General features: G+C 43.5%; 1 protein-coding gene across 1 annotated transcript; it reads right to left on the bottom strand.

Moving 5' to 3' along the window:
- Window positions 1-24,325: 24,325 nt before the first annotated feature.
- vwa5b1.L (von Willebrand factor A domain containing 5B1 L homeolog) lies at window positions 24,326-116,229 on the bottom strand. Its single transcript, XM_041569845.1, has 22 exons — window positions 115,611-116,229; window positions 90,226-90,370; window positions 88,156-88,317; window positions 86,325-86,544; window positions 85,868-85,998; window positions 84,587-84,718; window positions 84,282-84,406; window positions 81,382-81,558; window positions 63,095-63,205; window positions 58,535-58,737; window positions 58,201-58,315; window positions 55,806-55,991; window positions 50,568-50,739; window positions 48,923-49,095; window positions 41,627-41,864; window positions 34,801-35,109; window positions 32,075-32,212; window positions 31,693-31,821; window positions 30,328-30,402; window positions 27,994-28,063; window positions 27,797-27,914; window positions 24,326-26,343 (listed from the first exon to the last, which is right to left on the bottom strand). The coding sequence occupies exons 2-22, from the start codon at window positions 90,362-90,364 to the stop codon at window positions 25,618-25,620; spliced, it is 3,849 nt and encodes a 1,282-aa protein (XP_041425779.1). The 5' UTR covers window positions 90,365-90,370; window positions 115,611-116,229; the 3' UTR covers window positions 24,326-25,617.
- Window positions 116,230-131,454: the final 15,225 nt, after the last annotated feature.

Raw genomic sequence — 131,454 nt, forward strand, 5'->3', positions numbered from 1 at the left:
GATTCCCCAGGTACCTCTCTAGCTGCCATACTGATTTTACCCTTCATGTGTCCTTGTCATTGGCTGGTTCCTGCAGCAAGCCTCACGGGGAAGATCTATGGGATTTCATGTGATTGATATTGCAAATATTGTCTGTCTGTCCCTGGTCTCCATTTCTTTCTTGAAACTATGTAGCAAAAGTCAGTTTTCCTCCAGGTCTGTTAATCAGTTGGCTTCTACTACATTGTACCATGAGTCAGAACAGGCAGTGCAGCGCTTCTACTAAATAGTTCCATGAGTCAGAACCAGCAGTGCATCGCTTCTACGAAATAGCTCCATGAGTCAGAACCAGCAGTGCATCGCTTCTACAAAATAGTTCCATGAGTCAGAACGAGCAGTGCAGAGAATCTGTGATTAGGCAATAAATAATGGAGGCGGCACTAGTGCAAAACTGTCCTTACTGTCTGCCTTAAAGGGGTTGTTCACCTTTGAGTTAACTGTTAGTATGATGTAGATATTTGCAATTGGTTTTTATAATTTGTGAGTCTGTTAGCTTTTTATTCAGCAGCTCTCCAGTTTGCTATTTCCACAAACTTGTTGCTAGAGACCCAATTACCCTAGCAACCATGCATTGCTTGAATAAGGGACTGGAATATGAATAGTAGCTGGGCCAAATAGAAAGACGAGTAATAAAAAATACAGATCATTTGGTTTTTTTAGACGGGGTCAGTGACCCCAATTTGAAAGCTGGAAAGAGTCAGAAGAAGAAGGCAAATAATTTTAAAAAGCCATAAAAAAAATAAAAATATATAATGAAGACCAATTGAAAAGTTGCTTAGAATTAGCCACTCCTTTAAGGTGGATGTGCACTTTTTCTTATAACGCCAATATTTCGGTACATTCGGTTCCTGCAGAAATAATAGTAAAACTGCGGATAGAAACAGTAACGAGCGACTGGGCAATGAGCAGGCGCTGAGTCAGAGTAAATAAAAGGAACATGTTTGCACACAGATGGAGAGATTGGAGTGATCAGAAGCAAATTATTGGCTGGGGAGTCATCTCATGAGTCATTACTGGGGTGACTGTCTGTACATTTGATGCGTGGGGGGACCATGCAGCGAAAGAACAGTCTGACTGCCACTCTCCCAAAGCTGCATGACTAATATATACACCAAATAAACATGATGTGCATCTGGGATCTTCAGCTAAATGCTACCCAGTCCATGAATGGTGATCGCTCACTTTTGTGTAAAAACATGCACCCCTGTACTAAGCACAATTCAGCAGGAACAGCCCCTAAGTTTGCTCATAGTCTGTACAGAGAGATCCCATAAAACTATGGCAGCATAGGTATTCCTCTGTACTAAGCACAATTCAGCAGGAACAGTCCCTAAGTTTGCTCATAGTCTGTACAGAGAGATCCCATAAAACTATGGCAGCATAGGTATTCCCTGTACTAAGCACAATTCAGCAGGAACAGTCCCTAAGTTTGCTCATAGTCTGTACAGAGAGATCCCATAAAACTATGGCAGCATAGGTATTGCCCCTGTACTAAGCACAATTCAGCAGGAACAGCCCCTAAGTTTGCTCATAGTCTGTACAGAGAGATCCCATAAAACTATGACAGCATAGGTATTCCCCTGTACTAAGCACAATTCAGCAGGAACAGTCCCCTAAGTTTGCTCATAGTCTGTACAGAGAGATCCCATAAAACTATGGCAGCATAGGTATTCCCCTGTACTAAGCACAATTCAGCAGGAACAGCCGCTAAGTTTACTCATAGTCTGTACAGAGAGATCCCATAAAACTATGGCAGCATAGGTATTCCCCTGTACTAAGCACAATTCAGCAGGAACAGTCCCTAAGTTTGCTCATAGTCTGTACAGAGAGATCCCATAAAACTATGGCAGCATAGGTATCCCCTGTACTAAGCACAATTCAGCAGGAACAGTCCCTAAGTTTGCTCATAGTCTGTACAGAGAGATCCCATAAAACTATGGCAGTATAGGTATTCCCTGTACTAAGCACAATTCAGCAGGAACAGTCCCTTAAGTTTGCTCATAGTCTGTACAGAGAGATCCCATAAAACTATGGCAACATAGGTATTCCCTGTACTAAGCACAATTCAGCAGGAACATTCCTTAAATTTGCTCATAGTCAGTACAGGGAGATCCCATAAAACTATGGCAGCATAGGTATTCCCTGTACTAAGCACAATTCAGCAGGAACAGTCCCCTAAGTTTGCTCATAGTCTATACAGAGAGATCCCATAAAACTATGGCAGCATAGGTATTCCCTGTACTAAGCACAATTCAGCAGGAACAGTCCCCTAAGGTTGCTCAAATGGCAGCATAGGTAATTCCCTACTATGGTCCCCTAATTGGATGGAGAGAATGTCAGCCCCCCCCCCCCCCCAGTTGCTTCTGGGCCCTGAATGCAGGTAAATCTCTTTTTCCATTAATGTTCTGCAGAGAGAATGAACCCAATTATGCCCTTTGCGCAGACACAAGTCCAGTCTAGTCCTTATTCCATAGTGTCCAATCAGATGCCTGCCTTCATTAACTAACTGCACCAGCCCAGAACATGCTAACTGCTAAATTGGTTGCTATGGTTACAGGGCTAAGAGCACAGTCCATAACCCAGAAGGATTGTTTAATAGACTGTCACACCCCAGTGATGCCGGTGTAAGGGAATAATATCACAATACAAGGGGAACATTCCCTACTCCTGTCAGTTATTCCCGCACATCGGCCTGAAATGGGAACACCACATTCTGTGTCGGGAATATTAAATAGCCGGAACAGGCTGCTCATATTAATGGGTGGTTTGGTCGAGAGATTCCGGCTGCTTTAGAATGGGAATTTCCATGGGAATGAGAGATACGGTGACAGCTCCAGAATCCAGCCTCTCCCCTGCCTCCTGCTTACAGAGCTGTGCCCCGTGCCTGGAGCTGACTGACAATGAGCCTGGCGCTGCCCAAGCAGCTATTAATTATAGGTCAACTTATTAAATGTTCATGTTTTATTTAATGCGCATTCTGGATGCAGATCCCACATGTCATTCTGCCCTGTATGAGAGAGAGATGGGGGGGCTGTATAGCTGCTGGGTGCTCTGCAGCTTTATGTCATAGGGTGCAAGATGGGTGCAGAAACTATACTCCTAAAAATCTCAGCTCCTTAGTATTGATGGAATGGTGAGATCTCCTTTCCTCCCACCAATGAATCACTCATTCCCCCTCTCTTGTTAGTGAATCCCATAACCTGACTGTCCTTACAGTAAAGAACCCCTTCCTATGCTGATGGTGAGATCTCCTTTCCTCCCACCAATGAATCACTCATTCCCCCTCTCTTGGTAGTGAATCCCATAACCTCACTGTCCTTACAGTAAAGAACCCCTTCCTATGCTGATGGTGAGATCTCCTTTCCTCCCACCAATGAATCACTCATTCCCCCTCTCTTGTTAGTGAATCCCATAACCTGACTGTCCTTACAGTAAAGAACCCCTTCCTATGCTGATGGTGAGATCTCCTTTCCTCCCACCAATGAATCACTCATTCCCCCTCTCTTGGTAGTGAATCCCATAACCTGACTGTCCTTACAGTAAAGAACCCCTTCCTATGCTGATGGTGAGATCTCCTTTCCTCCCACCAATGAATCACTCATTCCCCCTCTCTTGGTAGTGAATCCCATAACCTGACTGTCCTTACAGTAAAGAACCCCTTCCTATGCTGATGGTGAGATCTCCTTTCCTCCCCACCAATGAATCACTCATTCCCCCTCTCTTGGTAGGGAATCCCATAACCTGACTGCCCTTACAGTAAAGAACCCCTTCCTATGCTGATGGTGAGATCTCCTTTCCTCCCACCAATGAATCACTCATTCCCCCTCTCTTGGTAGGGAATCCCATAACCTGACTGCCCTTACAGTAAAGTACCCCTTCCTATGCTGATGCCTGATTGTCTCCCTATAAAACTACTATACTGTCTAAAGTGAGAAGGGCTAATGTGAGTGACACTCTGTTCAAACACAGTGTTATACAAATAAAGGATTACAAAAATAATAATTAATTAACAGTTGCAGAGCTTCATGAAATAAACATGGTGAGGGGCAGGAATTGGGTTAATTTTAGCTCTGTGTCTACTTAATAATTCCAAGTCCATAAATAAAGTATTTGCAGCTGTTATTTCTCGCCAGTTTAATTGTAGCAATATCACTCTGGCTCCTTCCCAAAACAGTCCCTGGATCAACATTATTCTGAATCTTAATATTTGTAGCCTTGTATTTTCTCCCTTGTTAAAAAAGCATCCGACCCTTTCTTAAATCTGTCTCATGAATCTGCCGGCACAAACACTTCATCAATTATCTCTGTCAAGAATTGCCCAATATTGTGCCACTGATACAACTGCTGTGACATTGTGTTGTGTTCTGGAATGGCCTGACGCTGAGGGGCCCTGGGCTCCCGGTTACCCCCTTGGCTGGGAGATGTATTTCAGTATGGGGGGGAGGGGAAAGAGTTTTACCTTTCTCTTTTGGGAACAACCCATTGGGATCCCCCCCCCCCCCAGCCTCCCTTGGTATTTAGTCAACATGGAGCCCCAATCCAAATAACAAATGAGGAAAAAAGGAGACTGATTTCACATCTTGACAGTCGGTAGCTGCAGTTTTCCATTACAAGCAGTTGAGCCTCAGGAGAGGAACAGCTAAAGAAATACACTAATTATATGTTATTGTTTTACTACTCTTGTCTGTAAGATTAATAATCTGTGTGTTGTGACTGTTTTCTTTCACTGTGCTACTCACCAGCTCTTCCTCCTCCACAATAGTACCTGCTCCTGTATGGAAGAAATATGGAATTCCCCCATAAGCACAATTCAGCAGGAACAGTCCCCTAAGTTTGCTCATAGTCTGTACAGAGAGATCCCATAAAACTATGGCAGCATAGGTATTCCTCTGTACTAAGCACAATTCAGCAGGAACAGTCCCTAAGTTTGTTCATAGTCTGTACAGAGAGATCCAATAAAACTATGGCAGCATAGGTATTCCCTGTACTAAGCACAATTCAGCAGGAACAGTCCCCTAAGTTTGCTCATAGTCTGTACAGAGAGATCCCATAAAACTATGGCAGCATAGGTATTCCCTGTACTAAGCACAATTCAGCAGGAACAGTCCCCTAAGTTTGCTGTACAAATAGAAAATATACAGTGAATATTGGCAGGCTTTGTACATCCCATGGACTCCAATCAAACAGCACCCCCATGTGGCCATATTATCATATATACAGTTTCTTTAGAAGTGAGGCCTTAGCAGCAGAAACATAATTAACAATAATTTTCCCAGGTTCCCTCATTCCCATCAGATGCACAGACGCTGATTTGATTCACATCAGGTCGGCCAGTCTTCCCTGGGGACCAATCAACACGCTGCAACGTTCCCCTGGTGAGACACTGCCGTGGATTCCCTCCTGCTAATGGCAAGTAGCCGGGAGAAAAAAAGTGCAAAGGAATAAATGACAGGGATGGGGGCTGGGGGGTTGGGGGGGGGGATTTACAAAAGCTATGTATGTATTGTAGCTGTAATGCAGATCTGTGGGTCTGGTCCCCCTAGTGGAGCCAGTGGGTGCTGGGGTGCCAGGCTGAAGGCAGAGATACATGGAGCCCATTATCTGTAGGATGAATCCAAAGAAAGAGAGGGGCATATCATATGGGGGTCCAAAGTAACACTGAATATATAATCTGGCATGGGGACCTGGTGACCCTGAAATAGGTGCCCTTAGTAACAACAGTCAGGCTTATGTCGCACCCACGGGCCCCATGATTGATTTCCCATAGGACATAAAATGCGTAAGGCAGTTTTGGAGATGGTCATTTTTTAAGTAGCTTTAAATAAAAAATGTTGTATTTTACTTTTTGTGACCCTTGTGGATCCAAAAAGGACTTGAGCACCTGGACCGCCCTATTTTTACCCGGTGACTGTTTGCTAGGGATGCACCGAATCCAGGATTCAGCCTTTTTCAGCAGGATTCGGATTCGGCCAAATCCTTCTGCCCAGCTGAACTGAATCTGAATCCTAATTTGCATATGCAAATTAGGGGGGGAAGGGAAATTGCAGGACTTTTTGTCAAAAATATTTTCCCATTCCCAACCCTAATTTGCATATGCAAATTAGGATTCAGATTCAGTTCGGTATTCGGACGAATCTTTCACAAAGGATTCGGGGGTTCGGCCGAATCCAAAATAGTGGATTCGGTGCATCCCTACTGTTTGCACAGTGGCCCCTTTCTGTGCCTCGCTTTACTTTTTTTCTAAGGGGACCCTGACAAAATGATGTGCCTCAAAAGGTGCTTAAACAAAAAAAAAAGTGTGAAAACCACTGTTTATGAGCTACAGAATGCCTAGAGATAGACATGTTGTGTATATATATATATATATATATATATATATATAACTTTGCAGAAATGAAGATTTAGCAAAAATTCCATTTTTATTAATTTACATTAAAAAAGATGGAATTTTAACCTTTTTGCTAAATCCTGGTGTGCATCTTTGTTTCTGCAAAGTGTGTAATCGGCCATTGAAGGTAGCACCCAGGTATTGCACTTTAACGGTGTGCGTTAGGAGCTTTTTGGATTGTATATATATATATATATATATATATATATATATATATATATATTATATCTATCTATCTATCTATCTATCTATCTATCTATCTATATCTATCTATAGATAGATATATATATATATACATATATATATAGTGAATAAAGTACCCCCTCTTGTAAAATATAAGGATATTATAAGTTACCGAGGAGTTTCAACACGAGGCCGAAGGGCGAGTGTTTTTATACAGGTCATGGAGCTCCGAGGTAACTTCTAATATCCTCATATTTTGCAACTGGGGGTACTTTATTTATTATAATACACAAGTTTCAGTGAGTCATGTGACAGAAATGACATCAGAACTCACCGTTTATAACTGATGACATCACTAGTCACCGTTTATAAGGATATCATTTACAAGATATTCATGGCTTTTGTGTATTATATATATATATATATATCTGTCTGGATGCCGTTACAACTAGTATAGCGGTGAATATTGCCTGGGTGCAAATAAAGGCCAAAATGATAAATATGCTTCAGAAGGAGGCTTGCACTCACAGGTCTTATAAATAGTAAAAGGGGTTTATTTTTCAAAAAATAGAAACTAATGTTTTGGCTAGCACTCACTTTGAGAAAGGCTACAGTGCTAGCGAAACGTTGGTTTCTATTTTTTGAAAAATAAACACCATTTATAAGACCTTTGATTGCGCGCCTATTTCTGATGTTCATATATATATATATTTAAGTACAGAGAACGGTAATTAAATGAATAAAGGGGAATGGAGACTTTACAGCAGTATCTGATCACTATATATTATATAAGGGGATCATACAACAGGCACTGATATAGGCATGCCTTGAGATTAGAAGAAAAGAGGGGAGAATTTGTGGCATTCAGCTGTGATGGCAGATACATTAGACGGCTTCAAGAAAGAGCCGGATGCCAATCAGCATGGGAAATACAGAGACTGGAATAATTGCAGCACAAGGAAGGGTTTGCTGGAGTAAAGGACAGTATAAAGTATTCCTGTAACCTCGCTGCTATGTAACTATGTAACCTGTGTGTTTCTGTTTGATTTATTGTTATATTGATGGAATCGTATGATCCGCCTGACAGTTGTGACTGATTCTCATTTGCAGCAGAAATTCCAACTAACAACGCCCTGCGTAACCTCAATGTGACTCGTCTGTCTCGTTATCTCAAGTTATTGCTTTATGTATTATTCCTATTCACACCCCCCCTAGTGCTACTTTTATCGACTCCTCCGCCGCTGACTCTTCAGGTATATAGGAGGCAGCTGGCCCAGGTCTGCCTGTTGCTATGGAAACCAGACAAGATTATCATCCTGACATGGATCTAATCTGAGAATGAAAATACCTGCTCACCTCCCAGCATTGAGCCCTGGGCCTGAAGGACGACACAGGTTAAGGTATTAAGTGATCTGGCTTCATGCCAACCCCCCCCCCTTAAATAAAACTTACCAATGGTTTTAACCCCTAAGGTGCTGCAGCAGTGTAAGCGCTGGGTGTGATGCAGCCTCAAGAAGCGATAAAGTGGTAACGTGTTAAAAAAAGATGCGCCTCACACACTTTGCACAGGAGTGACGTCACAATCGGCTTCTTTTTATTACCCCACCATTTCCTCACTTCCCCAAGTCTTGTTACTAGTGCTGATTGCATATAATTACATTCAAGCTGCTGTGTAGCCATGGGGGCAGCCATTCAAGCACAGGATACACAGTAGATAACAGATAAGTACTACTATAGTTTATATAACAAGCTGCTGTGTAGCCATGGGGCAGCCATTCAAAGGAGAAAAGGCTAAGGTTACACAGCAGATAGCGGATAAACTCTGTAAAACATAATGTTGTCCACTATTTAACCTGTGCCATATAGACTTTTTTCCCATTTCCGCCACTGCTACACAGCAGCTTGTTTATGTAAACTATAGTAGTACTTATCTGTTATCTACTGTGTATCCTGTGCTTGAATGGCTGCCCCCATGGCTACACAGCAGCTTGTTTATATAAACTATAGTAGTACTTATCTGTTATCTACTGTGTATCCTGTGCTTGAATGGCTGCCCCCATGGCTACACAGCAGCTTGTTTATATAAACTATAGTAGTACTTATCTATTATCTACTGTGTATCCTGTGCTTGAATGGCTGCCCCATGGCTACACAGCAGCTTGTTTATATAAACTATAGTAGTACTTATCTGTTATCTACTGTGTATACTGTGCTTGAATGGCTGCCCCCATGGCTACACAGCAGCTTGTTTATGTAAACTATAGTAGTACTTATCTGTTATCTACTGTGTATCCTGTGCTTGAATGGCTGCCCCCATGGCTACACAGCAGCTTGTTTATATAAACTATAGTAGTACTTATCTGTTATCTACTGTGTATCCTGTGCTTGAATGGCTGCCCCCATGGCTACACAGCAGCTTGTTTATATAAACTATAGTAGTACTTATCTATTATCTACTGTGTATCCTGTGCTTGAATGGCTGCCCCATGGCTACACAGCAGCTTGTTTATATAAACTATAGTAGTACTTATCTGTTATCTACTGTGTATACTGTGCTTGAATGGCTGCCCCAATGGCTACTCAGCAGCTTGTTTATATAAACTATAGTGGTTCTTATCTGTTATCTACTGTATATCATGTGCTTGAATGGCTGCCCCCATGGCTACACAGCAGCTTGTTTATATAAACTATATCAGTACTTATCTGTTATCTACTGTGTATCCTGTGCTTGAATGGCTGCCCCCATGGCTACACAGCAACTTGTTTATATAAACTATAGTAGTACTTATCTGTTATCTACTGTGTATCCTGTGCTTGAATGGCTGCCCCCATGGCTACACAGCAACTTGTTTATATAAACTATAGTAGTACTTATCTGTTATCTACTGTGTATCCTGTGCTTGAATGGCTGCCCCCATGGCTACACAGCAGCTTGTTTCTATAAACTATAGTGGTGTTTCTGAAGCAAACACACCAGTTTCACCAGTGAAGGGAAACACTACATGATATTTTCATTATTTTAAAACACTTTCAGTTTTTTTGGTGTTAGTGTTCCTTTAAGCACCCTGTGGTCATAATTATTTCTGGATCAAACCCCGAGTGCTTTTTGCCTCCCAGATCCTGCGATGATCATGGTGCAATGAAAATCGGAGGGGCTTTGCTGTCCATGGTGCTGACCCTGTATGAACTTCTCACCTGATCTACTTACACTGGCGCCTACTACTACTACTACTACTAGCAGTTTTACTCAGTGCAGCAGGCTTCTCAATATCCGATTGTTGGGATTGGATACTTTTATTTCTCTCCCTTCTGTGCCCAGCTTTGTGCCTGGGGTTCATATTAGGCTGGCGCAGAGCTAGGTTTGCCACCTCACCCCTGTACTGCTGGTCCTGCCCGGCTGATTAACTGCTCATTTAGATGCATTCTGCGCGGCTGAACAGAAATCGCTGCTGACTGCAGAATGCGTCTGAATTAATAGGCAATTAGGCACACGCGGATGCAGGTTGGGCAGGTGTTTAAGGGGAGAAATGAAAAATCTACATATGCCCAAGGCAATTGATGTTTTTACAGATCATGTTTAGGGATGTAGCGAACTGCCGATTTGGTGTTCGCGAACGGCGTTCGCGAACACCGGCAAAAAATTTGAACGTTCGCGAACAGTTCGCAAACTTCGAACACCTGCTAAAATCGTTCGATTCGAACGATCGAAGGATTTTAATCATTCGATCGAACGATCGAAGCATTCGATCAAATGCTTTTCATTCGATCGAATGCTTACAATCGTTCGAACGAATGGAAATCGTTCGATTTTTAGTGGTCGAAGGAATTAGAATGGTCGAATGGTCGAACGATTTGTATTCGAATCGAACGCGAACGCAAAATGCGAACGTCGCGCGACGTTCGCGAACATTCGGCGGACGCGAACGGTCGAAGTTCGCGCGAACAAGTTCGCCGGCGAACAGTTCGCTACATCCCTAATCATGTTGGACTGAGCCTCCTAAAACTTGCCATTAGGTTCCATGGGCTCATTCTCACAACAATTTGGGCTAGTACCCACTGGGAGATCTACTGCTACTAGCACAGGGCCTAATTATAGACAGCCACTCATTAACCAACCCATGTGAGACCTGCTCTTAAAGGGGTTGTTAACTTGCAGAGAGGGATATTCTGAGACAATTTGCAATTGGTTTTCATTTTTTATTATTTATGTTTTTTTATGTTTTTTTAGCTTTTTCGTCAATGGTCTGCAATTACAGCAATCTGGTTGCTAAGGTCCTAATTCCCCTAGCAACCATGCACTGATTTGAATAAGAGACCGGAATATGAAAAGGAGAGGCCTGAATAGAAAGACAAATAACAAAAAGTAGCAATAAATCCGTAACCTTCCAGAGCATTCCTTTTTTTTTTCAGTGACCCCAATTTGAAAGCTAGAAAAAGAAGAAGGCAAATAATTAAAAATAATTACGGAATAAATACTGAAGACCAATTGAAAAATTGCTTAGAATTGGCCATTCTGTAACCTACTTGTTGTAAAAAAGGGGAGGCAAAAGGGAGCACATATATATAAAAAGATGTTTCAGTCCAAAATGTTTCTTTTTAATCCATTTCCCAGAACAAAACTCATCAGTAAAGGAAAAACAAATCTTTAATTACAATCTGTTATCAGGGAGGATCTGCCTGTATTTACTCTTCATATTCTTTATTGCTGATCCACATGTTCTGGGCTTCTGTCACTTACCTGAGCTTAGGGACAGACTCAACACACACAATATACATTATATAGAGAATAAAACATTCACAATGTAAGGCTGTGGTGAAATTCAAAATCACATTAAATGACAGCCCAGAAATCAGTGCAGTCTGTAGCATCAGATTCTGACAATTGTGACTTCTATTCCTGCTTGATTATTCCCCCCAAGCTTAGTGCCTCAACAGCAGCCCAAAGCCTACTGAGCATGTGCAGTGCCACTGACACACAAAGATGCCTAACAAGATCCAAGATGTGGAGCTGCTGGAGGCGATTTAGAAGATCTGGATTATTACTGTTACAGGGCTGCTGTACCTGGGCTGGTACAATATGGCATTTCCAGCGTTGGACTGGGATGTGAAAGGCTACCCTAGGGGTCCCTGCACCCCTCTTGGGTGGGAGAGCAGCCGGGGAAGCAACAGCAGAGGGCAGGCAGAGATCAGGTCGGTCTTGGTTGGAAGGGCCAGACCCACTGGGTTTTTTCCGGGTGTAACATCGGCCCAGTCCGTCCCTGAGCATTTCTCTTTTACTGACATGTTTAGGCAGAGTTTGGGGTCATATCAATCCAAAGGTTTGGAGAAAAGCAGCACAATGAATTAAGAGAATGGCTGCTGTAATGTTTATAAAAGAATATAGTCAAGACATTAATTTGAAATTTGTCAGTAGTCATCTTTGCTGTTGGTGGAGGCGGGGGAGTTGAAGGGCCACAATGTAAAGGTTTTGGCAATTCTGTGGTTGCTATAAACAAAAATACTTCCACCAATACAGGCTCCTAACTACTTGTGCACATTACAGGTATCAGATCAGACTGCTCTGATAAACTGCATCCAGTCGAGGGGCACAGACGCAATGGACCCCACGAGGAACTGTTTTATCCAGGGTTCCCTTAGCGTGTCGCACCAACTTAATCGTACTTAATCACATGTTTGAAGTGGCGCACATTCCTGTGTTGGATGTGACTCCCTTGGGGTGATTGACTATGACCCCCAGATACAAGTGCTTAGAGGCCTAATGGTGGCCATACACGGGCAGATAAAGCTGCCGATATCAGTCGTTTGGACCGATTTGACAGCTTATCTGCCCGTGTATGGGGGCTTCCGACGGGTCTTCCCGATCGATATCTGGCCACGATATCGATCGGGAAGGTTGGATTTTTACCTGACCGACCCGTCGGAGCTCCTTGGCGCATCGTAATTCCATCGTTCGGCCATACGGCCGAACGTTCGAATTACCCCCGATATAGCCCTGCAGTTAGTGGCATATCGGGGAAAGATCCGCTCGTTTGGCGATGTCGCCAAACGAGCGGATCTTTGAGTCTATGGCCACCTTAAGGGGGGAAAAAGTTCAAAAGACCAATTGCGCTCAACTTACCAGCTCCAATTATGTTGACGTTATATCACGTAGTTTGTGCTGCTATTAAATATTAGTACATAAATGGGTAATAGTTTGAAATATCCTCCACTGTGGCGACCCCTTCTCTGAGCTCATTCGCTGGAAACACCAAGAAATGTAAATATGGATATAATATGAATATAAAGCTCTGCCTGTGCAAGCCAGTGGTATGGCTCATCCAAAATAACTAAATTATATAGCAGCACAGATTCCTCAGATACTAAATAAAACTCAGTCTAAAAGGAGAACTTTATGTGAACATCCCCCCCTCCTCCTCTTCTTCCTCCTCCCCCCCACCCCCTGAGGTGCTGGGTGAGTAGAGGAGCGCATGATCAGAGCAGCACCTAGAGGAGGCTTGTGCTACATCCACTCCAGCCATTATACTACATTACATGTATTTGTCCTGGTAACCAAAGGTTTCATTCTCTTTGTGCTGCTCCATCTCATTGTTGAGAGGCCTTTGTGCTGCTTCATTTGTTCCGCAGAGCTTGCACTGCTCACAATAGCTCACAATAGGTGTGTGTTACCTACTGAACGAGGCACACAAAAGAGGCGATGAGTCAGCCTTGGCTTTATGTTTCCTGCGACACAGTCGTCACTTCGCCTTTTTTCCTCCGCGCGAGCATTCGACGTTGAGAGACGCAAAGGCATCTGCTCTCTAATGAGATCCATTTCTCTTGCATTCCCAGACTGCAGCTCCGAATAAAGGCCAATCGCTTCATTCATTTCCCAATGGATCCTGGGAGGTGTAGTTCGCAAGAAAGTTCGTGATGCAACAAAACACAGTAAAACATCCAATTTGCTATATAATATCAAGGCTATATAAATAATGGGGTGCATTATTTTTATAGCCTTGTTTAGAGCTGGGTGTCTTGGGGCACATTGGAAATGAGATGCCAAAGCAAGATCATGAGGAAGCCTGGTCAGACCCATTCTCCTAGAAGGCGTATACCTGTTGGTAACCCTATGTATCATCATCATCATCATCTGCAGTGCTGTATGGAGACTCTGGGAAATGGAGCTTCTACACTATTCTGTAGAACTGGGCTGGATAACAAGGAAATAACTAACATACATAATATTGTGCAGTAATGTCAACTGATTAGGGTCCTGTGGCTGCCCAGGCTGGAATCCTAATGAACACATATTGCTCAGTACCACCAATTCACAAGGGTCCTGCAGCTTTCCCGAATAGCACCCCAAGGAAGCGACTAAAACACATAGGGGCAAATTCACTAAAGGACGAAGCGCCTAATGCTAGCGTTAATTCGCTAGCGTTGCACGTTTTCGTTAATTTGCCGATTCACTAACGGACACTGGCGTAAATTCGCTAGTGTTACTTTGCACCCTTATGCCTGGCGAATTTGCGCAATGGACGTAACTACGCAAATTCACTGATGCGCAAATTTTTGTGAACGCTACCTTTTAGGCCAGACTTCCTTCGCCACCTCAGACCAGGCGAAGTGCAATAGAGTAGATAGTGATTGCTTCAAAAAAAGTTAAAAAAATTTCTAAGTCCCAAAAAACGCTGGTGTTTTTTCTTTTTTTATAGGTGATAGGCTGAAAAAGATCTATAGATATATAACTATAGAGTGGGCACATGTGTAGGGCAAAATAAAATTTTTATTTGCTGTTTTGAAGGTTTCCCAGGCTTGGGTAGTGATGCTACGTATTCCTCCATTGTAACTTCAATTTGGTGCCGTATGCAAATTAAGCATCACTAGCGTAACTTCGCTTTGCTTGACGAATTAACACTAGCACAACTTCGCAACCTTACGCTTCCCCGAGCGCAACTTCGGATTTTAGTGAATTTGCGTAGCGCTGGCAAAATACGCCTGGTGAAGTGTGGGGAAGCTGACGCTGGCGCAACTACGAATTTTAGTGAATTTGCCCTATAGTGTGCAGAGCCCAATGCGCCATCTACAGCTGCATGCAAGGGTGGAACATGGGTGCGCCTTCCAAGCATATCATTCAGGATGTGCAAGGTGCTCAGGAGCCCTCTGTTTAGGCATTAAATGCAGTCCTCCATTGTGCCTGCGAAAGCCAGTATCAAACTAGGCCAATGGAACACTGGGCCTTCATCCTCGTGGGCACTGCCCACCAGACCCGCTCTTCTTCCTTGGAGGACCTGACGGTGACCACATAACTGGGATGGGGGGCCACTGAGGTGACAGCCCTGGTGGGCCCCTGACCACCCAGTCTAACGCTGGTGAGAGCTGTGAGAGCACAGGTTGTACCTCCTTTGGGGTAGGGTGCAAGTTCTTGTGCCTGACTGCTCCAGCATTTGCACCACTACCCATAGTAAATGAGACTTCTAAGCTCTAAGGTCTGATATCAGATCTTCATTGGCTTTAGGCAACTTCTGTGGCTGCTGAACAGTGCAGTTGTCATGGAAGCTGCCGGCTTTGTCCCCCTAACCAAAACTAGGGTTGTCATCTGGCTGGTATTTTACCAGCCTGGCCGGTAAAAATGTTGCTTGATGCAAATGTTATTTATATGGAAAACTCATAAAAATATGAAGGCCGGTATTTTTTTTCCAGAAAAGATGGCAACCCTAACCAAAGCTTGCACTAAATGCTTAGACCTTCATACAGGAGCCCCCTGGAATACATACGGGGCGCTGGGGTGTGATTATTAATCCTCCTGCAGCAGCTCCAGTGACTTGTGTTTCATTGGCCTTTAGCTGTGGGTCTTGTTATTTCAGCTTATGGTGCATTTAGACATGATAACCCTCTGCAATCACCCAGTGCCGGGGAGCTTTGCTGAACCAGTCTCTTTATTTAGAACGAGAGGCGATAACGACAGTCAGTTGGGAGTCGCAAATACCCAGACTTATTCCAACTTAATTAACAATTGCTCTGCTCCGCTTCACAGATATTAGATTGGAAGTTCTCATTCTCCCCCTGCGCTCCAGCCTCAATCACTTGCCTTTCCCCCCACTCAGCAGGCTGATGAAATCCTGGGGATCTTCCCTGCCTTGATGGACCCCCTGCGCTTTATCATCAGGATTTAGCAGGATCATGATGGAAAGGCTCTGGCTGTAATCAAGGTCGATGGGGCATTTCTTTTGTTTCTTGTTTACAGCATGAAACACATTCACAGTAAATGAGGAGTAGGAAGGGGAAGGCTGTTCCTCATATTAAGGTTTTATCATTACTGATTCAGTGGTACCATGTGACACACAAATAGAATCATGGGTAAGTGGAAGAGGCCTGTACCAAGTAGTTTATACAAGATGTTCCTCATATCTAGGTGTGTTGCCTAATAATTGCTCAATCGTGGAGGCACCGACATTAGGAATGGGAACATGAATGGGGCACAGGGGGAGAGGCAATATCATGAGAGAGAATACAATTCTGTGTATGTAGATTCCCTGGGAGCCCCCCTGACTTGGATGGATTCTGTTCTCAAGCTCTTCTTGGTCACTGGCCTTGAAGGCAGAGCCACCTGCTTGGCTGTAAGAGCAGTTCTTTGTATATCTGTGCTGCGATCTCTCTACGTTCTCCTACCAGTAGATCTCATTTTATAAGTCTAGAAAAACCCAGTGATCTCTTTGTTCGGGGACCTGAGAGATTGTGAGTTCACAATCCACACATCTTGTGTAAAATAAACTTTGTCTTTCACCATAAGTAACTGAATTTTCCCTGACAACAACCCTAACACAGATGTTTGTGTTTGGCTGGCAGCACTTTTAGCTCTCAGATATATTTGAGATACAAATTAAAAATGGTTGGTGTTTGAGGGTGCAGAGTACCCCATTGTCAGGATTTCATTGGTTGCCAGCAACCAACCTGACCCTTGGGGGACATTCCACTTCCTGCAGAATTCAGCTCCCCACCAGTCAACTCTCTCATTGGCTGCTGCTACACTTTCAAGTACACTTCCTGTATTATATCTTGTTTACAGGAACAGGCCTGAAACTCCACCCATCGCTATCACTTCTTTCATTGGCTCATACACTTTCCAGGACACTTCCTGTATTATCACTTGCTTCCTGGAACAGGCCTGTAGTTCCACCCTTATCTATCTCTTCTCTTATTGGCTGCTGCTACACTTTCCAGTACACTTCCTGAATTATTATTGTTTACAGGAACAGGCCTGAAGCTCCACCCTCATCTATCTCTTCTCTCATTGGCTCATACACTTTCCAGGACACTTCCTGTATTATCACTTGCTTCCTGGAACAGGCCTGTAGTTCCACCCTTATCTATCTCTTCTCTTATTGGCTGCTGCTACACTTTCCAGTACACTTCCTGTATTATTGTTATGTACATGAACAGGCCTGTAGCTCCACCCTCATCTATCTCTTCTCTCATTGGCTGCTTCTACACTCCATACACCCCACCCCTTATTTCATTGGCTCCTTGTACACTTCCCGCTAAACTTCCTGTAAATATCGGTTGCTACATCAGAATCCCTGCCATTCTGAAGCTCCACCCACAACCTGGTTCTCTTTTATTGGCTGCTATGAGTCATGGTTGAGTGGGAGCTGCCATACTGCTCAGTAACCAGTTGCTGTGAGTCCAGGCAATGCAATAACTTGTAGGGATCTCTTATACATGGCAGTGACCTCATTCCACTCAGCAATAAATTCTATGGCAAGTGTTTAATGTTCAGATGAGTAATATCAGAGAAGTCTGTATATAATATGATATTTAATATGATCACTGCTCTGTACAGTAACTTGTAGCTGAAGCACCGGCCGTTACATAAGGCGTGGGGGGTCGGGAGGCATAAAAGCAATATTTATGGAAGCGCAGTTATTTCATACTGGGGACGGGATTATCCTTCTCTTGATTGAATTGTTGCGGAGTAATAATCCCCTGCAGCCGCTTATGCACTCACTGCCTGACCTTTTATTTCTTATGGACTGACAACAAAGGCAGCGATGTACTTGTCTATAAAGATGGGGGAGAAAGGGACTGAGTAGATAAATTATATAATCGGATCTTCCCTTGGCTTCTGCTTGTGCGTCTGTCTGTCCATTCTATACCTGGGGGCAATTCCAGCCCATTCTGTCTTCTCTTTTATTTGCTGCTTGAACAGTTTGGTTGGAACTCTATTAAAGGGACATTAAAGCCTGTCCAAATCCCCCTCCATCTAGTAGCTAAGTAACTTACACTTCTCCCACCTTCATCTATCCTTCATCTAACACTTGCCCAAATGGTGACTACTCTGCACATCCCTATTAGTAACAAGGGCCCCCCAGCAAAATCAATGACCCTTTTGGCCAATATACTGTATATAGAACCCACAGTGTGTGCATCCCTTTTTGTATCAGCCTTTGCTGGGGGTAGATTTCACCAAAATAATGCCAAGCTTCCCCCTGACTTAAAGGGGTTGCTCACCTTTAAATTAACTGTTAGTATGATGTAGAGATGGATATTCTGAGACAATTTGCAATTGGTTTTCATTTTTTATTATTTGTGGTTTCTGAGTTATTTAGCTTTTTATTCCAATTTGCAATTTCAGTAATCCGATTGCTAGGGTCCAAATTACCCTAGAAACCATGCACGGATTTAAATAAGAGACTGGGATAGGAGTAGGAGAGGCCTGAATAGAAAGATGAGTAATAAAAAGTAGCAATAACAATCGATTTGTAGCAAATAACAAAAAAAAATAATAATGATGATCAACTGAAAAGTTGCTTAGAATTAGTCATTCTATAAAATACTAGAAGTAAACAAAAAGGTGAACTGCCCCTTTGGCAGTAAGTGCAGATTTTGTACCCACTTACATAGGTGGGTTTTGCATTGTTTCTAGGGCAGGGTTAAAACAACCCTATAGCCAATCAGTCCATTAGAAATCTTGTGGGATTAGAGTAAGTAGCCAATCAGAGCTCCTGCACAAATCTTCGAGTCTCGGGAGGGTCCAGGTTGAGCTCTTTTCCTAGCACTGTCGGCTTCCAGCTTCCGCCCTCAATTTATAGACTAGAGCCCACCTTTACCCTTTCATGACATCACTGCAAGGCAGGTGTAGGTCTATAAATACAGGGGCAGGGCCAGGTGCGGGTTGGAAGTGGGCGGGTTAGGATCGGGATAAGGTGGGGTCGGGTTGAGACACTAGAAACAACATATTGGAGGGTGGGTGCAGTTTAACCCTGAGCAGTCAGTTCAAAGAGCTAACCAGTAACCTACAGACTGGTTGCTATGGGTTGTTAGACCTGGAGCTGTTACTATGTTCCCCCCTGAATTCAAACTTTGAACCTGTTCCAAAAGACAGTAGGAACACCTTAGTATTCTTTGTCCTGTACCTAAAGGTGGGAATCCTGTATACAGACCCCCTCTATGGATAAGTTATTCTTTCTGCATGAAATCTCTAGACGGAGGAGTCAAGACTCGTCTCCAAAAATAGAGGCAAGCTAAATCGCTTATGTGAGAAGCTATAGCAACGGCACAATGCACTTGATTAAATAATTCACATTTTTAAAAATGATTTCCCTTTTCTCTGTAATTATGCAACAGTCCCTTGTACTTGATGTAAACTAAGATATAATTAATCCTTATTGCAGGGAAAAAAAAATCCCATTGCGTTTAATGCTTAAATTACTTTTAGTATGGAGATCCAAACTATGAAAAGAAACCTTGTCCGGACAACCCGAGGTCCCTAGCATTCTGGATAACAGGTCCTATTGTCCTTTTAACCCTGAATTCTGTCTTCTAGGAGGGAGCTGCAATCTCTTGGTGTAGAAATATCAAGTAGAAATATTCTCTTGTTACCCAGAGGAGCCCTGCAGTTCGTAGGCCACGCACAAAAGAGCAATATTGGGGAGAGCAGCCTGGGAGCAAAAAGAGAAAGCATACGGCAGTCGCCAGGGATTTCTGATAATAACCCCGTGAGCTCACATCTCTACCTCACATCATCAGATGCTTTATGAGGAATCTTCTTCCAGCTGAAAGCCAGATGCTCCTAAAATGGCTGAGCCTTCTGGATCTTCCCATCATTTATTTGTGCAATAACCTTCAGATGGAACAGGATTCAGCGAAGCTCAGCGGGGTGTCATTTGCCTTCAAGAACGAAGACGACTCCAGCAATAGAATGCAATAAAGCTTACAGGCTTGGAAACTCTGCTTTTTTTTTGTTCTTATCTGTTGCCAGAAGTCTATGGGGGTCATTGTTGTCTGTGTGAAGGACAGGGTGTGCTGTTTTTTGCACTTTACACCCTACTTATATCAGAATTGCCTCAGGACACAGACCTGTATTTGGCATGTGACTACAGTGGTGCCTATGTTAAACTGAGCTGTATTTTTGAGGGGTGTGCAGGGGGTGTAACCCTTTCCACCCCTTCCTATCCCCTAACGTGCACATACCTCAAATGCTCAAGTTAGTGAACTCCATTGGAAACTGCCTTGTACCCATTAGCACTGTGCTTTGCACCTTGTACCACATTTCCAACACAACCCAGGAGCAAGTGTTTTTTTAAATGAAATGTTATATAAAAGCTTAGGGAGGGGGTCACTTTTGCACTGGCACTGGGGTAAAATTAAATGACCCCTCATAAATATGGAAAAATTTGGAGGCAGAGTCTGTTGTGTCTTTGGTGGAACTAAGTAAGACTCCACAGAGCAGTGAAGAGGAATAAGTGTGGGGAGCAGGTACAGCAGAACAATGAGAACATGAGGACAGAAGGACAAGATGGAGAAAGTAGAATAAGATAGAGAAAGTAGAAGATGGAGATGGTAGGACAAGATGGAGACAGTAGGACAAGATGAAGACAGTAGGACAAGATGGAGACAGCAGGGAAAGATGGAGACAGTAGGGCAAGATGGTGACAGTAGGCCAAGATGGTGGCAGAAGCCAAGACAGAGACAGTATGACAACATGGAAACAGTAGAACAAGATAGAGACAGTAGGTCTAGATGGTGACAGCTGGGAAAGATGGAGACAGTAGGGCAAGATGGACACAGTAGATCAAGATGGTGACAGTAGATCAATATGGAGACAGTAGAGCAAGATGAAGACAATAGGGCAAGATTGAGACAGTATGGCAATATAGAGACATTAGGTCAAGATAGAGAGACAAAAGACACAATGAAGACAGTAGGGCAAGATGGAGGCAGAAGAGCAAGATGGAGACAGTAGGTCAAGATAGAGACAGTAGGACTAGATGAGGGATAGAACAAGATAGAGACAGTAGAAGAAGATGGAGGCAGAAGGGCAAGATGGAGACAGTAGGTCAAGATTGAGACAGTAGGTCAAGATGAAGACAGTAGGTCAAAATGGTGACAGTAGGTCAAGATGGAGACAGTAGGACAATATAGAGACTGTAGGTCAAGACTGACAAAGAAGGGCAAAATGGAGCTGATGGAGACAGCAGGGCAAGATGAAGTTAGGAGTTCAAGATGGAGACAGTAGGGTAAGATGGAGGCAGTAGGGTAAGACAGAGACAATAAGGAAAGATGGAGAAATTAGAACAAGATGGAAACAGTAGGATGAGACAGAGACAGTAGGGTAAGACAGACAGCAGGACAAGATAGTGGCCATAGGGCAAAAGGGTAGCATCAGAATGCTGTATGTAACACCTGCTTATGGTGCCTGTAAATAGCACAGCATGCTCCAGCCATTAGTACAGGCAAAAGTTCTCTGTGTTTGGCCCAATGGCTAAATGTGTTTGGCCCATTTTGTATCCAGCACTTGACCCTTCTCCATTGCCTGATTGAGCTTTCCTTGTACTTGAACTGCACATACCCCTTTCTAAAGATTAACCACACGGAACTGCTCACCAAATACCACTTTACTGAACACAAAAAAATTCAAATACAAAGGAATCAAGAATGAAAAAAAATGCATCATTACATACGAGGCCAGATACCACCCGAGAGGCATAATCTTACTCTTAAGACCCACAATAAGACAAAGCCACATCTACAGAAGGCACACACGTCTGAGCATAAGGTCCCCACACAAAAGAGACACTGACCGAATATACCGTATGTGTCACGGGTGTCCTTATAAACCTCTTGATGGCGGCCCCAGAAGAAACATTCAAAGTGCAAAGTGATATGAGCGGGGAACATTGTTACAAAGGAACTGAGGGTTGATCATGATCTATAAGAAGAACTTGACCTGGTGCCTCTAGACCAACGCTCCATTAGATCAACTTTCTTGGATGAGAAATGAGAATTTTTCATTAGTTCAGTTGAATACTCAAGCTAAGGAGCTTTGATAACCTTCTTGATTTTATTTGATCAGAACATGATCAGATTATTGATTGGTCCATGTGAAGATGTTTATTGGCCAAAGACCACATCTACCATTCATGTTACTGTATCTTTGTCCCAAGAGCTAAACTTTGGTCCACATTTTAGACATTTTGGTGTTAAAATCAAGGTGGCTACTGGTTGGATTTGATTGGATAATGTACCCTGGCATTGAGCTTGACTCATTTGGGTTGCACAGCATGAAGATCTACACCACTCGCCTATTTTATACTGAATCCGTCATGTGAAAGAATACGAATTGTGCCAAATAATAATTCCACCCTGCCAACCATAATATATGGGGACCACGTAACACTAATATCCCCCGTGGCAACCAATCAGATGTTTGCTTTCAAACAAGAGACAAGAGTAACTGCCACATGTTGGCTGCTACTGCCAATTTATTTTTAAATCAGTTTTTGGAACAACCAATGAATACTAATATGATATTTGTACATGATTGGCCAGTGGAAAAGAGCACATGCTGCACAGCCCAAACTGAAATATGTTTTGGTTATATCATCCATTGCTTCCAAATGTCCTTATTTCTTTGGTGAAAGGGGTGGGACTGGCAGCTGAAAGCATTTGAGGGCGGAGAGGGCATAGCTATGAGTGTAACTTGGGCATGGCCTCGGCATACTGGAAGTTTGGCTAAAATGTCACAATTCACTAATATGGAATTTTGGGAGGTATGTATCACCTCAGGTGGTTGATGCCACAACAGCGTGCATCTCCTTACATTTATGGACGCCACAATAGTAACTGTATAAAGCTAATAGCTTATCAACAATCATTTTTTGGTGTAGTTTCACCTTTAGCTTTAGTTTCCCTTTCTATAGGGGCTATGTTATTAAAGGCACTAAGTTTGCCCAGGAGCAGTAACCCCTAGCAACCACTCAGGTAGAATTTATTGGTCACCTATTTAAAAGCAAATATATTATTGGTTGCTAGGGGTTACTGCTCCTGGGCAAACGTAGTGCCTTTTATTACATAACCCAATATGATTCTTAGCCTAGTGTGACAACAAATTTTTTCTTTTCCAAATATTTCCTCCTGCTTTTTCAACTTCAATAAAATTCTAGCTCCCCCTGCCAAGCCCCTTCAAATTGCTTTGTGTGCAGTGCCCGAGGGCTACACGATTCAATACTTTGCCGTCTGTTGTTCCAGGCACACAGAGAAGGTACAAGCACAGGGAACATGGTGATATTTAGGCACCCAATATGCAATGTGCTGGGTACTTTATATACAGGAAGACATGTCGCTACTTACAGTAACTGTCAAACAACATCAGATCATATGGAACGTGTTTCTACTGAAATGGGGAGAATAGAAAATAATTACAGTAGAGCTTGGGACCATGCCTTGTACCAAAATCACAAAATTGTAAACATAATGACCCTCTAACACTGAAATCAAGATACAAAATGATCCCCATGCATAGAACTAACCCTCTCTCCCCTGTGTTGGTGAAGTCTATATAAAATGCAATAATGATTTGGTTTTTCATCACTCAGCAGCATCGAGCAGGCACAGAAGCGGCCGTCGGAGACTGGGTAAGAGATGATTGTGGATGGCTGTGCAGATACATAAAGCGGAACCAGTGTAGTGTGTAACCAGAATGTGCCAAGTGGGCAGAGATGGGCAGGTGTGTAAAGAGACTCCAGGGCACAGAGATGTGACGGCACACAGAGAAGCTGCTGCACAAATAGAGAGATTTGGCAAACTAGTGCATGCATGGAGAATGGAGTGCACACAAATCAGAGAGCTCAGAGAGAGAGAAGCTAAAATGCACCAAAGAGAGCGTGCCTACAAAGCAGAGATACTAGAGCCAACACAGAGACAGCATATAGAGACGTGCTCATAGAGTGGATATTGTTCAAATAAAAGAGTTAGTTGTGATATGGTTAACTGGAGGTATGTGTGCAAACCTACAAAAACAAGGGGGCACATTGGGGGACTACAGTTCACACAGTCATCAGGGTGCACACAAAAAAAAAAATAACACCAGGTGAACCCTAGTCACTCTGAATGCTCTCTGGGGTTGATTTATTAACATGGGTTCTAAATTGCACCAGTGCAGACCTCATTGGATGCTCTGAGTAACTGCAACTGTGCAATTTAGCACCTGGCACTGGGTCAAAACAGAGACTGCAAATATGATACAGCATTCCCAATAGACACATGATCCCTAACCAATACAACAGATTTCATATAGGGGTATATTTATCAAAGAGTGAAGTTGCGCCACTAGAGTGAAATTCCGCCACTCTCCATTCATTTCTATGCGATTTTTATAAGCGTATTTATCAAAGGGTGAACTTTCACTTCACCCATTGATAAATACGCCTATAAAAATCCCATAGAAATGAATGGAGAGCTGCGGAATTTCACTCTAGTGGCGGAACTTCACTCTTCGATAAATTTACCCCGAAGTGTTAAGGGTATTGTGTATCAGGACCCCAGTATAAATCTCCAAGCACCCTACAATTATTCCCACCACCATTGCTTAATCACTGTAGAAATGAGTTATGTTAAAAACTGACAGTGACCACTGGGCCTTAACTAAAAAACAAGCACTTTTCAAGGTTACATAAGAAAAGCTGACAGTTTTAGCTGGGCTTCACTAGAAAAAAAACTGACAGTTACAGCAGGGCGGCACTAGAAAAACTGACATGTGTTTAGTAGAAAAGCTGAGAATTGCATTAGGGCTGCACTAGAAAAGTTGAGAGTTGCTGCAAGGCTGAATTAGAAAAACTGACAGTTATGGTAGGGACTTAGTAGAAAACCTGAGAATTATGGCAGGGCTGCACTAGAAAGACTGGCTGGCACTCATTAGAAATACTGGCAGTTACTATGGGGCTTCACTTAAACAAGACAGCAACTGATAGTTATGGTAGGGCAACTACAGAAAATTAGAATATTACAGCAGAGCTGGCATAAATATACTCACAGACACAACAAGGTTGCTCTAGAAAAGCTGATAGCTATGGCAGGTTTCCACTAAAAACTGACAGTCACAGAAGGGTGGCACTAGAAAAACTGACAGTCACGGCAGGGATACATTAGAAAAACTGACATTCTAAGAGGGGCTATACTACAAAAACTGACAATTACAGTTACGGCTGGGCTGTACTAGAGAAACTGACAGAGTTACAGCTGGACTGTACTAGAAAAACTGACAGTTACAGCAGGGCTGCCATCTATAAAACTCACAGTAACAACAGAGCCTCACTAGTAAAACTGGCGGTTATGGAAGGGCTGCATTGGTAAAAAGTGACAGTTATATAGCACAGATGCACTAGGAAAATCAGCAAATGAGGGCATGGCTGTGTAATAATGTATGTGAGTCATTATCTGCCATTCTACCCTATGGGGGGGGGGGTTGTTAAATACCTCCAGTATATACAGAGGGAGAAAGCACTTACTGTAGTGTTCCTACATAAAGAAAAAGAGATTACACACGGATCTTACCCAGAAAGTGCAGACAAGAGCTGAACTGCAGCACACAGCGGCAAGTCACAAGCCACACAAACGCATTCACAGCCTCCATGCTGAGACACCACCTCTGACCCACACTTACACAACTGCCACCACAACAGCTTACACAACAACACTCATGCCACAACTTGCAAAGAATTCCCTTATTTCATTGCCCCCTCTGCCCGTCCCTACACACTGCTGGGGTTGTAGCACAAGACGTTAAACTGCAGGTTGTCATCCCAGTGTCTGAGCAACACAAAGAGCTGCTGGGCGGCAGACTTCACAACAGCCACAGTGCGCCCCTCGGGGACCTTCTGTTTGCCCAACCACCGGTCTGCCTTGGCCGCCAGCAGCTCCCACTCTGTGAAATAGGCAGCGGAGTTGTTCTCCAGCCAGGCAAGTGCTATGGCTGTGGCCCACACCATGCTCTCCGGCTGGGACTTGCGTTGCTCTTCTATGGTCTCCATCCAAGACTGAACCTCGGTGCTGTCAGACTCTGAGCCCAGTCCACTGTCCGTGTGAATGGAGGCCGAGTCCTGGGCACTCTCTGGAGAAGAATAGCGCCTGAGAGGTAAAACTGGAAGGGACAGTTCATTCTCTGTTGCCTTGGAAGCCCGGGGTGGGCTATCCAGGGCGCTGCTTGATAAGTGTCGGATTCGACTCTGTTGACAAACATCTTCCCCGAACCCATTCAAGGTGCTGTGGAATTCAGCATCTGGCACTAAGAAATGCCCACTGCCGCCCGGGAGGGTCTCTTCCTTTTTGGAAGGAGAAGAGCTGTGAGACATTGGGCTCAGGGCAGCTCGGTGGCTGCTGAAAGGGGACGTCCACTTCAGTCTGTCCAATGGAACGTTGGCGGCGGTGGCGAAGGTTTGATTCAACAGGAACGCACCGCAGGCCAACTGTAAGGAGACCTACACAACAAAGACACAATCATGCAAAGGACACAATATTGTCTAAGGGCTAGCTCTACACATACAAAGTGCTGAGGCATCTAACTAACTCCATATTGCTCTATGCTCTAATTGTTCCTGCATAATTGTGGGTGACCCCAGGGGTGTATTGTGGCCCAGTGCTGCCCTAGAGACCACACCTCTTTGCACCCATCAAGATACCCCCTACCTTTACCAGATATCAGGGGAATGCATCCGACAGCAGGGGAAGAGGTTTTGCAAAAAGTTTTATTTACCATATAGGCATCTGGGGAGCTCCCTCTTAAAGGAGGACTAAACCCTAAAAATCAATATGGCTAAAAATGCCACATTTTATATATTGAACTTATTGCACGAGGCTAAAGTTTGAGCTTGTCAATAGCAGCAATGATCCAGGACTTCAAACTTGTCACAGGGGGTCACCATCTTGGAAAGTGTCTGTGACACTCACATGCTCAGTGGGCTCTGATTGGCTGTTGAGAAGCTAAGCTTAGGGCTCGTCACTAATTATCCAGCAGAAAATGAGCTTCCCTGGCTGTAATATAAGCTGATGCTACAGGTTTGCTGATTATTCAATTCTGATGCTAATTGCACTGGTTTCTGTGCTGCCATGTAGTAATTATGTGTATTAATTACTAATCAGCCTTATATTGTGACATTTCTATTCTATGTGTACTGTATATTGTGAGTGGGTCCCTAAGCTCAGTAAGTGACAGCAGCACAGAGCATGTGCAGTGAATCAGCAGAAAAGAAGATGGGGAGCTACTGGGGCATCTTTGGAGACACAGATCTTTACTGCTAAAGGGCTGTGGTTGCCTTGGGCTGGTACAGAAGCACAAAACATCATGTACAACATTTCTAGCTACTTCTTTAGTTAGGCTTTAGTTCTCCTTTAAAGCTGCTGCCCTAGGCACAGAACCTCGAGTCCCTATATAGAAAATACACCCATGGGTGCCCCCTAAGTAGCGCTTGCTGGAGCTTGTAAGCAATGCACCAATTCGCTCTGCCTTTTGCACCCATGTTGCATCAGGGTCCGTCTGGAGGGCCTCAAATCCAGTAGGCCTTGAATAAAGCCAAATCACTGTAGCAAAGCCGTGCATGCCAGTGGACTCGAATATTATCTTGTGGGCCGGATTGCACCAGTAAATATCAATGGAGCAGGCACTCAGAATAAAGGCATTCTTCCACCAAAAGTTTAATGTGTCCTCAGCCTTACGCATTTCGTGTTCACAAACACTGAGTCATAGGCTATAGCTTCATTGATATTTTTGGTTTGTCCGCTCCCCGTACTGAGGGCTCAGGGAGGTGCACCAGGGCCACCTCCAAAATGTGGTGAGTGAAAATCATACTATAATCGGGGACCCCCATTTCAGTTTATCGGATTGCACCCGTGTCTCTAAATGAGCCCTTATATCTCATGTGACTCCCCAGCTACCAGAGGTAAGTAGTCGCTGTTCTTTTCGCCTTCGCTCTCCTCGCTGCCTTTCCCCGGAGACTTGATCATAAAACCTTTTGCAGCTCGAGTTAAAAGTCGGGTTTTGTTTAGGCTGAGCCTGCAGCGAGAAAAGAATGGACATATTGTATGTGGCACAGAGATTGGCTCACGTATGAACGGCACTGGTTGCCCCTTACCTGGCCGCAAAGAGGCTCTCTATGGATCTCTGGGAGTGCGCCGAGGAGACTGAGGGACTGCGTTGCGGAGCTGCAACAATAAAACACCTTGTTTGTTTGAGGCAGAAACAAGAGCCATGGTTATTATTACAGGTCAATATAAAGATTGTCTTATTAATGTTCTTTCCATTGCACAGTGCAGGTAATAACGTTATCTACTGAGACTGGACTATCCCACCATCAGCATAGGAAGGGCTTCTTAATTTTTTTTTTAACAATTCTTTTTATTAGGCAACAATATAATTACATACATCTTACATTTGTGAAATTGTTTTTCTGTTGCAAGTTTACAATAAAACTTCAAAAACCTTGGGGGCAAATTGACTAAGCGCTGAAGCGCCTAACGCTAGCGTCAATTCGCTAGCGTTGGGCATTTTCGTTACTTCGCAAATTCACTAACGAACGCTCCCTTACGCCTGCCGAATTTTCGCTACGGACGTAACTACGCAAATTCACTAACGCGCGCAGTGTATTGAACGCTACCTTTTACGCCAGACTTCCTTCGCCACCTCAGACCAGGCGAAGCGCAATAGAGTAGATAGGGATTGTTTCAAAAAAAGTTCACATTTTTTCAAAGTCCCAAAAAACGCTGGCGTTTTTTCTATATTATGGGTGATAGGCTGAAAAAGATGGAAACATTTTTGGGGCTCCCCTCCTTCCCCCCTACATTTCCTAACTCATGGCAACTTAACTATACAGTGGGCACATGTGTAGGGCAAAATAAAAAATTTTATTTGATGTTTTGAAGGTTTCCCAGGCTTGTGTAGTGATTCTACGTATTCCTCCATTGTAACTTCAATTTGGCGCCGTATGCAAATTAACCTTCGCTAGCGTAACTTCGCTTCACTTAGCGAATCAACGCTAGCGCAACTTCGCAACCTTACGCTACCCCTGTGCACAACTTCGGATTTTAGTGAATTTGCGGAGCGCTGGCGAAACTACGCCTGGCGAAGTGTGGCGAAGTTGCGCCTGGCGCAACTACGAATCTTAGTGAATTTGCCCCTTGGTTAAGTAATAATGTTTTTGGGTCCATCGGCAATGACATATCCGTCTTTACTCGCATCAATTGTATTAATCGCATGCCTCAATTGTAAATATCTGAAGGGCTTCTTGACTGCACGGGCAGTTTTGTTGCACCACTGCTCCCACTAAATATATTAAAGAGGTGGTTCACTTGTTCTAAGCAACTTTTCAATTGCCCTACATTTATTATTTTTATAGTTTTTGTATTATTTGCCTTCTTCTTCTGACTCTTTACCCTAGCAACCATGCATTGATTGGAATAAGAGACTGGAATATGAATAGGAGAGGCCTGAATAGAAAGATGAGGAATAAAAAGTAGCCATAACAATACATTTGTAGCCTTTGGGCTCTTACACACGGGCGGTTTTTCCTGCGCTCCCCTGAGTTGCACTTTCTTCCATTCAGCGCAGGAGTAGATGCACGCATGTAAGCGACAAATGCAGGTGGGATGAAGCATGTTGCATTTCGCCTGCATTCGGCGCATACATGTGTCTGTGTGAGTACAGCCCCCTTCACAATAATTGAGTGCGTCTACTCCTGCGCTCTCCTGCGGCTGAACGAAAGAAAGTGCAATGCAGGGGAGCGCAAGAAAAACCGCCCGTGTGTAAGAGCTCTAAGGCTACAAATATATTGTTATTGTTACTTTTTATTCCTCATCTTTCTATTCAGGCCTCTCCTATTCATATTCCAGTCTCTTATTCACATCAATGCATGGTTGCTAGGGGAATTTGGAACCTATTTAGACCCCAGAATATTAAAGGTGAAAAACCCCTTACTTCACACTAAAAGGGTTATTTACTAAAATCCGAATTTATCTCATTATTTGGATTTAAAAAAACCACAACCAAACTCCCATACCCGATTTTACCTTATTTATTATTAAAAACGCTCAATGTAATTGATTTGGTTAAAAACTCGATAAAACTCGATAAATTGGGCCCGAACTTTTTCAGGGTTTTTTTCCAGAATCAAAGATTTTGCCTTAAAAGTCTGAAATGGTCGGATTTTTGAGTTAATTCCAGCTCAGACCAGAAACTTCAAAAAAGGATAGAGACCTCTGCCATTGACTTATACACAACCTCGGCAGATCTGCGATGGCGGATTTTCAGATTCTGGCTTTTTGCTGCATCGGGCTGTAATAAACGGAGTTTAGTAAATAACCCCCTAAGTGTTTATAGTGGAACAAAAAACGTGTTTATAAAGCAAATAAAACAGAAAAGGGAGTGAAGACACTTTAGTGGGGCAATTCCTGTTTCGGAAGAAAACACCGACCTTGGGGGAAACTGCATCGCTCCCATCCGGAGGGCACCGGGGTGGTACAAGGGGATGTCGCAGCCTCGTCCACATCTGCAACGAAACACAAAATAACTGATTTCTGATTCCGTAACAGGTAACAGATCCAACATATAATATTCCAGTGTCTTTCAACACCATATTTTTGCTACTTTGCTTTACGACCCCTAATCCCTTTCATTCACAGAAACGTAATACGTAAAATGTTTAAATTCCAACACATTTCCCTAACGACCAAATCAACATTTTCCAACTCGCCCATTCCATTTTGCCCCAAATTCTGTCAAAATATTGTATCTGTAAAATATTTGTAATAATATTTAATACATGTATTTAATATTAATATTTAATAAATTATATTTAATAAATATGTGAAATATTTGTAAAACATGGCTCCCTGAAAAAGGACGGATTTCCTACAGCTGCACATCATGTGGTCCTGTTACATTACAGCATCTCATATTACCCTGAATTAAAGCTTATTTATACAAATTCTGTTCCGGTGGAAATGTATTTTAGCCTTTCCTGCCTGTTTATAAGGAATCTCAAACAAATTTGGTCCATATTTTAATGAAGTTTAAATTTGTATAAAGATACAGGACAGAAATGCGAGTGCAACAAGGGGCGCATAAGAATGCATTTCTGTCCTAGGGTCTGGCTGCACCCAGTACGGGCACCAGGTGTAGGCGGGTGCCATGAAGCTCTCCCCTTACTATCAACAGGACAGGCAAGAATTACAGGGCAGCAGTCAGACCGGGGTGTCTGGGGTCCACCAGGGCTACCATCTCAAGGACCCCACATTCTCCCAGTGGCTCTCACTCCAGTCGTGAGCTTCTCAAGGTGCCCAATGCCCCCCCCTTCTCCCTCCGCACATACCTTTAACTCTCTGCAATCAGCGAAGGGGTTGGTGGGAGTGCCCAGGGGGCTTGGGAGGACGAAACTAGGGGTAGGCAGAAGATTCACCTGCCTAGGGTACAACAATGAGGGGGTGCTGAACAGGTGCTTGTTGAAGGGCCCTCTGCCTACCCCTAGTCCATGTTTGCATACTCCCTGGTTCCCGGGTTTGCCGGAATGTCTCTTTTCTGCGAGGTGGCCACCTGGTTGCCATTGTCCTGCTGGCACAGATCCAGGCTCAGCCTGTGCCTGCTGGCTATCCCATCCGAATGACGCACAATTTTGGGGATGAGAGAATGAATACATAAATACAGAGGTGCCGAATACAGGCAACATTCTATTCCTTGGAGTGGCAGTTAATGTAGACCAGAAGGCCTTGTCTTCCACATGGTAAATGACCCCAGTTATTTCCTTTGGGATGAGGAAGAAACAGGTGCAATGGTTCCTTACTGTAAAATCGTTCCTCTGAGGATTCTGACGCACAGGTTGACTGAGAGCGCCCCAGGCCAATGGAGAATCCCCTCAGACGTCGGCTTCCCGAACTCAGACTGCGCTGGGAACCCTGCTTTAGGGCAGCACCTGGCAGGGAATGAGGGATCCTCCTCAGTCAGTGGGAGAGGCCTCCAGACAAAGACAGAGAGAGAGAGAGAGAGGACCAGACGAGAGACTGACAGTTAACACGACAGAAGGACAGGTCACAGGGGGTGTGGGACACAAATATGGGAGGTGGGGGGTAAATATAAATCATACGTATAACAGGGGAGGTTGGCATGCGCGGGTACAGGGGGGACATATCAATGTTAGAGAGGTACGAGCAGTGCCGGGGCAGTACCTGTGTTGGCATATTCAACCACACTGGGTAAGTAGGAGTTGCTGCTCAGATCTACAGGAACGAATGCCGTGTACTTGCTGATCACGTTACACGCTTTGCTGGCATTTATGGCGTTCAGCTGGAATCTGCGGCCCAAACCTGCAAGAGGGAAAAATACACGGAATGTGAGTCAATCCCTGGGGAGCCAGATGTGTCAGCGGCACCTCAAATTGTCCCATGGGAAAGTCTTTCTCTTCTGGCAAATAACAGCAGTCGTGCCTTGCTTTACAGCAAGATATACAGAGAGATTGCACTGGGTGCAAGTGCAAGAGCAATGTGTTGCCAGAGGAAAGGCAAAGTCAATACCAGTAGATGCTCAGGGAGTTGTACATGGGCCATCCTGAAACCCTTTACATTAGATCAATATGGCGTCCCACCTCATGCAGAGGTTATCAGAAGGGTAACACAACACTATGGCAACTCCCATCCCATGCATAGGTAATGAGGAGGCAAGTGGACTGGGGTGTACGGGGCTCACAACCCTAGTTGTAAAGTCCAATCGGCTCCTCCAAATGCTGCCACCCCTCCACCCGGTCCCTCTTGATCAGGGTTGGCGTTAGGGAGCGGGCCTGGCTCACGGGGGCTAGGGTTGCCACCCCTCTGGTTTTGAGAAGTCCGGTTTTCAGAAGGGCTGTCGGGGTCAAGACAGTCTGCCCATTTCCAAATAATGAAAACAGGGCAGGATCCCCCTTAGATTGACATGACGATCAGAAAATCGATGATCGCCATGTCATAGCCCCGCCCCATGACACATATCCCCCGCCCTGTGATTTCACAGCCCTGCCCCATTGCATCACTGAACCGCCCCTGTGATGTCACCACCCTGCCCCCTCCCCAGATCCACAGAAAGGTGACAACCCTAGTGGGGGCCATGGGGTCCACTAGGGCCAAGACCCACAAGGTTTTTTTTTTAGCAGTGTCCTGCCAGCCCAGTCCAACCCTGTGGGACCCCCTGTCCCATAAAATACCCACAGTTAGATTAAATGTCTTAACTACATTATACTGGGCCCACAGCAAATTCATTTTAGGACTCTCAAGATATCTAGAGGTTGAGCTGTTTTAACCAGGGACGCACTGAATCCAGGATACGGTTTGGGATTCGCCAGGATTTGGCCTTTTTTCAGCAGGAATCCTGAATCCTTCTGCCTGACAGAACCAAATTCGAATCCTAATTTGCATATACAAATTAGGGACAGGGAGGGAAATCGTATGACTTTTTGTCACAAAACAAGGAAGTAATAAAAAATGTTTTCCCCTTCCCACCCCTGCATATGCAAATTAGGATCTGGATTCGATTCGGCCGAATCATTTGCGAAGGATTTGTGGGTTCGGCCGAATCGAAAATAGTGGATTCGGCGCATCCCTGGTTTTAACCAATATTTGTTTAAACTGCTCATTTATTATGGCCTCATGGGACCTCCTGTGACTTCTGCTCCATTGTTTCTATAGTCAGAACCAGAGAACAGAAAAGGACAGACAATAGCAATTGCACAAAACTATAAACTGAATGAGGATGAGCAATGAATGGAAATTGGAAAGTTGCTTAGAAGCCGTTTTAGATGGAGTTCCCCTTTAAAACAAGTGTTTAATGCTTTGCCATGAGACAGGGAGGAGGTTTAAATGATTTAAAGGTCTCTGATATCTTGCTATGTGGGCCAGAAAGATTCATGTTGCACCTGCAGCCGCACAGTTAGCAACAGAACTCCGTGTGATATTTGAGTCATTCATTATCTCTATGAGTCACTCGCTTATTCCCCCACTGCCTCATCCCTGTCCCTTTAACACAGAGATGGAATAATGTTCTGCTCAAAGCTGAAATCTCTTTGTCTCTAACAATCGCTCCCAGTGAGGTGCGGAACGTATTCTGGGCCACAAAGCTTTCCGGATCTGTCTCTAAACACAGAAATTCCTCGGCCAGCAGGTGTCACATCTATGGGCACAAACCCAAACACTTTCATCAGCTTCCAGCTTTCTGGATTGACGTCACATCTTAAGTATATCAGTCTCCAGGCAGTCTCTCCCGAAGGAGCCCAGTCAGTCATTGATATTTCCTTATAGGAAGTATTTACACACCAGAAGGGCACCTGAGATTTAAATACCAGCCGTGTTTCTGGCCGCTGTTGTGTGGGTGTATCGTCTTTGGCTTTTAATAGGTTTCTGGGATTTGTAGTTCAGTAGTTCAGAGTACCACTGATTAGGTTCCGGACTGAGAATTAAAATAGGCCCTGGCATTTCAGGTACCCAATCAGCACACATAGAGGCCCAAACAGCCCCCACCAGCCCACTAAATACGGACTTTTTATGGGAGCTTATAGCAGCCCCTCTGGCATTTGCCAGAACCCACAGATTGCCAGTCCGGGCCTCCCACTGATATAAAAATTTAATATAACCATCTCTCTCTACTGTCATTATATTATTCTACTACTGCCCTGCTGCCACCACTTCTGGAATCAGCTTCTTTTATTACATGTGGGGGATGAAGCCTTAATCTGGTATGGGTTGTATTTGATGGACAAATTCTCTATGTATATAGGCAATAGGGACACCCCAATGCTTTCAGAAGTTTAGGTGGCAGTTTGCAAGTCTATAGGTCATAGGCCAACACAAAGTATTCTGTGCATTATAAAGTCATAGTAGAATTGTACAATGCACATAGCCATGCCCAGGGGCACTAGGTTACTCATTACCATGTTCAATTTCACACTCCCTCTCAGCCAGCTGCTCGAAGTCTCGTATAATGGACTTGGCTGCCAGGTGATGGAACGTCTCATTCCACAAATCACTTTCGTCGTCCTCTCTGTCCTCACGCTCTCTGAAAAGCTCATGGATATTGAAGGTGATCTCCCATTGCACCGGCTGGTTGCCCTTCAGCCCTCTCACCACCGCTTTGCACTGAGACTGGGATTGGGGGATCACGCCCTTTAACCCGGGACTCGCTTCAGAGACGGACTCCGCAGCAACTTCGGTTTCAAAGGTGAAACAAGGGTGATGGCAGTCTGTAAGAGAAGAGAGGAATATGGTCTCAACTTGGATTGACCAAGACTTTAATGTCACACATATAACGCCCCATACTGCATGGCTAATTATCACTTCATTCTGAATTAATTCCATGACTGCACCTAAATAATTTGCTAATTAGTCATGCATTACATAGATATAACATGAGAGCCACTCTAGACCCATCTTCTACCAATAGTCTGCCACTATGGACAAACCCTGTGCAACTGGGCAGCTCAGAACCCCAGGGCTACATGTTCCTTTCCAGTTGGTTGAGGGGGCCACCTACCCCACATGTACCAATGGGGTGTGATCATTTGATTTAAACCTACCTCACTCTGACGTCACTCTGATGACCCAAATTTATTGCTTTAAATGTCAGCTTTTAGGTCGAGTTCAAAAGAATGAAGAAGTTACGTGTAGTTCTATTCTACTACTTCATTCTCACGTATGTACAAATATTGGAACCTTACCCATTTTTATACAAAACAATATAAGCAATATATAGTGAATAAAGTACCCCCTCTTGTAAAATATAAGGATATTATAAGTTACCGAGGAGTTCCATGACCATATAAAAACACGAGGCCGAAGGCCGAGTGTTTTTATACAGGTCATGGAACTCCGAGGTAACTTATAATATCCTCATATTTTACAACTGGGGGTACTTTATTTATTATAATACACAAATTTCAGTGAGTCGTGACAGAAATGACATCAGAACTCACCGTTTATAACTGATGACATCAGAACTCACCGTTTATAAGGATATAATTTACAAGATATTCATAGCTTTTGTGTATTATATATATATATATACACAGTTACCCATTAATAATAGTACACCTGTTCGACCACTTTATCAGTGACCCATTTCCCAAAGAAGCCAGTCAAACCCACCGGAGCCAATCACAGGGAGCGGCAGAGAATCCATTATGAGCATCATTTACCTTAAAATAAATCTAAAACTCACTTAACTATACACTTAGTTTTGCAGTTGAAACCATATTCTCTTACTATTTGGCTGCTCTGTGGACTTCTGGGAGACAGCACCCTCATTGCTTAAAGTTGGCACAATGTTGTACTAATACAAAATTCTTTGGTTTAGTGCAGTTAAAACAATGGTTCCAGGCAGCTGGGTGGTTGCTCTCGGTTACTATATGGCTCAAATGTTACAACCGTAATAAGGGACTTGCTGATAGAGTTTTCAATGGATAGCCAAACTTTTCATGTGTTGCAGATGGACTAAAGGTGTTCAGCCAAACAAAAAAAGTTGGCCAACCAATGACTTGAGGTGGGCAGGTACCAGGTTACTGGTCAAACCAGAAATGCTAAGGCCATGTTCAGCTTTTCCACTAGTGATCCAGCCATCACTGGAGCAATTAGGCCTTTCTCTTGCATGGCACCATCTTTCCTTATTATATTGTTAATAGTGCTGCACTGTGATTGGTTACCTACTGGTCCCCTTAGTCAGGGTATGGCTTCATACTTTTACTAGACCTGAACCACTTTTCACTCAGAGCCACAATAGGGCTGATTTACTATGGACAGAGGTGCAAGTGCTGGATTTTCACCTCTTAGTTCACCTCTGTCCAGGGCTCTTCCACTTGCAGGCCCAGGCAGCACCAGGTCATAAGGCCTCTGTGAAGCATTTCAGATCCCAATATTAATGTGTCCAGAATGTCCCTGCTAATGGAGTCTTCTGCCAGAGAAGAAGTATATGGACTTTGCCTCCCCGTCACTAAACAATATGGTGTCACCCTCCTCAGATAACGCCTGAGAGACCTTGAGCACCATATCTTGTGCAGGCAAGAAGGCATAATGTGTACAATGTTTTAGTCATGATGATCCTGATGTAAGGATCAGCCCGGGACTCGAACCTTTATTTCCCAGATTCTGGACATTGTGTGTTCTTTTGAGCCACTGGGGGCTCTTTGAGGCTGATCCTTACCCTTGTGTGTCTTGTGTTTCATGTACCTGTCAGTTTCTAGTGTGTTCCTCCCCATTCTCCACCCACCTTGTTTACCCTCATGTGTTTCCCATTCCCAATTACCGTCCCTTTATTAACCCTGCCCTGAGCCTTGCTCAGGGCTGAGTCATTAATTGTAATTGTATCCTGTATCTGGTCGCTGTATCTTGTTCCAGTGATTCCTTACCTGTATCCCAAGCTCCTGGATTCCAAGCTCCTGTGTTGCCTTGTTCCAGCATTGTTTCCTTATCCTCACCTTCCTGGTAATTACCTTATTTTGAACTGTTCCTGTGTTATTTGCAAGCTCCAAGTAAACCTGCTTTATTTTCACCATGTCTGCCTCCCTTACCATCTATGGGTACACCCCTGGGCTTCCGCCATATCCTCTCCCAATGGAATGGCTATCCACTATCACAGCGGTTCCACGCTGTAACCCTTACAGAATGACTCAGCCAAACAAGAAGCCCTTGGGAAAGCCCTCCATGCTTTCTTGTCCCGATGTGGAACTACAACTCCCTTGGGGTGGGGAGAATGAGGCAAAAGTCAGCTCCCATTTCTGTGATGATGTCTATCAGGATTTTCTCTCTGACGATGACTGGGAGGATTCAGTCTTCGATGTGGGCTGGGAAGATTCAGATTCGAGCGAAGATGAGCTACAAACTGCTATCTTGCCTGTGTCTGGTCGTCCACCTCCAGTTTCTTGGCCTTTGAAATCCCCACCGCTGTCTGCTCCTGTTCCAGGGCCAGCTATGCCTCTGCAGTCTGCTCCTGTTCCAGCACCAGCCATCCCTCCGCAGTCTATTCCTGGGCCCTCTACCCCACAGCGGTCTGCTTCAGTTCCCGGTCCTGCTACCCCTCTGCAACAGCTACCTCCAGTCCTGGCCCAGCTTCTGCCTTGTCCTGTGCCCCCAGAAGAGGGGCTTCTGCCTTGTCCTGTGCCCCCAGAAGAGGGGCTTCTGCCTGATCCTGTGCCCCCAGAAGTGGGGCTTCTGCCTGATCCTGTGCCCCCAGAAGTGGGGCTTCTGCCTTGTCCTGTGCCCCCAGAAGAGGGGCTTCTGCCTTGTCCTGTGCCCCCAGAAGAGGGGCTTCTGTCATGTTCTGTGCCTCCCAAAATGGGGCTTCTGCCGTGCCTAGTACCCCCAAGAGATGAGGCTTCGCAGCAGCATCGGCTACCCAAGTGTCCAGCTGGACCTTCCCGACGACTGGCTCCCAACTGGCTGTCTGCTGTGCCGGCTTCCCAGCCTGTCCTGTCTGCTGTGCCGGCTTCCCAGCCTGTCCTGTCTGCTGTGCCGGCTTCCCAGCCTGTCCTGTCTGCTGTGCCGGCTTCTCAGCAGCTGCCTCCAGTGCCGGTCCCCCAGCAGCTGCCTCTTGCTCCAGTGCCGGCTCCCCGAAAGCATTCTCTTGCTCCAGTGCCGGTCCCCCAGCAGCTGCCTCTTGCTCCAGTGCCGGTCCCCCAGCAGCTGCCTCTTGTTCCAATGCCAGGCCCCCAGCAGCTGCCTCCTGTGCCGGCTCTCCGAAAGCTGCCTGTTCCTGTGCCGGCTCCCCGAAAGCTGTCTCTGTCAATTTCCATGTCTCCCATTACGTTTTCAGCTCCAGTTCCTACAGTCCAGTCTGCAGCTCCTGTGTCTGCAGCTCCTGTGCCAGTGGTCCCGCCTGCAGCTCCTGTGCCAGTGGTCCCGCCTGCAGCTCCTGTGCCAGTGGTCCCGCCTGCAGCTCCTGTGCCAGTGGTCCCGCCTGCAGCTCCTGTGCCAGTGGTCCCGCCTGCAGCTCCTGTTGCCAGTGGTCCCGCCTGCAGCTCCTGTGCCAGTGGTCCCGCCTGCAGCTCCTGTGCCAGTGGTCCCGCCTGCAGCTCCTGTGCCAGCAGCCTTGCCGCTTCCAGCCTCTGTGCCAGCAGCCTTGCCGCTTCCAGCCTCTGTGCCAACAGCCTTGCTGGGTTCAGCCTGTGAGGACCTGTGTACCATGGCCTCTGGGCCCACGGACAAATCTACTTCTAGACCTGCCATTCCTGCTGCAGGATCTGATAGTTCTGGTGCTCCAGAGTCTACCAGTCTTGTTGCTATTCGTGGTGGTCTTCCTGTTGTCCTGGGCAATCCGCCACCTGTAATGGGTGCCTCTGCTGGTCCGCCACCTGTAATGGGTGCCTCTGCTGGTCCGCCGCCTGTAATGGGTGCCTTGGCTGGTTCTTCTGCTATGCAGGCTGACTCTGGCCATCCATCTGATCTGGCTCCTGACCCTGGCGACTTCTCTGATCTGGCTCCTGACTCTGGCCATCCATCTGATCTGGCTCCTGACTCTGGCGACTTCTCTGATCTGGCTTCCGACCCTGGCGGCTCTCCAGCCTTTGACCCTGGCGGCTCTCCAGCCTTTGACCCTGGCGGCTCTCCAGCCTTTGACCCTGGCGGCTCTCCAGCCTTTGACCCTGGCAAACTTTTGTCCCCATCTCCAGTCATTGGACTAAAAAGGATGGGGGTCTTTCGTTGGGTCGCCCGGAGGTGGACCCTTAAGGAGGGGGTACTGTAAGGATCAGCCCGGGACTCGAACCTTTATTTCCCAGATTCTGGACATTGTGTGTTCTTTTGAGCCACTGGGGGCTCTTTGAGGCTGATCCTTACCCTTGTGTGTCTTGTGTTTCATGTACCTGTCAGTTTCTAGTGTGTTCCTCCCCATTCTCCACCCACCTTGTTTACCCTCATGTGTTTCCCATTCCCAATTACCGTCCCTTTATTAACCCTGCCCTGAGCCTTGCTCAGGGCTGAGTCATTGATTGTAATCGTATCCTGTATTTGGTTGCTGTATCTTGTTCCAGTGATTCCTTACCTGTATCCCAAGCTCCTGGATTCCAAGCTCCTGTGTTGCCTTGTTCCAGCATTGTTTCCTTATCCTCACCTTCCTGGTAATTATCTTATTTTGAACTGTTCCTGTGTTATTTGCAAGCTCCAAGTAAACCTGCTTTATTTTCACCATGTCTGCCTCCCTTACCATCTATGGGTACACCCCTGGGCTTCCGCCATATCCTCTCCCAATGGAATGGCTATCCACTATCACAGCGGTTCCACGCTGTAACCCTTACACCTGAAGAGGAAGCCCTTAGTGATCATCCCATGGTGTTTTCTGGTGGAGCTTTTGGACACTGGGCTCAGAGGTTGTTTCTATGTCTATGGATGACAGTCGCATTTGACTGCCATCTGTCTGTTTTGCAGTTTCATCTACAACTACCAGGCCTGCCCAGCAAAGTGGTAATGACCCCCTTCTATGAAGACCTCCTTTCTAATGGTCAGAACGGGTGACACAGTTTCCATAAAACTTGGAAGTTCACCCGTGTCTCCTCATTCTCATACAAACACCATCCCCTGCCCCCAACAATTAGTTCATAAAGGGAAGAATTAACTTTATAGTAATAGGTGTGGCTGAAACCAGTGGTCAATATGGAAAGTTTAGCCAGTTCTTTTTTTAAAAGAAAGGGGAACTGAAATGTCTCAAAAATTCTCCCAAACTGTAGTGGATACACAATAAATGGTCTTTAGACGGTTATGGGACTGATTCTGTTTATTTTCCCAATTGTTTTTCTTCTTACTATTTACAGTAACTTCATGTTTATAATTGTAATCAAATCAATATTAGATGCCACGAGGGGGAACATTCAGTGAAAACCAGTATCGAGAATCAGTTGTGAAAACCTTCTCTGGACAGTTTTGGGAGATGGCATTGCTGCAAAGGCTTTAGAGAAATCTAAAAGCAGCCCTAGTACAGCTTTTTATAGATAGACCACAAAGCCTTGAGACTAATGTCACACATGGCCAGTGGAAAACCCCCACATCCCCTGCAACTGCCACCTGTGGCTTCCACTGAATTTCATCAGAGCCCCCCAAAAGTGCAAGTGAGCACATTCACACAGTCCTTGTAGAACATTAACCAAAGGCTTTGTGACACTAGGCCTTAGGGTATGTTTTCTTCATTTATCTAACAAGATCAGATTTATTGTTTTGGGTAAGGGAAGGTTAAATCCAGGGTCACCATCAGGGGGGGGGTCCAAGATTCTTGAAAAGTGGGGTCTTCTGGGGAGTGATCAAAGTTTCTTCAGATTGTGTCTTTTTGTCCCACTGGGATTTATTCTACTTGTTGGCAGGAAGGTCTAGGGGCCCAGGTGACCAGTAGTTTAATGATTAGGGCCCTCTGTTGATGGGGAGGGCCCTGCTAACTTAGAAATATGTGGCCCCATGGTGGTGGCCCAGGAAACAACTGCAGCCAAGTCTGGACTGGGAGTCAAAATAGGCCCTGGCATTCCTAGTACCCAGAGGCCCAAGCAGCCCAATAAATAATAACTATGTGATCTATGGTATCATACAGCAGCATTTGCCAGAACCGACAGATTGCCAGTCTGGGCCTGCCTACGGCAAAACCTATTTAATATCCACTATAGTTTGGTAGATTCTTTTTTTGCATCTATTGGGTGCTTGGAGCCAAGGCTCGTTTGGGACCACTGGTTAGAACCTTCACAGTTAGTATGGAACACAAAGTCATGCATGGAGCCTTGCAGATCATCTCACCAAGGTCCCCCGGGCTGCTGAAGGGTTGACTGTCAGAAGAAGATTTCAGGGAGAGAGAGGTGTCCTGCTGGGTGGCCGGTCGTCCTGTGCCGGCGGCTTGGAGACTCTCATGAATCAGTTGGGGGGAGAAGCCATCGTGGCAGAATGAGAGACAGCTTTGCTGAAGCAGGGATGGACGCCTGGCACCCTCACCCCTAATTTTTGTTGTGCTGACAAATGGGCTGACAGATAGGGATGACTGATGGAATCCAGAAAATGGATAGAGGAGGGGGTGAGGGAGAAAAAAAGGGGAGGACCATTATTCTCTTATAATTACTGGTGAACCTCTTCATCCCACTTCTGATGCTAAAATGTGACACTGTCCCTGATTATCACTGGAGTCTGAATGTGTCTCATGTGTCTAATTTATCTGTTTCTGGTTAGAGATGACAACATAATAAATTAAATGCAGTCGTAAAAGGAACAATATCTTTTCACCCTACCTTTTAAACCCCATGTTGTCAATTTTAATATCTAAATCGATTTTTTAATTCAGAAATGTTAAAAATACAATTGAGTGCAATTTAGATGGGGTTTAAATGTGAAAACGATATCTTCATTGTATCATCACTAACCGTAACAACGAGCGATATTTTTTCTGGTCTGGGAATGATTGTTGGATCATAAGACTTTCCAGATAACGTTATTATTAGCAGAAACATCAAGAAACCCCTGAGGATAAACAGGTAACAAATACAACTCCCGGCACCAGTAATTATAAAAATAAAGGAAAGGAGAGCGCAACATTGTGGCCTTATCTTTACAAACGATAAAAGAACAAAAGATTTTGCTCTCTTATTTCTAAAAACAAACCCACAATCTGCACCGATCTTTCCGTTATTTAGTGCGTTTGCTCACCATGAATTGGAAACACACACATACATATATATAAATAGTCAGTCACACTAAACCCGATACAGTCAGCACTTACGAATCCAACTTAAAGGCATTATTTGTTGCACATTTTGGAACGGCGCCAGTTAAAGGTAAAAAAAAACAACACTAAAATGGGAAAACAACAGGCAACGTCACAATATAAATTCATAGTAATGTCATTGAGAATTGTTTTGGAAACAAAAGACCTAAACACTGTTTAATCACACGCTATTGATATTGTTACTCCTTTAATAAAGGTGAATAACGGTGAATAACGAGAGCGGGTGCTGCAACCACATCATGGACAGTTAAGTACAGAATGAAGGAGAGTCACATAGACGGCCATTATAGGCTATATAATGCCTCTCAGTTGTTCGTAGACTATATGATGTCTTTCTCTAAGTTATTTGTAGACTGTATAATGTCTCTATCTCAGTTTGTAAACTATATACTGCCTCTCTTAGTTACTCGTATGGTTTCCACTACCACCTCTATGCTGACGATACTCAGATCTATCTCTCATCTCCTGATCTCAACCCAGAACTCCTAACTCGCGTCTCCTCCTGCCTGTCCTCTATCTCTACCTGGATGTCGCAACGCTACCATAAATTAAACCTCTCTAAAACTGAAATGGTTCTCTTTCCTCCAACTAACACCAGTAACATATCAGAAGTATCCATCATAGTTAACAATTCCACTATCACTCCCTCTCCCCAGGCCCGGTGCCTTGGGGTTATCCTAGATTCTGTCCTGTCATTCACTCCTCATATCCAGTCACTTATTAAATCATGTCACTTCCACCTAAGGAACATATCCAAAATACCATCATTTATCACCCAAGATGCTGCCAAAATTCTTATTCACTCTCTTATCATATCACATCTAGACTACTGTAACTCTCTTTTAATTGGCCTCCCCCTCCAGAGACTGTCAGCTCTCCAGTCCATAATGAACACTGCTACGAGGCTCATACACCTCAGCAACCGCTCCTCCTCTGCCTCACCATTCTGTCAATCCCTGCACTGGCTTCCGTTACCTTTCAGAATCAAATTCAAATTAATGACACTGACTTTCAAAGCACTTCATAACTCTGCCCGACCCTACATCTCTGAACTCATCTCTATATACTCACCCACTCGCTTACTACGCTCCTCTACTGACCTGCTACTCAACTCTTCTCTCATTACCTCCTCACATGCTCACATTCAAGACTTTGCAAGGGCTGCACCCCTCCTCTGGAACGCTCTCCCACGGTCTGTCCCACTTTCTCCCAACCTTTCTGCTTTCAAAAAATCCCTGAAAACGCACTTCTTTCGAGAAGCCTCCCCTCACTCTGCTTAACTACCAAACGCAACACCACATACAATACCACATTTCTCACCCACTTACTTCGATCTTGCCCACTCCCACACCTTGTGTATTACTCCCTTCCCTTTAGACTGTATGCCTATGCATAGGGCCTTCCTCACCTTTTGTACCTGTATTGATTGTGATGTTTGTTACTCCATATATTCTATATATGTAATTCCTGTGATGTAGTTGTATAATCACATTTACTTTACAGTGCTACGCAATATGTTGGCGCTATATAAATACATGTTAATAATAATAATAATAATAATAAATTCATAGACAATATACTGTCTCTCAGTTATCCTTAGACTTTATAATGTCTCTCTCTCAGTTATTTGTAGACTATATACTGACTCTCTCTGTTATTTGTAGACTATATACTGTCTCTCTCTCAGTTATTTGTAGACTATATACTGACTCTCTCTGTTATTTGTAGACTATATACTGTCTCTCTCTCAGTTATTTGTAGACTATATAATGTTTCTCAGTTGTTCGTAGACTAATTAATGCCTCTATCAGTTAATCATAAACTGTATAATTTCTACCTCTCAAATATTCATAGACTGTCTAATGTCACTCTCACTCAGTTATTTGTAGACTGTATAATGTCTCACTCTCTGTTATTTGTAGACTATATAATGCCGTATTCTCTCTTAGTTATTCATAGACTATAATGTTTCTCTTAGTTATTTGAAGACTATATAATGTCTCTCTCAGTTATTCATAAACTGTATAATGTCTCTCTCTCAGTTACTTGTAGAGTGTATAATGCAGCTTTCATTTATTTGTAGACTACATAATATCTTTCTCTCAGTTATTTGAAGACTATATAATGTTTCTTTCAGTTAATCGTAGACTATATAATGTCTCTCTCAGTTATTTATAAACTGTATAATGTCTCTCTCTCAGTTATTAGTAGACTGTTTAATGCCTCTCTCTTAGTTATTCGTAGAGTGTATAATGTCTCTCTCTTAGTTATTTGCAGACTACATAATGTTTCTCTCTTTCAGTTAATCGTAGACTATATAATGTCCCTCTCAGTTATTTATAAACTGTATCATATCACTCACTTATTCATAAACTGTATAATGTCTTTCTCTATTATTCGTCGAGTGTATAATGATCTCTCTCGGTTATTCCTAGACTGTATGATGCTGCTTTCAGTTATTTGTAGGCCATTCATAGACTACATAATGTCTCACTCTCTCAATTATTTGTAGACTGTATTATGCCTCTCTCAGTTAGAAGTGAACCAGTAGAAGTTATTCTCTGTATTGTGGGTATAAAAAGTTAAAACTACTTGGGGTATAAGCCCCAGGGGTTCCAGGACAGCCCCCGAGGCAGGTAAAGAAATATTTTGGTCCGGTAGTGTATACAAAGGGCCCAATACACTGATCACTGAGAGCGAGGAGAACAATTCTTATAAGTGTGACAAACTGAAATCTCCATTAACTATTACATGACCCTCTGTGGGCATCTCACGTTTTCTTTGCTTGTTTTCTATATACACTGTATGGTCAGAGCTGGGATTTCTCTGCAGACTCAGCTCTACTGGTAGGTTAAAATTGTATAGGTTTTTTGCCACAGTCGTTCTCATTTGTAAATATAAGTGGCCTGTGACAATGTATCTATCCATTTGCAGTAATAGGATATATATATATATATATATATATCTGTATCTATGGCCCCATCTTTAAACTCTTAAGACTGCAGAGGTCGTTATTAATTTAAGGAATAGAGCGGGTCTGTAATATTTAATGGACTGCAGGAGGCACGTGGACTCTACATGTGAACCATCCTAGAATTAACCTACATAATGGAAACTCATAAAGTAGACCACTAGTAATGGGGGAGGTCATATGAATGCCATTTGGCCAGGGAAAGATTGTCAGTATTTTGGAGATCTAAGCGACTGTGATGGTCTGTGGATGTGATGTAATAGCAAAGTGCATATGCATTATATACCCCGGAGAGGCTGGTGGGCTCTGTTAGACACCATGAGGGGCCACTAATGTTCCTAGTGTACATTTACGGCCAACAAATCTTTAGTTTTATACTGATCAGATTTCTTCAAACACCCCACTGGAGGCTCCTACTATTGATACCCATCTAATGTCTACTGACATCCCATGATGCTCTTGGTTGGCCTCCAATTCCTGGTTTAGTGAGCGATTCTATCTCAGTGCATAGGTGCCGCGGTTGGGAAGGGTGCAAGTTTATTTTATATTATACTGTATATATCAATAAGTTCCGTATCCTCATCATGACTCAGTCCATATGGGGGAGAGGGGCTCAAGTTCAATGGAGTTGACGTTAACCCTCTTGGTGAAGGGTCTAGTAGGGTTTACGTTCTGGATATCTGGAAACATTGCTCAATGAGATGCATTCAGTTCTTTATCCTGTTGCTATGGAGATGCAGAATAAGGGTCTGCTTATCAGTTTTCCCTACAAGGTCCCATTCCTCCAGCTCTATTCAGTAACTGTGACAACGGAGATGTGTCCGGCCAGAGATAAGTACCATTGACAAAGACGCCATCGATCCAGGAGCGGCATCGTCTCATTGGTTCTCCACAAGCTCAGATTCATCTGGGAGTCGATAGCGATTAAGTTAATAGAACAAAAGAGCTTAACGAACTTCAGTATGCAAAATTAAATTGCACCTATCGACAGCAACGGAGGGGGGGGTGGAGAAACTGTGGCGAGCCAAGCCAAGTGTCATTAACGCTTTGGAAGCAGAAGAGACAAGACAAATATCATTATTAGGCTAATTCATTACCGCCAGTTACTGGGTGACAGATTGCTTGTCCTTTATCCTGTTCCTGGGGAAGGAGCCGACGAGCTGGGAATCCCCACATCTACATATGGAGATCAGATAAAATTATTACTATTAACCGTAGGGGGCTCATTAGTCATTATACCCCATGCCCAAGGCAAACTATAATAACATCCACTTTATGGATCTGTGGGGGCAGTAAAAGTTCCTGGGATTTATGTAGAGCAGGGGTCCCAAACCGCCGGATTGGACGCTGGTGCTCTAGAATTGGAAGCTGACCCAGCTTACATTTCATGCTGAGTGTTAACAGGTGACTAATGGAGCATGGCATGAGCAGCTGTTGCTGCTGGATCACCCGCTATTCTGCCAGCTGCCATTTGGCTATACCAGGCATGGATCATCTTGCCCTGCTGATCCAATCCTCCTATAATCACTACTGGCACAGGTTGGCCCTATAATGACCATCTGCTTTGGTCTGGTTGGCACAGGGGTGCTGCCATGGCTGAATCATCTTGCCCAGCCAATGCCCAAGGGCCCAACAGGAGCCAAATAGGAGTGTCATTGGTGATTGTAGGACTAGATGGAGTCTTCTGCTGCTATTTGCTATAGATTTTATGGGGAACAGGTGTGTCTCAGTGTGCCAGATGCTTCACTTGTTCCCCAGCCATAAACACTACGACTCTATTGCCCAGATGACATTAATGTTGGTTAGCCAGTGAGAGAAATTCAGGGATTTGTTGAGTACAGATCTGTGAATACAACGTTCTATAGGGAGGGGGGGGGGCAGCAGTGAGGGATTGTTGCTGTATTTGATGCTAATCAAGGCAGAATTGGAAGCCGAATAGACTTGCAGCAATATTGAGCCTATTCCCATGGCAGGACTGGCTGTGATAGGATTAGCCCAGAGCCCAACAAACAGAGTGAGAAAATGGGGAGAGGGACGGAGTAAAGGATGGAGAGATACGGGGAGGAGGGCTGCTGGCAACTACATGTTATCACTAAGAGATGTGATATTTAGAGTAGAGCAATCATAGCAAGCTGGTTTTTTTTACTAGATAAATAATGCAGGAGAACCCAGGGGGTTTACACTATGACGTAAATATGTGGAGGTCGTACATGGGTTAATATATGCTCTTTTATCAGTAGCTTTTAAAGTGAATGACAGCTACATACAGTTCCCCCATTCCACTGATGTTGACAAGCTGAAGACCATCAGGGGGTGCTGGGAGATGTAGTTTGACAGCAGCAGAAGGGCAACAGGTTGGGTGATCCTTTCTCAGCAATAAATGGGTCAGATCTACTGTTTACACTATCTGTGCAGCCACTGGGACAGAATGCTCTGTTATACAGATAGCTAGAATCTCAGCTGCCATAAAGCAGGACTGCTGCTTACAATGGGGATCAGATAGGATCTGTGCAGCCACTGGGACAGAATGTTCTGTTATACAGATAGCTAGAATCTCAGCTGCCATAAAGCAGGACAGGACTGCTGCTTACAATGGGGATCAGATAGGATCTACAATGGTTTCAATACAATATCCCTTTCAACAGACACTCATAAGCACATGCACATGCACAGTATTCAAAATTATTTGATATTATAAAGATCTAATTGATTTTTTTTTTCTCCCCCAGCTCCCTTTATAAACAGAGCAATAGGTTCAGCATTCTTTATCTCCCTTTGAACCAAACCCCCCCCCCTTTCCTAAGTTTTAGCCATTGAGCAGCTCATTATCAGAGGCTTCTCAGTGGACTGCTAATTCTTTTATCCGTTTTCCTCTGCTCGGCAGAACCAGGAAGAGCTAAAGTGAAGCTGTTTGCCTTTTCTAGTTTAGTGCCAGAAATAAAAAAAAAAAAATAGATATTTCTTAATTAAAACAAAGGGCACACAGTATGTTCAGCACAAGCCCCTCTAACAGTGAAACGCTATCCACCCAGATGGGCTCCCCTTGACCTGGGACAGTGACCCTGTTAGAGAGATTGAGTCTGGAATCATAGATGGTGGGGATTGGGGGAAATTGCCCTCTAATCACATCCTGATTCACTGCCCTGATTCAGTTGCCCCATCCTGAGACTTCAGCGATTGACAAGCAATAAAAAGCAACCTGAATCTACAATGAGCCTGCCCAGCTTGCAGGTAACGGCCCTTTAAATAAATGTCAGCAGAATCCCTTTTAAAAAGGATCACATCTTCATTATATGAAATGAACCAGGTTAATTCAAAGGCTTTGATTTGATTGTCTCCCGGCCGGTACCTGAACTTCACTGGCGTCTGTTTGATCCACACAACTGAGTTCTTGGATTTGGACGGTGCAGAGCGGACTCCTTTCCTGGGCCGTAATGGGATCGCTGGGGGTGTGAGACTTGGGACGAGGCTCGTGGTCGGCAATCTGACTGGTGCTGTAAGCTCTGCGCTGAAACGCCGAATCTGATGTTTCAAGAACAGAGTGAAACCCAATAAGCTTTCAACATATACTGCCCTGTATTGTTATCCTTTGTTACCACTGAGCCGAAAATGTAAAAATCTGATATCTGCATTAAGACATTAGTGATGCACCCAATCCACAATTTTGGATTCAGCCAAATCCTTCGTGAAAGATTCGGCCAAATACCGAATCTGAATCCTGATTTGCATATGCAAATTAGGGGTGGGGAGGTGAAAAAAAATTTACTTCCTTGTTTTGTGACAAAAAGTCATACGATTTGCCGCTCCACCCCTGATTTGTATATGCAAATCCCACTCCCAATTTGCATATGTGAATAATATACCACATGCAAATTATGATTCAGATTCGGTACGGCCAGGCAGAAGGATTCAGCTGAATCCGAATCCTGCTGAAAAATGCAGAATCCTGGCCGAATCCCGAACCGAATCTTGGATTTGGTGCATCCCTACTTGACTTACACATTTAAGGCCAAATTGGGGATGTTCACGCTGGAGAAGAGGCGCTTAAGGGGTGATATGATAACTATGTATAAATATACAAGGGGATCATATAATAATCTCTCTAATGATTTATTTACCAGTAGGTCTTTCCAGCTGACACAGGGTCACCCATTCCGATTAGAAGAAAAGAGGTTCCAGCTAAATATTGGGAAGGTGTTTGTTACAGTGAGAGCTGCGAAGATGTGGAATTGTCTCCCTGAATCAGTGGTACATGCTGATACATTAGATAGGTATAAGGAAGGGTCGGATGCTTTATTCACCAGTAGCTCCTCCCAGCAGACAGGAGGGAGCCAATGAGATTAGAGGAGGGAAAGGGGTGTTACAGGGAGAGCTGGGAAGTGAATCAGGGGTACAGGCTGATACATTAGATAGGTATAAGGAAGGGTCGGATGCTTTATTCACCAGTAGCTCCTCCCAGCAGACAGGAGGGAGCCAATGAGATTAGAGGAGGGAAAGGGGTGTTACAGGGAGAGCTGGGAAGTGAATCAGGGGTACAGGCTGATACATTAGATAGGTATAAGAAGGGGTTGGATGGTGTTTAGCAAGTGAGGGAATACAGGGATATGGGAGATAGTTTATAGTACAAGTTGATTCAGGGACTGGTCCAGCTTGGAGTCAGGAAGGAATTTTTCCCCTCTGAGGCAAATTGAAGAGGCTTCAACAGGGTTTTTCGTCTTCCTCTGGATCGACTGGCAGTTAGGCAGGTTATAGACTTAAGGTTGAACTTGATGGACGTGTGTCTTTTCAACCTAACTTACTATGTAGCCAGACTTATGCTATAGTGGTACAGCAGGCTATACCAGGCTATTATCTCTGCAGCCAGTTGTTCAGTTCATAACTAAAGTAAGATGGTTCCTAAGAGCCTGATCTCCCTATCCAGACGTATGCCGGTGTATCTACCTTGTGCCGGTGCATGTATCCACAGCATTCATAGAATATAAACAAGCTCTAACCTGCATCTGTTTCCCCCTCTTTCCCATTAGGAAAATCAGAACTGTGCCCCAATGGCAGGCTGGCATCTTGGTGACCCCTAGAGCTGCCGCTTCCGGAGGAATCTTGCGACTGAAAGAAGACAGAGCTTCCCGACTCTTGCGAGTGCATCATGCTGTACCTCCTCCTCTTGTCCTACAGGGGGCAGAAGCAGTAAAATAGGTTTCAGGTTGAACATATGGCTGATTAGCAAGATTCCCCCCACTCTGAGGATGATAAGGCCTCTCCATGGGATAGGGGTACACACGCCCTTTTAGATATAGAGTCAACACCACTAGTAAATATTGGATTGCATCAATGAGTCTAAAGCCAAAAAAAGATTGAAAAACAATGGAAACAAAGGCAAGTCTGACAATGCAAGGTAATCAGTAACACTTTCCTACTGCAGAAGCCAGAGGAGTTTCATGATATATTGGGAAAAAACTACAGTATATATCTCCATGTTCATCCAGAGCCTTGTTAATATATATATATATATATATATATACACACATATCAGACCCATCGCTGAAATAAATAATTCCTGGTACAAACTGAAATCTTACAGCGCCACCTGTTGGTGAGAAGTAATTGTGATTCCTCTGCTGCCGGCAATAAACGAATAAACATTCTCACATTCACATCATCTGGGGAGAGGCACCACCTCTTAATAACATCAAACTAACACCTCTGTGTAAAGCAAAAATCCCGCCCCATCGCCCCTTAGATACAAACTTCCTCACTGTTTAATTAGACACCCACGTAATTGCACCCTGAGCCCCCCCCCCGCGTGCCACAAAGCTGCCGATTCACTTCAGTGGCCCTTTGTACAAGAAAATACGATTTTCACACCTTTATGGTTTAATGCACAAAACACTTCAACAGCTGCAGCACATTGGGGTCAATTGGCAATTATACTGGTTTGGAAGAGATCAAGTTGTGATTCCGGCATTACAGGCTGCGGCAAAACAGATTTACCCTCATGATAAGGATAAATATTTAGCTGCTGGTTTCAGCTGGAATGTCAACCTGGCGAGTTACATAACAAGATATGTAGAAACATTGGGGTAACAGTCACCCTGCTATAGTTCCAGGGGTACCCAGGGCACAAATAAACACTCACCCCAAATCTCCCCCTAACTGACCTTCAGACTGGGCCCCCTTAGCTCATAACAAGGTTACAGATATATAGAAACATTGGGGCGTCACCCTGCTATAGTTCCAGGGGTACCCAGGGCACAAATAAGCACTCACCCCAAATCTCCCCCTAACTGACCTTCAGACTGGGCCCCCTTAGCTCATAACAAGGTTACAGATATATAGAAACATTGGGGTAACAGTCACCCTGCTATAGTTCCAGGGGTACCCAGGGTACAAATAAACACTCACCCCAAATCTCCCCCTAACTGGCCTTCAGACTGGGCCCCCTTAGCTCATAACAAGGTTACAGATATATAGAAACATTGGGGTAACAGTCACCCTGCTATAGTTCCAGGGGTACCCAGGGTACAAATAAGCACTCACCCCAAATCTCCCCCTAACTGACCTTCAGACTGGGCCCCCTTAGCTCATAACAAGGTTACAGATATATAGAAACATTGGGGTAACAGTCCCACTATCAGCCATTCAATAAAATTAAGAACTAGGGCACCATATCACCCCTAAATCTTATACTAATTGACCTTCTAGCTAACCCCTTGCAAAGCTAAAGGATAAAGTTCAGCCCGCGATGGAGACAGAATTAAAGGGCTTCATTGCGCGTCTCAATATAAAACGAAAGACTCGGGTTCTGGCTCAGAGAAAACAATAAAGAGCGAGTAGTTAAAGGTATAATGGGAGGTGAATGGATCTCTCTGGCTCAGATCAATAATCCTGTTATTTTTCTCCTGCTTGAATAACTGGATATTAAACGCTTTACAGTCCCATTGTTGCGCAGCGAAAGGAAAAGTAACGGTGACATAAAACAAAATTAAAGGGAGAGTATCGTAAAATCATAATGGTTGAATGTATCTGGGGGACGCCTATGTATGTGTGCAAGCATGTGTGTAGTACATATGGGTGCCCCCATTCTATAAAGCATGTCTACACCGAATTAATATAGTAAAGGGGAAGTAAAGACTTCTGACAAATGAAGCTGTTCCATGCTGCAAGTCGGCAAAGTTGCTGGGAGCCAATCAGAAATGAGGTACCCCTTTCTTCCCTGTGCAAAACACAGTGAGTTATTAATCAAATTCCGAATTTATCTCATTTTTTTTCTGAAATATACTCCGACCAAATCCGCACAGGTTATTATTTATCAATACATTTTCCTGAACAATTCCAGGTTGGGGAAAAAAAAACTCAAAAAAATCATGAAAATCATATAAAAATTTGAATCGTACACATTTTTCGTATTTTCCAACCAAAAAAGTCAGATTTTTTTGGATTTTTTCCAGAAAAACCACCAAATCTTATTAATCTTAGATCAGGATATCTTCAGCGCTTCTTCTATTGACTTATATGCAACCTCGACAGGTCTGAGATGCAGGATTTTCTAATTCGGACTCTTTCCATCCTCGGGGTATAATGAATGCTGAAACATTCAGGTTTTTTTTTTTTTCAAACAAAATTTGTATTTCCTAACTAGAAAAACTAGAGTTTTTGGCATTCGGATTTTAATAAATATCCCCCTTTCTGTTTCTCCATCAGCTGCTCCATGCAGACCCCACAGACATCAAGTCACAGTAAAGGGGAGAGACCCAAGAATCATTGTCCATTTGGAAACAACCGACAGTTGAATCTAATATTGTTTGGGCAGTTTTGGTTTCCAGTTAATGTATTTTATTCACACCACACGTATTGAATAGAACACGTCCTTCTTGTATCTATTATACTGGGGACCCAGTGCCAACATATATATGTGGCTTCTGCTGCCCGTCACAGTATTATATCCCAGAAGACAAATGCGGTGGAATGAAACTCTCTCATCACTGGGGTTGCTCTGTGGTTTCATAAGTTAAAAATCCATCCATTCTGCAGTACCCGTCATTTAGCCAGGTCCAAATTTACTCCATATTTTGATTATTTTCCTATTTCAACCAGTGAGACTAACTTTGTTGGTTATTCAACCAGTACCACCCCACCCACATATACACAGCCAAGACCCACCTTCAGAACCTTTTTTATAATGATTCCAAAGCCCATTTATTGTTATTGGTTACATTCACAAGGTCCTGTCAATGATCAGATCAACCCAAATGAGCCCACCAAGCTCATAAGATTACCCTCTTCATCTTGTTCGGTCAAGGGTGGAATTAGATAGAGACCTGCTAGGGCAAAAGCTGAACACAAAGCAATATATCAAGGTTTCCAGCTTTATTTGCCAAGTTAAACCATTTGTTGATCAAGAAAATTCCCACGGAAGACGGATCTTGTATCCCTAACTCCTTGCGGCTTATACGGTTTCTATGGCAATGCAGGCCGACGGAGAGGAGTACAGATAGCACTGGATAAGTCAGGGTTTAGCAGCTGTGACATACATACACATAAAAAGACCCTAGGAAAACAGTGAAAAGATGGAAAAAAAGGATATATATATATATATATATATTTATTTTTTAATCAGTAGGATCTTAATACTACTCTATAGAAGCATCGTACCAGGGAAACCTTAGGCTGTGTTAGGTAGTTTATTTACCCTGTAATGTCTTGTGGGATATCAGCGCCTGTTTTAGTATAAGCACAAGAGTCCCATAAATCTAGATGACAACCCTTTCATAAAGAAGTCAAGAGGGGCTGCTGATATGTATTGCTGGATCACGTAGATAATGTGACATTAGATTTTATGAATGGTTGTTGAGCACATGGCTAAAAATGGCACCTGCTAGCTCAAGAGGGCCCCTCTTCCCATGATATAAACATCACCTAGCATCTCAACAGGTCGGATCTTTCCATAATATAAAAATGGCACTTGGCAGCTCAAGAGGTTCTCTCTTCCCCTGATATAAATATGGGATCTGGCATCTCAACATGAGACCTGGCATCTCAATAGTTCTGATCTTTCCATGATATAAAATGGCACCTGGTAGCTCAAGAGGTCCTTTATCTTTATGATATAAAATGGCTCCTAGCATTTCAAGAGATTCTCTCTTCCCATGGTATAAAAATGGCACCTGCTAGCTCAAGTGGACCTCTCTTCCCAGGATATAAACATGGGAACTGGTATCTCAACTGATCTGATCTTCCCATGATATAAAAATGGCAGCTCAAGAGGTTCTCTCTTCCCACGATAAAAAAGGTACCTGGTAGCTGAAGAGGTAGCTGACAGCTCAAGAGGCCCTCTATTCCCATGATATAAATGTGGGATCTGGCATCTCAACAGGTTTGGTTTTCCCATGATTTAAAAATGGAACCTAGTAGCTCAAGAAGTCCCCTCTTCCCATAATATAAATGTCACCTAGCATCCAAATAGGTCATATCTTCCAATAATATAAAAATGGCATTTGGCAGCTCAAGGGGGTCTCTCTTCCTCTGGTATTAAATATGGGACCTGGTATCTCAACAAGTTTGACCTTGGAAACTCAGGAGACCCTCTCTTCCCCTGATATAAACATGGGACCTAGCATCTCAATAGGTCAGATCTTCCCATAATATAAAAATGGCACTTGGTAGCTCAGGAGACCCTCCTTTCCCCTGATATAAACATGGGACCTTGCACCTCAACAGGTGTGATCTTCCTATTATATAAAAATGTCACCAGCTAGCTCAAGTGGCCCTCTCTTCCCCTTGATATAAGGTGGGAACTGACATTTTAACAGGTCTGATCTTCCCATGATTTAAAAATGGCACATGGTAACTCAAGACTTCCTCTCTTCCCATGATATAAAAATGACAGCTGACAGCTCACAATGTCCCCTCTTTCCAATGATATAAACCTCGCACCCGGTAGCTCAAGAGGCCCCCTCTTCTCATGATGTAAAAATGGCACCTGACAGCTCAAGAGGTCCCCTCTTCTCATAGTATAAAATGTCAGCTGATGGCTCAAGAGGTCCTCTCTTCCCCTGGTATAAAAATGCCAAGTGAAAACTCAAGAGGTCCCCTCTTTCCCATGATATAAACATGGGACCAGGCATCTCAACAGGTCTGATCTTCCTATTATATAAAAATGGCACCTGGCAGCTGAAGAGGTCCCCTTTTCCCACAATATAAAGATATTTCCAGCCAATCAAGTAAAAAGGACTCACCGATCGAGGGTTGGAAAGATAACGAGAAGTGTTACACACAACACCATATCCCACCAGGCGATCACCTGGGAAAAGAAAACTAGAGCTGACAGGGGAGATCAGAACTTCGAAATTCTCTGGAAACACCCATTCCACTGTGACATCGCTCAGTACAGGAGCCATGGACTTCTTCAGGGACTGTAACATCTAGGAAGAAGCAACAGTCTGAGGAGAAGGTAGAGACTTTCTGGTCTTCAATACAATATTATGTTGTAGGTAGAGTTAACTGACTGGTCATTATGGATTAGACCTTAAAGCAACTTTAGACCTGTAATTCCGCTGCACCTAAATGGTTTATCAGTGTTTTCCTTTACCCTGACCTTTCTTTCCTCCAGATATATCAGAAAAACCAACCACAATGCTGTGGATTTTATTTATCATAAAACAAAACTATAATTTGATTGTTGTTGCTGCGCTGAGGTGTTGCGACTCTCCAGACTATTAACATTATCCAGTGTTTTGTTATTTATGGAGCAACTGGGTCAAAATGCCTTAATCTCCCTAACACTCAATAAAAGCCCCATGGCATGAAGAGCACATTCTAGAGATTTTCCTCCCTACTGGATGGCGCGGCTAACAAATCTAATTTCATGTTATGGGAGAATGAGAGGCTTCTAGCGAAAAATGAGATTTCCTGGGGAAAGGAAGCGAGAAGAATTAAACACAATCAGATTAAGTTGGACTTTATTTTCATTGTGATATATACCCCCTTATTGCCAGCAGAATTGGATAGTCTGCTCCCTGCAAATGCCTTTTTATTTGTTTTTGTACAGATATTGAATCTATAATTACCTGCTTAAAGGAGAACTAACCCAGCTTCTAAAAGCTGCACACAGAGAAGCTCTAGTTTCATCCTTTGACCACTGACAGGAGACAGACCTGGTCAATATGAAGTGTCAGTCCCTTCAACCTCAAGCTCCTCAAGCTGTGGAACCAAATGTCAGGGACTAGTGAGTGAGTGTACAGGCTGGTCTGTATGTTGGGTAGTAGCAGTAAATCAGTGCTGAATTGGCCAGGTATAGAAACCATGGTATTTAGTGGGTATACAAAGCACTCTTGGTAAATAGAGGAAAGCAGAGTCTAGTGCAGGCAAGCAGACAGACTCCAAATAAGAGGCCAGAGATCAGAACTGGGAAATAACAGCAGAAACAAAGGAATAATGCGGGAACTCAAAGATTCCATGATCATGGCTGGGATTCCTAGGAACCAAGGCACGGATTCCTACAGATCAATGCAGAGAATCATAGGCACCAAGGCAGAGATTCCCAGGGACCAATGGAGAGATTCCTAGGGATTAAGGCAGGAATTTCTAGGGACCAAGGCAGGGTTTGCTAGGGACCAAGGCAGGGATCCATAGGGAGCAAGGCACAGATTCATACAGACCAAGGCAGAGATTCAAATGCACCAAGGTTGGGATTCCCAGGGACCAATGGAGAGATTCCTAGGTATTAAGGCAGTAATTCCTAGGGACCAAGGCAGGGGTACATAGGGACCAAGGCAGGGGTACATAGGGACCAATGGAGAGATTCATAGGGACCAGGGCAGAGATTCATAGGGACCAAGGCTGGGATTCCCAGGGACCAATGGAGAGATTCCTAGGTATTAAGGCAGTAATTCCTAGGGACCAAGGCAGCAGTACATAGGGACCAATGCAGAGATTCCTAGGGAACAATGGAAAGATTCATACAGACCAAGGCAGAGATTCATAGGCACCAAGGCAGGGAATCCTAGGGACCAATGGAGAGATTCCTGGGTATTAAGGCAGGAATTCCGAGGGACCAAGGCAGGGGTACATAGGGACCAAGGCAGGGGTACATAGGGACCAAGGCAGAGATTCATAGGGACCAATGGAGAGATTCATAGGGACCAGGGCAGAGATTCATAGAGACCAAGGCAGGGAGTCATAGGCACCAAGGCAGGGATTCCCAGGGAGCAATTCCTAGGGACCAATGCAGACATTAATGGGAACCTAGGAAGGAATTCAGAGGGACCAAGACAGAAGGATTGTTAACAACTGGCCATAATGTGGTTGGAGGCTGGAGCAGTGAAGAAAGGGGAGGTAACCAAAGTTCCAGTAACAAAGTAATTCCTCTCCTGCTTGTTGGGCACCTCATTCTAATTGTGAAATAAAGGAAAGGGGGTCATTTTATAACCTTTTATATGTTTTATATAACCTCTCCTGCCATTAAACATAACAAGGCAGGGCTAACCCCCCTGCACCCCTCAATGGCTGTAGATACAAAACTGCCTCTGTGCGGTAACCCATAGCAACCAATTCCATTTGTTTTCGTTTGGTAAATTGTAGTAGGATGTTGGAAATTAATTTCTGATTGGTTGCCATGGGTAACTCAAATACCTTTGGCTGGAGCCTCTCCCCCTCGCTCAGGAATTCTGCGCTCCCTTTGGATACACTGGCCACGCCTTGCACCAGCCTCCGACAGGCATTCTGGCCAATTCCAAAGCTGTAGCACCTACGGGGGCAAACACAACAAAATGCACTTTTTTTTATAATCACTAATATTTATCTTGCAAGCAAAGGAGACAAGGACAAGTATAATAAGTTTAATTATTTTTTTCTTTTATTATTAGGCGGCCACATAGCAAACCCCAAGGCCCATGACTAATACCCGTCATTCCTGGTGCTTTACAATCTCAAGACCCCCTGCTCTCAGAGACCCCCCGCCTCGTACCTTGTGAAGGATGAATGATGGCGGATGAGTTCAATAACTTTGCCGGTGTTACTGACAGCCCCATCAGTCAGCAGAAAGAGAAGCCTCGGGTACCCCCTGCACACCGGCTGTCGGAAGATCCAATTGAGGGGGGATAAGATATTGGTTCCCCCCATGTCTGCTCGAAGTCTCTTGATGCTGTCACAGGCGATGGCCAGACTTTCCTAGGGGCAGAAAACAGGGGTCATCATTGGATTAAATGAACTGGCCAAAGTCACAAGGGAGACTGTAGGTGCCCTGTACCTGTGTATAGCATTTCTCATTGGCATCATCATTCCTCTATTGTATTTATCTATTGGACTATTTGCCTTTATTCCATGCCATTCTTAGCTCTGACTCCCTCACACTTTCAGCCTCGCATAAGAGTCTACACAGAGGTAGTTTGGGGATACCATTGCCCCCAACAATAAGATGAATGGTGAATATCACCGGGATGTGCAGTAGAACAATATTAACATTCTGCCTTTGTGCCGAGAAGCATCAGAACAACTCACTGAAAACAATGACAGCCAGAGAGACTTGTGTCAGTTTATTCATTTTTGGGCAAAAAGCCATTTTTTCAGCAGAGAGAGAACAGAGGAGCAGATTGCAGACTAATTATACCAGGAATTCCCTTCCCTTAATCTGTATGTGAATACAGCGGAGGATTAAACAGCTTGAACTGGGGCATCGGCTGCCCTGGATATGAAGGGAGGTCCGGGATCAAGTGTCGTCTGAAGTTAATATAAATAACTCATGCAGCCTCTGCACTCCGTTTGTTGTTAAACTACAACTCTCTTTAAGTTGTAAAAGTCCTAGTGACTTTTACAACTTAAAGAGAGTTGTAGTTTAACAACAAACGGAGTGTAGCAGGTTGGAGGACCCTGGTTTATTTAAACCACTTTATAGTAGGTGTCACCCTCCCAGTATTTTAGGGGGCCACTCTTATGTAACTTCACAACTCTGATAGTGTATACAAATTAAAATAAACTGTTATACAGATAGCTAGAATCTCAGCTGCCATAAAGCAGGACAGGACTGCTGCTTACAATGGGGATCAGATAGGATCTGTGCAGCCACTGGGACAGAATGTTCTGTTATACAGATAGCTAGAATCTCAGCTGCCATAAAGCAGGACAGGACTGCTGCTTACAATGGGGATCAGATAGGATCTGTGGCAGCCACTGGGACAGAATGTTCTGTTATACAGATAGCTAGAATCTCAGCTGCCATAAAGCAGGGCAGGACTGCTGCTTACAATGGGATCAGATAGGATCTGTGCAGCCACTGGGACAGAATGTTCTGTTATACAGATAGCTAGAATCTCAGCTGCCATAAAGCAGGACAGGACTGCTGCTTACAATGGGGATCAGATAGGATCTGTGCAGCCACTGGGACAGAATGTTCTGTTATACAGATAGCTAGAATCTCAGCTGCCATAAAGCAGGACAGGACTGTTGCTTACAATGGGGATCAGATAGGATCTGTGCAGCCACTGGGACAGAATGTTCTGTTATACAGATAGCTAGAATCTCAGCTGCCATAAAGCAGGCAGGACTGTTGCTTACAATGGGGATCAGATAGGATCGGGGGTCAATTTCATCAGGAACCAATTAACCTGCCTGTTTGTTGGGTTTTCTGGATTGTTGAAGGAAACCCACACAGACATTGAGTTGTTTCTTGTTCCAAATGATCCGACTACTCCCAGTCATCCTTCAACTCTGACAGCAGATGGCGCTGCACCTCCACTCAGACTCACCTTAATGTTGTACCTTGAGCCAGAACCTAATTATCATTACTGAGTTATAGTTATAATGTGCCGGGTTATTCCCGTAACAGAAAAAAGCTTCCCTCGTAAAAATCACCAAACAAAATAATATAATAACTATAAGGATGAAAATGCAGCTGGAATATATGATTAAACCCTGGACTAAAGACCAATGAAAAATCCGAAAATGGACAAAAGCTTCCTTACAAGCCCAATAAGGATATGCACTAAAATGAGCTTGGATCTTGCAGTAAGTCCCAGTAAGAGCTCAGCACAGTCAGGGTGAAATTAACCCCTAATAATCAGAATTAAAGAGTCCAGGAGAGGAACCTACAGACTATGAACCTGGCTTTATGGGATGAGGTTTTCCTGAAATTAAATCAACTACAAAAAAGTACAGCTGAAAAGACCTAGAAATACCTTTATCTTGTCCTACTACCTCCATCTTATTCTACTGCCTCCATCTTGTACTACTGTTTCCATCAAGTTCGACTGTCTCCATCTTGTCCTACTGTCTCCATCTTGTACTACTATCATCTTGTTCTACTGTCTCCATCTTGCCCTAATGTCTCCATTTAGTTCTTCTTTCTCCGTCATGTCTTACTGTCTCCATTGAGTTCTACTGTATTTATCTTGCCCTACTGCCTCCAGCTTAGTCTTCAGCTTGTCGTACCGTCTCCTTCTTATCCTACTGTTTCCATCAAGTTCTAAGGTCTCCATCTTGCCCTAGTGTCTCCATTTAGCCCTACTGTCTCCATCAAGTTTGAATGTCTCCATCTTGCCCTAATGTCTTCATCTAGTTATTTGATCTCTATCAAATCCTTTTGTCTCCATCTTGTTCTACTGTCCTTATCTTGCCCTACTGTCTCCAACTTGCCCTACTGTCTCCATCTTGTTCTGCTTTCTCCAGCTTGTCCTACTGTCTCCCTCTTGCCCTCTGTCTTGGCTTCTGTCTTCAACTTGCCCTACTGCTCCAACTTTTTTGATTTTGTTCTACTGTATTTATCTTGCCCTACCTTCTCCAGCTTATTCTACTGTCTCCCTCCTTTCCTACTGTCTCCATCTAATTAGAATGTATATGTCTTGCCCTAATGTCTACATCTAGTTCTTCTATCTCCATTCATGTCCTACTGTCTCAATCTGGTCCTACTGTCTCTATTGTGTTCTAATCTGTCTCCCTTGTGTTCTACTGTCCTTATCTTGCCCTACTGTCTCCAACTTGCCCTACTGTCTCCATCTTGTTCTGCTTTCTCCAGCTTGTCCTACTGTCTCCCTCTTGCCCTCTGTCTTGGCTTCTGTCTTCAACTTGCCCTACTGCTCCAACTTTTTTGATTTTGTTCTACTGTATTTATCTTGCCCTACCTTCTCCAGCTTATTCTACTGACTCCCTCTTTTCCTACTGTCTCCGTTTAATTCGAATGTCTACCTCTTGCCCTAATATCTCCATCTAGTTCTTCTATCTCCATCATGTCCTACTGTCTCCATCTGGTCCTATTGTCTCTATTGAGTTCTAATCTGTCTCCCTTGTGTTCTACTGTCTCCAGCTTGCCCTACTGTCTCCCTCCTTTCCTACTGTCTCCATCTAATTAGAATGTATACGTCTTGCCCTAATGTCTACATCTAGTTCTTCTATTTCCATCATGTCCTACTGTCTCCATCTGGACCTACTGTCTCTATTATGTTCGAATCTGTCTCCCTTGTGTTCTACTGTCTCCATCTTGCCTTACTGACTCCCTCATGCCCAACTGTCTCTGTCTTGTCTTCTGTCTCCATCTTGTTCTGCTCAAAACTGTTACTTGCAAAATAAAAGAGAATATAATTCCAAGCAACTTCCCACTATAGATTCATTAAAAATGTTCAATGGTTTTCTAGTATTAAGTAAAACTGCTACTTTAGGCAAATGGCTGTATGATTATATTGTCTGCACTGTTTGTACTCCTGTAGCAGCTGATTAACAGACGGGGACAGACAATAGGAATGACAAACACATCTAACAATAAACCCAGTGAGAATGAGGAATAAATGGGTGCTGGGACGTTGCTTAGAATTCCAATTTCTTATATTTTATTGGGTGGAGTTGCCATTGAGCCATGCGGATTTAAAACAATAATAACATCAGCTCAGTAGCACAGGAGAAAAGAGATTCCCCAAGAGTCTCCTGACTCCACCGGCCGCAGGGGGTTGCAGTTGGACGCTGATGGTAAGAGATATATCTCAAGGGCTACTGAAGGTGTCAGTGGTGTGAGAATCCATTCAATTCCCAGCAGTAGAGACACACAATTAACATATGGAGAAGGTTGTCGGATCCCTGCTATGGAACTGAAGGAAAATGTTTTTTGCTGGGGGTGAATTGGCACAACGATGAGAGAAATAAAGTGCAGGTCAAGGACCAATCACGTGTGAGCTTTATTTTAAGGTGTGCAACAATGAGACCCAGTCATTGAGTTTATAGTCAAGATCTACCCAGTGTGGGGGCAGGGTAGTAGATTGTTAGAGACTGTAGTTTCATAGGAGCTGCCTGCAGGGAGAGCCACCTGTAGTTCTTCAACCCAGCCAGTAGGGGGAGTCATTCCAGATGGGCAGCAGTCTCAGGGAGGCGGAGTTCACCAGGATTTCTATAACTTCTAAATAAAACGATTTATGTATATTGGCATGCAGCTACTTCTAACAGATCCACTAAACTTGTATAGGTTGGTTCTAATTGTCTCCATATTATAAAGCAAACATTTTTCAGCTCTTGGGTATTTGCCCCAAGCGATCCAGTTGCCCCTTACCTCGCTATAGCTCTGGCTACAGGGAAACAGCGTCTTGAACGTGGAGCCGAAACCAATGATGTTGAAAAGAGACTTTGGCATCAGGCTTTTCAGAATGACCAGCATTGCATCCTGGGAAATGAAGAGAAGAACAGTCACCCTCAGGCATCTGGCAGTTAGTGGGAGAGGCCAAGAGTTTGAGTGGAGTCATTATCATTGTTTATTTCTTGTGTTATTACAGATCACTGGCACTGTTCTTACAAAGGGTGTTAATTAGGAATTTATTTTAATGAGAAAGAGCAGGAAGTACAGAGAATCAGAGCTCTGTACCTGGGTAAGTACAGGGGGGGATTGGATTCACTTACCCAGGGGGAGGTTCCTGTCTGACCATGGGAAAGAGAACAGCCCAGGAGCAGGAAGTACAGAGAATCAGAGCTCTGTACCTGGGTAAGTACTGGGGGAGATTGGATTCACTTACCCAGGGGGAGGTTCCTGTCTGACCATGGGAAAGAGAACAGCCCAGGAGCAGGAAGTACAGAGAATCAGAGCTCTGTACCTGGGTAAGTACTGGGGGAGATTGGATTCACTTACCCAGGGGGAGGTTCCTGTCTGACCATGGGAAAGAGAACAGCCAAGGAGCAGGAAGTACAGAGAATCAGAGCTCTGTACCTGGGTAAGTACTGGGGGAGATTGGATTCACTTACCCAGGGGGAGGTTCCTGTCTGACCATGGGAAAGAGAACAGCCCAGGAGCAGGAAGTACAGAGAATCAGAGCTCTGTACCTGGGTAAGTACTGGGGGAGATTGGATTCACTTACCCAGGGGGAGGTTCCTGTCTGACCATGGGAAAGAGAACAGCCCAGGAGCAGGAAGTACAGAGAATCAGAGCTCTGTACCTGGGTAAGTACTGGGGGAGATTGGATTCACTTACTCAGGGGGAGGTTCCTGTGTGACGATGGGAAAGAGAGCAGCCCAGGACAGAGAATCAGAGCTCTGGCATATCTAACTTTTACTTTAAAGTGGCTCTGCCCATGTGCAGTGTTAGCCAATCAGCAATGGACCGAAGCAAATAAAAGACATAGTTTATATACAAAATAAAATCCATTGCTATGCTTATCCTGATTAACTCTCTGTTTGCACCAGGCACAGTAATAAATACTTTCCCTTTCCCTTCACTCCAATTGTTACAGGGGAACCTACCCTCCTATTTGCTTATTATCTGATCTGGCAGCAGAGACACCCCCCACCCCAGTCACCGCTGCCTCAATTACTGCTTCTTGGAAATCTCAGCGCCTGATAATTATATTTTACTCTTGGAAAATAATTATACTCTTGGTGGCTACACGGAAAACCCAAAAGGAACATGTGAGTGAGCGAGGAGGATAAATTGTCCCATTGTATCACTTATATCATGCTCTCATTCTAACCACTGCCTGGTTGCTAGGGTAAATTGGACCCTAGCAACCAGATAGCTGCTGAAAGTCCAAACTGGAGAGGAGCTGAGCAAAAAGCTCAAAATGAACACAAGCAAAAAATTGAAGACCAACTGCAAACTGTCTCAGACTATTACCATTAATTAAAGTGAACCACCCCTACTTACAAACACTAAAAATTAGGAGGTTTAGACTTAAGATCTTATAGCAACCAAAAAAACAGAGCATCTTACCCCAAAAATAGAACAATCGTTGCAGTGGGTGCATATGTTGGCAATTGCTTTGCATATATGCTAATGAGCCGAGGGGCAGGTGATGTCTCATAGACACATGACATGAACCAATCACAAGGCTTAGTTTAGCAGCTTGGGTCCCTGTTTTCCTATTTTTATTGTATATATAGGCTTGCAGCTCCTTGTACCTTTAAGAACATCCCAGCCCAGCGAATCAAATAGTCCCTCACCTGCACCTATTAATATAACTAATAGATATTCATTTTGTGTCCTGTTGTGTGATTGGATGTACAGCAGCTCCATGACAACAAAGAACTCCCTCACCCTGGGTTCCTGCACCCCCCACCTCTTTTTCTACATCAATTTTATCATCTTTATTCTTATACAGCCCTACCAATGGCACTCAGTGTTACATACAAGAGTATTCCAGCATTTTAAAGGGGTAGTAAACTCTAAAATAGAATAAGGCTAGAAATGCTGTATTTTGTATACTATGGGGCACATTTACTAAGCTCGAATGAAGGATTCGAAGTAAAAAAACTTCGAATTACTAAGTTTTTTTTGGGGACCATCGAATAGTCTACTTCGACCTTCGACTACAACTTTGACTCGAACGATTCGAACTAAAAATTGTTCGACTAGTCGACCATTCGATAATCGAAGTACTGTCTCTTTAAAAAAAACTTCGACTATCTACTTTGCCACTTTAAACCTACCGAGCACCAATGTTAGCCTATGGGGACCTTCCCCATAAGGTTTCTAAGCTTTTTCTGATCGAAGGAAAATCCTTCGATCGATGGATTAAAATCCTTCGTATCGTTCTATTTGAAGGATTTAATCATTCGATCGAACGATTTTTCCTTCCATCGATTGATCAAAGTATTTGCGGCAAATCCTTCAACTTCGATATTCGAAGTTGAAGGATTTTACTTCGAGGGTCGAATATCGAGGGTTAATTAACCCTCGATATTCGACCATTAGTAAATGTGCCCCAAAACATAAACATGAACTTACTGCACCACAAGCCTAATTAAACAAATGATTTATACTTTCAAAGTTGCCCACAGGGGGTCACCATCTTGTAACTTTGTTATACATCTTTGCAAGACCAAGACTCTGCACATGCTCAGTGTGGTCTGGTCTGCTTAGGGATCGTCATGAATGATCAAAACAACAAATAATATAAGTCAAATAATATCTGCCAGAAGCCGATACAACAAGACTGATTAATAATCAGAATATACAGACTGCACTGGGTCCTGTGTTGTCATGTAATCTAATGTGGATTTCATAGTTTTTGTATTGTTTAATACAAACTTTCTCCTACTCTTAATAATCCAACAAATAGAATCCGAGTTTATCTGTTTATATCTGGCTCCATGTTCTCTGTCCCTGCATCTCTACACAGTCGCTGACTGCTCTACAGGGAAACAAACAAAGCTGCTTGAGTTCTGCATGGCTGGGAAGTAAGGTGGGACTCCCCCTGCTGTTCATAAGTATGATTGTTTCCCTGCAGAGCAGTTAGGGACTGTCTGACAATTCCTATCCACAGCAGTAAATGAAGGGAGAATTTCAATGCATACAATCAGGTTTCTTATAAAAATGGTACACATTTTTTAATTAAAGTATATTGGAGATATTTTTATTTTTCATTAAAGAAAGTAAAAATGGGATTTTATTTTTTGGCCTTTACTTGCCCTTTAAGCACCTGCCCTTTTGGCTGCTTTGCACAAGCAGACCTACAGCAATGACTAGATTTAAGCTTGGTCAGTTCACCAATTGTTCTTAGATTGGCCAGTTGACTGTCAGGCACTCGTGTGGGCCCCTAGGAATCCCAGTCCAATAGTGAGCCTTTAGATTGATCTCCAACATTTGTTTGGTTTTTATAATTGAAAAGTTTGACTGGTTCTCTAATCAGACTTAAAAGTAGATCTCAAGCTTCAGATTGGTCAGTTCACCAATTGTTCTTATATTGGGCAGTTGAATATCAGGCCCTCTAGGAGTCCCAGTTCAACAGTGAAAACTTTGTCAGATTCTATATTCAGACTTAAAGGTAGGTCTCAAGCTTGAGTTTTGTCAGTTTGCCTATGCCATGTCACACCAATACCATTGATGTTGGAACACTGGATGCTAAATACTCTGGGGGGCCCTAGGAATCCCAGTCCATCAGTGAGCATTGAGATTGTTCTCCAATGTTGGTTTGGCCTGTTTAATTGAAAAGTTTTGACCTATTCTCTATTCAGACTTAAAGGTAGGTCTCCTGCTTGAGTTTGGTCAGTTCACCAAAGCCATGTTGCACCAATACCATTGAGGTTGGAACACTGGATGCCAAACATTCTGAGACTTGAGACTTTTCTCCAGCTTTGGTTTGGACTGTACAAGAGTCAGCCTTTACCTTCTATTTTCTATGCCTGCTCTCCTGTCCAGCTTCAGCCTTCCTCATCTGTCAGTTCTATTGGGTTTAGTCTTCCAAGAGTTGGTGGTATAGTAGAATGGTCTTCACTTGTCTCTCCAAGGAGACTTTTCACTACAGCACCTTCAATATCTACTTTTGTAGCTTTTGAAGGTTTTCATCCTCAGTATTAGGAGATCCAGCATCATCCACTGGTATATATATTTATGTTGGGTCATAGACCTTTCTCCGCATGGAGAAAATATGAAGCCTAATCTTGGATAAAGTTCTTCACATGTAAATGTTCCTAGGATAAAAACAAAATCTCTCTAGAGAAAGAACCCATGGCACTGCATGGCTGAAGTATTGAGATGCAAGCTCCATGGCCAAGAAACTATAGTTTGCATCCCTGAAGGTTCCTCATGGTTGATTAGAGGGGAAGACCACTTCTCGTATAAATACAATACAAGAGAATAAGCTCATATGGCCCAAGACTTAGTAGATCAGTGCTGAGGAACAGAAGGGGGGCATCTCTAAAATACCAAAAGCAACAGCAACCTTTGCATTTTTTAGAGCTTTTCAGCTAAAACTAGGGGAATCCTCAATGCTTTTTCGTTAGAGGAACCTCTATCTGCCGACACGCACTTCAAAAAAGGAAAGAACTTAAGCGGCAAAGATAAATATGTCTTCAGTGATCATAACAAGAGCAATGCGACTCCTGAATTCTTGCAGATAAGCTGTGAGGTGAATGATCAAAATTCAGCTAAATTTAGTTGCCGAGGGAAAATGCCATCATCCTGTAAATTGTCTCCTCCGTCACATCGTGTTGCTTGGCAATTTAACTCCATGTGAGCAGCAACAATGCGGCAAAGACTTCCTCACCGGCAATCAGCGGCTCCCAGGAGAATAGCAGTGATTACATTTAAACGCCTTGATGGCAAACATGTGTATTTTAAAGGTTAAATGTGAATATCTTCAATGTTCCAGGGTAATGCAGTAATGTATCACATAAAGTCACGATACCAAACTGTCGTTAATTCAGATTTACATTACATGGCAGTATAGAAATCAGTGCATTCTGCATCAAACTTGATTCATAATCAGATGAACCCTCACTTAAAGCTGCCCATGTACTGAGCATGTGCAGTGCCACTGACACACTCAAGATGGCCTAACAAGATACTAGATGGAGGGCAACTATAAGGGTCTGGATGATTACTCTGGGCTGGTACAGTAAGTAAAGTAAGTTTCCTCATAATTGATCCCTTTCATTCCCTTTATCAGTTTAGTCGCTCTTCTCTGTACTTTCTCTATTTCATTACTGTCACTTATATATTTATATATAGTGGTCATATACCCTTATATATTTATATATAGTGATCATATCCCCTTATATATTTATATATAGTGATCATATCCCCTTATATATTTATATATAGTGATCATATCCCCTTATATATTTATATATAGTGATCATATCCCCCTTATATATTTATATATATAGTGATCATATCCCCTTATATATTTATATATAGTGATCATATCCCCCTTATATATTTATATATAGTGATCATATCCCCTTATATATTTATATATAGTGATCATATCCCCTTATATATTTATATATAGTGATCATATCCCCTTATATATTTATATATAGTGATCATATCCCCTTATATATTTATATATAGTGATCATATCCCCTTATATATTTATATATAGTGATCATATCCCCTTATATATTTATATATAGTGATCATATCCCCTTATATATTTATATATAGTGATCATATCCCCTTATATATTTATATATAGTGATCATATCCCCTTATATATTTATATATAGTGATCATATCCCCTTATATATTTATATATAGTGATCATATCCCCTTATATATTTATATATATAGTGATCATATCCCCTTATATATTTATATATAGTGATCATATCCCCTTATATATTTATATATAGTGATCATATCCCCTTATATATTTATATATAGTGATCATATCCCCTTATATATTTATATATAGTGATCATATCCCCTTATATATTTATATATAGTGATCATATCCCCTTATATATTTATATATAGTGATCATATCCCCTTATATATTTATATATAGTGATCATATCCCCTTATATATTTATATATAGTGATCATATCCCCTTATATATTTATATATAGTGATCATATCCCCTATATATTTATATATAGTGATCATATCCCCTTATATATTTATATATAGTGATCATATCCCCTTATATATTTATATATAGTGATCATATCCCCTTATATATTTATATATAGTGATCATATCCCCTTATATATTTATATATAGTGATCATATCCCCATTATATATTTATATATAGTGATCATATCCCCCTTATATATTTATATATAGTGATCATATCTCCTTATATATTTATATATAGTGATCATATCCCCTTATATATTTATATATAGTGATCATATCCCCTTATATATTTATATATAGTGATCATATCCCCCTTATATATTTATATATAGTGATCATATCCCCTTATATATTTATATATAGTGATCATATCCCCTTATATATTTATATATAGTGATCATATCCCCTTATATATTTATATATAGTGATCATATCCCCTTATATATTTATATATAGTGATCATATCCCCCTTATATATTTATATATAGTGATCATATCTCCTTATATATTTATATATAGTGATCATATCCCCTTATATATTTATATATAGTGAATCATATCCCCTTATATATTTAATATATGATCATATCCCCTATATTATATAGTGATCATATCCCCTTATATATTTATATATAGTGATCATATCCCCCTTATATATTTATATATAGTGATCATATCCCCTTATATATTTATATACAGTGATCATATCCCCCTTATATATTTATATATAGTGATCATATCCCCCTTATATATTTATATATAGTGATCATATCCCCTTATATATTTATATATAGTGATCATATCCCCTTATATATTTATATATAGTGATCATATCCCCTTATATATTTATATATAGTGATCATATCCCTTTATATATTTATATATAGTGATCATATCCCCTTATATATTTATATATAGTGATCTGATTCTCAAGAAATCTGGCTAACATCTCAGGAAGTTGAAGTTCAGCTGTATTTCTCTCATTGTTATTTCGTATGACTCTTAGAAACCGAGAGTAAGGGATCCCACGTGTTGTGGCTGGAGGCATGCAAAATGGAATTGCGATCTGTTGGTTTCCGAAATAGTCGGGTCCCTAATGTGCCGTTTTCAAAGAATATGTTAAGATCTAAAAAATTGATGTCTTTTTCGCTATGATTAAGAGTCAATTTGATGGGGCTATCAGCATATTCAGTTGTTGATGGAAAGATATCAGAGCTCCCTCCGTGTCAGTCCATAACAGAAACAGGTCATCTATGTAGCGAAGGTAAGTTAATATGGACTTGCCCAGATAGGGGTAGATATGTTCCGTCTCAAAGTCGGACATGAATAGGTTGGCATAAGAAGGTGCCAATGCACTGCCCATAGCTGTGCCCGACGTTTGGAGATAGAAAAGTTTTTAAGATCGGAAGAGATTTCTTGTCAGCATGAGTTCTAGCAGTTGAATCAGAAACTCCACAGGGACGTCATTCGGTGGTGGTGATAGTAATGCTCGTCTACAGGCTTGCATTCTCTGGTCATGTGTATAAACTTGTGACATCCATTGTCCCCAGAATGCCAACTCCTGTAGTCTTCTGATCACATGGCTGGAATCTTGGGTGTACCATGGCATGGATTGTACCAGTGGCTGAAGATAGTGGTCAACATACGAGGAAACTGACTGGTATAGGGAGCCAACAGCAGAAATGATTGGTCTGCCCGGTGGTACAGACAGAGACTTGTGTACTTTGGGCAAAGTATAAATAATCGGTGTACATGGATACTGTGTAATTAGAAAGTCATAAGTGTTCTCATCTAGCCATCCCGCATTCCTAGCCATTTGTAGACAGCCGTCCAATTCATCCTTAAAGGAAAACTATACCCCTCAAACAATGTAGGTCTCTATTAAAAGATACTGAGTAAAACAGCTCATGTGTAAAACCCTGCTTCATGTAAATGAACCATTATCATAATAATATACTTTTTTAGTAGTATGTGCCATTGGGTAATCATAAATAGAAAATTGCCATTTTAAAAAATAAGGGCCGCCCCCTGGGATCGTAAGATTCACTGTGCACACATACAAACTACATGTAAGGTCACATGAGCCAATTAACAGACAGAGTTCTGCCTTTTGCTTCCTCACTTCTTCCTGTTACAGTTAGTGTTGTAGTATTTCTGGTCAGGTGATCTCTGAGGCAGCACACAGACCATCACTAAATGGTGGCTCAAGGAAAGAGATGTAAAAAGGCAATATTTATGTAAATATATATTCCAGTTTGGTAAGATTCTTAAATATGTCATTCAATTTGATATAAACAATCTGTTGCTTAAGTATTCATTTTGGGGGTATAGTTTTCCTTTAAATTTGCTAGTGGTCAATAGGTATCAACATCAGATAGTTGCCCCAGGATCTCATTTCTATAGTATAAATAGTCCAGTAACACGATGGCACCACCCTCGTCTGCTGGTCTAATGACCAAATCCTTATCCATTATCAAGGTCTTAATGGCGTGACGTTCATCCGGAGAAAGCTTGTGTCGTTGTCCTGGTGTAATTTTGATGTTGTTGATATCCCTGCTAATGATGTTACCAAAGGTTTTAATGGATGCCGGTGGATTGAGGGGTTAAAATGTACTTATTGCATGGAAAACTGGAAGAGTTCTATCTGGGGAATTCTTGAGTTTCAATTTCCTTTGGAACTTGTGTGTATCTACCAGTAAGTCAAAGGGATCAGGGGTAACACTGGGTACAAATGACAGGCCCTTCGATAATAAAGAAATTTCCCCAGGGGTAAGTATATCATCATCATCATCATTTATTAGTATATGTTTACTAGGGTTGAATATTATGTTTTCTTGCCCCTCGGTGGTTTTCCTTTTGTGCTTGTACCTGCCGCTTCTTGTGTATCTTCTCCACCTTCTTTTTCTCTTGTCTTTCTGGACCTTGTACTCACCCCTAAAAAAGGTTTGGAATTCTTGTTGTCAAGTCCAGTGTCCGAGTCTGTTGAAAGGTCAGAACTATCCACAGTGTTGAGTGTTTTGGGGATACGTCTCCTTCTCCTTAAGGGTGCTCTAAAATGCTCAGGTCTAAGGCCCATAAGCCAACCATATACTCACTTATTTTTGTAGTCATCCGAGACTTTCTTAAGTTTATTTTGTTTAAATGTTGTTAAGTCTTGTTTGTATTTATCCACTGTTTTCTGGAGCTTATCCAACCAATCTGTGGCAATATCTGTCTTGAGTGTGTGGAGGTATTGTTGTTCCTGTAATCCAATCTCCTCTCTGTTTTACGTCAATTCTGTAGCCACTTGTTCCATAACAAGCAATATGAGATCAAAAGAACATCTGTTCAATAAGCCGCACCATTTGGCACAGAAGTCTGGATTGTTGCGGCCTGTGGTTGGAATATTATTAATCCTGAACCCCGTGGGTATCAATCGCTGTTGATGGTAGTTTGATAAATAAATGCCATGCAGTAACAAATCTTGTTCCTTTCTCTTAAGTCAGTATATCATGATAAATGTCAATATTAGATTTACTCATGGCAATGTCCAAGGGAGTTTCGGAAAACAGGATTCTGTCAGAGTCTTGTATGGAAAAGGTGGTCCAAGTTCGTATCGATATCAAGTGGCAACTGTGATGTGCTCTCGGCCATACCCACACGGATTATAAACCACCAGATGAAGTGTATATTATATATATAGTGATCATATCCCCTTATATATTTATATATAGTGATCATATCCCCCTTATATATTTATATATAGTGATCATATCCCCTTATATATTTATATATAGTGATCATATCCCCTTATATATTTATATATAGTGATCATATCCTCTTATATATTTATATATAGTGATCATATCCCCTTATATATTTATATATAGTGATCATATCCTCTTATATATTTATATATAGTGATCATATCCCCTTATATATTTATATATAGTGATCATATCCCCTTATATATTTATATATAGTGATCATATCCCCCTTATATATTTATATATAGTGATCATATCCCCCTTATATATTTATATATAGTGATCATATCCCCCTTATATATTTATATATAGTGATCATATCCCCTTATATATTTATATATAGTGATCATATCCCCTTATATATTTATATATAGTGATCATATCCTCTTATATATTTATATATAGTGATCATATCCCCTTATATATTTATATATAGTGATCATATCCTCTTATATATTTATATATAGTGATCATATCCCCTTATATATTTATATATAGTGATCATATCCCCTTATATATTTATATATAGTGATCATATCCCCCTTATATATTTATATATAGTGATCATATCCCCCTTATATATTTATATATAGTGATCATATCCCCCTTATATATTTATATATAGTGATCATATCCCCTTATATATTTATATATAGTGATCATATCCCCTTATATATTTATATATAGTGATCATATCCTCTTATATATTTATATATAGTGATCATATCCCCTTATATATTTATATATAGTGATCATATCCCCCTTATATATTTATATATAGTGATCATATCCCCTTATATATTTATATATAGTGATCATATCCCCTTATATATTTATATATAGTGATCATATCCCCTTATATATTTATATATAGTGATCATATCCCCTTATATATTTATATATAGTGATCATATCCCCTTATATATTTATATATAGTGATCATATCCCCTTATATATTTATATATAGTGATCATATCCCCTTATATATTTATATATAGTGATCATATCCCCTTATATATTTATATATAGTGATCATATCCCCTTATATATTTATATATAGTGATCATATCCCCTTATATATTTATATATAGTGATCATATCCCCTTATATATTTATATATAGTGATCATATCCCCTTATATATTTATATATAGTGATCATATCCCCCTTATATATTTATATATAGTGATCATATCCCCTTATATATTTATATATAGTGATCATATCCCTTATATATTTATATATAGTGATCATATCCCCTTATATATTTATATATAGTGATCATATCCCCTTATATATTTATATATAGTGATCATATCCCCTTATATATTTATATATAGTGATCATATCCCCTTATATATTTATATATAGTGATCATATCCCCCTTATATATTTATATATAGTGATCATATCCCCTTATATATTATATATAGTGATCATATCCCTTATATATTTATATATAGTGATCATATCCCCTTATATATTTATATATAGTGATCATATCCCCTTATATATTTATATATAGTGATCATATCCCCTTATATATTTATATATAGTGATCATATCCCCTTATATATTTATATATAGTGATCATATCCCCCTTAACCTTCTCTTCTCCAGTGTAACAATCCCAACTTTCCCCATAACTGAGTCATTAGTTGTCATGGCAATAGAAAGTGGTGCTTGATATAAATATCGTCAGTACTTAAGACACAATAAGATCATTGCTTCTCGCATGTTTAGGTTTAAGAAACTAATCCAATTAGTATTTCTCTCCTATTCATCATGTTATAGGGTGATATTTATATTTCTGGGGCAGAGGAACGAGATCCCCCTGTACTCAGAGAACCAAAGACTCTCTGTGCAGATCTCGTGGCACCTCTTTCCTATGTTACACAGAGAGAAGTGATGGAAAGACTGGGGCAAAATGTCCCATATTCATAATAATACACTAAATCTGGAGCCGGTATTTTCATTTCACCTGCTGCTGCTGCTGCTTCTCCCTGGGGAGCGTTTCCCATTGGCGGCTTTTGTGCCATCGAGAGCGGCGCCCCTGAGATCTGGTGCCTGCGAGTTACAACACTTATTCCTTAGAGCAACACGGCCCGATGGTTCTACTGAAATTATTTGTCATTAAATCCATATCCAGGGCAGGTGTTTATATTCCCAGTTAATATAATTATGGGAGAAGGAGTCCAAATTCCCCTAACAACAGGCATTGATATGAATAAGAGACTGGAATATGAATAGGAGAGACCTGAACAGAAAGATGAGGAATAAAAAGTAACAATAACAATATATTTGTAGCCTAAAAGCCCCCACGGGCCGATAAAAGCTGTCGAGAGACCAAGGGGCAAATTCACTAAGCCGCGAAGCGCCGAACGCTAGGGTTAATTCGCTAGCGTTTGGCATTTTCGCTACTGCGCAAATTCACTAACGAACGCTGGCGTAGTTTCGCTAGTGTTACTTCGCAACCTTACGCCAGGCGAATTTTCACTAGTGACGACACTATGCAAATTCACTAACTTGCGCAGTGTACTGAACGCTACCTTTTACGCTAGACTTCCTTCGCCGCCTCAGACCTGGCGAAGCGCAATAGAGTAGATAGGGATTGTTTAAAAAAAAGTCAATTTTTTTTCTAAGTCTCAAAAAACGCTGGCGTGTTTTCTACATGATGGCTGATAGGCTGAAAAAGATCGAAAAATTTTTTGGGGCTCCCCTCCTTCCCCCCTACATTTCCTGACTCATGGCAACTTACCTAGACAGTGGGCACATGTGTAGGGCAAAATAACATTTTTATTTGCAGATTTGAAGGTTTTCTAGGCATTTGTAGTGCAGATACGTGTTCCTCCATTGAAATTTGAATTTCGCGCCGTATGCAAATTAGCCTTTGCTAGCGCAACTTCGCTTTATATAGCAAAACAACGCTAGCGCAACTCCGCAACCTTTCGCTACCCCTGTGCGCAACTTCGCATTTTAGTGAATTTACGGAGCGCTGGCGAAAATTCGCCTGGCGAAGTGCGGCGAAGTTGCGCCTGACGCAACTTCGATTCTTAGTGAATTTGCACCCAAGTCGGCAGCTTATTGTCCCATGTGTGGGGCCAGATCTCAATCGGGCAGGTTAAAAAATCCCGTCGGATCACGTCCGCATCTGTGCGTTTTTGTGGTCCTGTGATCTAACCGCCCGTTTCAGATGCATTATGATCTGATCGTCGGGCATTTCAGGGAGAGATTCGCTTGTTTGCCAAAATCACCAAACGAGCAGATATCTACGTCTATGGCCACTTTTACAGAGCATTTGTTTTTTTTAGATGGGGTCAGCGACCCCCCCCCATTGAAAAGGGGAAAAGAGTCAGAAGAAGAAGAAGGCAATTCTTTTTAAAAAAAAGCTATAAAAAATAAATAAATAATGAAGAGCAATTGAAAAGTTGCACAGAATTAGTTATTCTATAACATACTAAAGGTTAAATTAAAAGGATTGTTATAGTGGATAAAAGGCTACAACTCTAGGCAGTGTCAGTCAGCTCCTGCTAAAGCTACTTGATTAAATGGGACTCAAGGAATGAAAACATCATATTGTAAATTTATAAGCTAAGCCCTCACCCTAAGGGGCAAATTTACTTACCTCCGAAGTTGTGCCAGCGTTGACTTCGCCGCACTTCGCCAGGGCGCCACTAATTCACTCAAATTCAAAGTTGCGCTCAGGGAGGTGAAAGGTAGCGAAGTTGCGCTAGCGTTAACTCGAAGTTACGCTAGCGATGCCTAATTTGCATACGGCGCCAAGTTAAAGTACAATGGACGTATATGTAGCAGCAAATACATTACACTACACAAGCCTGGGAAACTTTCATAAAATAAAATAGAGTTGTTATATTGCCCTATACATGTGCCCACTGTTTAGTTTAGGTGCCATATGTTAGGAAATGTAGGGGAGAAGGAGGGTACCCCAAAAAAAATATGATCTTTTTCAGCCTATCACCCTAAAAAAAGTAAAAGACACCAGGGTTTTTTGGAACTTAGAAAAAAATTCAACTTTTTTTGAAGCAATCCCTATCTACTCGCACTTTGCCTGGTCTGAGGTGGCGAAGTAAAGTCTGGCGCAAGAGGTAACGTTCAGTAAAACGCGCAAGTGAATGAATTAGTCTAGTTACGTCCCTTCGCCATAGCACAACTTCGCCTGGCGTAAGGGTGCGAAGTAGCGCTAGTGTAGGTCCACTTCGCTAGTGAATTTACGCCAGCGCCCGTTAGTAAATCTGCAAAGTAACAAAATGACGTCACACTGGCGAATTTGCGTTATCGTTAGGCGCTTCCCGCTTTCGTGAATTTGCCCCTATGAATCTACTTGGGCAAAGGGAAGAACTTGATGGACATGTGTCTTTTATCAACTGACCATGAAAGAGTGTAACTATGAAGCAAGAACTGTAGCAATGTATCAGGTGACCAATCAGACCTTTCCTGACTTGTAGTAGCCGGATCAAAACCTAAGGTGGCCATAGACACACCGATAATATCTGGTGGGACACGAGCCGACCAATATTGGCAGAAGACTTTGATATCGGTCGATCGGACTGGCTGGGAAATTTTGATTGGTCGACTTTGAAGGGACCCAAACATGGGCCATTGTTAGTGCTGAATCATCAGATACAGGTAGAATTGTATTGTTTCTATGTGTATATGTGACCATTCAGCTCTACTCGTGTGTATTGGAACAAACAATCATCTTTTCCAGTGCTGATTGGTTGTACTGGTGCCGTCTGGAGTCTCAGTCCAGTTCTATTGATCAATATGATATTAATATAGTGTTATTAATATAGTTTAAATATACATATTTTATTATGTTCTACAGTTTCTCAGCTTGTGTGTCTGTATTTTTCCTATCATGCAAAACGCAGTTTTATCACATTTCTGCACCCCCACCCTCAACCCATTGGATGTTTTAATCTCTTTCCAGCCCTGCGGCACCGAGTCGCTGTTGGCAAGTTGCCTGCAGGGAATGTGCCAACATGATGACCTGATCGCCGCAGGCTGCACCGCTATCAGATAGTGACGCTTATGAGAAATCCATGGCATCCATACACGGCTACTGCTATAATCCCTGTACCTCCTTGTGTGGCCCCTTTTGTTGTAACCCATCCCATCATGTCAGTCTATTAAAGAATCACATCTTGTGTATATTTCCCGTGTGCCTAGTTGCGTCCCCCATAATGACTGACTTTGACCTTCTATCCTTCATCATTATCAGCGCTTGGCATTACCTGGGTCAATGCAAGATATAGATCTGCCCATACTGAGGGTTATTAAAGGCAGAGAAACAGTCTGAGCAGCTGATGAGGCTCCATTGATTCTGCTCTAGTCTTTATTGCAGTTCAGCTCAACAGCCCAGACACAATGAAACCCAATCAATCCCTCCGACTTGTCCTGTTCCCTCATTATTACTTGTATTGGGCACCCAAACTGTCATCTCAGATCTCAGCTCGGCATTAAAGTCCTCTCATTATCATCTCTGTTCAATATCTCTCCTTGTAAATCCATTTACCCTATAAATCCCTTTCGCATGCAACTTTCCAACCCTCTTAGAATATCCACCACAAGAAGGGATAATGTACCCCCTACTGTAAATGATAAGGATATTAGAAGTCACTGAGGGGTTGTTCTGTGACCATATAAAGGCACAAGGCTGCAGGCTGAGTTATACAGGGAACTCTGAGTATCACTCATGTATTATAAGGGATAATGTACCCCCTACTGTAAATGATAAGGATATTAGAAGTCACTGAGGGGTTGTTCTGTGACCATATAAAGACACAAGGTTGCAGGCTGAGATATACAGGGAACTCTGAGTATCACTCATGTATTATAAGGATAATGTACCCCCTACTGTAAATGATAAGGATATTAGAAGTCACTGAGGGGTTGTTCTGTGACCATATAAAGGCACAAGGCTGCAGGCTGAGTTATACAGGGAACTCTGAGTATCACTCATGTATTATAAGGATAATGTACCCCCTACTGTAAATGATAAGGATATTAGAAGTCACTGAGGGGTTGTTCTGTGACCATAAAAAGGCACAAGGCTGCAAGCTGAGTTATACAGGGAACTCTGAGTATCACTCATGTATTATAAGGGATAATGTACCCCCTACTGTAAATGATAAGGATATTAGAAGTCACTGAGGGGTTGTTCTGTGACCATATAAAGGCACAAGGCTGCAGGCTGAGTTATACAGGGAACTCTGAGTATCACTCATGTATAATAAGGGATAATGTACCCCCTACTGTAAATGATAAGGATATTAGAAGTCACTGAGGGGTTGTTCTGTGACCATATAAAGGCACAAGGCTGCAGGCTGAGTTATACAGGGAACTCTGAGTATCACTCATGTATTATAAGGATAATGTACCCCCTACTGTAAATGATAAGGATATTAGAAGTCACTGAGGGGTTGTTCTGTGACCATATAAAGGCACAAGGCTGCAGGCTGAGTTATACAGGGAACTCTGAGTATCACTCATGTATTATAAGGGATAATGTACCCCCTACTGTAAATGATAAGAATATTAGAAGTCACTGAGGGGTTGTTCTGTGACCACATAAAGACACAAGGCTGCAGGCTGAGTTATACAGGGAACTCTGAGTATCACTCATGTATTATAAGGATAATGTACCCCCTACTGTAAATGATAAGGATATTAGAAGTCACTGAGGGGTTGTTCTGTGACCATAAAAAGGCACAAGGCTGCAAGCTGAGTTATACAGGGAACTCTGAGTATCACTCATGTATTATAAGGGATAATGTACCCCCTACTGTAAATGATAAGGATATTAGAAGTCACTGAGGGGTTGTTCTGTGACCATATAAAGGCACAAGGCTGCAGGCTGAGTTATACAGGGAACTCTGAGTATCACTCATGTATTATAAGGGATAATGTACCCCCTACTGTAAATGATAAGGATATTAGAAGTCACTGAGGGGTTGTTCTGTGACCATATAAAGACACAAGGCTGCAGGCTGAGTTATACAGGGAACTCTGAGTATCACTCATGTATTATAAGGGATAATGTACCCCCTACTGTAAATGATAAGGATATTAGAAGTCACTGAGGGGTTGTTCTGTGACCATATAAAAACACAAGGCTGCAGGCTGAGTTATACAGGGAACTCTGAGTATCACTCATGTATTATAAGGGATAATGTACCCCCTACTGTAAATGATAAGGATATTAGAAGTCACTGAGGGGTTGTTCTGTGACCATATAAAGACACAAGGCTGCAGGCTGAGTTATACAGGGAACTCTGAGTATCACTCATGTATTATAAGGGATAATGTACCCCCTATTGTAAATTGCAAGGATATTCAGCAGTGAGTTACACGACTGTATCAAGGGATGAGGTGGCTGCAGGCTGAGTGCTCTTATGGAATTAATGGAATTGCAGAGAAATGTCGGATTAATGTCAGAAATTGGGTATATTATATTATATTACATTAAACACTAGTGCCACTTCATGTTCCTGTTTGAGAACAGACTGAGATGATTTTACCCATTAGACAAGTATCGTGACAAATCTCCATGGGACTGAGCACAAGGCTGAGCATAGAATTTATTATGGCTGCACGAAAATACTCAATACAGAGCTGGGGGGCATATTCCCCACTAATGTATTTCGGCCTTCAAAGAAACAATGAAAACTGCCCCTGCTGTCTCCCCTTTATTCAAATAGGAACGGGACATTTTCAGCCCCGAGATACTAAGTGTGTTTGGGTTACAAGATTCCATACCATGGAACAGAATGAGAGGCAGTAGGGGGCATTAATCCCCCAGTAGCTGCAGAGTAAGTTCCTATGGGAGCTGAGAAGTTAAAATCCTACTCAGATGCCGTTTTCCTATTTTGGGCAAGAAATAAATTGTATTTAAATGAGGACAGAGCAGTAACGGCTTGAAGAGTTTTGTGCATAATAATTTGGTTTTACCGGGAATTGGTCATGTTCCGACTCCAGATTAATCAGACTCACCGGAGCAAAACAAAGGAACAATTCTCTTTTTAGGGCTCATTTACATGATTTGTTAGTTAATGTTGATCATGTGATCATTCAGGGGTCAGGCTGATACTCATGGCAGCTCCTTCAGTGTGTGCAATGCCATTAATAGATGGTTAAAGGGTGATTCCATGACACCTTCATTATAATGCATTTAATTAGAACACTGATTTCGTTAAACAATATTTACATAAGAATATGACAGTTTCCCTTTAAACAGCACCAGTCCTTATTTGCCAGCCCTCCTTGTATGTGACCCCCAAGCTTACCCTGACTCTGGTGATATTGACTCCACTCATACTGCCGCTGCGATCCAATAGGAAGATGAACTCCCCCTGCGCCTTACTCAGATCTGTCTGGGCAGCTTTGAGGTCTGGGCAGAAGTTCAGCATCACCACCGGGTTGTGGCAAATATCCTTAATAAGTCTCTTCCGAATTATTTCAGTCTGAGGTCAAGAAAAGAGGATTATTGGCACTCACTGTAACCCCAGTCTGAAGGTCAGTTAGGGGGAGATTTGGGGTGAGTGTTTATTTGTACCCTGGGTACCCCTGGAACTATAGCAGGGTGACTGTTACCCCAATGTTTCTATATATCTGTAACCTTGTTATGAGCTAAGGGGGCCCAGTCTGAAGGTCAGTTAGGGGGAGATTTGGGGTGAGTGTTTATTTGTGCCCTGGGTACCCCTGGAACTATAGCAGCGTGACACCCCAATGTTTCTATATATCTGTAACCTTGTTATGAGCTAAGGGGGCCCAGTCTGAAGGTCAGTTAGGGGGAGATTTGGGGTGAGTGTTTATTTGTACCCTGGGTACCCCTGGAACTATAGCAGGGTGACTGTTACCCCAATGTTTCTATATATCTGTAACCTTGTTATGAGCTAAGGGGGCCCAGTCTGAAGGTCAGTTAGGGGGAGATTTGGGGTGAGTGTTTATTTGTGCCCTGGGTACCCCTGGAACTATAGCAGCGTGACACCCCAATGTTTCTATATATCTGTAACCTTGTTATGAGCTAAGGGGGCCCAGTCTGAAGGTCAGTTAGGGGGAGATTTGGGGTGAGTGATTATTTGTACCCTGGGTACCCCTGGAACTATAGCAGGGTGACTGTTACCCCAATGTTTCTATATATCTGTAACCTTGTTATGAGCTAAGGGGGCCCAGTCTGAAGGTCAGTTAGGGGGAGATTTGGGGTGAGTGTTTATTTGTACCATGGGTACCCCTGGAACTATAGCAGGGTGACACCCCAATGTTTCTATATATCTGTAACCTTGTTATGAGCTGAGGGGGCCCAGTCTGAAGGTCAGTTAGGGGGAGATTTGGGGTGAGTGATTATTTGTACCCTGGGTACCCCTGGAACTATAGCAGGGTGACACCCCAATGTTTCTATATATCTGTAACCTTGTTATGAGCTAAGGGGGCCCAGTCTGAAGGCCAGTTAGGGGGAGATTTGGGGTGAGTGTTTATTTGTGCCCTGGGTACCCCTGGAACTATAGCAGGGTGACACCCCAATGTTTCTATATATCTGTAACCTTGTTATGAGCTAAGGGGGCCCAGTCTGAAGGTCAGTTAGGGGGAGATTTGGGGTGAGTGATTATTTGTACCCTGGGTACCCCTGGAACTATAGCAGGGTGACTGTTACCCCAATGTTTCTATATATCTGTAACCTTGTTATGAGCTAAGGGGGCCCAGTCTGAAGGTCAGTTAGGGGGAGATTTGGGGTGAGTGCTTATTTGTACCCTGGGTACCCCTGGAACTATAGCAGGGTGACACCCCAAAGTTTCTATATATCTGTAACCTTGTTATGAGCTAAGGGGGCCCAGTCTGAAGGTCAGTTAGGGGGAGATTTGGGGTGAGTGTTTATTTGTACCATGGGTACCCCTGGAACTATAGCAGGGTGACACCCCAATGTTTCTATATATCTGTAACCTTGTTATGAGCTGAGGGGGCCCAGTCTGAAGGTCAGTTAGGGGGAGATTTGGGGTGAGTGATTATTTGTACCCTGGGTACCCCTGGAACTATAGCAGGGTGACACCCCAATGTTTCTATATATCTGTAACCTTGTTATGAGCTAAGGGGGCCCAGTCTGAAGGCCAGTTAGGGGGAGATTTGGGGTGAGTGTTTATTTGTGCCCTGGGTACCCCTGGAACTATAGCAGGGTGACACCCCAATGTTTCTATATATCTGTAACCTTGTTATGAGCTAAGGGGGCCCAGTCTGAAGGTCAGTTAGGGGGAGATTTGGGGTGAGTGATTATTTGTACCCTGGGTACCCCTGGAACTATAGCAGGGTGACTGTTACCCCAATGTTTCTATATATCTGTAACCTTGTTATGAGCTAAGGGGGCCCAGTCTGAAGGTCAGTTAGGGGGAGATTTGGGGTGAGTGCTTATTTGTACCCTGGGTACCCCTGGAACTATAGCAGGGTGACACCCCAAAGTTTCTATATATCTGTAACCTTGTTATGAGCTAAGGGGGCCCAGTCTGAAGGCCAGTTAGGGGGAGATTTGGGGTGAGTATTTATTTGTACCCTGGGTACCCGTGGCACTATAGCAGGGTGACACCCCAATGTTTCTATATATCTGTAACCTTGTTATGAGCTAAGGGGGCCCAGTCTGAAGGTCAGTTAGGGGGAGATTTGGGGTGAGTATTTATTTGTACCCTGGGTACCCCTGGAACTATAGCAGGGTGACACCCCAATGTTTCTATATATCTGTAACCTTGTTATGAGCTAAGGGGGGTCAGCCTGAAGGTCAGTTAGGGGGAGATTTGGGGTGGGTGCTTATTTGTGCCCTGGGTACCCCTGGAACTATAGCAGGGTGACTGTTACCCCGATGTTTCTATATATCAGTAACCTTGTTATGAGCTAAGGGGGTCCAACCTGAAGATCAGTTAGGGGGAGGTTTGGGGTAGTGCTTATTTGTGCCCTGGGTACCCCTGGACCTATAGCAGGGTGACCCCCAATGTTTCTACAGATCTGTAGGCTTCTGAGTTGTTGGGGCCTAAGAAGTCTTAAAAACTCTGAGGTTGAGTTTATGTATTGCAAATAGTAAAAATAGGATGAAATATAGTCTGAAATCTGTCCAAGTCTGTATAATACATATTTAAATATACATTTTTGCACAGGTTCCCATAAACCAACTGATCATTGAAGAGCATACTATCCCCCCTTATACCTTTTTCTCAGGACTGGGGTCCTTTTTGGTGCCTCTAATGAAGTCGCTCTTTCCCCTTAGGAACTGCTCGTATTCACTAGGAGTCATGTCTCCTTCCTCCATCAGAATGTGTGGGAAATGAGGCTCTGGGATGAGCGGGAGAGAATGAGAGAATTAGTCCTGACACAGATTTATAGTCGGTTCCTCTGTAGTTTGGACTCTGATTTAGGGGGTAGTCACAATATTGTAGATAGCCCTGCTGCCCCACTGTCTGGGGTATTTAGGGTGCATAACAATAATAATGGTTGCTCAAATATTCATTGTACCACTGGGATGGATGAGGATCTCCACCGGTCGGTCGTACGTGTGCTTGTTGGCCAACGTGATCACGATGCTCTTGGCAGAAGGAGCGGAGGGGTCGGCATCAGCTCGGATTTCATGGGTGGGGCTTTCTACACCTGTGAAATATACCTATGTAAGTCTTTCCACAGTTCTTCACATGTGTCTCTCCCTGTAGTTCTGTCATTAGTAAAAGGGCAGATGCCCTGGGTTCATCAACCCCTAACAAAAAGCTTGACCAAGAGAATACTATGAATTGCCCTTAGAGTTCACATAGGAGGTCCATAGTGGTCATATTAATATAACAATCCTGCAGCCCAACTTAGGGCTCTGTCAATTCAAGACTTTAGAATCCCAGATAATCTTGCAATCTCTCAATCAGTCTTTGGCACGACTCACTATTTATAGAAACTATCACTGTTCATCCTCTGCTAATTTTCTCTTAAAAGAAAACTCAAGGATCCCAGAGTGATCACCTACTATGTTTGATACACTCTCCAAACAGGTTGACAGTCACTATACTGATACTGTCTTGCCTTAGCCCTACTACCTCCATCTCCTGCTACTGCCACATTGTCCTGCTGTATCCAACGTATCCTACTACCTTCATTGTTTACCACTTCCACCTTTTTCTATCATTTCCATCCTGACTTACTGTCACCATGTTTCCATACTGCCTTCATCTTGTCCTACTGTCTCCATTTTGTCCTACTGTCTCCATCCTGCCCTACTGTTCCGTCTTGCCCTACTGTCTCCATCTTGCCCTACAATCTCCATCTAATTCAACTGCCTCCATCTTAGCCTTCTGTCTCCATCTTGCCCTACTGCCTCCATCTTGGCCTTCTGTCTCCATCTTGGCCTTCTGTCTCCATCTTGGCCTTCTGTCTCCATTTTGCCCTACTGTTTCCATCTTGCCCTACTGTCTCCATCTTGTCCTACTGTCTCCATCTTGCCCTAGTATCTCCATTTAATTCAACTGCCTCCATTTTGGCCTTCTGTCTCCATCCTATCCCACTGTCTCCATGAAATGTTTGGTCCATGCAGAGTAGTCTGCCCTGGATCATGTCCACAGCCAAACATTAAGCATGGTCAAAAAATTATTTTGCCACATCTAAAAAAAACATTGGTTGGACTGGGAGATCTTTTTTTGGATCCATCCAACTAAATGAAGAGATGCAAAGCTAACAGCCTCTGGGTACCTGAATCCATTACCTTTTCTGAATCATTTTGGTGGCGTTACACAATGGATACTTCAGAAGGTCACTGACCTGCTAAGAGATATGGAGCTCGAATCTCCAGGTGAAAAGTCAGTTCATATTCAATGGAGTTCACAGCCTCTGTTTCCAGCAGTGTTGCAAGGCAGAGCTTTTTGCTGGAGCCAGTGAGCCCGGTCTCTCTCCTGTGGAAACAGTAAATGTGAAAATAATGTGTTATACGACATGCACCAAAACCAGGTCTGTCCTCTTCAGCAGAAGGAGGTGATGCTTTTTATCTAAAGGCCCCAGCCTACAGCAGACTTCCAATCTACTCAACCAAAGTCCATCAGTTCATAGGGCACAAACAGGGTACCTAGGGGTTTTCAAAGGTGCCAAGCTTCAGTTTACCCCAAAAATCACAGCTCTACTCATCTGACTAATGAAACTGCCCTATTTTATAGTACTGGAGAACTAAGACCCTATGGATATCAGCGAGTTGGAGGTTTGATGCTTTGCAACCAGTTCTTACAGTCGAAGTGGGGAGACAGAGGTGAGACTGTTTTCCACTGTGGAGTTGGTGACTCTGGGAACACAGACTGGTGGAAGAAGGACCCTGACAGCCCCACTGGAGAGAGTAGGTAGCTCAGACGATGTACTGATCAACACGGACACGCTCTCCTGGGCTGGCACCATCCCAAGGTTGGCTACAAAAATGATCCTCTCCAAGTCTTCATCCAGCAGAATCCGACCTGCAGATGTGAAATTGTGGGTAAAATGAATATAAACAAACACAGGGGGGCCTAAGTCAATGCCTCCTTTGCATTGGGGTTTAACAATTCAGATGGGTGTCAGTGCTCAGAGCTGCTTCTGAGCTGCACTAAGCATTAATACCCTATAGAAAATGAACGGCACAAAAATATATTATACTAGACAAAACAAGGTTATCCATCTATTCCAGCCAATATAGCTACCTTTCAAGAGAAATATTAGCCCATGGGAACACCCCAAAATTATCAGTCATATAGATATTACTGCAAAAACAACTCCCTGCCCCCCCATACAAGAAGAAAATGATCCACAGCAGCTTGAAAGCCTTAGTTCCATGTGATTCATTAAAGACCCTCATTCCTTTCCACTGGCTTCAGAACTACTAATAACCATTCCTTAGCAACTAAACAGCTAAATGCAGAAATGGGTATATTTAGGCTTGTTATCTGGCTCCACTACTGTAAATTGCCCAGCAAATGACCTTATCATCATTACCGATGTAAACAACACAATGGCTGGTCCTGGCACCGTCTCTGCAGTGAGAAGCAGCCATAAGTCATTTGTTTATCGAGCAGAAAGCTCCCCCGCTCTAGCAGACTAACTGAACCCCATTTTCTGTAGATTGAACTATGTTTACAACATATCTATGGGGCTGGAGGCTCAAGGAGGCTCAAAGCAGAAAGGTATCATTAGTGGAGGCCAAAGAGATGGCTGGGGATCCAGACTGAAGGCTCTACTAGAAGCTCAACCTCAGAATTAATTGGGACATTTTGGGAAACTGTTTCTTGGCACTATGGCTAATTGCATAATACTTTCATAGAGCTCCGGACCTGAAAAAACCTGATGGGCCCGCTGGCCCAGACCTGCTCCCCACGGGCAATTGAAACTGTGCACTCCCTGACCACCCCAAACTGATAAAAGAAAAGAAGTACATGCTGATGGGGCACGGGGGATTGTGGCTAGGGTGGGAGGGGTGCAGGCCTCTTAGCATTGGGCCTGGACCTCCCAGTCCAATGCTAAGGAGCCCTGACCATATGACTTCATCATTTCCCTGTATTAAAGGAATCAAAGGATAAGGCTGGTTAAAAAAAGCACTGGGAGGGTGTCAAATTGCTAGACATCCCCAGTGAACAAAATAGGGAACCTTTTACCCCCAGTTCATTGAGTCCCTTTGGTAGAAAATTAATGGGCCCAGGGTACTTCACTATGGCACAGTTTGCCCTCTGCTTTTGGGTGCGCCTTGTGGTGGCTTGGGAGGGGGGCACCCAGTCTAGACCTACACACAGGAAACCTGGGAACAGAGGGAAAAATGGCACCACTGTGCCGCCCTAATGAAGAACCAAGAGCCAAGTTGTTTTTTATACCTGGGGTAAAAGTTCAGCAATGTTTCTCGGGGAGGTGCCACTTGTTGGCTGAGCTGAATTTTAAGATTCCCACTTAAATCTTCCATTCTGCTTTACTACAGAACAAATGGCAGCTAAATATAGAGCCATTCTGCAATAATCATGTTCCCTTTCAACGAGGAGCCAAACCGTGGGTATAAAGTTGCCCCTTTTGTGCCTGATTGGGCGGCAGCAGTTCATGGCACTCACCATTGCCTTCTGGGAATCTCCCGCTGGACATGCTGCAGTAATCGTAGTAGGACTCGTCCATTTTAGCCTTGTCCTTTATTTGCACAGTGATGATGCGCCTGCAGATCACCGCTTCAAAGCCAACCACCACCGTGTGCTCATTGAGCGGGTACACAAAGAGAGCTGCGGGGGGATCACAGGGAAATAATAAGGCACTCGGCAAGGGAACCATTAACCCAAAACATCACTCTAGTCTGTGGGAATAGTCACTCTGGTAATGGCTTGTTCCTTAGGAGCGGCTCCTAAATTATCATTATTATTATTATTATTAGAAGCAAAAGTGGCAACTCACTGTGCGTTAACCTTTATATACAACACAACTGGTTTATTGCTATTGAAAGCAGTAGCTGCCTGGTTGCTAATACTTTCTGCACTGCTGCTTCCGACTCCTGAAACAATGCAGCAGAGGCCAGCTGATAGAAGAGAACTGACTTTTGCTATCCTGTTTCAAGAGTCGGAACCAGAGAACAGAAAAGGATACACAAAAGCAAATATACAAACGACCAAATTACCGCTGGCAGCGCTGGAAAACGTATCCACGGGAGACGGTAGGAATAATATCAATATCTGGCTTTATTTAAACATACATTGTGGTATAATAGTAGTGGGAGTGCCAAAAACTAACGCGTTTCGTGCCCCACACTGGGCACTTCTTCAGAGTGGAACTCTGAAGAAGTGCCCAGTGTGGGGCACGAAACGCGTTAGTTTTTGTATGTGAATGCTCGGCTGAGTGTTGCCGGGATTCCGCGATAGCCGCGGAGGACATGGGAGAGAGGAAGGAGTGGGTCGAGCTCCGCCATCGACTTCTCTTTTTGCTAATAGTGACAAAAGCAAATATATATCACTGTTAAAGGAACCTCATTAATTCATGTCTGCAATGCCCTATGGAAGGTCTGATACATGCTTTTTGCATAAGAAGGTAATGAATAGTGTAGAATGTAGATTATACATTTAGATTATTCTAAAGTTCTCAGTAATGTTGCCCAGAACCAACATTGGACTGGACTATGGCCCCATCAGAACACCAGACCTATTCTAAGACCTGCTAAATGTATCTGAATTACATAGTCCTATGGTGGAAATATTAAATCTAATTGTCCTAAAGTGGAGGTTACACAGAACTTCTAAGAAAAAGGGACACCAACCTCCAGGGTCCCAAATCCAAATAAGTTTTGGCCAGGCCCACAGCATGCCCTGACCATGCCCATGACACCCTATTGTGCCCAGACCATGCTTCTTGTTCCATCTTTGGGAACGTTTTTAGGAAACCCTAGTAACCTGGTAGTATCCAGAGGCACAGGGGAGAGGTATGTAGACCCCCCCCCCAACTGTCCCCTAACTTGCACATCATTCAGACAATGAAGTAACGATGGATTTTTTTTAAAGGGATACTGTCATGAGAAAAAAAAGATTTCAAAATAAAAATAATAATAGTGCTGCTCCAGCAGAATTCTGCACTGAAATCCATTTCTCAAAAGAGCAAACAGATTTTTTTATATTAAATTTTGAAATCTGACATGGGGCTAGACATATTGTCAATTTCCCAGCTGCCCCAAGTCATGTGACTTGTGCTCTGATAAACTTCAATCACTCTTTACTGCTGTACTGCAAGTTGGAGTGATATCACCCCCTCCCTTTCCCCCCCCAGCAGCCAAACAAAAGAACAATGGGAAGGTAACCAGATAGCAGCTCCCTAACACAAGATAACAGCTGCCTGGTAGATCTAAGAACAACACTCAATAGTAAAATCCAGGTCCCACTGAGACACATTCAGTTACATTGAGAAGGAAAAACAGCAGCCTGCCAGAAAGCATTTCTCTCCTAAAGTGCAGGCACAAGTCCCATGACAGGGGCAGCTGGGAAATTGACAAAATGTCTAGCCCCATGTCAGATTTCAAAATTGGATATAAAAAAATAAGTTTGCTCTTTTGAGAAATGGATTTCATTGCAGAATTCTGCTGGAGCAGCACTATTAACTGATGTGTTTTGAAAAAAAACATGTTTTCCGATGACAGGATCCCTTTAACTTACCTTCCACGGGCTGAGACTCCAGGTTGGTGTAAGTGAGAGACGCTGTCATCCCCAGAGCGTATCCGCTAACACAGGAGCTAATCTCAGCCGAAGTCAAGGGCAGGGGGGCCCCGGTGATACGATTCAGGAGCCCGGGCATCTTGCTCTGCCAACAACACACGCCAGGAATTAGGCACATGAAATTCATATTATGCATTGGGTTAAAAGTTTTAAGCACATAATTTGGACTCCCGAATATGAGGTGGGATCACACATTCATTAGTAGAGTTGGGTTTGGCTTGTGGACATGCTGATGAACAGCCTTTGGGCCCTCAGCTGTTCTTGAGTCAATCATGAAGGATCAAGGTGAGGTTCTTCTGGGGTTCACCCAGCACCAATGTCCTAAGCTCAGAGCCAGGGGGGTGGCTGCCCAGATGCATTATAATGAATATCCTACTATCCCAATTCCATTGCATTCCCAAATATCTACATAAGTGACCTCCATCTGCTGATTTGGGCTTTGAGGATGTATTCAGTGACCATTTCCAGAGTGAGCACATTGCCCCTGGTATGTTAGAGCCCCCATAGTGCCAAGGCTCCATACAGAAACAGACAGTCAGCAAGTGAGCAGCGTTCCCATCCCCCATCCCCTAATCTCTGAGAAATGTCACTGTTCCTCCATGCGGCAGATCTGGGGCCGAGGATGTTGCTCTGCACCCACAGGGGAGAGTGAGAGAAAATAGCAGAGAACGAGAAGAGCAAGGAAATTACCTTTGGGGGCCCTGATGCAGAAAATGCCATTGGTAAAATAACATTATAACATTCTACTAGCTTCTATAATTACAGGGATATATGCCTTTAATTCATCTGTCTGTTGTTAGCTGCAACTCCCAGCATCCCTGTTGAGGATTCCTGTTAACTATAGTTGAACAACTGGTCCATCAAGGCCACCACTGTGTCTTAGCACAGGATACACAGTAGATAACAGATAAGTACTACTATAGTTTATATAAACAAGCTGCTGTGTAGCCATGGGGGCAGCCATTCAAGCACAGGATACACAGTAGATAACAGATAAGTACTGCTATAGTTTATATAAACAAGCTGTTGTGTAGCCATGGGGGCAGCCATTCAAGCACAGGATACACAGTAGATAACAGATAAGTACTACTGTAGTTTATATAAACAAGCTGCTGTGCAGCCATGGGGGCAGCCATTCAAGCACAGGATACACAGTAGTTAACAGATAAGTACTACTATAGTTTATATAAACAAGCTGCTGTGTAGCCATGGGGGCAGCCATTCAAGCACAGGATACACAGTAGATAACAGATAAGTACTACTATAGTTTATATAAACAAGCTGCTGTGTAGCCATGGGGGCAGCCATTCAAGCACAGGATACACAGTAGATAACAGATAAGTACTACTATAGTTTATATAAACAAGCTGCTGTGTAGCCATGGGGGCAGCCATTCAAGCACAGGATACACAGTAGATAACAGATAAGTACTACTATAGTTTATATAAACAAGCTGCTGTGTAGCCATGGGGGCAGCCATTCAAGCACAGGATACACAGTAGATAACAGATAAGTACTACTATAGTTTATATAAACAAGCTGCTGTGTAGCCATGGGGGCAGCCATTCAAGCACAGGATACACAGTAGATAACAGATAAGTACTACTATAGTTTATATAAACAAGCTGCTGTGTAGCCATGGGGGCAGCCATTCAAGCACAGGATACACAGTAGATAACAGATAAGTACTACTATAGTTTATATAAACAAACTGCTGTGTAGCCATGGGGGCAGCCATTCAAGCACAGGATACACAGTAGATAACAGATAAGTACTACTATAGTTTATATAAACAAGCTGCTGTGTAGCCATGGGGGCAGCCATTCAAGCACAGGATACACAGTAGATAACAGATAAGTACTACTATAGTTTATATAAACAAGCTGCTGTGTAGCCATGGGGGCAGCCATTCAAGCACAGGATACACAGTAGATATCATAAACATTTTATCTTATGGTGTTACTGGTCCTTTTAATACTCCTGGGCCCCTCTAGCACCCACTGGACCCGTTTTTATAGTTACACCCCTGAGGAGTAACAAAGTAACAGCACAGAGTGTCAGCCCAGAGCCCTAGTTACACTCTTGGGTTTCGGTCCCGCTCAATGCAGGGCACACTGTTATCTGAGGCACCTCGCCTGCCGACTGCCAGTTTAGAGATAAAACATTCAGAAATGCTGTTTGTACCTTTACATGAAAGGAAGCCAAGCGGCAGCTGTGCCAATCTCGCAGCGCCTTTTTTTGCCTTTTCTTTAGAAAACTAATTAGTGCCAGGCCTGCTCCAATAGCAACTGGGGGGTGGCACAGGAGAGATTTGTATATATACAGTATATATAAATTTCAGATTCGGGGGGCGGACAAAACCCTAATTTCCTATGGGTCTCAGGGGAAACTGTCTCTCTGCAACTTGCCCTGTGCCAATAAAGGACACACAAGCTTTGGGGCAATTACAAGGGATGCCCACATACTGCCACCCCTCATGTATACAGATTCTAGGGGTGCAGGGCATTCTGTGTAAAGCAATGTGTGCCATACACAGGAGTGAAGCCCCTTCCCTGGAGAGCTTACAGTCTAGATAAGTAAAAGGAGACTGTGGGGAAATGAAACGGCTGAAGCGGGTGCAATGAATCTTGGAGCTGATGGTGCTGGGGACAGATTATGCGTCAGGCAATAAACATTTCTCTAATTAGTCAGTCGTTAATCCATCTGACGGCATTTCATGGAGATTTCTGCTCTGTCCTTTCCCTACCGGTTCTGTGCACCCAATTCATCTTCCTGACAGCGACCAATACAAACACAATTACCTCCGCTCCCCCAGTTGAACATGAACTTGAAGACTGTGCGCCCAGGAACTTCATTACAGCATCAAACACTGGCTGTCACCTCAGGGGCCCCACACCCCCCAGTGGCCCCTCCATACCCAAGTTTTGAGCTTTTTCTTACTAGTAAGCTGTCTATTCGATGACTACTAGAGCTACGATCAGTGGTGAGGTCAGGGTGGGGGGCACCCATTGTTTCTAGCAGGGATCAGGTCTGAGTGGGCAAGTCTATGAGTGCTGGGGCCCATCGGGTTTCTTCCCAGTGACTCACCTGAACACCCATATGGAAGGGGCGATCCTGGAGGCTTGGAGCCTTAAGAACTTTTGATATTTTGTAAATTTTTAAGGAATCGCCTCTTTATGAGGAGGGAAAGGGATGACAATCTAAGACTGACATAGGCTGGTTCACCCCCTCTCTTACCCACCCTCATTGTGTGTTTATGTGGAAATAAAGCTGTGCCCACTGACTTCCACCACCCTTACCCCACCCACTGTGCCCCACATACTCCCCCTCCGAAGCTTCATTATCTCTAGAATTGTACATTTAGTTCTGCATAGCAAAAGACCTTTGTAGTGTGTCTTGCTTATATTTTATATGTAATGAAGTCGATTTTTTCAATATAAAATGAGCAGAGAGGAGATTCAGTGATGAGCAGAGGACATTAGGAAAGGGAAGCGTTGGTGCGACTCGCTGGTCATGCAGACACAACATTCCTAGTGACGTGAGCTCACAATCACCTTCTCCCGCTAATAGAAACCTTCTATAATAAGACAGGGAGAACAGAAGGTTTATCATAGAGCTGTCAGTCACCCTGTCTCCTCGGCTGCAGAGGCCTCCGGCGAGTCATTTGTCTGCATTGTTTAAATACACATCTGAAGAAATAACCCCCCTCTTCCAAATCACTAACTCGACTTGTCTGCCCCAAACTACATGTCTGTCCATCACCCCAACCTAAATGTCTGTCCATCACCCCAGCCTACATGTCTGTCCATCACCTCAACCTACACGTTTGTCCATAACCCCAACCTACATGCCTGTCCATCACCCCAACCTACATGTCAGTCCATCACCCAACCTAAATGTCTGTCCATCACCCCAACTTAAATGTCTGTCCATCACCCCAACTTACATGTCTGTCCATCACCCCAACCTACATGTCTGTCCATCACCCCAACCTACATGTCTGTCCATCACCCCAACCTACATGTTTGTAAATCACCACCACATCCTTTAAATGCTACATGTGTCCATAACCCAACCTACATGGTCTGTCCATCACCCCAGCCTACATGTCTGTCCATCACCTCAACCTACACGTTTGTCCATAACCCCAACCTACATGTCCTGTCCATCACCCCAACCTACATGTCAGTCCATCACCCAACCTAACTGTCTGTCCATCACCCCAACTTACAGTCTGTCCATCACCCCAGACCTACATGTCTGTCCATCACCCAACCTAAACGTTCTGTCCTATCACCACCCTGGTCCATCACCCAACCTACATTCTGTCCATCACCCAACCTAAATGTCTGTCCATCACCCCAACCTAAATGTCTGTCCATCACCCCAACTTACATGTCTGTCCATCACCCCAGCCTACATGTCTGTCCATCACCTCAACCTACACGTTTGTCCTACATGCCTGTCCATCACCCCAACCTACATATCTGTCCATCACCCAACCTAAATGTCTGTCCATCACCCCAACCTAAATGTCTGTCCATCACCCCAACTTACATGTCTGTCCATCACCCCAACCTACATGTCTGTCCATCACCCCAACCTACATGTCTGTCCATCACCCCAACCTACATGTTTGTAAATCACCCCATCCTAAATGTCTGTCCATCACTCCAACCTACATGTCTGTCCATCACCCCAGCCTACATGTCTGTCTATCACCTCAACCTACATGTCTGTCCATAACCCCAACCTACATGTCTGTCCATCACCCCAGCCTACATGTCTGTCCATCACCTCAACCTACATGTCTGTCCATAACCCCAACCTACATGCTCTGTCATCACCCAACCTACATGTCTGTCCATAACCCCAACCTACATGTCTGTCCATCACCCCACCTACATGTCTGTCCATCACCTCAACCTACACGTCTGTCCATCACCCCAACCTACAGTCTGTCCATCACCCCAACCTACATGTCGTGCCATCACCCCAACCTACATGTCTGTCCATCATCCCAGACCTACATGTCTGTCCATCACCCAACCTACAGTCTGTCCATAACCCCAACCTACATGTCCTAGTCTCATCACCCCAAGCCTACATGTCTGTCCATCACCCAACCTAAAGTCTGTCCATCACCCCAACCTAATGTCCTGTCCATCACCCCAACCTACATGTCTGTCCATCACCCAACCTACATGTCTGTCCATCACCCCAACTACAATGTCTGTCCATCACCCCAACCTACATGTCTGTCCATCACCCAACCTAATGTCTGTCCATCACCCCAACCTACATGTCTGTCCATCACCCCAACCTACATGTCTGTCATCACCCCAACCTACATGTCTGTCCATCACCCAACCTACATGTCTGTCCATCACCCCAACCTACATGTTTGTATCACCCCACCTAAATGTCTGTCCATCACCCAACCTACATGTCTGTCCATCACCCCACCTACATGTCTGTCTAATCACCCAACCTACATGTCTGTCCATCACCCCAACCTACATGTCTGTCCATCACCCCAGCCTACATGTCTGTCTATCACCTCAACCTACATGTCTGTCCATAACCCCAACCTACATGTCTGTCCATCACCCCAACCTACATGTCTGTCCATCACCCCAACCTACATGTCTGTCCATCACCCAACCTAAATGTCTGTCTATCACCCCAACCAACATGTTTGTCAATCACCTCATCCTACATGTCTGTCCATCACCCCAACCTACAGGTCTGTCCATCACCCCAACCTACATGTCTGTCCATCACCCAACCTAAATGTCTGTCCATCACCCCAACCAACATGTTTGTCAATCACCCCATCCTACATGTCTGTCCATCACCCCAACCTACATGTCTGTCCATCACCCCAACCTAAATGTCTGTCAATCACCCCAACCTACATGTCTGTCCATCACCCCAGCCTACATGTCTGTCCATCACCTCAACCTACACGTTTGTCCATAACCCCAACCTACATGCCTGTCCATCACCCCAACCTACATGTCAGTCCATCACCCAACCTAAATGTCTGTCCATCACCCCAACCTAAATGTCTGTCCATCACCCCAACTTACATGTCTGTCCATCACCCCAACCTACATGTCTGTCCATCACCCCAACCTACATGTCTGTCCATCACCCCAACCTACATGTTTGTAAATCACCCCATCCTACATGTCTGTCTATCACCTCAACCTACATGTCTGTCCATAACCCCAACCTACAGGTCTGTCCATCACCCCAGCCTACATGTCTGTCCATCACCTCAACCTACACGTCTGTCCATAACCCCAACCTACATGCCTGTCCATCACCCCAACCTAAATGTCTGTCCATCACCCCAACCAACATGTTTGTCAATCACCCCATCCTACATGTCTGTCCATCACCCTAACCTACATATCTGTCCATCACCCCAACCTACATGTCTGTCCATCACCCCAGCCTACATGTCTGTCCATCCCCTCAACCTACATGTCTGTCCATCACCCCAGCCTACATGTCTGTCCATCCCCTCAACCTACATGTCTGTCCATCACCCCAACCTACATATCTGTCCATCACCCCAACCTACATGTCTGTCCATCACCCCAGCCTACATGTCTGTCCATCCCCTCAACCTACATGTCTGTCCATCACCCCAACCTACATGTCTGTCTATCACCCCAGCACTGCATGCACCACTTCACAATTGGGATGCAACGGATCTAGGATTCTCCAGAATTCCAGCACCCCTTGCAGGATCAGGTGTTCAGCCAAATCAAGTCTGAATGCCAATATCATGTGACTTTGAGGGCATTGCATCTCTATGCCTTCGTCCAACCCCACCACACCTTAATCTCTGCTGCCAGTGGGGTTATAACTGCAGGTGACAGTTTCATTCTCTCTGAGGTTTCCTGGGCTGCCATGTGAAACTGTGGGGCCTCAGAGTCCTTAGTTAGCAGCCCCCCCCCCTGGGAATAAACTGGGTAGATTGGCAGCTTGGTCAAGTGTTCTATATAGGTGAACTTGTCAAGAACCACTGCCCAGGGGGTCCCTGCCATCCAAGAAAAATTGAGGCCCAAATTTAAGAAACGCTCACCTATACACCCCACATAAGATTACACCCCATTACCAATAAACACCACTGCCCCCCTTTTTAGTGCACAAATCAACTGAGTCCATATGTCAGTCCGTCTACAGCTAAGGGGTCCCTGATATGATTATGCTGTCTCCATGCAGTAATTTATATGTGACCTAGGACCCCGCCCTTGAGGACCCCAGGACCCCGCCCTCGAGGACTCCAGGACCCTACACTCGAGGACCCCAGGACCCCACCCTTGAGGAAGCCCCTACTCAATACTTAATATCCCTTATTCAGTCCAGTCTTTCTTTATTACAGACTCAGAACTCCCGGCAGCTCCTCAGATCAGACAAACGTCCCTTTGTGAATTGGCCCTTTTCTGCCATTCAAACCAGGTCCGTTCTGAGAGTTAATGCGTTCGGGTCACGGGGTTTAAATACATTTTTAGAGTAAGTGGACTTTCAATTTCTCCCTTTACAAATAAGCTGTAATTTGTCCAGAGAATAAAGGAAATAAGCGCCGTGATACCTTGATCCGCAGTCACACACGTAAAACAGGAATAAAGCCCTTAATTCTGCCACTTAGGCTAAGTGGCACTTTGCATGTGGGTACAATGTATCATTAGCCACCAATTCCCACTCATCTGCGCCCGGCAGCCCTATTTACTCTCAGCAATAAACATAAAACACTGATTCCCTGAGCTGAAATGTAGAACAAAGATCAACTGAAAAGGACTTTTCTCAAGGATTGGAAGTGCACTGCTGATTGGTGTAATGATTCAAAGGCATGTATATTGGGGGCCTCTTATGGGTGATACTTTTTAACCCCTAACAACAACCCCTCCCTATGCTGATGGTGAAATCTCCTTTCCTCCCCACCAATGAATCACTCATTCCCCTTCTCTTGGTAGGGAATCCCATAACCTGACTGTCCTTACAGTAAAGAACCCCTTCCTATGCTGATGGTGAGATCTCCTTCCCTCCCCACCAATGAATCACTCATTCCCCTTCTCTTGGTAGGGAATCCCATAACCTGACTGTCCTTACAGTAAAGTACCCCTTCCTATGCTGATGGTGAGATCTCCTTCCCTCCCCACCAATGAATCACTCATTCCCCCTCTCTTGGTAGGGAATCCCATAACCTGACTGTCCTTACAGTAAAGAACCCCTTCCTATACTGATGGTGAAATCTCCTTTCCTCCCCACCAATGAATCACTCATTCCCCCTCTCTTGGTAGGGAATCCCATAACCTGACTGCCCTTACAGTAAAGAACCCCTTCCTATGCTGATGGTGAGATCTCCTTTCCTCCCACCAATGAATCACTCATTCCCCCTCTCTTGGTAGGGAATCCCATAATCTGACTGCCCTTACAGTAAAGAACCCCTTCCTATGCTGATGGCGAAAGCTTTGACTTTTAATCAATATCTGATCTAGAAAATGTATTTTGACGGAAACATTTCCGTTTGATACAATTTGTCTTCCTCTCCATTTATCTCCAGCAAGTACCTCTCACCTGCCAGCATTTCTGTTATCGACTGAGCTCTTCTGCAGCACAGATACAGAGCAGAGATACTGTATATGGAGCCAAGTGTCAAAGCAAATTTAAATTCCAATTTGACGTTATTAAAAGTTCAACCTCCAAGAATCTGCTCTTGTTCTGAGACATTCGGGGGAACTACAGCCTGAGCCGCACTGAAATCAATATTGTATTTAGTGTTCAAAAGACTGCAATGTTCCGACAGCAATGCTGTATATTATCTTCTCTGCACCAGACGCTGTCCACTCCAATATAATATATTTTTAAATGGGAAGCACTGCTCCTATTATTTTGTCTCTCTACAACGCAACTCTTTCTCTGCTCCTTCTGTCTCTCATCCCATCCCTCTTCTCTCCCCTTCTATATTTCTCCTCTCCCCCATTTGTCTCTCTACTCCCTAACCCCCTTTCCCTTCTCTCCTTCTGTCTCTCATCCCCTCTCCTTTCCTTTTCTCCCCCAACTGTTTGGCCTTACTCTCCCCATCCTCCCTCTTCTCTCCCCTTCTATATTTCTCCTCTCCCCCATTTGTCTCTCTACTCCCTAACCCCCTTTCCCTTCTCTCCTTCTGTCTCTCACCCCCTCTCCTCTCCTTTCCTTTCCTTTCCTCTCCCCAACTGTTTGGCCTTACTCTCCCCCATCCTCCCTCTTCTCTCCCCTTCTATATTTCTCCTCTTCCCCCATTTGTCTCTCTACTCCCTAACCCCCTTTCCCTTCTCTCCTTCTGTCTCTCATCCCCTCTCCTTTCCTTTTCTCCCCCAACTGTTTGGCCTTACTCTCCCCCATCCTCCCTCTTCTCTCCCCTTCTATATTTCTCCTCTCTCCCATTTGTCTCTCTACTCCCTAACCCCCTTTCCCTTCTCTCTTTCTGTCTCTCACCCCCTCTCCTTTTCTCCCCCAACTGTTTGACCTTACTCTCCCCCATCCTCTCTCTTCTCTCCCCTTCTATATTTCTCCTCTTCCCCCATTTGTCTCTCTACTCCCTAACCCCCTTTCCCTTCTCTCCTTCTGTCTCTCATCCCCTCTCCTTTCCTTTTCTCCCCCAACTGTTTGGCCTTACTCTCCCTCATCCTCCCTCTTCTCTCCCCTTCTATATTTCTCCTCTCCCCCATTTGTCTCTCTACTCCCTAACCCCCTTTCCCTTCTCTCCTTCTGTCTCTCATCCCCTCTCCTTTCCTTTTCTCCCCCAACTGTTTGGCCTTACTCTCCCCCATCCTCCCTCTTCTCTCCCCTTCTATATTTCTCCTCTCCCCCATTTGTCTCTCTACTCCCTAACCCCCTTTCCCTTGTCTCCTTCTGTCTCTCATCCCCTCTCCTTTCCTTTTCTCCCCAACTGTTTGGCCTTACTCTCCCCCATCCTCCCTCTTCTCTCCCCTTCTATATTTCTCCTCTCCCCCATTTGTCTCTCTACTCCCTAACCCCCTTTCCCTTCTCTCCTTCTGTCTCTCATCCCCTCTCCTTTCCTTTTCTCCCCCAACTGTTTGGCCTTACTCTCCCTCTTCTCTCCCCTTCTATATTTCTCCTCTCCTCCATTTGTCTCTCTACTCCCTAACCCCCTTTCCCTTCTCTCCTTCTGTCTCTCATCCCCTCTCCTTTCCTTTTCTCCCCCAACTGTTTGGCCTTACTCTCCCCCATCCTCCCTCTTCTCTCCCCTTCTATATTTCTCCTCTCCCCCATTTGTCTCTCTACTCCCTAACCCCCTTTCCCTTCTCTCCTTCTGTCTCTCATCCCCTCTCCTTTCCTTTTCTCCCCAACTGTTTGGCCTTACTCTCCCCCATCCTCCCTCTTCTCTCCCCTTCTATATTTCTCCTCTCCCCCATTTGTCTCTCTACTCCCTAACCCCCTTTCCCTTCTCTCCTTCTGTCTCTCATCCCCTCTCCTTTCCTTTTCTCCCCCAACTGTTTGGCCTTACTCTCCCTTTTCTCTCCCCTTCTATATTTCTCCTCTCCTCCATTTGTCTCTCTACTCCCTAACCCCCTTTCCCTTCTCTCCTTCTGTCTCTCATCCCCTCTCCTTTCCTTTTCTCCCCCAACTGTTTGGCCTTACTCTCCCTCTTCTCTCCCCTTCTATATTTCTCCTCTCCCCCATTTGTCTCTCTACTCCCTAACCCCCTTTCCCTTCTCCTCTCTCCTCTCTCATCCCCCCCATTGAGCAGTTGGTAGTTAGAGGGACCTGTGTATCAAGCTCCAGAAAAGGAAGATGTGCTCTTTATTAAACAGTATTGATGATCAGGGGCAGATGTTGGGGAGTTTACACTGATTCCATCATTCTTGACATTGAGATGTAAGGTTTCCCAATCCTCTAAAGTCCTTGTCCTTTATGTCCAATCATTAAAATAATCCACCTGAAACTGAATTCTACACAAAGTGTTGAATCTGGAACTGAATCCTGGACTTGGCACAGGCGTAAAAGGAAAATAAATGGCCCCGCTGTGCAGCAAATGTGTCTGGGTTTAACAAGCCAGGTGGCAGCTCTCAGGCCAGTTTGGCATCAGACATAATCAGACATAATCATTTGCGACATTCTCTGCCTCTTCTGCTGCCGCTGCTCTGGTGTGAGACCTCTCCTTGGCAAAGACACTTGTCACATACAAGAAATCTGATTAACCAATTGCCCAAATGAGACACAGAGAAGCCAAAAGGAACAATAGGGCTCTGCAACTGCTCCTCGCCTTGTTAAACCTTTCTCCATTCCTCCTCATAAAGACTCAGGCCTTTCCTGCGGGTTTAATCACTTCACTTCATCACTGACACCTCGTGCCCATCTACAGCCGCATGGTAATGACTTTAATTCAGTTAACTCTTTCACTGCCCCCTTCCCTCATACAGATCCTCCCGGAGGCTCAATCTCTGCCAGTAAAACAGTGGGAACTTTCAGGTGTTTATCAGCGTCTGATAATAGTAATAGGACAACCTGTACCCACAGAATAACCCCCCATTCCTCCAGGAATGCTCAGGTCCCGATGCAAAGAACATTGCTCCTGAACATTTCATTCCGGGCCCCCGGGAGGTAGGTTATATATTCACTGGGCCTATTACATGAGACAGGTTTTATTTACTCACAAATGTTTCAGTAACTGATTATACATGGAATTCAATTGCAACAATGTGTCAGGCACAAAGAGCAGAGTGAGGTATTCCATCAAATTCTCCCTCCCAGTAAAACCAGTAATGAGGTTGAGGCAGGGGCTTGTTAGTACAGAGCTCATTTTATCTCCCTGTGTGTATGAGGGGCCTTGTTACTGTGTGTTTGGCTGGCACTGCCAGGTGGATAGATGAGCAGAAGGCAGTTGCAGTCTGGCAGTTTGTAGGCAGCACAAAGGAGAGAAAGCAGACGGTGGCTAAATGGAGTAATATTCTATATTTAGGGTTATAGTTATACCTCCTTGTTTAACATGAGCTCAATGAATAGGACCTGTGTTGAACAAACTTTGTGTCTGTTTCATTTAGGAAATATCTATTTTTTTTGTTATTTCTTGCACTGAACTGGGAAAAATCTGAAGTTAAAGTCACATTCTACTTCTTGTTTGTATGAGTACAATCACAACAAATAACTTATCCACTGGAGGCCTCTGTATGATCAAACCCCTCTCTCCCCCTCACATGTAGCCTGGTATGCTGTGGGATTAGCACAGCCCATAATACACACACACATAGTGTTTTATTGATATAGAAAAAAGAAAAAATATGCATATCTATAGGTACTTAATCTAAATGAATCTAAAACTACAACTTTTCTATAAAGTACAAGCATTGTATTCTGTAGTGACCCTCATCCCATGGCACATCTGACACACACAACTATCCATTCCACTGGGCATTATTTTCTCATTAAATCTGCAGTAGAATTCATGGCCTGTCCAAGGGCACAGACAGGACCTAATTCCCACTCTAAAGTGCAAACCATAATGTCCCCATTTAAAATAAACGGTTTTATTCTGAGAGACAGAAAAAAATATATGTAGGGACTGAAAGCATGGGGGGAGCCTCAGAAAAGGAAAAAGTAGTAACAGCAACAGTGGGGAAATAATAATAATAAGCAGGACTTCATAGTGACAGTAGGGCAAATTAGACCATAATGGAGACAGTAGGCAAAGATAGAAACAGTATGACAAGATGGAAACACCAGGACAAGAAAAAGATAATAGGATAAGATGGAGAAAGTAGGGCAAGATGGAGATAGTAGGGCAAGACTGAGATAGTAGGGCAAGATGGAGACAGTAAGGCAAGATGGAGACAGTAGGGCAAGATAGAGACAGTAGAACAAGATGGAGAATGTAGGGCAAGATGGAGACAGTAGGACAAGATGGAAAAAGTAGGGCAAGATGGAGACAGTAGGACAAGATAGAGACAGTAGGGCAAATTGGAGACACTACAGCAAGTTGGAGACAGTAGGACAAAATGGAGACAGTAAGACAAGATGGAGAAAGTAGGATAAGATGGAGACAGTAGGGCAAAAAGGAGACAGTAGGACAAGATGGAGACAGTAGGACAAGATGGAGACAGTAGGGTAAGATGGAGATAGTAGGGCAAGATGGAGACAGTAGGACAAGATGGAGACAGAAGGGCAAGATGGAGACAGAAGGGCAAGATGGAGACAGTGGGACAAGATGGAGACAGAAGGGCAAGATGATGGAGACAGTAGGACAAGTTAAAGACAGTTGAGTAAGATAGAGACAGAAGGGCAGGTTGGAGAGAGTAGGACAAGATGGAGACAGATGGGCAAGATGGAGACAGTAGGGGCAAGATGGAGACAGTAGGACAAGATGGAGACAGAAGGGCAAGATGGAGACAGTAGGGCAAGATGGAGACAGTAGGACAAGATGGAGACAGAAGGGCAAGATGGAGACAGAAGGGCAAGATGGAGACAGTGGGACAAGATGGAGACAGAAGGGCAAGATGATGGAGACAGTAGGACAAGATGGAGATAGTAGGACAAGATGGAGATAGTAGGACAAGATGGAGACAGTAGGACAAGATGGAGATAGTAGGGCAAGTTAAAGACAGTAGAGTAAGATAGAGACAGAAGGGCAGGTTGGAGAGAGTAGGACAAGATGGAGACAGTAGGACAAGATGGAGACAGAAGGGCAAGATGGAGACAGTAGGGCAAGATGGAGACAGTGGGACAAGATGGAGACAGAAGGGCAAGATGGAGACAGAAGGGCAAGATGGAGACAGTGGGACAAGATGGAGACAGAAGGGCAAGATGATGGAGGCAGTAGGACAAGATGGAGACAGTAGGGCAAGATGGAGACAGAAGGGCAAGATGGAGACAGTAGGGCAAGATGGAGACAGTAGGACAAGATGGAGACAGAAGGGCAAGATGGAGACAGAAGGGCAAGATGGAGACAGTGGGACAAGATGGAGACAGAAGGGCAAGATGATGGAGACAGTAGGACAAGATGGAGACAGTAGGGCAAGATGGAGAAAGTAGCACAAGATGTGGAACTTAATATCAGTGCTGCACTACTTGTGGCCTTTCATTACATGTTAAATGAAGCTCAACAAGAGCTGATGGGCCACAGGCTGTTTAGCTCTTTATAAAAATAAAGGAAAACCATAACGTCTGTTTTACCAGACCCCACCCCCACCCCACTAAATCTGGCCTGTCCTATTATTAGACAGATCCTTTATAATTCAATAAAATCTCAATGTGCATATATAAAAAAGATATTTTTTCTTGCCCAAACCCCCTGGGCCCAGGCATATTGACATGATTCCGCAGCGAGGAACATCTGCTTCCAAATCAGCCTCCCCTGGCGTGAAAACAAGAATTACTTTTATTGGCTCTCATTTACAAACGGTTACTGGGGAACAGCAGAACCTCTCAAAGGTCAGACACATCCATTGGCGCCAATAGAAAAGACTTATAGGAAAGTCTCATTGCCGCAGCCCCCACATCCGGGCCATGACATTTCAGGATCCCTTAACAGATCGTTTATAAAAGAACTGAAATATTCTGGTGTAAATCTGAAAAATATCAACAAGCAGCAAAGAACTTGTGCCTCCGGGCAAGTCCTTGGAACAAAGGAGATTTACTATCAAGAATTTTATTTTAAAACCCTAGTATGTTACTAGGGGTATCCAGGGCAAATAAGCCACTAACCACATGCACATCCAGTCCCAACCCACAACTGCTCTAAAGAATTTACTGATACATTTATATAGAAACATTGGGGTGTCACCTGCTATAGTTCCAGGGGTACCCAGGGTACAAATAAACACTCACCTCAAATCTCCCCCTAACTGGACTTCAGACTGGGCCCCCTTAGCTCATAACAAGGTTACAGATATATAGAAACATTGGGGTAACAGTCACCCTGCTATAGTTCCAGGGGTACCCAGGGTACAAATAAACACTCACCCCAAATCTCCCCCTAACTGACCTTCAGACTGGGCCCCCTTAGCTCATAACAAGGTTACAGATATATAGAAACATTGGGGTGTCACCCTGCTATAATTCCAGGGGTACCCAGGGTACAAATAAACACTCACCCCAAATCTCCCCCTAACTGGCCTTCAGACTGGGCCCCCTTAGCTCATAACAAGCTTACAGATATATAGAAACATTGGGGTAACAGTCACCCTGCTATAGTTCCAGGGGTACCCAGGGTACAAATAAACACTCACCCCAAATCTCCCCCTAACTGGCCTTCAGACTGGGCCCCCTTAGCTCATAACAAGGTTACAGATATATAGAAACATTGGGGTGTCATCTGCTATAGTTCCAGGGGTACCCAGGGTACAAATAATCAATCCCCCAAATCTCCCCCTAACTGACCTTCAGGCTGGGCCCCCTTAGCTCATAACAAGTTTACAGATATATAGAAACATTGGGGTAACAGTCACCCTGCTATAGTTCCAGGGGTACCCAGGGTACAAATAAGCACTCACCCCAAATCTCCCCCTAACTGACCTTCAGACTGGGCCCCCTTAGCTCATAACAAGGTTACAGATATATAGAAACATTGGGGTGTCACCCTGCTATAGTTCCAGGGGTACCCAGGGTACAAATAAACACTCACCCCAAATCTCCCCCTAACTGACCTTCAGACTGGGCCCCTTAGCTCATAACAAGGTTACAGATATATAGAAACATTGGGGTAACAGTCACCCTGCTATAGTTCCAGGGGTACCCAGGGTACAAATAAACACTCACCCCAAATCTCCCCCTAACTGACCTTCAGACTGGGCCCCTTAGCTCATAACAAGGTTACAGATATATAGAAACATTGGGGTAACAGTCACCCTGCTATAGTTCCAGGGGTACCCAGGGTACAAATAAGCACTCACCCCAAATCTCCCCCTAACTGACCTTCAGACTGGGCCCCTTAGCTCATAACAAGGTTACAGATATATAGAAAGATTGGGGTGTCACCCTGCTATAGTTCCAGGGTACCCAGGGTACAAATAAACACTCACCCCAAATCTCCCCCTAACTGGCCTTCAGACTGGGCCCCCTTAGCTCATAACAAGGTTACAGATATATAGAAACATTGGGTGTCACCCAGCTATAGTTCCAGGGGTACCCAGGGCACAAATAAACACTCACCCCAAATCTCCCCCTAACTGGCCTTCAGACGGGGCCCCTTAGCTCATAACAAGGTTACAGATATATAGAAACATTGGGGTAACAGTCACCCTGCTATAGTTCCAGGGGTACCCAGGGTACAAATAAACACTCACCCCAAATCTCCCCCTAACTGACCTTCAGACTGGGCCCCCTTAGCTCATAACAAGGTTACAGATATATAGAAACATTGGGGTAACAGATATGTGCTGTTGTTCATTCGGAGCGACCATATTGCTTGAGTGCTGTAATAATGAAGGGGAGATCTATACTATAAGTGGAATCTCTGGCCAGTGAGTCGCCTCATTCTGAATGAGAAGCAGATTTAGTGAAGCTGCAGTTGGATTATTGGGGTCAGTTACAGAAATAGAAGGGGCTACACATTGGGCACCACCATTCACTGATAACGTGGCCCTTCATCGGCCGCACACAAACGCAAAGAGATTGGCTCCTGCATTTCATTTCATGCTTTCGAACACAAAGAAGAATAAAGGGGCACCTTTAAATTTATTTTTAGTATGTTATAGAATTGCTAATTCTAAGAAGATTTTCAATTGCCCTTTTTTTATAGCTTTTTGGATTATTTGTCTACATCTGACTTTTCCCAGCTTTCACAAGGGAGTCACTGACCCCATATAAAAACAAACGCTCTGTAAGGCTACAAATGTATTATTATACTGTTTATTACTCCTCTTTATATTCAGGCCTCTGCTATTCATATTCAAGTCTCTTATTCACTTCAATGTATGGTTGCTAGGGGAATTTGGACCCTAGCAATCAGATGGCTGAAATTGCAAACTGGAGAACTGCTGAATAAAAAGCTAAATAACTCAAAAACCACAAATAATGAAAAATGAAAACCAATTGCAAATTGTCTCAGAAGATCACACTCGACATCCTACTAACAGTTAATTTAAAGGTGAACAACCCCTTTAAAGGCCGGACTAATCCTCAGTTATTTATGGAGAGCTCTGGGTCTCCCACATCGATATGTTCTCCAATAAACCCACATAAAATGTCAGCAGGAATAGGAAATTAATAGAGTTTCTGTTTTCTTTTCTTTTAATAAAAATCAGTCCCAGTGCTGAATATATTCCTCCCGGCAACCATCAAAAAGTCCTTTCTATTACTCTGTCATTTGCATTTAAATGTATTTCTTAATATGCTGCTATAATAACTGTCTGCTTTTATATTCATATCTTGAAAATTATTTCCATATAGGTACTGCATTGCTATGGATCAACCAGTCAGCACTCAGTGTGCTGCAGAGCTTACAGTCTACATCTATATATATAAATACTTACATTTTTACTATTAAAAAAATCATTGGGCTGATTTCACATTGAGGGTATCGCTTATTGTGTGCCCAGAACATTCCTTCTCTGTATATTTGTATTTATACATATGGGAGGAGGAGGTGCCATATTGATTCCCTTAGACAGTACAGTATGAGGGTATAGCTTATTGTGTGCCCAGAACATTCCTTCTCTGTATATTTGTATTTATACATATGGGAGGAGGAGGTGCCATATTGATTCCCTTAGACAGTACAGTATGAGGGTATAGCTTATTGTGTGCCCAGAACATTCCTTCTCTGTATATTTGTATTTATACATATGGGAGGAGGAGGTGCCATATTGATTCCCTTAGACAGTACAGTATGAGGGTATAGCTTATTGTGTGCCCAGAACATTCCTTCTCTGTATATTTGTATTTATACATATGGGAGGAGGAGGTGCCATATTGATTCCCTTAGACAGTACAGTATGAGGGTATAGCCCATTCCTGGCCACTCTATAAAGGCATTGGAGTGGACTAACACTATTTATTCTGCATTTTGTGCAAAACATGAACTATCATATAATTGGGCCCCTGGTGAGGATGTAAGTGACATGAGATAGGGCCCAGATAGTCTCCAGTTTGCCCTGTATCACATTTTATTTAACCTTCATTTTTTTCCCCAGTTGCCGCAGCGTTTCATTAACTGCTCTCGTTAAGCGGCGCTATTAATAATCTTTCCTGCATTTATATGTGATCAGCTCCTTGATTTGGCCTTCAGTGACATCACAAAGAACCCGTATTAGAAGCCTCTATATGAGGGAGATGTGATAAATAAATCAAGGTTCGTTTACCTTCCCTATAATGTTATAGAGACCAAAGACTTGATTGGACGATCCCTTTATACATACTCTTCCCCCCAGCCCAACATAAATCTGTCTCTGTCTTTATAACTGGGATACTTCATTCCCTTTATTAATTTAGTTGCTCTTCTCTGGTCTCTCTTTGACTCAATTACATATATTAATAGATTCTGCCACTAGGGGGAGCACCCAGTGATACAGGAACAGCAGAGGAATGTCTTTGCTGAAATCATTGGAAAACTGCACTGCTGCAAAAACTCTGTGAGCAGCTGATGTTCTTCTGCTTAGGAAAGATGTGAGAAAGGTTTCTAATTTTATTCCTAAGCAGAAGAACATCAGCCTCTTTCTTTCTCCTGACAACTTCCTTGACTACTTGCTGGTCAGACTGGTGGGAAACTGACCAGCAGGTGGCGCTGTTGTAACACAATTCATTCATAGTAACAGTACATGTATCCCTTAATATCTTGGAATTAAAAATAAATAAATAATGAATGTAAATCACAACAGTGCTTAGAATAGCCCCCTCATCAATTTTACATTCACTTATTTTTAAGGTTTACTTATCCTATAAACTTGGCAGGTTTTAGGTGGTGAATAGTCTAATTTGCATTTTTAAAGGGCCAGAGTTTGATAAATCTTGAAATTCGAACTTGGATTCACATTTGAGAGTTTTGACCATAAATTAAAAATACATAAATAATGAATGTAAATGACAAAAGTGCTTAGAATAGCCCCCTCGTCAATTTTACTTATTTTTAAGGTTCACTTATCCTTCTAATGCTTCGCATTAAAGTAAACTTTTAGTATGTTATAGATGTAAGCAACTTTTAAGTTGGCCTTCATTTTTAATTTTTTTGTCATTTTTTTAAGTTATTTTCCTTCTTCTTCTAACTCTTTCCAGCTTTTAAATGGGGGTCACTGACCCCATCTAAAAAAACAAATGCTCTGTAAGGCTACAAATGTATTGTTATTGCTACTTTTTATTACTCCTCTTTCTATTCAGGCCTCTCCTATTCATATTCCAGTTTCTTATTCATATCAATGCATGGTTGCTAGGGGAATTTGGACCCTAGCTACCAGATTGCTAGAAATTGCAAACTGGAGAACTGCTGAATAAAAAGCTAAATAACTCAAAAACCACAAATAATAAAAAACAATTCCAAGTTGTCTCAGAATATCACTTTCTACATCCAAACTAACAGTTAATTTAACGCGAAACAATCCCTTTAATACAGAAAATGCCCACTTTCCTCCCAACTGACTTCTTTGTCTCCCTCTCCCAGGTTATGCCCCATGTCCTCTGCCAAAGTTCTTAATTGTAAAGAAACTGCCCTGATGTTCTTCTGCTTAGGAATAAAATTAGAAACCTTTCTCACATCTTTCCTAAGCAGAAGAACATCAGCCTCTTTCTTTCTCCTGACAACTTCCTTGACTACTTGCTGGTCAGACTGGTGGGAAAATGACCAGCAGGTGGCGCTGTTGTAACAAAATTCATTCATAGTAACAGTACATGTATCCTTTAATATCTTGGAATTAACAATAAATAAATAATGAATCTAAATTGCAAAAGTGCTTAGAATAGCCCCCTCATCCATTTTACATTCACTTATTTGAGAGGTTTACTTATCCTTTAAGCCCCACTTTGATGGCTAAACATAGTACAGGTGTCACACACATAATGTAAGTCATTCGCTCTACTCGAGTCTCCGCAATTCCTGCCACCTCGCCCGGCGCCCGCCTTGGGGAAAGTCAATATTTACCTTGAGATGAACTAAAGGTTAGCTGGTATTGCTCAGTCCGACTGAGCCGGGCAAATCAGACCGGGACACAGAGCTCACAATCTATGTAATAAAATTGGAATTTATTTGCTCTTTGCCGTGTTTGCTTTGGGCTCGGAGGAAATGACACTCTCACAGCCGAAGCCGCTGATAATAAATGAATGTTTGCGCAGCCTCGGAAATGCGATTAATTGTGCTATTACCCTGCGCTCAATCCAATAGATACTCCATCACCCGCTCATTAGAGAATTGTGTACAATTAATTCCTTTGCTGACAGAAGACGGGGCAGAGATTTGTATCCATGGAAATGGCAACTCCCTGCAGCCCTCCTTCTTTTGTACCACAACTCCCGTAGAAGAACATTCAGACAACCTGCAGTAGCTTTTCTTTGTGTTTTTTTAATTGATGTTTTGCTCTAAGTTGCTATTGCAATTGTGTCAAATGTAAATTTAAGGTGTGGGCACGTAGGGGGGAGGGGCTGGGAGTAGCAGGTGCCCCAGAGGGGGTGTGGGGGTCCTGAGGTATCAGCCCCAGTGAGCCTCGCACACCCCACTCCAACCCTACAGAGGGACCTGTGACTACACAACAGCCCAACATGGGGCTCTAACTAACTCCAGCCCTGCAGACAGTGTCAGACTGGGGCCCGTGGGAGATTTCTCAGTCTGGGCCTGGCAGGAGCTGCCACACTACTCTACGGAGTACTCTTCTAACTACCCATTTCTACTTAGTACTCTACACTTCTTAGTACTCTACACTGCTTAGCACTCTGCTCTGCTTAATACTCTACACCACTTAGTACTCTACATTGCTTAGCACTCTACATTAAACTACTTAGTACTCTGCACTACTTACTACTCTACTTTACTTAGTACTCTACTTAATACTCTACACTACTTAGCACTCTACACTACTTACTTCTCTACTTAGTACTCTGCATTGCTCAGCACTCTACATTAAACTACTTACTACTCTACTCTACTTAGTACTCTACTTAATACTCTACACTACTTAGCACTCTACACTACTTACTTCTCTACTTAGTAGTCTACACTGCTTAGCACTCTACATTAAACTACTTAGTACTCTGCACTACTTACTACTCTACTCTACTTAGTACTCTACTCTACTTAATACTCTACTTACTACTCTTCTTAGTACTCTATACTACTTAGTACTCTACTTTGCTTAGTACTCTACACTACTTAGTACACTACATTACTTAGTACTCTACTCTGCTTAGCACTCTTAATACTGTACACTACTTACTACTCTACTTAGTACTTTACACTGCTTACTAAGCTACTTACTACTCTACTCTACTAAGTACTCCACTCTACTTAGTACTCTACACTACATAATACTCTACTTAGTACTCTACTCTGCTTAGCACTCTACACTACTTAGTACTCTACTCTAGTTAGTACTCTATACTACTTAGTACTCTACTCTACTTACTACTCTATTCTACTTAGTACTCCATTCTGCTTAGTACTCTACATTACTTAGTACTCTACTCTGCTTAGCACTCTACTTAATACTGTACACTGCTTAGTACTCTACTCACTACTCTACTTAGTATGCCACTCTGCTTAGTACTCTACCCTACATAGTACTCTACACTGCTTAGTACTCTTCTCTACTTAGTACTCTACTTAGTACTCTACACTGCTTAGAACTCTACTCTACTTAGTACTCTACTCTGTTTCGTACTCTACACTGCTTAGTACTCTACACTACATAGTACTCTACTCTGTTTAGTACAGGATGGGGGGTGCAGTTTTGAGTCCCTGCCTCATGCCCATGTAACTCTGCATATAAATATATACAGAATATATATAGAGAGATGATTCCTCTCAGTCTCCTTAATGTCCTTCCCCAAATCCCTTTGGATATAAATAAAAGACAATTTATGGAAGTCTGATGTGACCCCGGCAGCTCCAGGCTCGACAGCACAAATGGGTCAGGGATTGGGCGGTTACATTTCTACCAGTTACCCACAATGCAATGGGAGGCAGGGGAGACATTAGGGTAACAGGTTGGCAGGAGGCGAGTAAGGCACCCGGGGGGGGGTAATTCTGTTAGAGAGTCGCTGATTAAACCTCTGGTGAGTTCATGTTCCTGCGTCACTCACAGCCGCTTATTCATCCAACAGGGAACCAGGAGCAGCTCCCCCCCCAGGTACTGACAGTAATGTTATTAAAGGAGAACTCCACCCACAATCAGTGCTTGGTCTAATTGAAAACTTCCCAATATCCATTCATTCCCCATAGTAACGCTGGCAGGAATATTATTGTAGAATATTATAGTAGCTGAGACACAAAATATTCATCAAGTTCAGCCAAAAGGGCCCCAACATGTGCCTGTGCTTAGGTGTGGCCCTTGGGGGCCCCTGTGCTGACTGTGTCTGTGGCTTGAGGGGCAGATGTAGATCAGCAGCCAATGCAAACCTTTCATTTATAGATACATTTCCCCTTTAAAAAAAAGAGTAAAAAATGAATTTATTTCAGCAGTTTGTGAGTCCGCAACAAAAATGGGCCCCCAATAATGAGAACAATATTAAAAAAATCTGATTTTTTCCCTGTGTTTTCCTTATTCTTTCTCCGATCCTTGGAAAGTCAACGATCCTGTAATTAGATCTAAGGAATAATTACAGGTTGCGGCAGATACGTTAATGTGTGTTTTTGTTGGCTCCGTCTGCCTGTGGTGGGGGGAGGGGAATTACTACTCTTAGTAATAAATCTGTATATTAAGTTGGTCGTCTCACTGGTTGGTGCCCCAACTTGCATGCTGGGAGTTGTAGGCACAAGCTGAACTTCCCTGAGATAAATGCCAAGAAAATTGAACTATAGTTACACAATATACTCATAATAATGCTTTAAACCACACCCCTTAATCCAATATTCCCCCGCCTACTTTGTCATAAGCCCCACCCACTTCGAGGAAACCCACGCCTACACGAATCATGAGACCCTACCTACATGTGGTCAACCTCAATCAAAGAAAAGTCCAATCAGATCCAGTATCTGTTGGAGCGACCCCTATTAATACCCCCAGCTGGGGGCGGGGTCTGGACAGGACACAGTATGGGCTGAATGAGAGGGGTGTGGCCTGGGTGAAACATGGCATTACTGAGGCAGAACAGTTTGATATGGGCCAAGAACTCTGTTATTGAGTTGACACGCCCCTTTTGAGTGTCAGCTCAATATATTTGGGGCCCCTGCAGGTAAGTTAGTAAATGACTCCAACCAGTAGTAAAACTGTGCAAAATATTAAGGGGGCACAACTGTGACTGTCTCCTGGGGTAAAACCTTCTGCCCCTGTCCTGTCTCTCCAAGACTTTTGCCACAGTTCGAGGCTCAAGCTTCTCTGCCAGCGGGGCAACTGCCAGTTACTTCAATGGGAAATGCCATATCTATGACAGACACCTTGTCCAGCAATCTGGTGCCGCCTTTCACTTTCACAAGTGCTACCGCCAAGGTCTGTGCCCAGCGCATGAATGAGGAGTGAATGGCGGCAGAAACGGGCACTTGGCTTGACTGCACTGATCAAAAATACCCCATGGGCCATCGGCCAAAGCATTTCTGCCAAATAGTTGAGGTCTATCAACACAGTGATCCTGTAGAGCAGCGCTGCAGCATATGTTGGTGCTTTAGACACAAATGTATCTGGCGATCAAGCACAGATCCCTACAATGATACTGGACTGGCAATCTGTGGGTTCTGGCAAATGCCAGAGGGGCTGCCATAGAAAGTCAGTATTTAGTGGGCTGGTGGGGGCTGTTTGGGCCTCTGTGGGGGCTGATTGGGCCAATATGTACCTGAAATGCCAGGGCCTATTTTGATTCTTAGTCCAGACCAGGTCCCAACAATAATACATGTCCCTACAATGGTATCGGTTCCTACAATAAAACTGGCCTCTACAATGATAGCGGTCCTTACAATTTTACCAGCCACTGCAATGGTACTGGTCCCTATAATGCTACTGGTCCTTTCAATGATATCGGTCGCTACACTGATACCAGTACCTACAATAGTACCAGTCCCTACAATGGTACCAGTCCCTACAAAGATACCAGTCCCTACAATGGTACCAGTCCTTACAATCATACCAGTCCTTACAATGGTACCAGTCCCTACAATGGTACCAGTCCTTACAATCATACCAGTCCTTACAATGGTACCAGTCCTTACAATGGTACCAGTCCCTACAATGGTACCAGTCTCTACAATAATACCAGTCCTTACAATGGTACCAGTCCTTACAATGGTACCAGTCCCTACAATGGTACCAGTCCTTACAATCATACCAGTCCTTACAATGGTACCAGTCCCTACAATGGTACCAGTCCTTACAATGGTACCAGTCCTTACAATGGTACCAGTCCCTACAATGGTACCAGTCTCTACAATAATACCAGTCCTTACAATGGTACCAGTCCTTACAATTGTACCAGTCCTTACAATGATATCAGTCACTACAGTGATACCAGTTTACAAATACCCAGGGAATACAAGTAAATTGGATAAACGGTTTGTCAGGACTGGGGGGACTAACACTGAGATTTATTGGTTCATTCAGCAGCGGCTGAGAGCTAAGAGCCCCCAGGGCTGGATCCCCCTGTACCTTTTATTCACCTGCCATTGCGGGGAGTCACAAGTGGGCACTGCATACAGTCATGACGTGACCCCCTAATTAACCCGTCAGGAGCAGAAACAAGAGACTCGGTGGGTTAAATCCAATCATTCCTAATCCCTGGAATCCAATTTAAAGGCAAAGAGCTGTAACTGATCCGCTGTAATACACAGGGAAGCCTTAACCAACTCTCCTTAATACTCAGGGTCTCCCTGGCCAATGCACAGCTGGTTATGACTGTGTGTGTGTGTGTATAAATATATATATAGGGCAATTCTACTCAGTCTTGTTAGTGTTAATTAGAAAACATTTCCATTTCATTAATTTGCCCCAAGAGAAGAGGAAGGTACCAGATTCCATAGCCAAATTCCTGTATTTCAGCACCTTGGAGAGAACCCAAAGCCTCAGCTCTAGAAAAAGGAACACCCAGTGTTTAGGTTGCCTATTAACCCCTGCTGTCCCAGAGGGGCCCCTGATACTCTCAGACCCCGCACAGACACAAGCACAACAACACGTCAGGCACATTTACATGACAAAGGGAAATAAAGAGTCGCCAGAAGGAACCTGGAAATGGATCAGATCACTCACCTTCCTTCTGCCCTGTTTCACCCTGTTGGGGGGTAAGAAATCTGGGGTGCCCCCCTTTGGTGGAACACAAGGTGGAGCTGGAGGAGGGAGCCTCTTGTTTGTCACACACGAGAGAGAGAGACAGACAGAGGGAGAGATAGAGACAGACAGAAAGAGAGAGAGATATAGAGAGCGGAGGAGGTGGATCTCACTGCAACAAGTGGCACCCAGGTGTCCCTTCAAGTCTTTCTTCTTGCCCAGCTCTCACCCAATCCCCTGTGTCCCTGGGAGAGGAGAGGTAAGTACCCCCAGCCGAGGGAGAGGCAGGTGGGTTTCACTGGGAACAAGTCAAGTCGTAGAATCCATCACAGGGAGCCGGTGTCTCTGGACTCCCAAGTGTTTATAGAGGGGAAGGTGCCGGATAATGAGCAGCTCCTGCTGGTGGCTCTGGGTGCTGCTCCTCTCCCTCATCCCCGGGTGACTGGAGCTGCTGGGAACCCACTACCCCTCACTCTCATTGCCATGGCACTTTGGGTGACCATCATTAGACCAAGCTGCTTGTTTAGCCAGATATGTTGCCATAGCAACCCCTTGTACACAGACTGATCCTTCTCATCCCCCCCCTTTCCCCCTCAGCACCCCCCCCCCCAAACACTCCATCTGGGCTGCTGATTAAAACTATGTGACATCTGACAGTCAATTGAAAGTCATAACAAATAATTAAGTTGTGCACACGGATCCTCCGACCAGACGAGGAGGAAGATGAGGAATTGTTACGTTTCCTCTCAGTTTTCTGTTTACATTTCTTTGCTGCAGATTGAGAATGAGAATTGGGGGGGGATGGGGGGAAGCTGCTCTGCTCAGGCTCTTAGCACACAGGGTGCGGGGAGTTGCAAGGAATGTGAGAGATGCTCAGTGTTAATGTAAAGGAGTGGTTTCTATATCAGTAAAGTGGGAACTTATCTTACAGGGTGTGTGTCCTACTGGTACAATTCCTTTCACTGACACCATTTTACCAACTACACTATATTTACACTCCTTTCTCTTCCCTTACTATACACACAGTCCCTTTCTCTTCCCTTACTATACACACCATCCCTTTCTCTTCCCTTACTATACACACCATCCCTTTCTCTTCCCTTACTACACACACCATCCCTTTCTCTTCCCTTACTACACACACCATCCCTTTCTCTTGCCTTACTATACACACCATCCCTTTCTCTTCCCTTACTATACACACCGTCCCTTTCTCTTCCCTTACTATACACACCATCCCTTTCTCTTGCCTTACTATACACACCATCCCTTTCTCTTCCCTTACTATACACACCATCCCTTTCTCTTCCCTTACTATACACACTGTACACAGGCAGTTGCTAGAGACTGGGTAGAACTTAGAGCTGGAGGGAGGGGGACTGGGCCCCCTGATTTATGAAGGTGAGGGCTTAACATTTTTCAGTCTTGTTAAGCCACTGTGACTCCCATTATCGCAGATATTTATTGTGTGACCCTCTGACAGTGCTGCCCCTACTGCTTTCAGCCTCTCGCTCTTCTCTATTCGTGTTTTTCTTGGAAAACAATTCTCAGGGCTCAACATCATTTCTCTGCTCAAAGCAACTCAGTCCCCCTCTCACCAGGGACCCTCCTGCATCACTACACTCAAATTGGCATCAACACCATCATCAAAAAAAGAATAAAGGACCAGGCATCCTTCCATGAGCTGTGTAGGTGCCATTATTAAAGGGCAATGGGAGGGGGGACATGGAAACAGGAGAGAAAGATGGGTATTAATGGCCAAGATGAAGACCGAATGGCAAGGCACTAAAACAAGCTGGAGACAGTAGGGCAAGATGGAGACAGTAAGGAAAGATGGAGACAGTAAGGAAAGATGGAGACAGTCAGGCAAGATTGAGACAGTAAGGAAAGATGGAGACAGTCAAGCAAGATGGAGACAGTAGGACAAGATGGAGACAGTAGGACAAGATGGAGACAGTAGGACAAGATGGAGACAGTAGGACAAGATGGAGACAGTAGGACAAAAAGGAGACAGTGGGGCAAGGTGGAGACAGTAGGACAAGATGGAGACAGTAAGGAAAGATGGAGACAGTAAGGAAAGATGGAGACAGTAAGGAAAGATGGAGACAGTCAGGCAAGATGGAGACAGTCAGGCAAGATGGGGACAGTAGAACATGATGAAGACAGTAGGATAAGATAGTGACAGTAGAACAAGATAGAGACAGTAGATCATGATGGAGACAGTAGAAAAAGATGGAGACAGTAGACCAAGATGGAAATTGAAGGGCAAAATTTAAATAGTAGGACATGATGTTGTCAGTAGAACTAGATGAAGACAGTAGGACAAGAGAGAGAGACAGTAGGACAAGGTGGAGACAGTAGGATGATGGAGACAGTAGGATGATGGGGATGGAAGACCAAAATAGAAGAAGATAGTATGACAAGATGGAGACAGTAGGACAAGATGGGGACAGTAGGAAATGATGAAGACAGTAGGACAAGATGAAGACAGAAGGACAAGATGGAGACAGTAGGGCAAGATGAAGATTGTATGACAAGATGGAGACAGTAGGGCAAGATGGAGACAGTAGGACAAGATGAAGACAGTAGGGCAAGATGAAGATAGTATGACAAGATGAAGACAGTATGACAAGATGGAGACAGTAGGACATGATGGAGACAGTAGGAAATAATGGAGACGGTAGACCAAGATAGATGAAGATAGTATGACAAGATGGAGACAGTAGGGCAAGATGGAGACAGTAGGACATGATGGAGACAGTAGGACAAGATGAAGACAGTAGGGCAAGATGAAGATAGTATGACAAGATGAAGACAGTATGACAAGATGGAGACAGTAGGACATGATGGAGACAGTAGGAAATAATGGAGACGGTAGACCAAGATAGATGAAGATAGTATGACAAGATGCAGACAGTAGGGCAAGATGGAGACAGTAGGACATGATGGAGACAGTAGGACAAGATGAAGACAGTAGGGCAAGATGAAGATAGTATGACAAGATGAAGACAGTATGACAAGACGGAGACAGTAGGACATGATGGAGACAGTAGGAAATAATGGAGACGGTAGACCAAGATAGATGAAGATAGTATGACAAGATGAAGACAGTAGGACATGATGGAGACAGTAGGACAAGATGGAGACAGTAGAGTAAAAAAGAATAATTAATTTACAAGAAGAAGGCACAAATTGCTCTGTTCTTTACAAATGTCTATCCAGTCTTTGTATTTATTATAGTTTATATTTGTAATTCCTGCAAAGTGCAAATTGTGCTGTATATTTATGATACAGGTTTACTTATTATTAAGATTACTTCAATTGTAATATTGTGTATTGTCTCTGTATCTCGCTTGTTTATGAAATCAATAAACATGTCATAAAAGTTACAAATTGCTCTGTCTTTTACAAATTAACATTTATGTTGGCAAATTTCTTATAAATGGTGGCACCAGTTTTTCTTAGTCACGTCGCTACAAATGGGCCTCTCCCAATGCAGGTGTTAATTTCAGGGCTCTCTTGCATCAATGTATGTGGGTGCCATTGTAAGGGAGAAGGGCCACTCTATAGCCAGACTCTGTGCAATTGTGTTTTAAGGGGGCCCGGCTGCATCAGTATGATATAGAGAGTGGTGTTCTGCGACAATTTTGCAATTGGTTTTCATTTTTTATTATTTGTGGTTTTTGAGTTATTTAGCTTTTTATTCAGCAGCTCTCCAGTTTGCAATTTCAGCCACCTGGTTGCTAGGGTCCAAATTCCCCTAGCAACCGTGCATTGATTTGAATAAGAGACTGGAATATGAATAGGAGAGGCCTGAATAGAAAGATGAGGAATAAAAAGTAACAATAACAATACATTTGTAGCCTTACAGAGCATTTGTTTTTTAGACGGGGTCAGTGACCCCCCATTTGAAAGCTGGAAAGGGTTAGAAGAATAAGGGGAATCATTTTGAAAAACTAATAATATAAAATAAATAATGAAGACCAATTGAAGGGTTGCTTGGTCGCTCTATAACATACTTAAAGTTAAATTAAAAATGAACCACCCCATTAACAGAAGCAGCCGGCAAATTCCACTGTCCCCCAATAAACAGACTGACTTATTAACACATGAATTAATTCTTTTTACTATTTACCGTGTATATTGACTAGTTATGTGGCCCCACAGCAAAATCATTGGGTCAAGATATTTCTGCACTTTTAAAAGAGCCGGGGCCCCCTTGCGAAAAGTGCCGAAAAGCCGAACTCCCAAATCGGTGAAAAGACCCAAAGTCACAAAAGGAGGCGAAGTTGAAGTTCTGAAGCCACAAGTTCAATTCTACTGAACACCAATTTGTGTTTTTCTAATCCACTGGCCACCAATGTATTGTTTTAATATTCTATAGGCCCCTGACACCAATGTTTTTTTTAAAAATATTTTTTTGGGGCCCCAATTTTTTTGACTTGTGAGGGGGGCCATGGCACCAATGCTTTTTAGAAAAAACTTTTATGGGGGGGCCCTGGAACCAATGTTTTGGTTTTTTTTATATAACTTATAAGGGGGCCCTGACCATCAATGGCTTTTTATAACTTGTGTGTGTGGGGGGAGGGTTTACTTTTTTAGCGCTGATGTCTGTGTGGTCTTTTAACTGTAATGTGGAGTGGGCGGGATCTGGGGTGGGGCTTGGGCACCAGGGTGGGCGGGTCCAGGGGGCCCCAAAAATGTTGTTGTACGGGGCGCTGTGATTTCTAATGGCGGCCCTGCTGCATTTCTAGTGCAAAGTGCACAAGCACCGGCTTTTATCTGAACATTCCAGGAAACTGCAGGATGGGGCCAATAAGCCCCCAATCCAGGGTCGGGCCAGGAAAAAACCCTGTGGCCCCCCCAGCTCTTCTGGGCCCCACCAACACAGATCTGTGTTTCTTCCGTTGTGGCAAAAACTCAGTTTACATGCACGTGATTGGGCACATGCACACGTATTCGGTGGACGGGGGCCCTGAGGCAGCTGACCCTGCCCCAATCTATAGACCCCCCCATGCTTCTCATTTCCTCAGAGATGATTTGTAACACTGATCAGTCTACGGATCCAACCCCACTGCCGGAAATTCAGTCTCCTGTCTCAATGGCCGAGGTTATCACTGTGTGACCTCATATAAAGAGAGACGGCTCTTCTCATAATTACACCGTCCCTATTATACACATTATCCCTATTATACACAATGCACAGAATAAATTCTATCTCTGGAGAAACATCTTGTAATGAGAGCAGAGCAGACTCATCTAGGCCAGAGCTTGCTTCAGTCTGTATTTCTTCTCATGGCTCTACATCCTTAGCCACTGTCAGTTGTGCTCCTGTAGAAGCTGTCCCTCAACTGTCACTTCCCTTACTCCTCAGACTGCTTTAAATGGGGTTTCTTGTACAGTGAGAGAAGTGCAGAATAACATTGTTCAGAATCATGATGCTCCACAGAGTCTGGGCTCTATACAGAGTCATCGGTCTTCTCGGGCTGCTCCTTCTCAACCATCAAATGAGGCCTTTGAGACCTCCTCTACTTCCCATATTGCCTCTTCTTTATCAATTCTATTGGGCCAAGCCCAGGGAGCTTTACTAAAGCTTTCTCAAGAACTTGATCACACACAGGAGTTGCAAAATGCTGATGAGGAAATTCACCTCATACTCTATAGGAGGTATAAAGAGATTGCACCCAGGAAAACCTGTTTTGTCCAATAAGTACCAGATCCTAGCCAACATCGGCAAGAAGTCGTCTGAGTCACAGGAGCTTGATGAACCTCCAGAGGAACCCATAGGTAACTGGGGTGACTCAGTAGACCCAGGTGATGGCACTATCACGTCAGTGAGATTCCTCAGGCTTGACAGCCCTTGGCAAAATCCAATATTGAATCCTCTGGCAGCTCCTCAGTTGTTAAAAAAAAGAGAAGGAGGAGCTTAAGGAAATACAGTGACCAAATACATATAATACATAAATATGGCCAGCGAACACTACAGAGTGCTAGCCTTAAATACATGCACCATTAAATCTGATAAAGCCCGGTTCTTAGCCTACGACTACCTTGCAGCTTCAGATGCAGAAATAATCTGCCTACAAGAAACCCGATTTACCCACAAGCTACAGATTGCTAAAGCCAGAAGGGATTGGAGGTTTGGAGCCTCCTTTTGGTCCATAGGGGATGAACCTGCAGCTGGTGTGGGCATCCTCTTCAAAGGCCCTCAGCAACCGCAACAGCATAGGTTAAATGAAATTTCATTGGGTCGTTGTCTGTTGTTAGACTTTACCTTGGGTAATACCAGGATAAGGGTCATAGCTACGGGCCTCAAATCCTCTCAGAAAGGACAGAACTATGGTCTGAGATATCTCAGTATTTAATTGTTTCATATACTCTGCTGTTATTGGGGGATTTCAATCAGGGTCTTATTCCCATAAAACTTCTGGGTCCCTGAGGACATTGGTGCACCAGGCAGGCCTGGTCGACCTTTTTGCTGCTAATGGTAGGAGCCCGGTAAATACCTACGCCTGTGGCACTCGCTCATCTCGCATTGATTTTGTGTTCGCTAGTCCAACTACAGCTTTCACTGACTGTAAGGAAGTTGTGGTTGAGTTCTCAGGCCATCTGGCCATCTCAGTCACTCTTGGTGTCTCCTCTGTGCCCACAAGGGGTAAAGGTTTGTGGCGACTAGGGCCAAATGCTCTTACAGACCCTGTCACCTTACAAGGGTTTCAAGAATTATTAGATATACAGTTGCAAAGAGTCTCTTTCTATGACTCCTACGATAAATAGTGGGAGCAAGCCAAACATTCCTTCAAGAAACACTATTAGTCTTCTGCATTTGCTAAGTCTGCTAGACAATATCGGGCCTATCTGGCTCTCAGAAGTAAGCTGGAATATGCCATCTCAAACAAATTGTTCCCTCAGGACATTAAACACCTTAAGATGCGGCTCAGAGAGCTCCAGTACTCCCGATATGAGTCGCTCATCTTTGAGAGAGACTATGGCAAATTCTTAACACCTCACCCCTACTTGCAGTGTAGAGAGAAAGAGAATGCCAAATTGGTAACCGGTTTCTTTGACTCCAAAGGTCAGCTACAAAAGTCAAAAACAGGTTTCTTGACAGTAGTTGCTGAATTTTAAGGAAATGTTCAAAGATAAGGCAATTGATGCCTCTCTTATTGAAGGTTTTTTGGCCTCTACAGAACCCCCTTTAGCCAATGTAGATTTCTCATCACTCACAAGAGAGATAGACGAGGGTGAGATTATGGAAGCAATAGCCTCGCTCCCTCTCAAAAAAAACCCTGGTCCTGATTGGCTGACCTCAGAATTTTATAAAGGAGCTCTCACCAGTCCTTCAGAAAGTGTTTACCCATTGCCTGAAAACAGGGAGGCTGCCACGGTCACTGAGGGAATCTGCCCTCATTTTATTGTCTAAGGGCAAAGACCGCAGGCAAATTGTTAACTGGAGGCCCATAGCTTTGCTCAACACAGATGGTAAAATCCTGGCTAAGGTCCTGTTCAATAGGCTGTACTCTGTTTCTGATATGTTACTATCTGAAGATCAATATTGTGCCGTGAAGGGGAGAGGGGTCCTTCAGGCAGCAGCTACAATAAGGGAAACAATTAAATATGCAAAAGCAACAAACTGTGAAAAATACCTTTTGGGGCTTTTGACCGGGTGCAACATCCGTACCTGTGGGCTACTTTGTCTGAGTATGGCGTCCCGGCTCAATTTGTCAATTGGTTGAAAACGTTATACCTGGAGGGAGAGTGCTTCCCTTTGATCAGCGGTTGGCAGGGCACTAGGTTCCCATTGGGTGCTGGGGTGAGGCAGGGCTGCCCGATCAGTCCGCTTCTCTATGATTCTGCCCTGGATCCTTTTCTGAGGCGTCTGCGAGGGGGCGGACTGGTTGGCATCTGCATCCCTCGGTCCCCTTCGGTCAGCTTGGTGGCTTACGCCGATGATGTTTCAGTTTGGGTGTCTAACTCTGCCGAGGTGGATGTCGTGATAGAAGCTCTTGACACCTATTCTGTTGATTCAGGCTCGGCTGTCAACGTTGAGAAGTCAGAGGCACTCTGGGTGTCGGACTCACAGCCAGTTTTCCAACAACCTCCACTGTAATTAAGGCCCTGGGGATTAAGTTTGGGAGGGATGTGTCCGGGAAATCCAATTGGGAGGAGAAATTGGACTCCGGAAAGGTTCAGCGCTGGTCCAAATGGCGACTGACCTGCAGGGAAAGAGTTAACATGGTCAAGGCTTACTCAGTCCCCATGTTTCTGTACCTGTCCTACATTTACCTAATAATCTGGCTAATCTGTGTACACCGTTACAGACTATGTTTTTTGTAATGCTCTGGGGTGATAAAATCACTTTGGTTAAGAGGGGCATTACTTACCTGCCAGGTGGTCTTGACATGGTCTGCCCTATAGCCTTTTTTGCTTCCATTTTCTTAAAGTTTAATTTCTCTAAATTGGATGCAGACCCTCCTGCCTTGTGGCAAATGGGCATATCATATTGGTCTGCTCCAAACCTGACCAAGTGGCATAGGGGGGGGGGGAGTTAACTTGAGTCAAGCGGACTGGTCTCAACACCCCTGACTATGTGGCTACTGCTCTGGTTTGGCTAAGGAAATGGGCAGAGTTCAAGCAGCAACTCCATACAGTCCCCAGAAACGCCCTGTACACTGACATTGTACAAGATTATTTTGTTGCTGCCCCTGTGCTCAGTGACTGTATAGGTGACACTGCAGAGAAGTCTATTCGCCACTTGAACAGCAAGACTATGAGCAAACTTAGTGGCTGTTCCTGCTAAATTGTGCTTAGTACAGGGAATACCTATGTGCCATAGTTTTATGGGATCTCCCTGTACAGACTATGAGCAAACTTAGGGACTGTTCCTGCTGAATTGTGCTTAGTACAGGGGAATACCTATGCTGCCATAGTTTTATGGGATCTCCCTGTACAGACTATGAGCAAACTTAGGGACTGTTCCTGCTGAATTGTGCTTAGTACAGGGAATACCTATGCTGCCATAGTTGTATGGGATCTCTCTGTACAGACTATGAGCAAACTTAGGGGCTGTTCCTGCTGAATTGTGCTTAGTACAGGGAATACCTATGCTGCCATAGTTTTATGGGATCTCTCTGTACAGACTATAAGCAAACTTAGGGGACTGTTCCTGCTGAATTGTGCTTAGTACAGGGGATACCTATGCTGCCATAGTTTTATGGGATCTCTCTGTACAGACTATGAGCAAACTTAGGGACTGTTCCTGCTGAATTGTGCTTAGTACAGGGAATACCTATGCTGCCATAGTTTTATGGGATCTCTCTGTACAGACGATGAGTAAACTTAGTGGCTGTTCCTGCTGAATTGTGCTTAGAACAGGGAATACCTATGTGCCATAGTTTTATGGGATCTCTCTGTACAGACTATGAGCAAACTTAGTGGCTGTTCCTGCTGAATTGTGCTTAGAACAGGGGAATACCTATGTGCCATAGTTTTATGGTATAAGAGTGGAGCCGACAAGCTACACTGAGCAGGGGGTGAGTATGAGATAACTGGCCGTGTGTGTATTTACTAGTCTAACATTGGCAGTGCTTTCCTGCTAAACACTCTCTTTTATGTGAATCTCTTGGTGGAAGTGTCTTTGTGCAATAGAATCTCAAGGTGAAGATCACAACACAGGCTTTTATTATACACAATGGCTGGTGTTGTGCTTTTGTGAGTCAGGTATGTGAGTGGAGTGCACTTTACAGCAGGAGCGGCGGAGCAACTTAGAATAAATCCTTTTATGTCGGGGATGTCAGAAGAAAATGATTTATACATTTGTTTATTATTCGTTGATCTTTTCTGCTGGTTACACGGCTCTGGGTCTCACAGATGACAGTTAGGAACAGTTAGGGGCACAGCAGGAATCTGCCAGTCTGACCCTGGAGCAATGGAGCAGCTCAGGCAACTGCATGTAAAGTGGCGCCCCCTGCAGTTACTTCTGTACATTGTGGCATCAGTTCTGAGAGTGTCTTGTTGGGGAGATACAAGTGTCTAACCTGACGGAGAGACCTCAGCAACAATTCCACCTCTTGCCCAGGATCCCTCTCTATTGGCAGTAATTAGACTTCTCCAAAGTGCAAAGGATGGAGCAGGCGGAGCGGAGGGGTAATTAGTGGGAGAGCAGATGAAAGCAGCGCTAATAGCTCCATCTCTGCCTCGGGCTGCTCTTTAATCCGACCCCCGACACATGAAAGCTCTGCCTGACGCAACTCGGCTCACACACCCACATGAATCATATTAACAATAAAGGGGAATTTCAGCAAAAAATGTTACTTCATCCAGAAATCATCACTTTTATTTGTCCTTCTACTCTCCGCTTAAAGGTGAACTTCACCCAAAACTTGTTATTTGCCGAATTAATAAAAAATCTAATACTATACAACTTCCCAATATCCATTCATTCCTCATTCTCACTGGGTTTATAGTTCTGTGTAACTGTCATTGTGTCTGTCCCTTTCTCTGCACTGCTGCTTCTGACTCCTGATACAACTTCCCAATATCCATTCATTCCTCATTCTCACTGGGTTTATAGTTCTGTGTAACTGTCATTGTGTCTGTCCCTTTCTCTGCACTGCTGCTTCTGACTCCTGATACAACTTCCCAATATCCATTCATTCCTCATTCTCACTGGGTTTATAGTTCTGTGTAACTGTCATTGTGTCTGTCCCTTTCTCTTCTCTGCACTGCTGCTTCTGACTCCTGATACAACTTCCCAATATCCATTCATTCCTCATTCTCACTGGGTTTATAGTTCTGTGTAACTGTCATTGTGTCTGTCCCTTTCTCTCTGCACTGCTGCCTCTGACTCCTGATACAACTTCCCAATATCCATTCATTCCTCATTCTCACTGGGTTTATAGTTCTGTGTAACTGTCATTGTGTCTGTCCCTTTCTCTGCACTGCTGCTTCTGACTCCTGATACAACTTCCCAATATCCATTCATTCCTCATTCTCACTGGGTTTATAGTTCTGTGTAACTGTCATTGTGTCTGTCCCTTTCTCTTCTCTGCACTGCTGCCTCTGACTCCTGATACAACGTCCCAATATCCATTCATTCCTCATTCTCACTGGGTTTATAGTTCTGTGTAACTGTCATTGTGTCTGTCCCTTTCTCTCTCTGCACTGCTGCCTTCTGACTCCTGATACAACGTCCCAATATCCATTCATTCCTCATTCTCACTGGGTTTATAGTTCTGTGTAACTGTCATTGTGTGCTGTCCCTTTCTCTTCTCTGCACTGCTGCCTCTGACTCCTGATACAACGTCCCAATATCCATTCATTCCTCATTCTCACTGGGTTTATAGTTCTGTGTAACTGTCATTGTGTCTGTCCCTTTCTCTTCTCTGCACTGCTGCTTCTGACTCCTGACACAACTTCCCAATATCCATTCATTCCTCATTCTCACTGGGTTTATAGTTCTGTGTAACTGTCATTGTGTCTGTCCCTTTCTCTTCTCTGCACTGCTGCCTCTGACTCCTGATACAACTTCCCAATATCCATTCATTCCTCATTCTCACTGGGTTTATAGTTCTGTGTAACTGTCATTGTGTCTGTCCCTTTCTCTGCACTGCTGCTTCTGACTCCTGATACAACTTCCCAATATCCATTCATTCCTCATTCTCACTGGGTTTATAGTTCTGTGTAACTGTCATTGTGTCTGTCCCTTTCTCTTCTCTGCACTGCTGCCTCTGACTCCTGATACAACTTCCCAATATCCATTCATTCCTCATTCTCACTGGGTTTATAGTTCTGTGTAACTGTCATTGTGTCTGTCCCTTTCTCTTCTCTGCACTGCTGCCCCTGACTCCTGATACAACTTCCCAATATCCATTCATTCCTCATTCTCACTGGGTTTATAGTTCTGTGTAACTGTCATTGTGTCTGTCCCTTTCTCTGCACTGCTGGTTCTGACTCCTGATACAACTTCCCAATATCCATTCATTCCTCATTCTCACTGGGTTTATAGTTCTGTGTAACTGTCATTGTGTCTGTCCCTTTCTCTTCTCTGCACTGCTGGTTCTGACTCCTGATACAACTTCCCAATATCCATTCATTCCTCATTCTCACTGGGTTTGTAGTTCTGTGTAACTGTCATTGTGTCTGTCCCTTTCTCTGCACTGCTGCTTCTGACTCCTGATACAACTTCCCAATATCCATTCATTCCTCATTCTCACTGGGTTTATAGTTCTGTGTAACTGTCATTGTGTCTGTCCCTTTCTCTGCACTGCTGCTTCTGACTCCTGATACAACTTCCCAATATCCATTCATTCCTCATTCTCACTGGGTTTATAGTTCTGTGTAACTGTCATTGTGTCTGTCCCTTTCTCTGCACTGCTGCTTCTGACTCCTGATACAACTTCCCAATATCCATTCATTCCTCATTCTCACTGGGTTTATAGTTCTGTGTAACTGTCATTGTGTCTGTCCCTTTCTCTTCTCTGCACTGCTGCCTCTGACTCCTGATACAACTTCCCAATATCCATTCATTCCTCATTCTCACTGGGTTTATAGTTCTGTGTAACTGTCATTGTGTCTGTCCCTTTCTCTTCTCTGCACTGCTGCCTCTGACTCCTGATACAACTTCCCAATATCCATTCATTCCTCATTCTCACTGGGTTTATAGTTCTGTGTAACTGTCATTGTGTCTGTCCCTTTCTCTGCACTGCTGCTTCTGACTCCTGATACAACTTCCCAATATCCATTCATTCCTCATTCTCACTGGGTTTATAGTTCTGTGTAACTGTCATTGTGTCTGTCCCTTTCTCTTCTCTGCACTGCTGCCTCTGACTCCTGATACAACTTCCCAATATCCATTCATTCCTCATTCTCACTGGGTTTATAGTTCTGTGTAACTGTCATTGTGTCTGTCCCTTTCTCTGCACTGCTGGTTCTGACTCCTGATACAACTTCCCAATATCCATTCATTCCTCATTCTCACTGGGTTTATAGTTCTGTGTAACTGTCATTGTGTCTGTCCCTTTCTCTTCTCTGCACTGCTGGTTCTGACTCCTGATACAACTTCCCAATATCCATTCATTCCTCATTCTCACTGGGTTTGTAGTTCTGTGTAACTGTCATTGTGTCTGTCCCTTTCTCTGCACTGCTGCTTCTGACTCCTGATACAACTTCCCAATATCCATTCATTCCTCATTCTCACTGGGTTTATAGTTCTGTGTAACTGTCATTGTGTCTGTCCCTTTCTCTGCACTGCTGCCCCTGACTCCTGATACAACTTCCCAATATCCATTCATTCCTCATTCTCACTGGGTTTATAGTTCTGTGTAACTGTCATTGTGTCTGTCCCTTTCTCTGCACTGCTGCTTCTGACTCCTGATACAACTTCCCAATATCCATTCATTCCTCATTCTCACTGGGTTTATAGTTCTGTGTAACTGTCATTGTGTCTGTCCCTTTCTCTTCTCTGCACTGCTGGTTCTGACTCCTGATACAACTTCCCAATACCCATTCATTCCTCATTCTCACTGGGTTTATAGTTCTGTGTAACTGTCATTGTGTCTGTCCCTTTCTCTGCACTGCTGCCCCTGACTCCTGATACAACTTCCCAATATCCATTCATTCCTCATTCTCACTGGGTTTATAGTTCTGTGTAACTGTCATTGTGTCTGTCCCTTTCTCTTCTCTGCACTGCTGCCTCTGACTCCTGATACAACGTCCCAATATCCATTCATTCCTCATTCTCACTGGGTTTATAGTTCTGTGTAACTGTCATTGTGTCTGTCCCTTTATGTTCTCTGCACTGATGGTTTTGAGTCCTGAAACAATGTACCTCTAATCAACTTCCCAATCCCCATTGTTTCCTCATTCTCACTGCAATGGACACAGACCTGTCCTAAGCACCTTTTCAGTTGGACGTTATTTTTTATTTTGTATGGTATTTTAACTATGTACATTCATACTCTGCCTATTTCCAATGTGCAAATAAAAATGCTCTCTGGTTGTCAGGGGAAAATTAAAACCAGATTAACTGTGAGTGTTCAATGTTGATATTTTATTTATTTTTTTTCCTTTATTTTATTGCTTATGTTTTTAAGGCCCTCTGGCTGGTTGCTACCCTAACTTAGCCCTAGTAACCGGAGAGCATTTTAAATCTCACGCTTCAGTATACATGAAAAAATGAAATTATTCCAAAAACCACATAAAAGCAAAATTAAAAATGACTAATTGCAAATTGCTGTCGACATCAGTAAGCTTTAAGCTGAACTTCCCCTTTAATAAGCCCTGTAGGCACCAGAAAATCATGGAAAATACTGACAAAATAATTCCCTACTGTTTGTAACAATTAAAAAGGAGCCTTATAGACTCTGCATTATATTTATTCCCCTGACCCACTAGGGGCTCGTGGTCTCTGCCCCCGAACCCGCGCCAAACAGAACTGCACTGTGGCCCCAGGATAAAGAGACAGTCACAGGGTATGAAAGAAAGTCATTGGCAGTTACAAAGGGAAAGTGTTTGACTCCCAAAATCCATAAAGCCCTGATTGAGCAGAACTTCCCAGGGGAGAGATCAGCAGTGAATGGACCCAGCACTGTACTGAGAGGCTACTGCTGAACTGCCCATCAATTAAGGAGCTGTATATATTTATATATTTATACACAGAATTGGACTGGGTCGGTGGACCCCACCAATACAGGTCTCCCTGTTTCCCAGCTAAGGAGCAGTGTGCGTTATAGTCAGATCCAATGGAAGGTTAAATATACTGTGCGGTTGTTCTGTAACAATCAATATATGTATTTATGGATGTACAGAACTTGTATTAGTGCCGGACAGTATCAATAAGAGCCTGACAATAACGATACTTGGCTTCTCTATTCATTATCTCTACTCCCATTGCTCTCACCTGTGCTCCCTGCACTGCTGGTTCTGCCACGGAATACTGACAACACTACAAATCCTCATTCGAGCTGGACTAAGTATCCCTTAAGTGTTTTTAGTTTATGAATCCAGTTAATCTCCCTCCCTCGGCCCCTAGTCTGAATTAGACTGCTCCTCCTCACCCCAAGCTTTGGGCACACGATAAATTTTCAATCCTGAGTGAGACAAGATGGGGACTATTCTACATCTCTCTCTATCCTTATTTGTTATCATAGGGGGTAGTGTTGTCTGCTCCCAGCTGTCTAATTACAACAGACACTCCCACACAGGACATCGCTCAGTATTCCAGTTTAGGTATTCCCCTGTACTAAGCACAATTCAGCAGGAACACTCCCCTAAATTTGGTCATAGTCTGTACAGAGAGATCCCATAAAACTATGGCAGCATAGGTATTCCCTGTACTAAGCACAATTCAGCAGGAACAGTCCACTAAGTTTGCTCATAGTTTGTACAGAGAGATTCCATAAAACTATGGCAGCATAGGTATTCCCCTGTACTAAGCACAATTCAGCAGGAACAGTCCCTAAGTTTGCTCATAGTCTATACAGAGAGATCCCATAAAACTATGGCAGCATAGGTATTCCCTGTACTAAGCACAATTCAGCAGGAACAGTCCACTAAGTTTGCTCATAGTTTGTACAGAGAGATTCCATAAAACTATGGCAGCATAGGTATTCCCTGTACTAAGCACAATTCAGCAGGAACAGTCCCCTAAGTTTGCTCATAGTCTGTACAGAGAGATCCCATAAAACTATGACAGCATAGGTATTCCCTGTACTAAGCACAATTCAGCAGGAACAGTCCCTAAGTTTGCTCATAGTCTGTAAATGCCATAAAACAGCAGTAAAGAAGCAGAAATAGAAGAGAGAGCCAATAAGAGAAGACTGAATGT

The sequence above is a fragment of the Xenopus laevis genome, chromosome 7L (assembly GCF_017654675.1).
Source record: "Xenopus laevis strain J_2021 chromosome 7L, Xenopus_laevis_v10.1, whole genome shotgun sequence".
In the NCBI taxonomy this organism is placed as follows: domain Eukaryota; kingdom Metazoa; phylum Chordata; class Amphibia; order Anura; family Pipidae; genus Xenopus; species Xenopus laevis.

What these genes read in the sequence shown, in the direction of transcription:
- vwa5b1.L (XM_041569845.1), bottom strand. Translation starts at nt 90,364, where the DNA reads ATGCCCGGGCTCCTGAATCGTATCACCGGGGCCCCCCTGCCCTTGACT. An exon ending in CAGACGCCAGTGAAGTTCAG is followed by an intron (nt 41,865 to 48,922) that starts GTACCGGCCGGG and finishes GGATTCCATCAG; the next exon opens with TCATCCCTATCTGTCAGCCC. An exon ending in CTCAGAGGAACGATTTTACA is followed by an intron (nt 30,403 to 31,692) that starts GTAAGGAACCAT and finishes GTTTCGTTGCAG; the next exon opens with ATGTGGACGAGGCTGCGACA.